Source organism: Trichomycterus rosablanca, chromosome 8 (assembly GCF_030014385.1).
Source record: "Trichomycterus rosablanca isolate fTriRos1 chromosome 8, fTriRos1.hap1, whole genome shotgun sequence".
Lineage (NCBI taxonomy): Eukaryota > Metazoa > Chordata > Actinopteri > Siluriformes > Trichomycteridae > Trichomycterus > Trichomycterus rosablanca.
This window is the reverse complement of record NC_085995.1, coordinates 10,447,389-10,571,420: the sequence shown is the minus strand read 5'-3', so window position 1 is coordinate 10,571,420 and position 124,032 is coordinate 10,447,389. Positions and strand designations below refer to the sequence as shown.

General features: G+C 40.3%; 3 protein-coding genes across 4 annotated transcripts; all 3 read left to right on the top strand.

Moving 5' to 3' along the window:
• The first annotated feature begins 7,052 nt into the window (after positions 1-7,052).
• Positions 7,053-16,331, top strand: si:ch73-335m24.2 (protein eva-1 homolog C). Its single transcript, XM_062999848.1, has 8 exons — positions 7,053-7,164; positions 8,334-8,536; positions 8,656-8,779; positions 8,872-9,021; positions 12,343-12,486; positions 12,588-12,662; positions 14,430-14,510; positions 15,753-16,331. The coding sequence occupies exons 1-8, from the start codon at positions 7,068-7,070 to the stop codon at positions 16,145-16,147; spliced, it is 1,269 nt and encodes a 422-aa protein (XP_062855918.1). The 5' UTR covers positions 7,053-7,067; the 3' UTR covers positions 16,148-16,331.
• A 4,651-nt stretch (positions 16,332-20,982) lies between these two features.
• ocrl (OCRL inositol polyphosphate-5-phosphatase) lies at positions 20,983-68,999 on the top strand. 2 transcript variants are annotated; one of them, XM_063000510.1, is made up of 24 exons: positions 20,983-21,480; positions 30,344-30,423; positions 37,913-38,004; positions 41,764-41,796; positions 42,043-42,156; positions 47,630-47,803; positions 47,914-48,139; positions 48,223-48,384; positions 48,472-48,573; positions 50,252-50,366; positions 50,455-50,571; positions 50,657-50,838; positions 52,837-52,948; positions 53,216-53,325; positions 55,097-55,232; positions 58,950-59,060; positions 59,273-59,438; positions 59,536-59,771; positions 60,373-60,396; positions 62,559-62,675; positions 62,891-62,975; positions 63,959-64,086; positions 64,684-64,795; positions 64,893-68,999. In XM_063000510.1, the coding sequence occupies exons 1-24, from the start codon at positions 21,442-21,444 to the stop codon at positions 65,015-65,017; spliced, it is 2,898 nt and encodes a 965-aa protein (XP_062856580.1). In that variant the 5' UTR covers positions 20,983-21,441; the 3' UTR covers positions 65,018-68,999. The 2 variants fall into 2 exon arrangements, with proteins under 2 accessions (XP_062856580.1, XP_062856581.1); XM_063000511.1 differs by lacking the exon at positions 60,373-60,396.
• Positions 69,000-71,705: 2,706 nt separating this feature from the next.
• Positions 71,706-102,491, top strand: vimr2 (vimentin-related 2). The gene is made up of 10 exons (XM_062999847.1): positions 71,706-71,818; positions 74,526-74,667; positions 75,824-75,982; positions 77,817-77,936; positions 82,826-82,921; positions 84,256-84,393; positions 93,909-94,031; positions 97,210-97,320; positions 98,934-99,058; positions 102,437-102,491. The coding sequence occupies exons 1-10, from the start codon at positions 71,706-71,708 to the stop codon at positions 102,477-102,479; spliced, it is 1,170 nt and encodes a 389-aa protein (XP_062855917.1). The 3' UTR covers positions 102,480-102,491.
• The last annotated feature ends 21,541 nt before the right edge of the window (positions 102,492-124,032 follow it).

Genomic DNA, 124,032 nt, shown 5'->3' with positions numbered 1-124,032 from the left:
ATTAGTGCAAGTGTAAAAACAATTCAGGTTTTCACAGCTGTGTGATTCAAGGCCGGCTTCTAATATAACACTGACTCTGAAATCACAAAAACAGGTGACGGAGCTAAACTGGAACTTACTGTGTACTTCAGAGGTGGGGTGGGGGGTGTTGGATGTGTCACTTTCAGTATGACTAGTTCCCTACTAAATTTGTAAACTTGTTTTTCAGAAATCACAGATTTCACATATGTTTAAAGAAAAGAGCCACATTTCACAGCAGTCATTAAATAAGATAAAAAATAAATGGAAGCTTCAATACACAGCACAGCCTACCTGACAGTTGAATGTAAACCTAGAACATCCATCGATGGTGCGAAGCTTCATGTCTCAAAGACGTAAATTCATGACATGAGACATTGAAGTTTAGTGTTATTTAGATGATTATTTTTACTGGTTTATAATATTTCACTGGGCTGTCTGTAACTTTCAGAAACTTACAGACGCGTGAAACAATGACCACTGAACTTATGCGTGAGTCACTTAGAGAGCAATGGAGGGTAAAGGATCTTGTTTGCGATCACACTCTAGAAACTTCTGTATATTCAAACAAATTGGAACAGCCCCTAAGTACACAGTCACTGAGTCATTGATAAAGCTCGTTATGAATGGACTCACTGCCTAAAATTACATTTGAGTGTAATATGTTTACTGACTGTTACCATGGAGGCTACAGTCGCAAGGAGAAGTTGGTCTCCTGTTTGGAATATTCTGGATTCTTCAACTGATTACATATAAAATGTGGTACATAGTTCACCCAGGTTATAATAATAACAACAGAAAAACATAATCTAAGTAGACTCACCAAGCAAATTATTAGGAACACCTTTTAGCTGTGGGTTAGAGTGATTATTACTTTAGCCATTTGTTGCTTTGGACATGCTATCACCCCCCTGTACTACATTTACCAATCAAAAGGGACCAGTTTAGAATCCCCTTAAGACGCTCACTGACTAGACTTTATTTAGGGGTGGACCATTCTCAGCCTTCTAATGGTATTAATGTGGTAATAACATATAACTGTGTGTTGCAGTGGTTTGAAACACTTCAGTTTGTTGCTTTTGGCACTCTGTCACCCCCCTGTACTACATTTAACAATTAAAAGAGACCAGTTTACAATCCCCTTAGGACCCACATTGACCAGATTTTATTTGGGTGGTGGATCATTCTTAGCATTTTAATAACATTAATGTGGTAATAACATATAAGTGTGTGTGGCAGTGGTTTGAAACACTTCAGGTGTACTACATTTAACAATTAAAAGGGACCAGTTTAGAATGCCCTTAAGACCCTCACTGACCAGATTCTATTTAGGGGTGGACCTATCTCAGCCTTGTAATGATATTAATGTGGTAATAACATAGTAGTGTGTGTTGCAGTGTTTTGAAACACAAAAGTGTCAACTCTCGGAGGAGCATAGTGCTCAAACCAAACCTATAAAGCCAAAAGCATCCATTGATCAAAAAATGACCAATGAGTTGGTAAAGTTTATCTGTATGGGAGGTGTACCTAATGAAGTGCTCACTAAGTGTATATTAGGGACAGTGGTAGCCTAGTGGGTAGAGCTTTGGGCTATCAATTGAAAAGTTGAGGGCTCGAATCTTAACCACATAACCACTGTTGGGCACTTGAGCAAGGCCCTTATCCCTCTTGCCTCCATGGCTGACCCTGCTTTCTGACCCCAGCTTCCAAATGAGCAATTTTGTTGTGCTGTACACATGTATATGACAAATAAAGGTATTCTGTTATATATACAGAACGTTTAGAACAGTTTGGGGAAGGCCCTGTGGACAAAGCTAGGTCAATGATGAAGTAGATATAGATAGATATAGCTTGTTTTTGGAAGTTGGGGTCAGAGCGCAGGGTCAGCCATTGTACGGCGCCCCTGGAGCAGAAAGGGTTAAGGGCCTTGCTCAAGGACCCAACAGTGGCTGCCAATCTTCCGGTTGATAGCCCAAAGCTCTGCCCACTAGGCTACCACTGTCCCTGGTTAATGGTTTCCCTGGTAAATGGTTTAATAGGATGAGGAACTCCAGTGGCTCACACAGACCCCTGACCATAACCCCACTTTGCACCTTTGGGATAATTTGGACATTAAATGATAGCCAGTTCTTCTTATTCAACTCTAAAGAATGAACACAATTCTCATAGCCACACTACAAAATCTTGTGGTCAAAAGATTGAAGCCTTAATGCTGATGGGTTTGGAATAGGATCTCCATCAAGCTTATGGTCAGGTGACCTTGAAACTTAGAAACTGAAAATAAGCAGAATTTCACTTCTGCTTTAACTCTGAGGCTAAATAATTCGGGGGATTTGTTGCATCACACGGGGATTTCAGAAGGGCTTGTAACACAGTCCCAGTGGAAATCAAACACCCTTTGAGACAGACAGAAAGACCACACCGAAACAGGAACATACACAAACAAGCTAACCGGAGGAGCGTCAAATATCATTTCTGTGTTTTTTTTTCTACATTAATTCTTTCAGAGGAGGGTCTTTTAGTAGGAGGGTTACAAAACAAGACCTTAAAATGGAAAGTTCTAACAAATCCTGGAAATGAATCAAGGCCATGCTAGGGCCAGCACAGGAAGCAAGATAGTTTTGCTCTTAGCTTCACGTCCCCTCCCCTACTCCCACCCGCATGGTACGGCGTGAGTAATACACATGTGAGCAGTGGAGGATTTCTAGCAGTGATTTACACTTCCTTGAAAAGCAGAAATGATTCGGCTAACAATTTAGACCTATATACAGTGTATCACAAAAGTGAGTACACCCCTCACATTTCTGCAAATATTTCATTATATCTTTTCATGGGACAACACTATAGACATGAAACTTGGATATAACTTAGAGTAGTCAGTGTACAGCTTGTATAGCAGTGTAGATTTACTGTCGTCTGAAAATAACTCAACACACAGCCATTAATGTCTAAATAGCTGGCAACATAAGTGAGTACACCCCACAGTGAACATGTCCAAATTGTGCCCAAATGTGTCGTTGTCCCTCCCTGGTGTCATGTGTCAAGGTCCCAGGTGTAAATGGGGAGCAGGGCTGTTAAATTTGGTGTTTTGGGTACAATTCTCGCATACTGGCCACTGGATATTCAACATGGCACCTCATGGCAAAGAACTCTCTGAGGATGTGAGAAATAGAATTGTTGCTCTCCACAAAGATGGCCTGGGCTATAAGAAGATTGCTAACACCCTGAAACTGAGCTACAGCATGGTGGCCAAGGTCATACAGCGGTTTTCCAGGACAGGTTCCACTCGGAACAGGCTTCGCCAGGGTCGACCAAAGAAGTTGAGTCCACGTGTTCGGCGTCATATCCAGAGGTTGGCTTTAAAAAATAGACACATGAGTGCTGCCAGCATTGCTACAGAGGTTGAAGACGTGGGAGGTCAGCCTGTCAGTGCTCAGACCATACGCCGCACACTGCATCAACTCAGTCTGCATGGTCGTCATCCCAGAAGGAAGCTGACGCACAAGAAAGCCCGCAAACAGTTTGCTGAAGACAAGCAGTCCAAGAACATGGATTACTGGAATGCCCTGTGGTCTGACGAGACCAAGATAAACTTGTTTGGCTCAGATGGTGTCCAGCATGTGTGGCGGCGCCCTGGTGAGAAGTACCAAGACAACTGTATCTTGCCTACAGTCAAGCATGGTGGTGGTAGCATCATGGTCTTGGGCTGCATGAGTGTTGCTGGCACTGGGGAACTGCAGTTCATTGAGGGAAACATGAATTCCAACATGTACTGTGACATTCTGAAACAGAGCATGATCCCCTCCCTTCGAAAACTGGGCCTCATGGCAGTTTTCCAACAGGATAACGACCCCAAACACAACCTCCAAGATGACAACTGCCTTGCTGAGGAAGCTGAAGGTAAAGGTGATGGACTAAACCCAATTGAGCACCCTCGGCGCATCCTCAAGTGGAAGGTGGAGAAGTTCAAGGTGTCTAACATCCACCAGCTCCGTGATGTCATCATGGAGGAGTGGAAGAGGATTCCAGTAGCAACCTGTGCAGCTCTGGTGAATTCCATGCCCAGGAGGGTTAAGGCAGTGCTGGATAATAATGGTGGTCACACAAAATATTGACACTTTGGGCACAATTTGGACATGTTCACTGTGGGGTGTACTCACTTATGTTGCCAGCCATTTAGACATTAATGGCTGTGTGTTGAGTTATTTTCAGAAGACAGTAAATCTACACTGCTATACAAGTTGTACACTGACTACTCTAAGTTATATCCAAGTTTTATTTCTATAGTTTTGTCCCATGAAAAGATATAATAAAATATTTGCAGAAATGTGAGGGGTGTACTCACTTTTGTGATACACTGTATATGCCCAGCCAAATCCTACAATTACATTTACATTATTAGCATTTAGCAGATGCTTTTATCCAAAGCGAATTATAGTACTGTGACATTATATTGTCTAACAATTTAGGGCCTTGCTCAAGGGCCCAACAGTGGCAACCTGGCAGTGTCTTGTACAACAGTGTCTTCATTGAAATACTATTGTAAGGTTTTAAGAAGTAATTAATTAAGCCTAGCTGTTCTATCGGCCAGTCAGGCATCTACATATAGACATGAGAGGGATGGTCAAGGCCTGTTTCTGAATTGCCATCCTGTCCGTAGTTTGTTGCTTTATTGTGCTCAGTGACTCTGGGGTAACTGGACCCACTGCAACCCTGATCAGTATACAGTGAGTTTAAAATCTATAGGGCCACTATACGGACAAACGTTAGTGGACTTAACACCTACTGTACTTTGGGAGTTTTAGCTTCACTAATTGGTAAAAGGTGTATATCAACAATTATATAAAGTTAATTTTATTTCTCTGGCTTTTTTGGCAACAGTTTGGGGATGGCCCTGTGGATAAAGCTAGGTCCATGATGATAAGCCATTTGATAAGTTGAGCAACTCCAGTGGACCAGACATGACTGGGCGGTGGACCATTCTCAGCACTGCAATAATACTAACATTATTTTATCAGCTCCACTTACCATATAGAAGCACTTTGTAGTTCTACAATTACTGACTGTAGTCAATCTGTTTCTCTGCATGCTTTGTTAGCCCCCTTTCATGCTATTCTTCAATGGTCAGGTCTCTCCCAGGACCACCACAGATCAGGTATTATTTAGGTGGTGGATCATTCTTAGCACTGCAGTGACACTGACATGGTGGTGGTGGTGTGTTAGTGTGTGTTGTGCTGGTTTAAGTGGATCAGACACAGCAGTGCTGCTGGAGTTTTTAAATACCGTGTCCACTCACTGTCCACTCTGTTAGACACTCATACCTAGTTGGTCCACCTTGTAGATGAAAAGTCAAAAACGATCGCTCATCTATTGCTGCTGTTTGAGTTGGTCATCTTCTAGACGTTCATCAGTGGTCACGGGACGCTGCCCACAGGGCGCTGTTGGCTGGATGTTTTTGGTTGGTGGACTATTCTCAGTCCAGAAGCGCTGCTGTGTCCTATCCACTCATGCCAGCACAACTCACACCATGTCAGTGCTGAGAATGATCCACCACCCAAATAATACCTACTCTCTAGTGGTCCTGGGAGAGTCCTGACCATTGAAGAACAGCATGAAATAACAGCATGAAATAACAAAGCATGCAGAGAAACAGATGGACTACAGTCAGTAATTGTAGAACTACAAAGTGCTTCTATATGGTAAGTGGAGCTGATAAAATGGACAGTGAGTGTAGAAACAAGGAGGTGGTTTTAATGTTATGGTTGATCGGTGTATGTGTTCAGCAGAAACTGAAAGTAGTAATAAGCCTCGGCTCAAAAAAAAGAAAGAAAAAAAGTTCGAGTTCCGAGAATCCAGCCTGCAGCTGACCTACATCTTTCATCAAAATTAAAGGAAGCACTTATCTTCTCACTGCAGGCGATCCAACTGCCTGGAAAATCCTCACTTTATCTTAATAAACACAACCCTGAACTATGGCCTGAAGGGTCTTTTGAGGTTATTAAGCATCGTATCACAAGCATAAAAATAATAATAATATTGAAAAGTTTATAGACCATGAGAATATTCAAGTTAAAGAATTGACTGTACAGAGACCTAACATCAGCCCCAGTAAACAGATTTGAAATTAATAGATAGATAGATAGATAGATAGATATATAGATAGATAGATAGATAGATAGATAGATAGATAGATAGATAGATAGATAGATAGATAGATAGATAGATAGATAGATACTCAAAAGAGTGGCTGTTGTTATAACTGGAATATAGTGGTCAGTCTATTTAATACCATTTGTTTTTAAAACAGGGTGTTCAGGTGGCGCAGAGGTAAAAACACACCCTGTTCACCAGAGCTGAGACCTCAAACAAATTGTATTGAATCTCGGCTCTGCCTGCCAGCTAAGGCTGAGCGGCCACATGAACAACTATTGGCCTGTTGTTCAGATAAGGGTGGGATTAAGCCGGGTGGGGTCTCTCTCTCAGACTAGTGCGATTACGACCTCGGTGCCTGCACGGAGATGGGAAAGGAGTGCGGTAGAGGGTATGGCTCTCCGTACACAGCGCTGTACTGCACTGCACTCGTCAAGTGTAGGTGATAAGATGTTCGATTGCTGTGCACGTGTTGGAGCAGCCTCGTCCTCCCCAATCAGGAGCAGGGACCAGCATTAGTGAGAGGATGATTGACGGGCAGAAATTGGATGTGCTAAAGTGGGAGAGAAAAACAAGGTGTCAAACAAGCTCATGATCAGGTGTACTTATACTTTTGGCCAGATGGTGTATCTACTAAAAGATACAAAAGCAGTTTGGTGGATGAGTGTCTGCTAAATGCTACAAATCTGTCTGTCAACCTGTTATAACCTGTTATAGCATCTTGTTAATAAAATGTGCCATCCACAAGTGGTCAGCTGTTTTTCCCCAACACTAAATGGAGAGCCTGTTCTTCTCTCGGTACAATAGCATTATTGACACTTCTCTCCTGGTCAGAAGCCAGAGGCCAGCGAACAAGCAAGCGACCTCCTGTAACCGGACCGTTATGTGCATCCTGCACTATGCCACCCCTGTGCAACTGTAGCTGGTCCTGGTGTTTTCTCTTCTTTCTTCTAGCTCTGAACTTTAACCACGCATCATTCGCTCCAGATTTCTCGGGTAAGTTCTCAAGGTTCTCTTTCTCAAAATCTCTGATGGACAAGTGAACATAGCCCGGTTGTTTTGGAGGGACTTCCCAAAAGAGAGAGTTTGTTAAGTGATTTATCTTTTCCGTGTCCGGTGTAAGAGCTGTGCAGTGTCAGCTTTAGGAAGATAGCTGTCAGTGGCATTGTTTTCATAACAAACCACTTAGGACGGGGACATTATTATCTGCAGTTTGTACACAGCCTGCAATAATAAGGATTTGCTACATTATCTAAAATGTTATGTAAGAACAAAAACTAGCTACTAAATACCTGAAGCTGTGAATAAACATGTAAATGTAAGGTTAGCTTGCTGGCTGGCATTTGTAAAACAAACCCTATTTCTGGGGAAGTTTGGACATTTGGGAAAATGCAATAAAAACAAGAATCTGTAATTTGTTCATTCTTTTAAATCTTTATTTAATTGACAATAAACAAAGAAATTGCTTTTAATATTTTGGATCCCCAACTTAAATACACAAAACTTAAATGCACACATGTGAGACATAGTAATAACATATGTACATGATAGTTCTGCTATTTAAAACAATACTGATTTTTGTGCCAGTGAATCTCCATTTGTCTACGTCATTCAGTCATACCCTAACAACACACAAAAGCTTTTATTAGCTAAGAAAAGCTCATTGTGTTTGCGGCTGTGAGTGTGTGTCTGGGACCAAAGGCCCAGCCTCACCAGAGCCAGCAACACTATTGGCAAACCGACCCTGCCCTGCTCCGTCCTGCCAAACCCTCCCTTATAAATGACTAACCGGTGCAGTTGAAAACACCATAGCTGAACATTAGCATTAATTAATAATACCATGAACCAAGTGTTCCATGTCTAACTGGAATCTGAATTAATGTAAGAGGTGTGCGGTGTATAACAGAGTATAATAGTAAATTAATCACAAAACCACTCCTACAGAGATTAGATAAGATAAAGCAAGCCTGGTTTGACCAGTGGTATTTGGTATTTGGCACCACAATGGATTTTTGGATTAAGCACACTTTAGTTGTGGTATATCTTCGCTGTGCCAGTGTTAAATGCCGTTTTAATGCCCAAGTTGTTTGCTAAACATTGACAAAAGCCGTTATCTCAGCAGCACTGGTTGCCCTGGCTGACAACAGATTTCTCTTTCCCTATAGATTTTCTTTACACAGTACTGAAGAACCACACCGGTCATGCCTGTGAGGGGGAGACACTGACCATCAAGTGTCCCTCCAAAACCACAGTGGCTGTTCTGTCTACGTTCTACGGCCGCCGAATACCGAGTCAACACTTGTGCCCAACCGCAGATGCAAACGTCACAGAGGAAAGCACTGACTGCACGTCCAACATCGCCATACAGGTTTTTTAAACACCGTTATTGTTGTACAAATGTTACGTCTTTAATCATTCAACAATGTGTATTTTTCTGAACCCGCTCGCTGTTATTTTAGGCCTAATTGTACTTTTGTATGCGAGTAGAAAGTGGTGTCCGAGTGCCAGGATCAGAGGGTGTGTCACATTCATGTAGCCAGTCCCATGTTTGGACAAGATCCCTGCCCTGAAACTAGCAAGTACCTCATCGTGTCATACAAGTGCCGTCCCGGTTAGAGCCAACACACACACTCACACACCTGTATGGCACTGTGATTGAAAGGCTAAAGTAATAACACTGGGTTTGTCTTTTCTTTTTAAAAGCACTTCATCATTTGAAGACAGTGTGTGAGAATGAGAGGCTGAGACTGGCTTGTAAGAATGACACCGTGCTGGCCATCTACTCAGCCACATTTGGACATCTGGGGCATGATAGCCACCAGTGTCCTCAAGGGAATGTTAAGCCTGACATGGGTATGGGACCTCATACAGTATACAGTCACTCACTTGTGCCATCTAGTGAACACATTGTATTAACAACAACAACGTTTCATTACAATGTTTGTTAAAAAAACAAGGTGTCTAGACAATATATGATGGGTTTTGTAGCAAAACCCAGTGAATGTTTCAGAAATGTTACAAATAAATAGTATATTTCAATTATTTATTAAAAAATAAAGTGTAATATACCTGTAGTATACCTGTGCCAATGAAAGTGACTTGCCATACAGGCTGCCATGCAAGAACAAAATGGATAAAGCCCCTAAAACTTCAATCAGCAACTTAAAGCTCAACTTGAAGATGAGTTTTGTTGCGGATTACATGGAATAGAGAAGAGTATAAAGCAGAAGTGGGGATATGTTCTTGCATAACAGCCTAAGCTCCCCCTTGACTTGACCTGGAGGCTTGACTATGTACAGCCTTACCCTGTTCCATCAGCTTTTAATTTACGGACTTGTTATTTGTTGGATTGATTTTAAATGTCTGAATATATACATCCAAATCAGTTTCCTCTTTGGAAATGGGTTTTCTTCCAGTCCTTGGTAAAAAAAAAGATCACTTTTCAATGTACTTTTAATTGGTGCTTTTAAATTATTCCCTTTTATCAGAGAATAGGAAAGTTACCTAGAACAAGAAATTCTAGAACATTTTACATGATCGCATTAACATTGCTGTTGGGTGAAGTCAGGTAATATGGGACACTTTTTATTAGATTACCAAAGAAACCATCTAAAATTCTAAAGACTACCTTAGGTTTTATTTTGTTATAGATCTCTGCTATATTTCTATAAAGAAAGTGAGTTGCCAAGTAAAATATTTTAGAAACTTTGGACCTTCAAACACATCAAGAACCTTCATCTCATCTATCTATCTATCTATCTATCTATCTATCTATCTATCTATCTATCTATCTATCTATCTATCTATCTATCTATCTATCTATCTATCTATCTATCTATCTATCTATCAACCTACCTACCTATCTATCTATCATTAATAAAGCCTAGTGGGAAACTGTAACTCTACCCACTACACCATGTTACATACAGCCAAAGTTAATCTAATACTAGGAACATACTAACCACATAATTCAAGCTACTAGGTTTGTTGCCATTGAATGTAGCCAGACAGAATGTCTGTAAGATCACACTGTGACACACAATAGTATAGTAACACCTGGTATCATGGCATCTGGTAGCCAAGAAATCTGACGATTTTACTACTGAAAAGTTGTAGCAACCATGTAATAGCATGTTTGGTGATTGGCTGCTAATATTTAAAGAGCACATGATGCAAAACCTTATTTGTCCCATTATGCCTGATACAAATTACCTGACTTCACCTCATGTACATTTTGGGATTTAGCAGATTTACGGGGAAAAAACCCCCCACAATAAACTGATAAAAGACTCAAATTTGGAAATGTTGTGTTAAACAAAAAGTTGCAGGTGACATACAGTTGATACACGTACCCTACAGGTGTATGCAAAATAAATACTTTGATGTATTTATTATAATGTACTGTATATACAACGTATATAACAAAAAAGCAAAACCTTCAAGGAGACATATTATGAATTCATTTAAGAGCAAATCCTTTCATATATACTACACCACTAGCACCACCTGCTGTGCCACTTTGCCATTTAAAAAAATGTTTACCTAATGACTTGGCTTCCTCCCACTTATCAACAACATGTCATTGACTATATTAAATAGCTTCTGAGTGTAAGTGGGCTTAACAGAATGGCCCTGTCCAGTGTGTATTATTGTCTTTTACCTAGTATTTCCCAGTACATTATATGACATCACAACACTGACCAAAATAGAGTGAATAAAAGAATGAATTATTCACAGCACAGTAGTCATGATGAAGGAATTGTGATATCATAGTGTTTGGTGATACTGGAAAAATAGCATCTGGTTCGTGTATCAAATAAAAAGACCAGTATAGTCTTTAAAATCTGTGAATGTCTCCTTGAGACATTCAAGGACATTCACTCATGTGGCTTTCCAGTATGCAGGGACATTGCTTGTTTTCAGTTATTACTTAATATGGCTGTGCCACGTCTAGACTCTTATTGTTAACTGGGGTGAGAATCAATCCAGGCATTAAAAATGGACAGTTAGATATAGACATTCATGCCCTTCAAGAATATCAGCTAAAACAGTGGCAGTTGTAGTAGCAATAGTGTGAGGTCAAATCTACAAAGACTGGTTTAGTTTGTTATGGTCAAATTCTCATAAAAACTCAGTATAATATCAGTTGAGAAACTCAGTGCATGGACCTTGTATCAGTAATCCATTCAGATATGACATCATGGATATTAATTTCCCTTAATCTTGAGTTTGCCATATGTCAGTATAGCAGCTGCATTTAGTTAAATTATATACACATGGTGGGGGGAGTGGTCGTAATATAGTATAGTACAAATAAGCTAGTGCTAGTGGTAAAAACACACGCTGGAACCAGAGCTGGGATCTCGAATACATCGTATCGAATCTCAGCTCTGCCTGCCGGCTAAGGCTGAGCGACCACATGAACAACGATTGGCCTGTTGTTCAGACATAGGTGTCTCTCTCTCATGACTGATGCAATTACGACCTCTGCTGGCTGATTGATGCCGCCTGCACAGAGATGGGAAAAGAGTGCTCTCAGGGTGTGTCTCTCCGTACACAACGCTGAGCTGCACTGCACTCGTCAAAGTGTAGGTGATAAGATGCACACGGCTGCTGCCCACATGTCGGAGGGGGCGTTCTTCTCAATCAGAGCAGAGATCGGCACTAAAAAGGCAGAAAAAGGGGAGAAAAAGCATAAAGAAAATATTTAAAAAATAATAATAAAAAATGGGCACATGGGCACTCATGTGGCACAGCGGTAAAAATCTCAGCTCTGCTATCGGCAGGCTAAGCACCTACACGAACAACGATTGGCTCGTTCGCAAAGAGGGTGCCGGAGGGTAACTGATGCAATTATGACCTCTGCTGGCTATTTGATGCTGCCTGCACAGAGACGTGGTATAATGGGATCACAAAGCTGATCCACATGTGAACTCGCCTCATGCAGGTGAAAAGATACAGTGGGTGTGTGTTAGTCACGGCTCCCCTCATTTAGAAGTGGAGGTCAGCATCAGTAAAGAGGAAGCGTATGCAATTGGGTAATTGAGTTCTTTAGACCTCACTTTCATTCTGTAACAGGAAAGGCGTTCCCTAAACTGCTGTCAACAGTTGGTGTGGCTGAAACCCCTGAACTCAATACAAAAGTTAAGAAAATATATACCTCTATATTTTCAGAATGCTTGTCTCCAACAGCCCTGAGAAGGGTTTCACGAAAGTGCCATGGTAGGACAAACTGCTCCCTGTTGGCTGATGTACAAAACTTTGGAGACCCCTGCTTTCCGGGTACCAGCAAACATCTGCGTGTTTCATTCATGTGTGGTACGTAACTATACTCCAGGAAAATAATGAGAAAAGTGTGAGCACATACATGTAACATTGAGACATCATGTGACCACTTGTTATTTTTGAACTGAATTCAGTACCTAGGTATCTGTTAGAAGATGTTGGACGAGGACGTGGCGCCGACCCATTCAGAATCTCTGATTATACACATGGTAAGATATAAAATAACACTTACACATCAGCTGATATGTTGACATCTTGAACTACAAGTAGTATTTTAAGTAAAGAAATAACTGGCTGGCTGACAGACATACCCAATTCATGTCTTTTATTGGTACATACAAATGTGACTGATACAGTGCCAACAATTTAGGGTTAAGAACCCTGCGCAGGAGCTCAGCGGCCTTGAACCAGCAACCTTCTAATCACTAGTCAATTACTATTACTAGTGGGCAGTTGTAGCCTAACGGTTAAGGTTAAGGACTAGTAATTGAAAGGTTGCCGGTTCAAGCCCCACCACTGCCAGGTTGCCACTCCTGGGCCCTTGAGCAAGACTCTTAAACCTCAATTGCTTAGACAATATACTGTCACAGCATTGTAATCGCTTTGGATAAAAGCGTCTGATAAAAGCTGAAAATATAACCACTAAGCTATGACATGATGGCTCAGTGGGTAGCACTGTCGCCGTGACGATTCCCAGGTATAGCAGTCTGGATCCTTTCTGTGTGGAGTTTGCATGTTGAGACACATCTCTCTGTGTCTGATTTCCTTCCACAAGTCCAAAGACATGCAGTCAGGTTTATTGAAGCTACTAATAATTACCCTAAGTATGTGTGTATTTGCCCTGTGATGGACTGGCAACCTGTCTGGGATTCTTCCTACTTTTTGCCCAATGAATCAGACCCACAGCGACCCTGAATAGTATAAAGTAGTGGTAAAACAGGCAATCTGACCTTAAAACCTTCTGCCGATTAAAAATTCCAACCGTATCTTGAATAGATCGTTTGCCTCTTTAGATTTCCTCCTCACTGTGATTTATTATAGCTTTATTAAATTTTATAGTCATTGTTTTATTTAATTTGGGTAACTCTCTCCTACCCTCTGGAATCTGGCCTCCTTTATTTATTCCCCAGAAAAACAGGACGTCATAGATGTCCAAATGAGTTCATAAACACTGAAGTTAAAATTATTAAATGAATAAAATTGACATTTCATCTACATTTTGTTCTGTGACATGATTTTGTTAACATCTACACTGATCAGCCATAACATTAAAACCACCTCCTTGTTTCTACACTCAATGTCCATCTCCACTTAATTACAAATACTGACTGTAGTCCATCTGTTTCTCTATATACTTTTTTTTAACCTGCTGTCACCCTGTTCTTCAATGGTCACTACAGAGCAGGTATTATTGAGGTGGTGGATCATTCTCAGCACTGCAGTGACACTGACATGGTGGTGGTGTGTTAGTGTGTGTTGTATGAGTGGATAAGACACAGCAGCGCTGCTGGAGTTTTTAAATACCGTGTCCACTCACTGTCCACTCGATTAGACACTCCTATCTAGTTGGTCCACCTTGTATATGTAAAGTCAGAGACGATCGCTCATCTATTGCTGCTGTTTGAGTTGGTCATCTTCACCAGTGGTCACAGGACGCTGCCCATTTGGCGCTGTTGGCTGGAAATTTTTGGTTGGTGGACTATTCTCAGTCCAGCAGTGATAGTGAGGTGTTTAAAAACTCCATCAGCGCTGCTGAGTCTGATCCACTCATATATTGTAAGTGGACCTGATAAAATGGACAGTTAGTGTAGAAACAAGGAGATAGTTTTAATGTTATGGCTGATCAGTGTAAATTACTGTATATAGTATATAGATGTCATATATACATAGAACATATGACAAAATAATAAAGACTGTGAAGTACATGTTAATTAATGATCTTGCTGACTGCTGAGGCCACTTTTCCCCTTTTACAGGTGGCTGGTACACTGGTCCTGGTGTGTACAGACCACAAAACATTTTCACCAACTCTTTGGAAATCTTTTCCCTGATCCAGGGTAGGTTAGGCTGCCCTTAAAGCATGCATAAAAAGTATAACATATAAGAAATCATTTTTATTTTCATTTTCTTTTTTGTCTTACTGACACCAGCAGTCAGCAAAGCTCTTTTCCCCATACTAATTATGATAACACTGGCTTATGCTGAAATCCCTGTTATACTGTATATGTCATATGTGTTAAATGTATAGTATTTATGTAATAACACTTCTAACCCTTTCATGCATGGTGGTCACTACAGTGGACAGCTATTTAAAAGTAATTATTTTCTATGTGCGTAGGTTTTACTGTTATTGATAAACTCCATCTGCTTCGGGAATTTCTATAAAATTTTTCAACTAAAAGGCATCTTTGCTGGTCAATAAAATTTGAGCACGAAAAGCAACATCTAAGAAGCAATACAATCATTGTGTTGTTCAACTATTTATTTTTTTAAAGCAGTAATTTACAATTAACCACATGTCCACTACAATGGACATCACGCATTCTGGGGATGTTTCAACTACCAAATGTATTTTATACTAAATTCATATTTTGGTGAAAATACACCTCAAGTTAGATTTTTTTTTGTAAACCACACTATTTTTAATAGTATTAAATTAATATTTGTAATTTTGCGTCTCTGTGATTATATACAGAAAAGAATCACAACATATTCTTTGTACCATTTGTACCAATATGAGATGTACTGAGTTCAGATTTGGGCCTGGAAACTACTGGCCTTAGCTCAAGGAGGCAAAAAATGCACACAGATGCCAAGATGCTCTATGCTCGCAATATACCAAGAACATTAGCTTGAAATGTTTTGTGCCTTTGTGCCCTGGCTGTCTTGTTAACGTACCGTAAATAGATTTTACATACAAACCAATTAATTTTTTTCTATGTTTTCACAGGGCAGTAGACTGTTCAAGTTTTTTCATAGCCAGTCCAGTACATGTTAAAACATGATAGCATTTGTTGTACATCATTAAAAGTTTGTATTTTACTTTATTTATTTCAAAAAAATATTGTTTTATTCATTGGGCTGTTAATGAAATATCACTCTCAGTGAAACTCAGATGCATGCTGTCCACCTAAATGGACACATGAATAACTCTTAATAAATTACATTTAAAATTTAATAAAGCACTTCAATAGTTTTATTAGCCTGAAAGGGAAATTAAACCATTTTAATTTGATTCATGTTGTTATAATTCATGCATGAAAGGGCTAAACTCCCTCTTTCTAATTTTCATCAACCAGGGCTTCCAGAGACAGTGGCTCTATACTTCGTCTCTGGTATCTGTGCTGGTTTGGTCTTCCTGCTCTGTATATTCGGTGTAAAATCCACCCTGGTGAAGGATGTAAAGGACCTAGTGTCCGAGCTAGAAGATGAGATCAAGGCCGCTCGCAGATCACGCCGCGGGATGATCGAGGACTTCTACGATGACAACTCCTCTTTAGACTCTTCCTTCCAGCGCCTCACACGCTCCTACCGTGCAGCCGATATGTTGAGTCCAGGAATGGTGATGACAGTGGTTGTTGATGAGAAGAAGGAAGGGGACAGGGACAAAGCAGAGGTGCCAAACGGAGACATCTTGCAGCACTGCAATTCCAGCCCCTATGCCATCCATAAACCTACACTTTTATCTGGCTGAATTCAGAGACAAGACAGACATGTTTAGTTCTAGATTGTTTTACAGCTTGTGTATAGTGTTTTATTACTCTAAAACTTCCCCTGTAATGCATAATAAAAGAAAATGATAGGCAATGTCACAAACATACACACACACACAACGATATATATACTCTGATCAGGCATAACATTAAAACCACCTCTTTGTTTTTACACTCACTGTCCATTTTATCAGCTCCACTTACCATATAGAAGCACTTTGTAGTTCTACAATTACTGAATATAGTCCATCTGTTTCTCTGCATGCTTTGTTAGCCCCATTTCATGCTGTTCTTCAATGGTCAGGACCACCACAGAGCAGGTATTATTTAGGTGGTGGATCATTCTCAGCACTGCAGTGACACTGACATGGTGGTGGTGTGTTAGTGTGTGTTGTGCTGGTATGAGTGGATCAGACACAGCAGCACTGATGGAGTTTTTAAACACCTCACTGTCACTGCTGGACTGAGGTACTGTATAATCCACCAACCAAAAATATTCAGCTAACAGCGACCCGTGGGCAGCGTCCTGTGACCTTTGATGAAGGTCTGGATGACCAACTCAAACAGCAGCAATAGATAAGCAATCGCCTCTGACTTTACATCTACAAGGTGGACCAACAAGGTAGGAGTGTCTAATAGAGTGGACAGTGAGTGGACACGGTATTTAAAAACTCCAGCAGCACTGCTGTGTCTTATCCACTCATACCAGCACAACACACACTAACACACCACCACCATGTCATTGTCACTGCAGGGCTGAGAATGATCCACCACCCAAATAATACCTCTCTGTGGTGGTCCTGTGGGGGTCCTGATCATTGAAGAACAGGGTGAAAGCAGGTTAAAAAGGTATGTAGAGAAACAGATGGACTACAGTCAGTAATTGTAGAACTACAAAGTGCTTCTATATGGTAAGTGGAGCTGATAAAATGGACAGTGAGTGTAGAAACAAGGAGGTGCTGATTGGTATATACAGTATATGAGACACAAAATGTAAGGAAAAAAAACCTTTTAAACTCTCAGTGTAACAAATGTGTTTACTTGCTTTTCACACACTCACTCACTTTCTTAAATTGCTTATCCAATTAGGGTCGCAGGGGCCTATCCCAGCTTTTCAATGGGCGCAGGGCACACAGTAACACCCTGGATGGGGCGCCAGTCCATCGCAGGGCAGACACACATACACACCACATTCACCTATAGGACAATTCATTGTCTCCAATTAACCTGACTGCATGTTTTTTAGACTGTGGGAGAAAACCGGAGCTCCCGGAGGAAACCTACTTGCATTTCAGTAGTAACAAATAACATTGTCATATTAACTTTTCACTCAGATTATTATAATATACGGAAGCGTATTGCTGCCACACAGATAAAAAAAATACCGTTAGTATGTCGTTATAACGAGAAAAGATGTCATTATGATGAGAAAGGATGTATTAACGAGAAAAGTTCATTAACTTAAATGCTGCATAGCTGACGGAAGAGTATCTGCTGATGGAGAGACAGTTTGCACACATGCAGGACGCTGTAGCTTGTGTAACCTTGCAGCTTGCCGTGCCGATCAAGATTCTCCTTTAGGAACAGTGCAACAATGTCTAAACTTAGTTTATTATTCAACATATAACGACATCTTTTCTCGTAATAACGACATACTTTCTCGTTATAACGACATACTTTCTCGTTATAACGACATCCTTTCTCGTTATAACGACATCTTTTCTCGTAATAACGACATCCTTTCTCGTTATAACGACATCCTTTCTCGTTATAACGACATCCTTTCTCGTTATAACGACATACTTTCTCGTTATAACGACATACTTTCTCGTTATAACGACATCTTTTCTCGTTATAACGACATCTTTTCTCGTAATAACGACATCCTTTCTCGTTATAACGACATCCTTTCTCGTTATAACAACATACTTTCTCGTTATAACGACATCTTTTCTCGTTATAACGACATACTGACGGCTTTTTTTTTATTTGTGTGGCAGCAATACGCTTCCGTAATAATATAATATATAATATAGTATTATTATATATTATATTATATATTATTATTATATATTATATAACTTGCATTATTGACAGCTTATATTTTGTACATTTTCTAGTGTCATTTATAAGCAAATTAAAGTTAATATTAAATAAAAAAACTCCTTAAATCCTTTTCCCTTCTTCTATTCTGTCTGACTGCTTGATGACTTCAAATCTTTAAGCATTCTTAAAAAATGAAGACACCCACTTCCACAATTCCACAATAGTGCTACCAAGGGATTGTTTTTACCAGCCGTCTCATGTAGATTATGCAATTACACGATCTAACCATCAGGTGGCGCCAAACATTTATACATTTAAGTACCTGTACATTGTACACAGAAGGCTGACATCTGCAAACAGTGCCAGTGTTGCCTGTCCATTACTGAGACCTAATGGGATCTAATCATCATTGCATCAGTTGGGTTCTGTTTCTGTGATTTGTAGAAATTTTGTCTGTAAAACCATGTTCCCAACACACCTTGAACACATCTCTGGGTAATGTTTATACAACACATCACGGGCGGCACGGTGGCTAAGTGGGTAGCACTGTCGCCTCACAGCAAGAAGGTCCTGGGTTCGATCCCCAGGTGGGGCGGTCCGGGTCCTTTCTGTGTGGAGTTTGCATGTTCTCCCTGTGTCTGCGTGGGTTTACTCCGGGTGCTCCGGTTTCCTCCCACAGTCCAAAAACATGCAAGTGAGGTGAATTGGAGACACTAAATTGTTCATGACTGTGTTTGATATAACCTTGTGAACTGATGAACCATGTGTGAAGATAAACTACCGTTCCTGTCAAGAATGTAACCAAAAATGTAAAACATGACGTTAAAATCCTAATAAACAAACAATAAACAACACATCACTGCTAAAACAAATGAATGGTAGTTATTGAGTTCCCACAGGTTTTATCATGCTGTAACCCAACTTTAGGTCATCCAGACTAGCGGTAATAATGTAATAATGTGTATGAGTTGTATAATTGTAACATGGCAGAATTAATAAAATATTGTGCAAGTCTAAATACTCATTCTTTGTTCAACTGTTGTATCATTCAACTGATAAAGATTTGAGAGAAATCTGATAAAGACACAGGAAGTTTAAGAGAGGACACCAAGGTGTTCTAAATTATATTCAGCCCTGTTAAGTGTGATAGCAGTGTTTTTATCAGATATACTGTATGTTACACACACACACACACACACACACAGAGACACACTCATAACCGCCCCCCCCCCCCTATATATAGAAGGTTGCCAGTTCAAAGGTCTTTGAATACAATTTGAGCAATTGAGGGTTAAGGGACTTGCTCAATCAAAATAATAAGTTGCTTTGGAGTAAAGTTTCTGCTTTAATAAATAAGTAAATAAATATATACACACCTCCTTGTTTCTACACTCACTGTCCATTTTATCAGCTCCACTTACCATTTAGAAGCACTTTGTTGCTCTACAATTACTGACTGTAGTCCATCTGTTTCTCTGCATGCTTTGTTAGCCCCCTTCATGCTGTTCTTCAATGGTCAGGACTCTCCCAGGACCACCACAGAGCAGGTATTATTTGGGTGGTGGATCATTCTCAGCACTGCAGTGACACTGACATGGTGGTGGTGTGTTAGTGTGTGTTGTGCTGGTATGAGTGGATCAGACACAGCAGCGTTGCTGGTGTTTTTAAACACCTCACTGTCCCTGCTGGACTGAGAATAGTCCACCAACCAAAAATATCTAGCCAACAGCACCCCGTGGGCAGCGTCCTGTGACGTCTAATAAAGGTCTAGAAGATGACCAACTCAAACAGCAGCAATAGATGAGCGATCGTCCCTGACTTTACATCTACGAGGTGGACCAACTAGGTAGGCGTGTCTAATAGAGTGGACAGTGAGTGGGCACTGCTGTGTCTGATCCACTCATACCACCACCACCATGTCAGTGTTACTGCAGTCCTGAGAATGATCCACCACCTAAATAATAGAAACAGATGGACTACAGCCAATAATTGTAGAACACAAAATGTTTCTAAATGGTAAGTGGAGCTGATAAAATGGACAGTAGGTGTAGAAACAAGGAGGTGGTTTTAATGTTATGGCTGATCGTTGTATATCAAAAGGTTGCCAGTTCAAGCCCCTGCTTTATACATATGAAAATGCTTCTTCAGCGGTTGTTTGCGCAGACGGGCTGCACGGTGGCTAAGTGGGTAGCACTGTCGCCTCACAGCAAGAAGGTCCTGGTTTCGATCCCCAGGTGGGGCGGTCCGGGTCCTTTCTGTGTGGAGTTTGCATGTTCTCCCTGTGTCTTCGTGGGTTTACTCCGGGTGCTCCGGTTTCCTCCCACAGTCCAAAGACATGCAAATGAGGTAAACTGGAGATACTAAATTGTCCATGACTGTGTTCGATATAACCTTGTGAACTGATGAAACTTGTGCGAAGATAAACTACCGTTTCCTGTCATGAATGTAACCAAAAGTGTAAAACATGACGTTAAAATCCTAATAAACAAACAAACAAAGTTTGCGCAGACTTTAAACCTACGTCAAGTAAATATGCGCAAATCGTGCGCGGTGTGGATGTTCACTGTATTCCGTGTTTTCACATCGTAGCTCTGTGTGGAAATCTGAAACTAATAGCGCTGGAATAGTGTGCTGACCGCCACAGCGCATAGCCCGTTAATGAAAAAGGGTTTGGTGAATGTAGCCGCATATAAATTAGCAGTAAATAGTATTTAGGACTGCTTTTTACTAATAAAAGGTGCTGTCAGAGGTATATTTGGACTACAGCAGCAGTAGCGCTGAGTGGCACTAGCTCATTTAGCCGATAGCTGGACGTGCTCGAGCTCAGCCGGTCTGTGGGGAAGTTGCTGTTCAGTTCAAATTTACCAAACAACGAAATAACGCCGCTGGTGAACTTCACACAGGATATAACGTGTATTATGCTCGACTTCAGACCAGTACTCGGGTCAACACTGGCTATTTGATACATTTTTGACACGGAGTGGGACTCCTGACCAGAAGGCCGACACGACCGAAGCGTCACGGGTGTGGACTGTATGTGACAGGCGCCCGTCCCAAACCGCGCTAAATGGTACATGGAATTAGGACGCCTGTTATATCAGAGACACTATTTTCCCACACGAATTAGTACCTCAATACTATGCGGTTTGAGACACAGCCGCTGTTGAAGAACGTTTCATCGAGTTGACTAGCTACATTTATGGGGATAAGCTAACCGGAGGTCGGAACAATGGATTCGTTGGGAATATGCGAGGCCAAATGCCTGGCTGTATCCTTTCAAAGCTGGATGTTAAGTGTGTGTTTGTGTAAACTTGGTTGTTATTGCAGTTTGATCTGAAATGAATAGAAACGAGTTGTTATTAGGGCCAGATTTAGTATGAAACTAATGGAATGTTTGACTCTTGACTAAGTTTGTTTGTTTATTTGGATTTTACACCTTTGGTTACATTCATGACAGGAACGGTAGTTAATCATTACACAAGGTTCATCAGTTCACAAGGTTATATCGAACACAGTCTTGGACAGTTTAGTATCTCCAATTTACCTCACTTGCATGTCTTTGGACTGTGGGAGGAAACCCACGCAGACACGGGGAGAACATACAAACTCCACACAGAAAGGACCCGGACCGCCCCACCTGGGGATCGAACCCAGGACCTTCTTGCTGTGAGGCGACAGTGCTACCCACTTAGCCACCGTGCCACCCCTTGACTAAGTAAACCAACAAAACATGGGTATTTAAACGTAACCAAACCACCCTGTCAGTAATTTCTTCTCCTATTTGTGCTTTAATGTGTTCAAAGAATAGGCATTTAAATCATGGGTGTGATTTTAATGACACATTTAACTTGTTCTATCTGCTCTCCATTATGCAAATGTTGTAATGAAAGGTAAATGTCATGTTACCTCTTGATTATACTTCAGTTTATTTATTTATTAGGATTTTAATGTCATGTTTTCCACACTTTGGTTACATTCATGACAGGAACAGTAGTTACTCATTACACAAGAATCATCAGTTCACAAGTTTGTTGTCAAACACAGTCATGGACAATTTTGTATCTCCAATCTACCTCACTTGCATGTCTTTGGACTGTGGGAGGAAACAGGAACCCCCTGGAGGAAACCCACGCATACACGGGGAGAACATGCAAACTCCACACAGAAAGGACCCGGACCGCCCCGCCTGGGGATCGAACCCAGGATCTTCTTGCTGTGAGGCGACAGTGCTACCCACTGAGCCACACTGCTGCCCCATACTTCAATTTTAAATAGACTTACAAGTCGTGTTCTGTAACTCCAACATTGAATTGAGTCAAAGACAGACTGACAGCCTTAAACCTTGCTTGCAACGAGCACTTTCAGTTCATCACTAGCACTAATTCACTACTTGTAATATAAGAATCGGGCAAAACTTGCTTTTCCATTACTATCAAGGATGATTAACATCACTTAATTATAGCCAAAAGTACTTAAATACCTGATCATGACCTTGTTTGACATCACATATACGTCATTCTAGTTTGATACCAATTGTTTTTAAATTGGGATCTTATTAGCTACAACAGCCACTCTTTTGAGAAGGCTATTCACAAGACTTTAAAGTATGTCTGTAGGAATACGGCTGTAATGAAGTAATATTGTAATGGAATGTGAATGTCATGTTTCCAAGACTACATGGGAAAAGGATTATACTTTAATTTGAAATAGACTTACAAGTTGTTTTGTGGTGGTCAACAAAAGTTGAAGATCGATCGGTTGAATACACACATTTGTTTGGATTGAGTCAAAGACAAACTGACAGCCTTAATTAAACCTTGTTTTCAATGAGCACTTTCAGGTCATCACTAGCACTAATTCACTACTAATATAAGAATCAGGCAAAAGTTGCTTTTCCATTAGTATCAAGGATGATTAACATCACTTAAATATGGCAAAAAGTACTTAAATACCTGATCATGACATTTTTTGACGTCCCAATCCGAAAACAAATGGTATAAAACTAGAATGACCTGTATGTGTTATTTTTAGCTACAACAACCACTCTTCTGAAAAGGCTTGCCACAAGACTAGTCTGTAGGAATTTTTGCCAATTCAACATTACCCATTGTGTAATGGAATGTAAATGTAATGTTTCCTAGACCAGCGGTCCCCAACCTTTTTTGCTCCACAGACCGGTTTTATATAAGATATAATTTCACGGACTGGCAGGGGCGGGAGGATTAAAAATAGAATAACTATACTATTCACAAAAGAGTTTTTTTCACTGCAACGAGACGCTGCTCCCACCTAGGGGTGATTGGAGGCAATAACACCCGTAAAAAAGTTGTTTTTTCATTGCTGATGTAGCGATCTCTAATTATTTATTAGTGCGGGCCGGCAATAAATGACTCACGGACCGGTACCGGCCCACATCCCTGTGGTTGGGGACCATTGTCCTAGACTACATGGATAAGGAATCATCTTCTACCTCTTTATACCTCAATTTGAAACAGACTCACAAGTCGTTTTTTTGTAAGTCAACAAAAAGTGGAGTCAAAGACAAACTGACTTGCAACGAGCACTTTCAGTTCATCACTAGTCCTTAATCACTACTAGCAATATAAAAATTAAGCAAAAGTTCCTTGTCCTTGTCTTCCAAGGATCATTAACATCTCTTTATTATGGCCAAAAGTACTTAAATACCTGATCATGGTCTTTTTTGACATCCCAATCTAAAAACAAATGGTATCAAACTAGAGCGAGGTATATGTGATCTGTTTAGGTATAACAACAGCCACTCTTCTGAGAAGGCTTGTCACAAGACTTTGAAGTATGTGTGTAGGAATTTTGCCTATTCAACATGTTCTGTCTGCTCTCAGTCATGCATCTCAGTCGATGAAATGGAATGTTGTAATGGAATGTAAATGTCACGTTTCCTGACTACATGGAAAAATGACCATTTCCTGTTTATACTTCAATTTAAAGTAGATTTATACGTTTATAATGATGGATCATCATTCTGTTGGATACACACATTTGTTTGAATTGAGTCAAATACAAACTGACAGCTTTAAACCTTGCTTGCAATGAGCATTCAGTTCACCAGTATTAATTCACTTCTAGTAAGATAAGAATAGAGTGAACATTGCTTTTTTGTATCTACCAAGGATCATTAACATCACTTAATTATGACCAAATTTACTTAAATACTTGATCATGACCTTGTAGGTCATTCTAGTTTGATACCAATTGTTTTTAAATTGGGATCTTATTAGCTATAACAGCCACTGCTCTCCACCACACAAGTTGTGTTTTGGAAGTCAACAAAAGTTGAAGATCGATCGGTTGAATACACACATTTGTTTGAATTGAGTCAAATACAAACTGACAGCCTTAAGCCCTGAGCCTTAAACGAGCACTTTCAGTTCATCCATAGCACTAATTCACTTCTTGTAATATAAGACCCGAGTAAAAGTTGCTTTTCCGTATCTAACAAGAATCATTAACATCACATAAATATGGACAAAGTACTTAAATACATCATCATGACCTGATCACATATACGTCATTCTGGTTTGATACCAATTGTTTTTAAATTGGGATCTTATTAGCTGTAACAGCCACACTTCTGAGAAGGCTTGTCACAAGACTTTGAAGTATGTGTGTAGGAATTTTGCCCGTTCAACATGTTCTGTCTGCTCTCAGTCATGCATCTCAGTCAATGAAACGTAATGTTGTATTTAGAGATGCATGAGTACCGATACTGGTATCGGGTATTTGCCCGATACCGCGCTCATTAACTCGTACTCGTACTCGCAAACGAGGCTCCGATACTAAACATCCGATACCGTGTGCCTAGTGCACGTTGCTGTGTTATGCCTGGTTCACACTACACGATTCTTGCCCTGATTTTCGCTCGGCGACTGGTCGGCGCTAGATTTGCCGGCTCGGGAGCAACTCGGCGTTCACTCGGCGATCAAAACTCGGCTCTCGATCTTTAAGTGTGAACTATCCAACAACTCGATCCGACCGGCTCGCCGACCGCTTGGTGAATGGATCGAGTTTTGTAGCACGTCAGATATCTGATCTGAGATGTGCGACTGGGAATGAGTGACATGTCGAACAGCCAATGAGAACGCAGGATACGGTGTGAGGGGAAACGCAGGAGAGGAGTGTAAACAGGTGGGAGAGGGGGATAATATAGTTTATATCAGAATACACCGGCACACACACACACGTTTTACAGTATTTCTGACCTGATCGTTCTCTACAAAACATAACAACAAAATACCAACATTGCAAAAATATTTATTAACCTCCAACTCACTACAGAACAATCCATGCTATTTGTGTTGCCAAATCCACTCAGATTCATTTATTTTTCCTCCTTGATTTCATCACATGGTGTTCAAAAACGGTATTCTAAATAGGTATTGGTATCGTTATCGGTATCGGCAAGTACAAAAATACATGTACTTGTACTCGTACTCGGTTGGGAAAAAATGGTATTGATGCATCCCTAGTTGTAATGGAATGTATATGTCACGTTTACATAATTGATTGAAACACAATCTCCTGATTATAATTTAATTTGAAATAGACATACAAGTTGTGTTTTGGAAGTCAAAATAAGTTGACAATCATTCTGTTGGATACACACATTTGTTTGAATTGAGTCAAAGATAAACTGACAGCTTAAAACCTTGCTTGCTATGAGCACTTTCAGTTCACCAGCACTAATTCACTTTTCCGTATCTACCATGGATCATTAACATCACTTAATTATGACCTGATTTAGTTAAATACCTGATTCTGGCCTTTTTCTGCTGGCGCTGTGCAGGCTACTGGACTCTCTTTAAATCAAGCTTTTCTTCATGTGTTTATAGACCGTGCTGTGCACAAGGGCACAATCGTGCTGGAACATGAAGGGGCCTTTCATAACCTGTAGATGCATTTTGGAATTGCAAGCAAGGTTTAACAGTAGCATTAATTCACTCTAGTTATATAAGCAAGAGCAAAAGTGGCTTTTTCCGTATCTAACAAGGATCATTAACGTCACTTAAATATGGCCAAAAGTATTTAAATACCTGATTATTGATGTCCCAATCCAAAAACACATGGTATCAAATTAGAATGGCCTGAGAAGGCTTCTCACAAGACTTTGATGTATGTCTGTAGGAATTTTGCTTATTCAACATGTTCCGTCTGCTCTCTAACCTGCAAAGGATGTAATGGAATGTAAATGTCATGCTTCCTAGGCTACATGGGAAAAGGGTCATCTCCTGATTATACTTCAATTTGAAATAGACTTACAAGTTGTGTTTTGGAAGTCAAAAAAAGTTGAAGATCGATCGGTTGAATACCCAAATTTGTTTGGATTGTGTCAATTCAGCATTTAGCAGACGCTCTTATCCAGAGTGACTTACAGAAGTTCTTCCACAGTAAACATTTCCCTTCTCTAGTTTAAGTAGACATCAGTCCAAGAATACAAATCTGCTGAAAGTGTGTTAGGTGTATGATCGGACAGGGGAAGTTATTTCCAGCACTTGGGTGCTAGTTAGGGTTGGGTGGTATGACGGTATTACGGTATACCACGGTATTTAAAAATGGTGACGGTATTTAAAAAATGTGAAGTGCCAAATTTCTGCTTAAGGTCCACCTTGAAAACGGAGACTTTAAGACCTGCGCGCATCCACAATAAGGGAGGGGCGGGAGTTGTAGGTGGTTGGAGCTCACTGATTGGTTGTGGGGGTGCTCACTTTTTGAGGCGATAACACAAAAGCTAGGGAGCGCTCTACATAGGGTGTGTTCAAACACCTAGTGAGCTGCCTTGCTGTCTTACCGCCTACATAGGCAGCTGCCTCAGTAGAGAGGATTCTAATAAGTCAATGACTTATTATAAGGCAGGTTATTCGAACGCGCTACTCAGACAGCAATTCCATCGGGTTTTGCTTGCTAAGCTAACAGTTAGTATCTTGCCATTTAAAACCACGGGATGGGGTGGCACAACGCGCTGGCACGTCAATAGAAGATCAGTGTACCGAATATGGTTACATTTACTGACAAGCCCGAACTTGCAAAAAAACACACTTGTACAAGTTTATACAATATAATATTATCTCTGTGTGTGTGTGTGTGTCGCGCTCACTCTTCGCGATACTCAGATTTCGGATTTGAATTCCAACAATAAACAGCTTTTATTATGACTGATTGATTCCCCGTACTGATGCGAAGCAGAATGGGTGTATTACAGCCGATAAGAACGGCGCAAAAATGAAAAGAACATATAAAACATATATGTAACGGTTCCCAGAGATGCGACTCGGTTCATTTGAAAGAGCCGTTCAATAGAATCGGATCGCTCGCGAACGACCCATTACTAACAGATTGACGTCCGCACCCCCCCCCCGTGGTAATACCGTATACCGCTGTATTTTATGAAGACGGTATGACGGTATGAAAATCGGCAATGTCGCCCAACCCTAGTGCTAGTACAGAAAAGAGTCTTGATGCGTGTCTTCCTCGAGTTCTGGGTGAAGGGTCAAGATGAGCAAGACTAGTGGCTCAAAGGTTGCGTGTAGGGCTGAAACGATTCCTCGAGTAACTCCAGTAAATCGATTACTAAAAATCATCGATTCAAATTTTTTATAATATACAGCTCACGGTGTTTTACACCGACGACTTTCACTTTTGCGCAGCGTGTTTAACGCTGTGTGCAGGTGACGTGAAGAATCTGAGGGCTGCGTCCCAAATATCTTAAACATAAACAGAACTTAACAGGACTTAATCAGGGTTCTTTTCGCGGACAGTTCAATGAACACTACGTATTTGGACACGTTCGCCGCTCCTGCGAACTGAACGTATCAGTTTAGGACGCAGCCGAGATTTGATAGCGCGGACTGCAAAATATAGAGAGAAAATAGCGAACAGGAGGAGACTGGACAGAGAAAACCACAGAAAGTTTGAGATCATTTTAAGCTGATAAAACTAAAACTCAGTATAACATCCACACCATCAGAGCGTCGTGTTTACTTTACTCATGTTTACTGACTTTACTTCCTTTCAACCACCACAGGCTTTTATGAAGATTTAGGCAAACACACACATACATACACACACACACACACACACACACACACCAGATCTACCTCATCTAGAGACACAATCCTGACAGATTTTTATCCCCCTACAAACACCACAAAACCTCCCAACAAAATATTAAAGCTTTATGTTCTGCGTGAGCTGTAGCTGAAACTTTGAGTTTTGAAAGTTGCACAAATTACAGGCTTATGTTCATGTATTTTTGTTTATTATTATTTATGACTTGATGACCTGATGTTTCAGGTTGCCTGTTTACATTTTAAAAGTAAATTGATTTATTTTTCATTTATTTATTTTTGCATTTAAAAAATGTTAAACTGTCCTGTATGCAAGGAATACAAATGTACAGTTTGGTTTAAGAAACATGTCTTATTTAATCTAATATGTATTTGTTTTTGCTCCTTGTTAAAGCAAAAGTATTTCTTATCCGATTACTCGATTAATCGCTGGAATAATCGATAGAATACTCGATTACAAAAATAATCGATAGTTGCAGCCCTAGTTGTACAGAACGGGTTTTTATGAGTTCTCCGAGGTAGCTTGGGACTGGTCTATTTTTGGCTTTGCAAGGAAGCATCATTGTTTTACATTTAATGCGGACAGCTACGGGAAGCCAGTGAAAGTGCTTTCAATTCACTTCTTCCAAGATAAGAACTGATTGAAAGTTTGATTGCTTTTCTTTATCCAAAAAGGTTTACTCACGGTATTTAAATACATGATACGGCAAAGAGTATTCAGCCACCTGACCATTAGATTGCTGGACATCCCATTTTAAAACAAATGGCTTTTCACATGTTTGTTTGTTTATTAGGATTTTAACGTCATGTTTGACACTGTGGTTACATTCATGACAGGAACGGTAGTTACTCATCACACAAGATTCCTCATGTTCACAAGGTTATATCAAACACAAACGTGGACAATTTTGTATCTCCTATTCACCTCACTTGCATGTTTTTGGACCGTAGGAGGAAACCGGAGGAAACCCACACAGACACGGGGAGAACATGCAAACTCCACACAGAAAGGACACGGACCGCCCCACCTGGGGATCGAACCCAGGACCTTCTTGCTGTGGGGCGACAGTGCTACCCACTTAACCACCGTGCCGCCCAGACTTTTCACAAGACTGTAAAAGTGGACAAGTATGTCTGTAGGAATTTGTGCCCATTCCGTCAAAATAGCATTTGTATAGCTGATGTCCACTGATGTTTGTTGAGAAAGCTTTCATTGATGCTCTTGTTCATTCCAAAGCTGTTTAGTGGGGCTGAAGTCAGGGCTCACTTGGGCACAAGGGCACAATCATGCTGGAACATGAAAGGGTCTTCCCTAAACTGTGGACGGCACGGTGGTTGCCTCACAGCAAGGAGGTCATGGGTTTCGATTCCCAGGTGGGGCGGTCTGTGTGGTGTTTGCATGTTCTCCTCGCGTCCGCGTGGGTTTCCTGCGGGTGCTCCGGTTTCCTCCCACAGTCCGAAGACATGCAAGTGAGGTGAATCGGAGACACTAAATTGTCCATGACTGTGTTCGATATAACCTTGTGAAATGATGAGCCTTGTGTGATGAGTAACTACCGTTCCTGTCATGAATGTAACCACAGTGTCAAACATGACGTTAAAATCCTAATAAACAAACAAACAAGCTTAATATTGACAACTAGTGGTCCTTAAATGTTTTATATGCATTAAAATATTTCAAATTACCCTGTCAGACCAATAGACCTATCACATAGGATGTGTTCATGCTCCTCAAACAGTGCACTCTTTGCTACCTGGGTTGTTCACAGTGTTAACCTCAATTCATCTTGAGACCAAACACAAGCTGCCACTTTGTAGCAAAACATAAACACAAGTGTTGATTAAAATCATGGTGGTTCATCGCTGTTAGATTTTGTGGGCAGCTCTTTGAGGAATAAACAGTTTTAGCCTACTGCTCCTGGAAAACCACTTTTAAATCAAGCCAATAATTGTGTGTGTGTGTGTGTGTGTTTTAAGAGTCTGTATCTTATGCTACATAGAATTAAAATCCTTAACTGCTTAAATGTTCAGACAGTAAAAGGACATGAACTGAGGGCCGGGCAGCTGGAACCTAGACTTCTCTCTTTACTGGAGAGCTCCGGGCAGTTTTCGTGAGTATTTGCTGTTGATGTGGTAATTTATTTGAGATGACTTTGTTCTATTTTTTTTGTGACTTCCTGTTGTGGCTTGTTGTAGGGGAAGCATTTAATGATACAATCAGCTTTCTGCAGAACGTACTATACATTAAAATGCACCCATTTTTGTGTTTTTAAGTAACCATGGTAATGTAAAACTGGCTTGACCGTGAACTGCGTCACCCATGTTCCAGCAGCTTCTAATTAGACCAGTTTTTTCCACTGCTTCTTGCGATACATTTGACTATTTAGACAACATGCGTGGGAGTTTTAATTAAGTACTTACACTAAGAAAATCGTTTATCAGTGGACAGTTTCTCATGGAATGCTGTTGGCTTATTGTTATTTATTTAAATGTATGCGATAGTGTAGTTCTTGCATTGACATTGGGGTGTTTAAAAAGCCCAAGAGGACTTGATACAGTCATATACACTGATCAGCCTCCTTGTTTCTACACTCACTGTCCATTTTATCAGCTCCACTTACCATATAGAAGCACTTTGTAGTTCTACAAATACTGACTGTAGTCCATCTGTTTCTCTGCATACCTTTTAACCTGCTTTTACTCTGTTCTTCAATGGTCAGGACCCCCCACAGGACCACCACAGAGCAGGTATTATTTAGGTGGTGGATCATTCTCAGCACTGCAGTGACACTGACACGGTGGTGGTATGAGTGGATAAGACACAGCAGTGCTGCTGGAGTTTTTAAATACCGTGTCCACTCACTGTCCACTGTATTAGACACTCCTACCTAGTTGGTCCACCTTGTAGATGTAAAGTCAGAGACGATCGCTCATCTAGTGCTGCTGTTTGAGTTGGTCATCTTCTAGACCTTCATCAGTGGTCAGAGGACGCTGCCCACGGGGCGCTGTTGGCTGGATATTTTTGGTTGGTGGACTAGTCTCAGTCCAGCAGTTACAGTGAGGTGTTTAAAAACTCCAGCAGCGCTGCGGTGTCTTATCCACTCATACCAGCACAACACACACTATCACACCACCACCGTGTCAGTGTCACTGCAGTGCTGAGAATGATCCACCATCTAAATAATACCTGCTCTGTAGTGGTACTGTGGGGGGTCCTGACCATTAAAGAACAGAGTAAAAGCAGGTTAAAAGGTATGCAGAGAAACAGATGGACTACAGTCAGTAATTGTAGAACTACAAAGTGCTTTTATATGGTAAGTGGAGCTGATAAAATGGCCAGTTAGTGTAGAAAAAAGGAGGTGGTTTTAATGTTATGGCTGATCAGTGTATATACACACACATATGCTAGGCCACCATTGAGCAATTGGTCGGCACCTACACAGACATGATTGGCTATGTCCTGCGATGGATGGTGGCCTTTCTTTGCATTTATAATCTTTTACTGCATAATAAACTGCATACTTGACTGCATTATAAACTGCATTTATATTTTTACTCTTATGATTAGTATGGCTGCACTTTCTCAAAATTAGTTGACTGAAGGTGTACAGATGAGTCTTAAATCAACAGTCTGAACTCTCGCTAGCTCTTCTCTCAGTTCATACCAACAGCATTAATCAAATATTAGTTTATCAGTTAATCATTCGCATCCTTAGTTAAATGTCTGTTGGGTTAGACAAACAGGGAATGTGCTTCCAGTCACATTTTAAGCCTGGTTTAAGGCTGTGTGTAAGGAACTGTGTGCTTGCCCATACGTTGCCCATTATCCTGCTTTCCACTCTCGCGTCCTAAAGCCTAATACGCCTCACATGAGCACTCGGCCTCTCTAAATGCATTAACATTGCATCACACTGAGGCGTACTCTGGGTGTACGAGGGTATCTATTGTAAACCCGCTGTGGTGTATACCAGTCCAGAAGTAAAAAGAGATTTTTGCTAGATCTTAGCTAGGAGCAAGGGGCACATTCTTTTTTACTGATTACCAACCATTATTAGTAAGAAGTAAGTTGTTAACAAACCAATAGTGATGCATGAAAAACTTACATTTTAGGGGACATTATTATTACTTCAAGTAACACTGAACATACATGCCATGACTGGAGGTAGTTTTGCATTTAAAAACAGAACAGGTCTGCTTTTAGGCAATAAGCTTGCCGTATGCTAACCCAGTGTTTAAGCACCATTAGCTAATATAACAAAGTGAAGAACAGATTTGTGCAATTGTTTGATTCAAGTGGTCATTACATACACTGCATGATTCAAAAACTTAAACCAGATTTCAGATGGATTTTAGCCCAGTAATCAGATTATTTAGTACACTGAACTGCTTTCTGCCAATTATGGTTTTAGTAGGGATGTCCCGATCACGTTTTTTTGTTCCCGATCCCGATCATTAATTTTGATTCTGATCCGATACCGAGTCTCAAACCGATACTTGTATTTTCTAGATATTGTCTAGATAAGAACTGGATAATACTGTTCACACAGTGCACACTTCAAGTACATTACAGTTATTCAAATTAATCCAGTGTATATGTTTAACAACTGAATAGCTCTGCAGTGCTGTAGGAAAAGAATTGCCTGCATCCAAGCTGTTGCTTAATGTTCTTTTATTTCTACAAAATAAAAGTAAACACACTTAGTGCAGCATTGTAGTAGTAAAACTAGAACACTCAAATGAAGTGAAGGTTCTTTTTGAGGAAAATCAGCGTCTGCCGTGTCAGCGGACAGCCGGTTCCTCTTCTCATCATATAATAATAAACTCGCTGTATTCGGCTGAGTGTTTATTTTTTAGGTGCCGTATCAAATTGGTAGTAATTGCAGATCGTTTGGTTAAATGATATCTGGTTTGTTTCTTATGAGCCACCGTACTTGTATGCGTGCTGTAACTGTAACAAACTTTTCTGTGATTGTATTGTGACAATGGTTTGATGGACGTTTCTACGCGAAGTGAGTGTGTTTTGACCCTTTGGGGCTTCCATAGTGCATGGAATAGCGTGCTTGGCTAACGCGATGACTCTAGCTGTCCGCTATTCGGTACCGTAACAGAAGAAGTTAATAAAGTGTTATGCTCCCGACAATTTGTGAATATACGGTGTATTTATTTCTTTATTAAGCGAGTGCATCACTACGACGCTCGGTTACATAACTAAGCCAATCAGAGTGCTCGATACTGAGATGTCGTTCAGTCTTGTAACACGTAAACTCGTAAAAGATGTATGTTATGGTCCTGAAGTTTTCATACTCGGATTAAAAGTTATTGTTTTGTAAACCGGTGTGATCCTCGACTCACACACCATATAAATAGTAAAATTCTACAGTAATGAACGCAGCTCTGCTCCTACCGCCTCGTGAAACGATCGCATAGCAGACGTTACACTTCGCTGTTGAACTTGTTTCACTTTCCAATTTACAGTATTTCAACACAGCGGACATGCTGACGTAAAACTAAGGATCGGGCTTAGGATCGGCCTTAGTAAAGCCTTTACCGATCAGTTAAAAAATGCCTTGATCGGCCTAGTTTCATCCCTTGAGATCGGCCTAGTTGACATCCCTAGTTTTTAGTTCCATATAGGGGTGCTTGGGTGGTGCAGTGCTCTAACACACCCACAAGTTTGAATCTCAGCAAAGCCACAGACCTGGCCCGGCATCCACAAGAACACGATTGGCCGCTTTTGAGGGTGTGAAGTTCACATAGGGTCTCTATACAGCTCTGTATGGAAACCCAGCGCTGGCAGGTAATAAGTAGTGGTCGCAGATTGGACCTGTCGGAGGGGATGTGTGGTGGTCTAGTTCATTCACGATCAGGAGTTGGAATTGCCTAGATTTGGCAAGGACAGTAAAGTGTGTTTAATAGCAAATGCTGTGTGTGTTGTTGTTCTGTTGTTGTTCAGTCGCCCTCGGCTTGCTCAACAGGGGTTTTTGTATCTGTTGGTCCTGGATTTTGTAAAGTTGCTTTGAGACAATGTCTATTGTAAAAAGCGCTATATAAATAAAGTTGACTTGACTTGACTTGTTCTTGTTCGATTCTCACCCAAACAAGTGATATCCAATTGAAAACTTGCTCCGGTCACTACCGTCCCCCCATCCCCAATCAAGGAGTCCACAGTATTGCGTATGAACCACACAGTCTTAACTAACCAGCAGACACTATAATTGTAGCATTGATGAGGAATCTCTGCTTGACCATTGTCTCTCCCCCTACTGGCACAGCCAATCATATGCTTGTGTTGATAGCATAGCTGAGATCCAAAGTTTGATCTAGAGCACTAGACCGGCACGCCAACCAAGCACCTAAATGGTGGTGTTTTTATACTGGTATACTATGTAGTGCGTGCACTGTTTTGCTATTAATGCGGTATTTAGGACACTGCATCAGCTGCATTGGCGCAGGACAGCATCATGTCGTTTCAAGCATAAATATCTATCAGTAAACATTTAAACATCAGAGAAATTTGAAAGTGAGCTTGTTGGAAACTTATCACTTCTTATTACTCTGCATGTGCAGGGTTCCGTCTACTGCACAGTGCTAGTGGCTAGGACTCATTTAATTGGTAAAAAGGGTGTTGTGCTAAACACGAAGCATGCTTGCAAAAGGAAGTCAAATTCTGTGGTAGACTTGCTACTTGGCTGGGCCATTGTTTCCTAGTATGGTGGTGCCACTTAGCTTGTTGCTGCCCTTTTCTGAGTGATGCACATCATACACGTTTTGGTGTGCACCCCCCCCCCCCTTTAGCACATCCAATTGTTCAATTTGCATCGTGCTTCCTCTCTGTCTATGCCGAACCCTGCCCTGACCGAGGAGATCGAACCTAACCCATATCCCCTCCGACACATGAGCAGCAAAGCCGGATGCATCTTTGCCACCCACACATTTATGAGTTTGGCGCCACCTAGCGTTGCATGCGGAGAGACACACCCTAAGGGCACTCTTCCTCATCTCTGTGCAGGCGCCTCCAATCAGCCGACAGAGGTCGTAATCGCGTTCTGACAGAGAGAGACCCACATCCGGTTCTTTGACCGGCCAATCGTTGCTCATACAGCCGCCCAGCTCCGAACCGGTGAAGCAGAGCTGGATTCGATACGGTGTATCTAGAATCCAGCTCTGGTTGCAGCAAGTCTTTTTACCGCTGCGCCACCTGAGCGGCCTGGAAGGTATACATTTTTAGGTTAACCTTTTTTCTTTCCAATTAAACCAATTTTATGAGGGGAATAAAGCGTAACACAAAAAGTATTTCCCTTTTTGGCTTTTCAAACTTTCCCAGAGCTGATTATTATCATTTATTACCCCCAGAGGTGTAGAACTCAACTTTAGAAGTTAACCACCTCGCAGTGAGGGACAATACAGGTACATTTGCATACATATGGATGGTTTTAGAGATTAGATTATTTTATATAAATGTTTAAATTGACTTGTTTATGTCATCTGGTGGTACAATTTGTATGACGATTCATCGCAAAGCGACAATTCGTACCCAGCCTTGCGTGATTGTGCCTTAAGAATTCAGCACACCATTGACTTTGTCTCTCTGGCAGTGCTGTGTGCCGTCTGGGTTTCGTTCTCAATTCAGATGTTTGTCATTCGTTGCTGTAATTAGAATTACGTAACTTTGAAGTCAAGTGATGAAAATCTTGGTTACATCATTTTGTGTTGGGCAGCTCGAAAAGGAAGTATTGTTGGAAGGGAGCAAAGTTTACAATAACAGTTATTCATCAGGGTTGCCAGATTAGTAAGTAAGTAAGTAAATTTTTATTTATAAAGCACTCTTAAAACAACATACGTTGACCAAAGTGCTGTACATCGAACAAGCATACATAAGACAACATTATATTAAAAAAGTAAAAGCAAATAAAAATACAGAGTAAGAGACAAAATAAAACAGATAAAAATAGACTAAACAATTATAATTACCACGGCTCCTCACTGTGCCAGCTTATAAAGGTATGTTTTTAGGAGTGATTTAAAAACAGCGGCCGAAGGTGCTTGTGGAATATTAGGAGGTAGAGTGTTCCATAGCCTCGGAGCATAAACTGCAAATGCACGATCACCTTTTAGCTTCAAACGAGCCCTAGGAACAGTCAACAAATTCTGAGTGGCTGATCTTAAAGATCGCTGTGTGGTTGCGGGAGAAAGCATACCACTGAGATAAGCCGGGGCTTGACCATTAAGCGCTTTAAAAACAAATAAAAGCACTTTGAAAGTGAGGCGAGGATGGGTGTAATATGGTTTCTTTTCTTGGTATTAGTCAGTAACATTGCTGCTGTATTCTGGACTGACTACCTGCAAGCGCCGCAACAGAGACTGATTAATCCCAATATTCAGAGAATTACAGTAGTCTATTCTTGCAGAAATGAATGCATGAATAACTTTTTCCAGGTCAGAATAGCAGAGAAAAGGCTTAATCTTCGCAATATTTCGGAGCTGGAAGAAGCTATTCCTTATTACAGAGTTGATTTGTTTATCAAATCTGAGGTCCGAGTCAAAGATAACACCAAGATGTTTTGACACATGTAGACAAGTGACCAAGGTTATTGGAGACACTATTGATGTGATGAATGCGGATGATTCTGAGTTCAGACATTGGTGCAGTTTGGGTCTTTAACAATTTTTATATCAATAAGTTTAATTTCACATCAAAACTATAAGAGGAATCTAACCATTTGGTTCAAAAAATTGTCATGCATGTGTTCATTTAGTACTGTGTTCAGCCCCTTTTTGCCAAGATAACTGTTGTTATACTTGAGTCTTATCTTATAATGCCTAATAAGATTAGAGAATGCAAAGCAAGTAATGTAAAAGGCTCCTATGTACGGAATCTCTGTAGATCATCCAGGCTCCTATGTCCTCATTTTAATTGGGTTTATTGCAAATTATTGCCTCTGCCGAAACGTGTACAGCCCTCCTCTTCTCGCCCCCTGCATTCTGCACAGGCGTCCCTTCCGCCAATCAGAGTCCTTACACAGCGTATGCAGATACGGTGGCCAATTAGTATCTGCTGCAGGCGCTGCCAATTATGCCCGCTAGATGGCGCCCAGCCGACCGGAGGCAACACCGAGTTTCGAAGCGAGAAGTTCAGAAACTCGGTGCTGGTGTGCAAGCGGAATATCCCGCTGTGCCACCTGGGTGCCGTGTATCTTAGTTTAAAAGAAGAATGCTCTACAGCGGTGGCCATTTAGAGACCTAGTGAGTGTGTCTGCCCTAACGAGTTCTGCTTCTGTTGTGTATTTAACGTGTAAGCGTTCACACTGTATAAACACCGTCTGCATTTACGTCATACAGTGACTAAATGTAACAAATGCAAATACAATCAACTTGAGAATGTTTGTAATTCATGATAGAGATAAATAACAGATTGTGCTTTCTCAAACTAAATAAAGTGACATCTACACACTATATAATAGGAAAATTGGTTCATGAAACAGTAAAGCTTTGATTAAATTAAAGTCCGAAAGCTTCTTGTTGTTGTTTTTTTCTTTCCTCCAGGCACTGAAAAGTATACAGTGTACATGACGACTAAAACCGATCTTTTCTTTATTTTAGGTTGAACATCTTGGCAAAACCTGAGGCAGTGATTTCCAATCCGGTTCCTCAGTTGTCCATACCAATCAACAGGCATTTTCAAATATCTAAAGGTGAGTGGCTAGCGCTTTGTTCATTTTTTATTTGTATTCTTTGAGACTGTAAGGCTGCATTCACATAATGAGTGTTCTGTGCTTCGGTCACTGCGAAGGTGGGAGCATATTGCCACTTATCAGGGCATTGCTTTTTACATGACGTGTGGCAAACCGCTTTCTGCTGGCTATGCCACTGAAATCATAAAAACAACCTATTAACAATATTGACAGGATTAACAGTTGTTGTTTTTTTCTTTATGCATTTTCTCCCCTTTTTAGCGTGTCCAATTGCCCCATTGCATCATGCTTCCTCTCCACCAATGCCGATCTCTGCTCTGATTGAGGAGAACGAAGCTAACCCACGCCCCCCTCCGACACGTGGGCAGCATGCCGTATGCATCTTATCACCTACACTTTGACGAGTGCAGTGCAGCTTAGCTTAGCGGAGGGACACACCCTAAAAGCACTCTTTTCTCATCTCTGTGAAGGCGCCATCAATCAGCCAGCAGAGGTCGTAATTGCACCAGTCATGAGAGAGAGACCCCATCCTGCTTAGTCCCGCCCATATGAACAACAGGCCGATCATTGCCGGCAAGGCAGAGCTGAGATTCGATACGATGTATTCGAGATCCCAGCTCTGGTTCCAGCGTGTGTTTTTACCGCTGCGCCACCTGAGCTGCCGACAGGATTAACAGTTTATTCACATCCAGTTTTGTATGAATTTAAAACAAGAACGCTTACAATTGGTCATCATTTGGAGACCTGAGAAGATAAACAATCAAATGGGTTCACAATCCTCATTATTTCAATCATAATATACATAATATTAGAGATGGGACGATCGATCGGCTATGAATCGGTATCGGCCGATTTTTAATCAAAATATGCTATCGGCGATCGGCGATATTTCCTAAAAGTAGCAGATCCGATCGTGTGATATATAAAGATCACGTTAAGTTAACAGCTCAGTGGATTGATCCAGACTTTGAGCTACAAAGCACCAACCATCACATCACCATTCATCAACAATCGTACAGAAACCATCGTGAAAGCTCTTACGATGTAATTTTGCTGATTGTAATATTTACTTTAAAAAGATAATTCAACCCGGTCACATCTGAGTCGATTCTATCAGCACGTTATATAAACTCCTGGTTCACTTTGGTAAATCGTAAGTGGTTCTTACTTGTGATGTAGATGAGAACAGAAAACGTTACAGAGCCAATCAGAGGCAAAAGTTTATTCATTACCAAATTCGTTAGTTCAGGATCATCTGCTGAACTTTTAGAAAACTTTTAGCTCCTTAGACGGAACGAGTCTGACGGTCGGTTACAGATCTGTGGTAATAGCAGTTTAATTAAGCTTTTTAATGAAGCTTTTTAATGTAAGAGAGTCACACAAAATGTTCTGTAGTAGCTGGTGTTTATTTAAAACCACGACATTTAATTAATAACAGTAAACACGGAGAGATAACCGAGAAGAGAAACTTACGCTTCACATAAAAACGAATCAACTCATGAATCAATGAATCACTTATAGCGATACTGTGAACAAAGCGTATCTTCTAAAGGCACAAACACACACACACGTGCGCGCGCTGCTCCGGTTTATCTTTACTGTGAGGCTCTTTTTAAGTTTATTTACCCCCCGGGATCGGAATCGGCTATTGGCCAATGTCCCTGAAAGGAGATCGGAATCGGTGCCAAAAACCCCGATCGGTCCATCTCTACATAATATACATAATATCTTAGTAAAGAGCTACGGAGCCACATCGATTCCGGAGTAAACGTGGGATTGCAACCTAAAACACAAACCTCATTTTGCAGTTGCCATGCCCTATTTTTGTCATGATGTTGTGGTTTCCTCCACCATGACTATGCTTCACTTCTATCTACATCATAGAAACATTTCGTCTCATTGGAGTATATTAGCGCAGCAAATATGCACAGTGCACGCCACTCATTATAAGAAACACCTCACTTTAAAAGACACAGTGGATGCATGAAATAAAAGGAAGTGGTCTAGTGGTGATTCTTCGATCGATTTTTCAGAACTGTCAAGTCTGTGCTGCCTCTTCCTTGCAAATTTATAAACAAACATTAGATCCCTGCCTAATTCACGACCTTGAAAATTACGACCTTCACGGACATGAGCGTTTTCCCATGTAATTAGCAATTTGCTGTGAAATTCAAAATGTAATTTTAGCATCCAAGTGCTTCACGTTTACTGGTTAATTTGCACTATGAGGCGGCACTAGCAATCCTACAGCAATTCAGTTAGCAGTCGGTTAGTCAAAATGTCCAAGATGTCGCAGTCTAAAGCAGCTAAAACACGACCCGGGTAACTGAGTTTTGAAAACTCCCAACCAATTCTGTGGAAGCAGAGGGGGCAGGGTGTCAAAACACGGACGAGTATTTCGGTCTTTGTAACAGAACATAAAGCCTTGCACCGTCACTGGAGGTTCTAGGTTAACATTCAACTAATAAGGTAGGCTGTGCTGTGTATTGTAGCTTCCATTTATTCCATCATTCATTTTATGAATGATATTCTGTGAGATATCTCACAATGGATGTCAGCTCATCATCTAAAACTCAATCCCAGCAAGACAGAGCTGTTACTTATTCCTGGAAATCAATCTCCAACTCAGGACCCAGTCATCTCTCTTGATGACTCCCAGATCAGACCATCTGATCATGTAAGAAGCCTTGGTGTTGTCCTGGATAACCAGCTGACCTTCTCTTCTCATGTAGCCAACATGACAAGATCGTGTCGGTTCCTCCTCTACAACATCAGAAAGATTCGGCCATTTCTCTCCATGGAAGCTACTCAGATTCTTGTCCAGTCACTTGTAATCTCACTGCTGGACTACTGCAACTCCCTGCTGGCAGGTGTTCCCATGTCCACTATTAAACCCTTGCGGCTCATTCAAAATGCAGCTGCACGCCTGGTTTTTAACCAACCTAAACACTGCCACATCACCCCACTGCTGCGTTCTCTTCCCTGGCTTCCTGTAGCTGCACGCATTCAGTTTAAAACACTGATTCTCGCCTACAAAGCCAAAAATGGACCAGCCCCAAGTTACCTTCGAGGTCTAATCAAACCCCGCTCTGTACCACACAACCTCCGAGCCACTAGTCTCGCCCGACTTGATCCTCCAACCAGGACTCGAGGAAGACAAGCATCAAGGCTCTTCTCTGTACTGGCACCCAAGTGGTGGAACAAGCTTCCCCGTCTGTCCGAACATCTGAGTCTCTTGCTGCCTTTATAAAACGATTAAAAACCTTCATCACCTCTTTACTAAGCACTTAAGCTGACTTGTACTTACTGACTTACTAACGCTCTTATTTATTTCTTGCAAAAAAAAAACAAAAAAAAACAACAAAACAAACTTTGGTTCTAACTTTTGGTTCTCGAAATTTCATTGTACTTGTAGTGACAATAAAGAAATCTAATCTAACAGGGTTTCAGCAGATTTGTGTTCTTGGACTGTTGTTTACTTAAACTAGAGTAAGGTAATGTTTACTATGGAAGCACTTCTGTAAGTCGCTGTGGATAAGAGCGTCTGCTACATGCCGTAAATGTAAATGCTATGAGTTTAATTTAATCTGTGAAATCTGTGATTTTTAAATAAAGGAGGTCAGTTAATGTAGTAGGGCCATAATTATAAGAGAGATAGTAGGAATTGTTTGATCTACACTGGTTCAATCCCTCGCAACCTTTGCCCGACTGAGTCATAACTGCCTTTCTTGCTTTTTCTTTTTTTCCGTCCAAATGCAGAGGAGGATCTTCTCATTGACATCTCAATAAACGGTAAGCAGACTGCAGCTTCTAATATCATTCTGTTCGACAGGGGAAGTAGTATATAATGCGGGAAAGACGTGCTTGCTTAGAATCACTAACATCCTATTTCCAGTATGATTCATTTGTACTGTATAGTTCTTTAATGCACGCTCAGTTATACACGCTTTCTGTTCACTCTTTGAGCAGTAACAGTGCATACATAATGCACCTGTACGAATGATCACTGATCCGTCACGTGTCGTTTTCCTTCGGCAGCGACGCTGAGGATCCGGATCCGAGGGGAGAAGACTCCAGAGCTCCTGCTGGAGCTGCAGGACGACGAGCGCAGTCGGACATTTCTTCAGCAAGTGATGAAGACTAAACAGCAGGGTGAGGATTCGCTCCGGCTTATTTGATTATTTATTAACCCTGCCGTCTCGTATATACCGAGTTGCTCATTAACCTGATCCAACGCATGTATGCTCTCTTATGTATGAGGGGTTCTTATGGAGGGACTTTGACACCAGTTGCATGATTTATTTATCTGCTATTTCACCCAGATTTAATTCATTTTCATGTTTAGTTCTCATGTTTTCTTGTTAGTGTGTAAAGGGTGGGTTTATGTTGCTCTTTGTGGTTTATTAGGGTTAGCGAGTGGAAGTTGATGCTTTGCTCTCTGCAGTTGCAATTGGTGTTAAAGTTAGACCAGAGAACCTCAGACTTAGACCACTGTTATGCTATACTGTGTGAAATGCTTTGCTGACTGTTCTGAACATGTAATAAGGGGCAGTATAGTAGAAAAATAGATTTGAGCTTACTTCGAGTCTAAATACTTGGGTAAACATGAGCTGTATTTAAATAATCTTGTTTGGGCCGTGCTCCTTGGTTGATGCAAACCTAGAACGTCCAGTGACGCTCTCAAAGACACAAATTCTCGTCCGTGTTTTGACATCCCAACCGCGTCCACAAAACTGGTTGGATGTTTTTCACCATAGGGATGGTATTAGCCATTAGATGAGTGGTGCTTGTATTCGCCAGACATAATGCTTGCTGTTCTACCCATCTCATCATACTAGAGATTCTTTTCCCTCATGTTGCCAGAGTTCTTTACATGCCATTTAGTAAACTCGGATACTAATGTGGTCAGATTTTGAAATGATTTTATTGTTTGATGCAAAACAGGATTTCTGTTTATAATTTAAATAAGTGATAGTTTCCTATTAAAGCATTTTTATTTGTTAGGAATGCAAATTTAGCCAACTGATTTAACTGATAACCAACAAGCTCATAGCGTCCCATCGAAATATTAAACACATCACCGAGTTTCATATAAACATTTCTTTATCCTTTATTTAATTAGGAACATTGGAACGTAATGAACGTGGCCGTGGCATTAAACAGCAACTTGAACATAAACACCATTAACTAAGATCTGCATTCTGAATGTTTTAACAGTCAATAGCAAACATTACAAGTGCTAACTAAACATGCTATTCGAATTACTGAGATGCATAGTCGTTATATTAATTCTCATCCTGATAACATTAGCGTTGCTTAAATTTATACTGGGACGTGATGCAAACTATCCAGTAAGTAACGTTACACGCGTCATCTCACAATGACACAAAACAGCTTTTGTTTGGGATTTTTAAGTGTTATAGATCCATCGTTTATGTCTGAAATAAAATAAATGCATCAAACTGTAGAGCTCATTATGCTCATACACAGAAGTAGCACATTCTAATTTGTTGGAAAAAAGAGATCTGTAGCCACAGTTTCAATTCAAACCAAGTAAAATGAATTGAAATAGCCTTTAAACCGACTATTATAGACTTATGAATTCTTCGTTGGTTATTGATTAATTGATTCAGTATTAATCAGTCTTTTTAGAGAAGGATCAGCTTCTAGATATTTACAGCCGCATTGGACACACACATTTAACGCATTTATATCTTGTAAGGGGGGAATATCCCCTGTGACCTCTTTCTATCTGAAAACCTAGTGAGCTCTCTACATAGATGCATTTTATGTCATCCTACGCGCTCTCCCAAGTAGAAGGCTGTTCAGATTCTTAGATGTCTTAAAATGCTGTCTACTGAGGTGCCTTATTTCTAAGCGATAATCTGACTAAATGACGATAAATTTGTATAAAGGTGTACAAGTGTCAGTCGCCGTAATCGCTGTTTAAGTAGTGTGTCTGAATAATCTGCCTTATAAGTTTGTTGTCATATTAGAATCCTTTCTACTTAGGCAGCTGCCTAGGTAGGCAGTAGGCAGCAAGGCAGCTCACTAGGTTTTCAAACAGACCCACTGACTGAATGTACTAAATACTCAGGAACAACAATCTCTAACAATACCAAAGACTATGACAAAAATATTTAATCAAGCCAAAATGAAAACGATTATTAATTTCTTGAAAAGAATTGGAATAAAAGAGAGCATTTAAAGAACAACATAAGAACAGCACTTGACAAGGATGACAGACTGACATGAGAATTATCTACCCTTTCTACCATGAATATAACCATGGTGTAAGCATGGCGTAAAACTTAATAAATAAATAAATGTACTGTAGATATTTACAAATGTAACCGCAAATGTAGAGAACAATTAAACAAGCAGTTTACGACACTTACTGATAAACCTGTCCAGTAATGCAAAACCTAGCAAAGTGCTAATGACTGCAGGTGTTTGTAAATCAGCTTTTACAAAATGTGTTGCCACATGCTGTTTTAAACATCACTGCATGTCAATTGATTCCAAAAAGCACCATGATCTCTCCAGTTTTGTGAAACTGCATGCATGTTTCACTATTTTAATTAGAACATGACATTTTTAATAAAACATGGAAGTTAAAATATAGGCTCTAAAATACTCAAAAATATTGCCTTAACATAATGGTTAACATAATGATTAAATTACTAGTTTTTACGACCATCTATATTATTTAATCAATATTAGTATTTATATTGGATCAATAAAGAAATAAGTCTTGCGGACTTATGAACACATGCAATAATGTATAAGTGTAGCAAGCCTATTGTATAAAAGTGTGAACCACATCTCTGTGTTGAGGTTAAGAACCCTCAGTTAAACATTTGCTACAAGCTAAAACGTGTCAAGCGGCATTCCTGCTTGTTAAAATTATTCTAAAAGTAGTAAAGTAATAAAGGTATTTTACCTATTTTAACATATTTGATTGATTCATTAAAAAGAAAAGAAATTGAAAAGCTGAATTCAGCATGGCTAGACAGTAAGGATAAACAACCAAAAAGATACCGTATCAAATACAATAATCATGTATGTAACTGTATGCAAAATAATCTAAATTCCAATGGGTTTAGAAAGATGCCTAGTTGCTGATTCTTATATCGAGAGTCATTTTGGAAGTACGCAAGTCCTGTTTTACCAGTTTTTTTGTTTCTCTTGTGGTTTTGAGGTCAGGGAGCAGCATAGGTAAACCTCTTATTTTAGTAAGATCCTTTCAAGCAGGGGTGTCCAAACTTTACTTGTTTGGGGTCAGATGGAGTAAAAATTATGCAAACAGTGACCACAGTCTCTTTTGTAATAAAACAAATTAAAAATACTAAGTACTACCGGATAACTAAAATTACAATTTCTTTTAATTTAAGTGATTAATTATCTATCTTTGACTGTGTTGTGTAAACTAAGATTTTGCTTTAATGGCTTATGTTTTAGACTTTTTATTTAGCTAGGTGTTTTTGGCACTGTATATTCCTTGTGTGTACAGTCTTTTATATAAGTGAAATACTAATAAACACTTAATAGTATACTTAATAATATAATAATAATCTGGGAGGCAGATGGAATGCCTTTATTTGTCATAAATAGTTTCTGCATATCTCAGCTTCTTTGGAAGCTGGGGACAGAGCCCGGGGGCAGCCATTGTACTGCAGCCTCAGAGCCGGAGAGGGTTCTGCTTCCGGCAGATAATCCACAGCAACGTCTCATAGTGATCATACCAATGATTTGCTGACATACAGTTTGAAACAAGGGCTTGAATTTCCTTTCAGACATTCACTACCATGTAAGCACAGTACACGGATGTATAAACACTGGTGTAACCCCAGGTGGTATGACAGTAAGTTACTGAATGGAGACCTGCCAGAAAATGGAAAATTGCCAGATAATTACCATGTTGTCTTGTGTACACAAAAGCTGGTACATTACCAGGTGAAAGTCAAATCTGGCAAATAAATTTGAGCAGAACTCAGAAACTTGTTGAGTTTTCAGACAACATTTAAGTTACGGGAAGTTTCTGCAGTTGTTAGGACATTGTCATATTGTCTCGTTGCACTTAACATAGCTTGTGTGTACAGGAATATAGTAGCTTACTGTACTGTTAGTCATCTTCATGTGTCAACAGTTGGTCATGTACAGAAGTATGTACAGAAGCGCTTTCCCCAATGAGTGAATGTGTGTGTGTGTGTCTGTCTGTCTGTCTGTATGTCTGTCTGTCTGTCTGTCTGTCTATCTATCTATCTATCTATCTATCTATCTATCTATATGTAGATAGATATGAAATAGAATATATACAGTATATACATATATATACACACACACAACCGATCAGCCATAACATTAGAACCACCTCCTTGCTTCGACACTCACTGTCCATTTTAGCAGCTCCACTTACCATAAAGAAGCACTGCCGTGACAATGACATGGTGGTGGTGTGTTAGTGTGTGTTGTGCTGGTATGAGTGGATAAGACACAGCAGTGCTGGAGTTTTACCTTGTTCACTCACTGTCCACTCTATTAGGCAGAGACGATCGTTCATCTGTTGCTGCTGTTTGAGTTGGTCATCTTCTAGACCTTCATCAGTGGTCACAGGACGCTGCCCATGGGGCACTGTTGGCTGGCTATTTTTGGTTGGTGGACTATTCTCAGTCCAACAGTAACAGTGAGGTGTTTAAAAACTCCAGCAGCGCTGCTGTGTCTGATCCACTCATACCAGCACAACACACACTAACACACCACCACCATGTCAGTGTCACTGCAGTGCTGAGAATGATCCACCACTCAAGTAATACCTGCTCTGTGGGGGTCCTGTGGGTGTCCTGACCATTGAAGAACAGGGTGAAAGGGTGTTAAAAAAGTATGTAGAGAAACAAATGGATAACAGTCAGAAACTGTAGAACTACAAAGTGCTTCTATATGGTAAGTGGAGCTGATAAAATGAACAGTGAGTGTAGAAACAAGGAGGTGGTTTTAATGTTATGGCTGATCAGTGTAGATATAGATATATATATATATATATCCCATCTTGTTTGGGGTCTTTCTTTTTTAAACCATCAACGCAGTTCTAGACATTCCAACTTCATCTTGAAATAGTTTTTTTTTTTTATTCAGGCATAACATTGCCACCATTATGCCAATGGGATTTTGTGACTGATGACTTGACGTGACGATGTATTTACACCCGATTTAACACAGTGTTATATAAAATCAGTGACACGTAGTGATATCATAAGACCCCTGGCTTTATTTAATCATCACTTTTCTCACTTTTTATCTGTATTGTTATTCCATGTTGTTTTATGAGGTGGCGGGGCAGGGACCGAAAGCATGCGTGACTGCCACTGGTTTTTAAAACACTAATTTTAAAACAAATTATTTAAAAATGCACCAAATGCTGCGTTTTTCTTAGTGGAATCACTACTGACATTCTGTTTTTATTACACCCACTGCATGAACAGTAAACAATAGAACAGCTGGAAAAGTCATAAAAATGCAACACACATGTTTACAAAATATCACATTTCTCATCTGATTGTCATTATGGTTACAGAAAAAGCTCTAGCTGACCTCCATTATTTCTTTTTAATATTTTTTCTTTCAGTTGAAGTGCTACCTAGAAGGACGGAGCCTGCTCCTGTTCCTGCCCCTGGCCCCCCTAAAGACTCAGTCCCAGTCCCAGTCCCTCCTCAGAGAAGCGCTTCTAAAACAGCAGGCGGCGCTACCAAGAACATGCAGCACGTCAACAGCAACCACAGCACTTCAGGCAAACCTTTAAGTACTGATACATAAATTACTATATGTGTAAACTCTGTACATTCTACGTACTGCACAGTTTTTATTTATTTATTTATTTAATTACTTATTTATTTACTTATTTTTCCCCAGATGCAACGGAAACTCCTCACTCGCTGGCTACAGATTTCGGTTTCGAGACCAACTTCAACAATGTCCTAAAAGTAGAGGAAAAAAAGAATCAGCAAAACCGGATCGTCGCCCCAAGAGAAGCCCCCCCTCCTCCACCTCCCCCCACTCCTCCCCTTCCTCCACGAAAAGTCCCACCTCCCAAAGATAGACCCACTCCTGTACAAATGGCCACTCCTGTCAGACAAGAGTAAGTGTGAGCGACTTCTTACCACATGATGGAAGCTTTCGTCTTTCTGTGGGGTGTAATCTGTGTACGATGTGATCCCACAGGTACAACCAATCTGTAGAGCAGGCCAGCTCTTGGTCTAACAGTCCCACCACGAACACCATGAGGCAGGCCATGCTCAGCAGCCAGTCAGGTCTTAGAGAGGGCCTTCTTAAATATCGCCTGGGCAAAAGGGAGAAGGAGTATGTGGACATCCAGAACTTCAGGTCAATATTGTTAGCTTTTTTCCGCACTCAAAATAGAATCATTCAAACCACAGAATGTCGTGCTGACTTGTGTTTATGTTTTTATAGGGTTTTTGCTGGCACGTGGAATGTGAACGGTCAGTCCCCTGATAGCAGCTTGAATAACTGGTTGTGCTGTGATCCTGAGCCTCCTGATGTATATGCACTGGGGTCAGTTTCAGAACCTACTGAGGTTGAAACGTGTCTTTATAACTGACACAGAAGCTATTTAGGATTAGCTGTAGCTTTTAATGCTTTTTGTATCTTAATGTATACTTTTATTATTATTTACCAACTGTTAAAGACATGACTTACAGTGTTGTGACAGTATTTGCTTCCTTCCCAATTTTACATTTACATTTTAAGCACTTAGCAGCCACCTTTGTCCAAAGCGACTTACAACTGAAACTATACATTGCAAGCAATTGAGATTTAAGGGCCTTGCTCAAGGGCTTAACAGTGGCAAGCTGGCAAATGTGGAGCTTGAACCAGTCTCTTTCCGATGACTAGTCCTGTACCCTAACCGCTGAGCTACCTCGGCCCTAATTTGTTTTATTTTTGCATATGTCACACTTGCATGTTGCTTGCTTGTTTCAGGTCATCAAACTATTCCTTTATTATTAGACAAAGATAACCTAAGTAAACACACAATGCTTTTTGTTTTAAAAAATGTTAAAGGAAAAATGCTGTTCAGCCCTGCCTCACCCTATGTGAAGAAGGAATTCACACTTATCTACTAAATCAACCAGTTAACCAAGTTCAATTGGCAATTAGGGATAATTTTGCTAGCCACACCCAGGCATGATTACTGCCAGACCTGTTAAATAGAAACATCACTTAAATAGAACACGTCTGGTGGGTGTGAAGCAGCACATGGTGTCATGTTTTAAAGAGATTCAAACACTCATTAAAATCTGCCTGTCTTGAAGGGCCCTGGGACTCCAGCGTACCACAGTAAGAGCCGTGTTGAATCTTCCCAGGAGTCGCCGGCCTACCAACATTTCACCAGCCGAACATCTAAAGCATCGGTCCCCAACCTTTTTTTGCACCACGGACCGGTTTCATATAAGATATTATTTCACGGACCAGTGGGGGAGGGAGGATTTAAAATAGAATAACAGTGCTGCTGACAAATTAGCTGTTTTTAGCTGCAACGAGACACCGCTCCCACCTAGGGGTGATAGGAGACAAAAACACCTGCGTGTGTGTTGGAAATGGAAGCAGTGTAGCGATCTCTAACTATTCTTTCTGTGCGGCCCAGATATAAATGACCCACGGACCGGTACTGGTTCGCAACCCGGTGGTTGGGGGTCACTGATCTAAAGAACTGCATTATGTATTATTATTTGCATGCAATGTGGCAAAACCTCTTTTGTGCCTCTGTGCCATCGTTTTCTATGAAGTGAGGCAGTGCCACTTAACTTGAGCATCCCACGTCATGCAGATTTGCTGCTTTGACGCCCATGTTTTATCCCTTATCGCTATGCTAAAAGTTCGATCGGGTGGCATGGTAGCTCGTTGGGTAGCACTTTTGCCCCATAGCAAGAAGGTCCTGGCTTGAATCCCAGGTGGAGCGACCCGGGTCCTTTCTGTGTAGGGTTTGCATGTTCTCCCAGGGGTTTTGCCTGCAAACTCTGGTTTCCTCTCAAAGTCCAAAGAATAGCAATCCTACGTTTTTGTTATTCTAATCCTGGAATTACTTATGGCTTTGTAGATGTTCATGGTTTTATTTGCCTTGTTTATGTGACCAAGGCAAGACAGGACAAGGCAAATATTGGTAATTGTGCATCTGGTTGTATGTTTTAATAGTGTTTATTGGTTTTGTAAAATGAGCAATTCTACTTAATAGGTTTCAAGAACTGGATTTAAGCACAGAGGCGTTATTGTACATGGATTCATCTAAACAGCAGCTGTGGGTTGATGCAGTCGAGCGGAGCCTTCATCCCAAAGCCAAGTACAGACAGGTAACTCAGCAGCCAGTTAAAAAATCCAGAGTTTCATTCCAGTATTTAATGCTTTGTGATATATTGACGAGACATTCCCTGTTTTCAGGTACGTCTCATCCGGTTAGTAGGGATGATGCTGGTAGTGTTTGTTAAAAAGTCACACCGGGACCACATCAGCGATGTTGCCGCCGAGTCTGTCGGAACCGGCCTCATGAATAAAATGGTAAGTCTGTAACTCTGGTTTAACAAATACTGAGCATGTTATATCGAGCATGTAATGAGTGGAGGTGGTCTGTGCTTACCTGTAGGGAAATAAAGGAGGCGTGGCAGTGCGCTTTGTGTTTTACAACACCAGCTTCTGCTTTGTAAACTCCCACCTGGCAGCACACGTGGAGGACTTCGAGCGACGCAACCAGGACTACAAGGAGATCTGCGCCCGCCTGAGCTTTCACCTCATGGAGCACCCTCCTCTTAGTATAGTCAAGCACGAGTGAGTTCTCCCACACTGATTTAAAAATAGGAGACATTCTAAGACAGTACAGGTGTTCTCATCAGTTGGTTAGTAGTTAGTCGTAACTCAATGGTTAAGGTGTTGTCACAATTGATTTCGTTACCTAGGTAGTTTACATTATTGTTTTAGTGGAGCAGTGATATAAAGGAAATTATATGCTTCCAACTTTGTAGTGACAATTTAGGGAAGACCCTCTCTTGTTTCAGCATGACTGCGCCCCTGTGCACAAGCTTAATAAAGCAAGCTCTATTAAGACATGTAGAGAAGCTTGGTTTAAAGAAACGGACTTGCCGCTCAAGTGGCTGGGTGGCTACATGAACAACGATTGGCTGTTGTTCACACAGGGTGAGAAAGCCGGACCAGGGACTCCTCATAACTGATGCAGCTACGACCTCGGCTGGCTGATTGATGGCGCCGCACAGAGTAGAGGAATAATGTAGACAGGATGTGGCTCTCCGTACACAAAGCTGATCCACATATGAACTCGCCTTGTGCAGGTGAAAAGTGCAGTCGGTACTGCACACGTGTCCGAGGGGGCGTGTCAGTTGTGACGCTCCTCAGTCAGCAGTGGAGGGTTGTATCGCTACAGAGGATGCGTAATGCAATCAGGGTAATTGGATACGACTAGATTAGGGAGAAACAGACATGACCTCAGCCTTACTCAACATCATTGCCCAGCCATACAAATCAGCTCTTTTGACTGAACAGGCACAAATTCCCATACATATACATACTTCAAAGTCTTGTGAGAATCTGTTCTGTTCTCAGTTGTTCTAGCTGAAAAGATCACATAGAAGTAACTCTAATTTAATGCAGTTTGTTTTTGAAATGCGACGTCCAACAAGCTCCTGGCATGGTCAGCAAATCAATAGTAAGTTTGCATTAAATCTTGCATTCAAGGTCCGATGGACAAAATATGTTTTGTGATTTTGACCCTGGACTGTATTTACAACAAGTAAAACATGTAACCGAAGCTTTGCCACCGGTCTGGCCCGGGAGCCCAACAGAAATTGAGCGTGTCTGGTAATGGGACGACTGGAAGGGGTATAACGAAAGCCCTAGCTAATTCACGGCTGTGAAAATCGCATCATGAACAGTGAAATGAGACTTTTCCCATGTAATATGCTATTTGCTGTCAAATTAAAAATGTAAGGTTTGCATTTAGCGATTTAAAATTTTTCATTCGCGCAGCGATCAAGTGCCGCACGTTTACTGGTTAATTTGCACTATGAGGCGGTCCTAGCAGTCCTACAGCAATTCAGTTAGCAATCGGTTAGTCAAGATGTCGAAGTCTGAAGCACCTAAAAACTGAGTAACTGAGTTTGGAAAATGTTAAATTGCTAAATAGGGATGTAACGATACACTCTACCCACGATGCGATACGATTCACGATACTGGGTTCACGATATGATTTTCCCCCGATTTTTTTAAACTCAATGAAATTGAAGACAAATTATGACAAAGTTTTCTTTTATTATTTCTCTTAAAAATTTCTCTTTTGTGCTTATTTTTTTATTTTTTCTAAATAATGAATGCCCTTTTTTTCTGAGGTAGGTACAAACTATGCCAAATAATGCTTAATGTGTAAAAAAAAAAGACTGAAATGAAATTTTAAAACAAATCCAAGATTATATAAATAAATGAATGATACAAATAAAGAAAGTATCCTCACATAAATAAATTTGGCTGAAAAATCCCCTACCTGCAACTTTGTGAAGTGCCGTCAACCAGGCGAGGTGAATAGCGCCAGTGCACTCTGCTGTTTAAAGTGAATATCGATTCATCTTAAATGAATGTGCACATGTGCACCGATTTTTAACTGTCTTGTGGTGCATCGTTACATCCCTATTGCTAAACACACACCTTACATTTTAAAGGCCACTGAATTAGGTAGGGCCTTATTGATATGTTTAATGTGTGACATTTGTCAGTCAGTGACATTGTTCCGTTCCATATCTTTTTTTTCTGTCGTCTTAGTGTGGTTATTTGGCTTGGAGATCTGAACTACAGACTGTTTTTGTATGAGGCCGCTGAGGTGAAGAGGCTAATCACTGAAAAGGAACTACGAAAGCTCCAGGATCAGGACCAGGTACAAGCAGAGGATCTTCTGTGGTAAAATAAACATGTAAAAAAGAGGAAGTCATGGTGGCTGTAGAAAGAAATATAGCTTCTCAGTTCTGCCACTGGTTTTAGGAACTCTTTATTCATGGTTAGTGGAATCCCTTGTTGATGTTCCTGTTTCCTTTTATCTTATTTTTGCAGATAGGATCTGTTAGACATGCCTGATCTGAAGTGCTACTTCCACTTCTGTTCTTATTTATTATATTATTTAATAATTTTTGTTTATTGTTTTTAGCTGAACATCCAAAGGAAGACTAAGCGTGCCTTTACTGACTTTATGGAAGGAGAAATTAACTTCATCCCTACTTATAAATATGATCCAAAATCTGATCGATGGGACTCAAGGTATCAGTGTTCATTTTTCCAGCATTTCCCCTATTAATTTTTTCAAGTAGTTTTACTAATGTTAAACTTATAGATGACTACATACAAACAAACAATAAACTACACAAGATTTACCCCAACATCTAAAATAAACCAAAAATACATTTTGGAAAATGTACAGACCAACTCATCTACACTAGGGGTGTGTTCGAAAACCTAGTGAGCTGCCTTGCTGTCTTACTGTCTACATAGGCAGCTGACTTAGTAGAGAGGATTCTAATAAGTCAGTGACTTGAAAGGCAGGTTATTCGAACGCACTACTTAGATAGCGATAACATTGGGTTTAGCATTTCGCGTTTAGCATTTAGCATCTCGCCATTAAAACCAATAAACTGAGGTAGCACAGCACGCTAACGTCAATAACACCTCCCTTCATGTACCGATAACAATTAAATTTCCTGACAAGCCCGAACTTGCAAATAAAAACACTCGGTACAAGTTTATACAAAAAAGTGTTCGAAAAGCTAGTGTGCTGTCTACATAGGCAGCATTTTACGTCATCCTGTGCGCGCTCCCGAGAAGGAGGCTGTTCGAAATCCTAGATGCCTTAAAATCCACACTTCTGAGGCATCTTATTATTTCAATGTTATTTTGGCTCAAGAACGAGTGAGCTCCGACGCTGCCTTAGTGATCAAGACAATCCCAGCATTCATGGCTGACGGGGCGGAGAAACGAATGGAGTTATTTTCAAACGTAAATAAAATATTACTGATTTTTAACTTGTATAAACTTGTACCGAGTGTTTTTATTTGCAAGTTCGGGCTTGTCAGGAAATTTAACCGTTATCGGTACATGAAGGGAGATGTTATTGACGTTAGCGTGCTGTGCTACCTCAGTTTATTGGTTTTAATGGCGAGATGCTAAATGCTAAACGCGAAATGCTAAACCCGATGTTATCGCTATCTAAGTAGTGCGTTCGAATAACCTGCCTTTTAAGTCACTGACTTATTAGAATCCTCTCTACTAAGTCAGCTGCCTATGTAGACAGTAAGACAGCAAGGCAGCTCACTAGGTTTTCGAACACACCCAAAGACTGCATATACCCAATACATTAAAAGAAACCCTCACTCAAGGTAATAAAGAATCATCAAAATTCAAACTGATGTTATCACTATTAGCCTGTTTCTGCTGCACTGCACCCTGTGATATAGAACATTTTAAAATCTGTGATTTACACAGACAACAACTAGCTATGACCAACACGATGAGAGAGATCCTCAACCAGAGCAATGCAAAAATTAATACTCGACTTTCTCACATATAAAATTGAGGACTTATTTGTAAAGCCAGAAATCATTAAGCTAATACAAAGATCCCATACTTATACCTTCCCTGCCTTGAAAGTAAACCCTTACTGTGAACAATGCAATAAAAGCTGAACAAACAATCAAACAGTAAATTATAATATCACATTCAGTTGTTGTTTCTATTGACTCGTACAGTACTCAAATAATCCTGATCAGGGTTGCTCTTGGTCCGATCGGTCCATGGAATCATTGGGTTCAATGCGGTAACACATCCTGGACAGGATTCCAATTCATTGCAGGGCCTTAGCCACCTCTTTTCAGACATAGCCAATTATGTCTGTACGTAGACAACCAACCGGCTGATAGCACTGCTGGGGGTTCAAACCCTGGATCCCAGCAGTTTAGCGTAATCTTATCAAGTATTTTTTATTACTTTTTTTGCATTTATTTATTATTTTTTGTAATAAATTTTTTTTTCCTTGCAGTGGGAAATGCCGGGTCCCTGCCTGGTGTGATCGTATCTTATGGAGAGGTAATAATGTCAAGCAGTTGCACTACCGTAGCCACATGGAGCTGAAAACTAGTGACCATAAACCTGTTAGTGCTCTCTTTTCCATTGGGGTGAGTGTCAGTCTTTGAGCACATTCTTTTTACAGTTTTTAAATTGTTACTTAATATGACAGTAAAATAAACTCCACAGCTCTGAAACAGGTATCTGGCAGGAATCACAATCAAACACGTACTGACTGAATGTTTTAAATACTTACAAGAATGACAATCTATAACAATATCTAAGACTATGAGAAAAGACCAACGTAAACAATCCTCAGTCTTTTGAACAAAGGTCTAAAAGAGTGCATCTAAAGAACATCATGTAAGAACAACACTTGACAAGGACTATAGACTGACAGATGGGAATTACCTACCCTTCTTGCTGTAAATATAACCACTGTGTAAGCATGACGTAAAAGATGTTATCTTTTATCTAAATAATAGATAACATTGCAGTCATATAAAACAGCAGCAAACAAACCCAAAAGGACATGATCAGAATCATTTAAGCATTCAGAATGTAAATATTAAATGACCAAATTCAGCAGCTAGCAGTTTATTACAGATAAATTTGCTAATCAAAAACTATTAATCAAAAACTATTATCTTAAAGCTACTTCTAAAAACATTAGGTAATATGACAAGGTCATACACATCTTCACATGTCAAATTTCTGCCCAGATTTCTCCCTCAGTGGCACTCGTGTGAGATTATTTGCCATCAGTTGGTTAGGTCTTTACTGTCCTTAGTGCTAAATAGGGGTGGGTTTATAAAATCGATTTTTCGATTCGAATCGATCTTTATTTGAACGATCCGATATCCGATCCGATCTTTTAAATACGCCCATTTTTACGGTGCACACGGAAATCTGTTACCCCCTTTAATTTCGCGTGACCAGCCAGTGTTTTCTCATGCAACGAGATCTGACCTGCACATCAGTTTAGCATGGCAGAAGCTCAAGTTATGACCACTACACAACTTTTTGCACTGATTTTCGCTCGGCGACGGGTCGGTGCTGGATTCGGGAGGAACTCGGTGTTCGCTCTGCGATCAAAACTCTGCTCTCAATCAATGTGAGAAACAGCGAGGGGAAACACAGGGGGGAGGTTGTAAACAGGTGGTGGAGCGCAATATAGTTTCTATCAGAATACATCAGCACACGCGAGTTTTACAGTATTTCTGACCTGATCGTTCTCTACAAAACAAAATATTTATTAACCTCCAACTCACTATACTGTAGAACAAGCCATGCTGCTCGTGTTGCCAAATCCACTCAGATTCATTTATTTTATCAGCGCACAAACTCTGATCTCTCGCTACTTGTTGATGTGCATGTTTGGACGTGGTATCATTAAACCTTTCATCACTTCTCACGTGTGTTTTCGTGACAAAACGTAGTTTTGGAGACCAGAGAAGCTCGCCTGTGATTCTCCCTGGTGATAGATGGTGTAGTGTAAAACCCCCCATCGCCGATCAGTCGTGTAGTGTGAACATTACAGCGACCAGGTGTTAATCAGAGTGTCGTGTAGTGTAAACTTGGCATAAGCTGTTCAACAGCCAGGTGTATGCTTACATTACATTTACAATGTTGTAGCGTGTCAGACATATAAAATAATAATAAAAAATCAATGTTACTGTTTTCTGTTTTGGATTAATTATTTATTAGGGCTGTCGAAGTTAACGCGATAATAACGCATTAACGCGATTTCAATTTAACGCGATTAAAAATAATAGTGCCGTTAACGCAAATTCTAGTTAATGTTGAGACTTGACTGGTAGAACTACAACGCTCGGTTACATTATGTTAACATTATGTTAAAACAAACGTTTTAATGTCGGACTTGCCACCGTTTTTCATTTGCGGTTTGTTAACATAATGTAACCGAGCGTTGTAGTGATGCACTTATAAAGAAATAAATACACGCTATATTCACAAGTTGTCGGGAGCAGAACACTTTTATTAACTTATTCTGTTAAGGTACCAAATACCGGAAAGCTGAGTCAAGCACGTTAGTCCATGCACTATGGAAGCCCCAAAGGGTCAAAACACACTCACTTCGTGTAGAAACGGCCATCAAACCATTGTCACAATACAACCACAGAAAAGTCTGTTACAATAACTACGCCTTATCCCACCTAAAGCACCGCTGATCTACAATGTTTGCTGATGGAGAAATTCTAAACTACAATCTGACATTTACTGCCTAGTATGTGAGTGAATAAACTCCCTTACAGTTTTCTCTTGTCCCAGCAGTTTTTAACATCAGTACATTTAGCATAAAATGTGTTCACCATTTTAATTGTAACATTTCACATAAAAATCTTTGTTTTCTATAACATTTACACAGATTTTTTTAAATGTGATTAATCGCGATTAACTATATGAAATTCTGAGATTAATCGCGATTAAAAATTTTAATCGTTTGACAGCCCTATTATTTATGTAAACAAAATACACAAATATTTTTAATAATGAGTGTTCTTTGTACAATTATCACATTCGTTCTCTGAACATCTGTACATATTTAAACAAAACCTGTTAATGTAACTCAAATATGCCTAAATGTGTTGAATCGAAATTGAATCGAAAATCGAATCGGGACCTTGTGAATCGGAATCGAATTGATCCAGGAAATTAGTGGCGATACCCAGCCCTAGTGCTAAAGCAGTGGAAGTTTAGCGCTTAAGGTAGTGGACTAGTAAAAGAGCAGGACACTGGTTCAGGTCCTGTAACCAGTGTTAATTTTGACAGCAAATTTTGTCATTTAGTTTTAGTCATAATTTAGTCATCTTAATTGTTTTAGTTTTAGTCTAGTTTTAGTCGACTAATTATTATAAGAATATAGTCGACTAAATCTACAGTCTATTCAGTCGACTAAAATATAAAGGGGGTAAAATGTAAATGCTTTGTCATCAGTTCCCTTGAATTATTTAAGTCATTATATACACTTACACAAAATGAAACATTTTTAATCAGTTATGGAATATTATTAATGTTTGAATGTGCAATACACACAAAAACAGATTTAACTTATTTCAAACAGCATCTTTATTTACCTGACCTTGCTTATTGAGCATAACAATAACAAAATATTAATGACCAGTAGGTCCGCTCTGCCTGAAACATATATGCCTTGTTTATAACAAATTGCATATTACATTCTTTATAAAACTGGGTACCATAAAAGCAGCAGTGCCATTATGAAGCCATTATACTGCACTGCTGCCAGATGTCGTTTTTACCCGAGATCGTCGCCCCACATGGTTTACACATCGTCTTGTTTTTCATGACGTCAAATGAGAAATGTGTCCATATATCGTCTCTCCTCTTTCTCCCTGTTGACATTGTGGAGTTAACTTAGTTCCATGAGTAAAGACAGTTCACAGGCTAGTCTGGTCTTCCCGGGTTTAGATCAAATGTGTGCGAGTGTGCTCTTACCGCGGTACTGCAAAACAGATTAGTACTGATTGGATGACTACCCGGCTTGTCCCGCCTCTCCACATACGCTAAAGTAGTTCTGATCGGATCTCTTTCTAACTTGTCCCTAGCTTCCACAAAACTAAATCAGTTCTGATTGGATGTCGTCCCTGCCAAACATTTTCGTCTCGTTTTTATTTTATTTTTGTCATGAAAAAAAGGTTCGTTGACGAAAACTATGACGAAAATCATTTGTCAACGAAATTGCTAAATACTAAATACTGTAAATGTGAAACTTGCAGATTTGAAATCTGAAAAAGTAGTAGAGCTGCACATCTAAACCCTAAAAATGTGTTTATTCGTTACAGGTAAAGATGGTGAATGAACAGCGTTATAAGAAGGTATTCGAGGAGATCGTTCGAGAGATGGATAGGATGGAGAATGACTTTCTACCCTCTTTGTCACTCACTCAAAGAGAGGTTAGTCATAAAATCAGTACAGACGATCCTTCATGTGCATCCTGACATCCTCACAAGTTTTGCTTTAGCATCGTACAGCTGTATAGGCCATACCTTTGTGAGCGTCAGTGGTGCTTACACCATTTGTTGGAGTAGCACTGGCACACACTTTTAAGTAAGAGGTTTGTGTAAGGTCCTTTATTCTGGCTAATACTGTTCTCTTATTTCTGCAGTTCATCTTTGAGAATGTGAAGTTCAGGCAGCTGCAGAAACAGAGTTTTCTCATCACTAATGATGGACAGGTGCCCTGTACTTTCGCCTTCATCTTCAAACTTACAGACTCTCAGTACTGCAAACCCTGGTTACGAGCAGACCCGTGTGAAGGTGTTCTCGACCCTAGTAAGTTCTAGTTACAGTAATTATAGACTATACTTGCTTTCTTAATAATAAAATGTGACTAGAATGTAAGCATCTACTGAACGTGTGAATATTTCAGATGAGACTCTGGAGATTTCCTTGGAGGTTTATGTAAGTAAAGACTCGGTAACTCTCCTCAATTCCGGTGAGGATAGAATTGAGGACATCCTTGTGCTGCACTTGAGTCGAGGGAAGGACTATTTCATTACTGTGTCTGGGACCTACCTGCCCAGCTGCTTTGGGACCTCACTGGAGACACTGTGCCGCATGAAGAAACCGATCCGTGAAGTCCCCATCACCAGACTCATTGATCTGGTAAGAGCGTAACCACAGCAACAGATCTAGAAAAGTCATTTTCTTATTGGGAAATAATTAGCAGTTAAATTGTGACTATTTGGTTATTAATAAAGTTGCATTCAGATTTAGATCTGGTGTAAATTCATAAGCCAAATAATTAGCCCATCTGAGTCATGTTGGCTATATTTTATTTCCCACCTTGGTGCTATTAGCCAGAACAACAGTGGCTTTGCTTTTCAATGGGTTGGAGCGAAATTCTCAAGTGTACACGCTTGCATACTAAATACTGTCTAATTATTGCACTACCAATGGTCTAGTTACACACCATGTAGCACGTACAATGCATTTCCAGTGTCCGTGTGGGTTTCCTCCGGGTGCACTGGTGTTTCTGCGTGCCTTGCGCCCATTGAGAGATGGTATAGTTGTCATTTTTTTTAATGAAAGCAACCTTTAAATATAATTCAGAGTTGTCTGGATTTTCTTCTATTTCTGACGATCTACTTTACCGACTGCTCTGTTTACTAGTTATGCAATTATTCTGTCCTTCCTTCTTCCTTCCTTCTGTGTGCACTGACCTTTTCTTTTCAACCTATAAAACTTGGAACTGCCACATTCTCAGGAAGAGGATGGCTACATGGAAAAGGTAAAGCTTCTCTCTAAGCACAACTAAAAGTGTTTCGTCCGTCTTGCTAAATATATGCTGATTACAGGCACTGTGGTTTACAGTATCTGTGCTGTTTTATGTTTGGATGCACCAATCCTGTTATGCATACCTTTATATATTACATGTAAGGGCTTAGGCTGGTGCTTTATACGGACCAAGTATTGATCCTGTCAATAAGTGGATGGTATTTATGCAACCTTTATGTTAAGAAGTTTTTTGGACTGGAATATTTTTTATTTACCCATGGTTACCCATCAAGCTGTGACAATTAGTTGTCGATTTAATTGAATCAGATTTTATTTTTTTATTTTAATTTATTTACCCTGATACTGGATTGGTGCATCCTCAGTTGCATGCGATTCCCTGTATGTTGGTCAGTATTGATGCATGTGTGGAATCCTCCAGTGAAAGTTTCCCTTGTGCTTTGTTGGGCTGCATTAACATATTTAACTACCCATTATCTACTTCAGACAGAATCGTTTTAGTGTTCGTCTCGGTCAGTAAATAAGGCCAGTTACATCACTAACTTGCCATTTATGGGGCTCTGCAATGTATTTTCCCACGGTTTTAAAGGCATAGTTTGTGCCTCAAAATAATGTCCTATTGTACACAAATGTATCTAAACTCTGGTGTGACACATATAATAAGTTGTTATATGCTGGGTTAAATAGCCCAGTGACATTTAAGTCATTTGAGGGGTTTGGCTTTGTTTTTGGTCTATTATTTTGTGGGGTTGCTGGGGTATTATTTAGAAAATTTAGGTTTTTCCCTGTCAAACTCACAACTTAAAAGCGTCTTCAGATACTTTAAGTAGCTCAGTGGGATTTGGAACCAAACAAAGACAAGAAAAGTAAGATCTTTGTATTGATAAGCGTGAATATAATACTAAACAATAAAAGTTCATTTGAAGTTTTAGTGAATTGCAAGTAAAGACCAAGTGCTAAAAATAGCAAAAAAACAGCTTAATGCACACGGTGTCATTGTTGTGTAGAAATAAAAAATTACACAGTTTTTGTCAATGCTAATTTGTGGCTTTGAAGTATAAAAACATGTTTGTTTTTTTTTTTTTTTTTTTTTTTTTTTTTTTTTTTACCCCACCCCTTTTTCTCCCCTTTTAGCGCATCCAATTGTTCAATTAGCATCGTGCTTCCTCTCTGTCTATGCCGAACCCTGCCCTGACGGAGGTGATTGACGCTAACCCGTATCCCCTCCGAAACACGAGCAGCAGCCAGATGCATCTTTGCCACCCACACATTGACGAGTTTGGCGCCACCTAGCGTTGCATGCGGAGAGACACACCCTAAGGGCACCCTCTCCCATCTCTGTGTAAGCGCCTCCAATCAGCCGGCAGAGAACGCAATCGCATTCTGACAGAGAGAGACCCACATCCGGTTCTTTGTCCCACCCCCCACATGAGCAACCGGCCAATCGTTGCTCATATAGCCACTCGGCTTCGAACCGGTAAAGCAAGGCTGGATTCGATACCACGCTTCTCAGAATCCAGCCTTGGTTGCAGCGCGTTTCTTTTTACCGCTGCGCCACCTGAGCGGCATAAAACATGAAAGTATTTAGACCCTTTACTCGAAACGTAATGCTGCAGGTCTTCTTGGAACCGATCACTATAAGCTTTGCACACCTAGATTTGGGCAACGTATTCTATTCTTCATGGCAGATCCTCTCAAACCTCTTCATATTAAATGGTGGACATTTGTGAACTGCCATGTTCAGGTCTGTCTACAGATGTTTGATGGATTTTTAAGTCCAGGCTTTGGCCAGTTCACTTAGGACATTTAGAGACTCACCCCAAGTCACTCCAGTGTTGTTTTGGCTGTATGCTTTGTCATACACTCAAGTGGAGATTTTTTTTCATGGGTGTAAAGAAAGTGTGTGAAAATGTGAATTCTTTCTAAATCCATGGTATGTGGTGTCTTGGTGAATTTAAGATGCCCCCTTCAGTCGTTCTGATCCCTGTAAATAACGTGTGATCCTTACCCTACCACCCCACCCCCTAACATGTAATGTTGAGTCATGATGACCTCTGAAATTCTGCTTGCATTTGCTAAAAAAAAAAGTCAGTTTAATTCAGATGAAGGCACAGTGATTTGCTTTATTCTAACAGCTTAACATAAATTAATTTTCAGGAAAAATCCAGGGTGAACCACCTGTTGGACAGTGGCAATGCAGAGGAGAAACCCTTAAAGATCCCCAAGGAGATCTGGCTGCTGGTCAACCAGCTCTTCACCAAAGCTTGTCGGCAGGTAAACGGCTCATCACGGCTTGCATACTCAAATGTTGTAGCCTATACAGAGCTGAAGGTAAAATAGATCTTCAAGAAGCAGTTTTAGAATAGGGGTTTTAGGTCATGGAATAGGATTCTGAACCAGGTTTTAACATTAAATAAAGCTATCAAAATGTCATCCATTGTGCAGCTCTATGTTAGTTTATTGGCCCTGGCTTTTTGTTTCTCTTTTAGGAGGACTTGTTCCAGACCCCTGGCTTGCAAGAGGAGTTGCAAAGTATTATAGACTGTTTGGACACCAGTATTCCAGACTCTATCCGTATCCTTTCTACATTCTGTATTTCAGTTTCTTTATGTTAAATCAATAATCCAGTTGTTTAACCTAATGTCTAGCCAGCATATCAGTAAGGGCGCATTCACATGAGAAGCGACAAAACCACTTTTGTGCTGGCTGTGCCGTTGTTTCCTATTTAGTGTGGCTTCCCTGAGCGCACTTTTGCCACATTGGGCCCGCTCAAAGTTCATCTGATTGAAAAAAAATCTGTGGCAAACTGGATCAGAGTTCAAAGTGCCTCCAATGAGAGGAAGTTTGATATGACTCTGTTAAAGCGACTCGGGCAGAACGAACAAAACTTAACGTGACTTAATGTACTAAAACAATGAGCTATGAATTTTATTAGTGGAGAGACCGCTGGGCAGTTGTAGCCTAGCGGTTAAGGACTTGGACTAGTAATCAGAAGGTCGCTGGTTTAAGCCCCACCACTGCCAGGATGCTGCTGTTGTGCCCTTGAGCAAGGCCCTTAACCCTCAATTGCTCAGACTGTATACTATCACAGTACTGTAAGTCGCTTTGGATAAAGGCGTCTTCTAAATGCCGTAAATGTAAACTTATGACCAATAATAATTAAGAGAGGTTTAATGCTCCTATGTAGTTCTTATAATACATTAGTCACATTAAGCTTTTTTTTTTTTTTTTACAATAAGCATTATAGACTTTTGGAAAAGCTGATCCTCACAATTTCTCAGCACCCCGAGCTGTAACACAAGTTTAAAAGTAAAACAGGAGGAAAATTCAGCTAAACAAAGATACATGTGGACGCTTTCAAAACACTTCTCATGTGAATGCGCCCCAACAGGTAACATTTCCGTTCTCTCCCAGCCCGTCTCTGCACTCTATTGCGCTATTGTGCTCTCATTTCAATTTGTCTTACATTCCTCAGAGTTGTTGAGTCTCCATGGTGTGCGACTGCACTGCGGGTATGTAGGTGCCAAGAGCGTTTGTTCCTTAACTGTGTGTATTAGCTGGCTCAAACCATTCAGTAGCTGAGGCGCTGTTGATCTTCTTGGAGGCTCTGCCTGAGCCAGTGGTGTGTTATGAGCTCTACCAGCGCTGTGTGGAATGCTCACATGACAGCCGCCTGTGTAAACAGGTACACACAATCACTAGATAAAACATTCAGTCCCATGAACCAGATCAGATTAAATATTAGCTGATTATTATTATTGTTAAATAATTATTCAGTGTTTTAGAGCAGAACATTTGCTTTTCTTAATTCCATCAACTGTTTTACCCGTTCCAATCCCCAAATGACAGAATGCCAATCCCCAAACAACCTCCAACAGCAGACAAATCCAATCATGCCTGTGTAGATGCCCGATCAGGTCAGGTTCCAACTGGAAAAAACACTAGGCGCAAGGCAGTGATACCCTGGACAGGACGCCAATCCCCAAACAACCCCCAACAGCAGACAAAGCCAATCATGCCTGTGTAGATGCCCAATCAGGTCAGGTTCCAACTGGTAACACTAGGCGCAAGGCAGTGATACCCTGGACAGGGATGATGGAACCACTGGTGGTGATCTAGTTCTCTTTAATCAGATCAGCTTTAAGCTAGCTGCAGTCAGTAATTGTATAACCAGATAGTTTTTCTGCATGGTAGGTGTAGCTTATAAAATTTCCAATGGATATAAAGTGCTCAGTGAGTTTGCTTAGTAATTCGACCAGTTTCTTTCTGTTTTGTTAAACAGTTAATCTCTCAGCTCCCGTCTGCACACCGCAATTTGTTCCGTTACCTAATGTCCTTCCTGAGGGAACTCCTGAAGCACTCGTTCGACAACAACCTCACGGCCAACCTCATAGGTCAGTCCCCATCTTCCCATCTTTCCATCCTACTTTCCAAATGCTCAGCACGTTGCTATTTGAATAAACGTCCACACTTTTTGTGGTTTCTTTTTAGCTACCCTCTTTGCGAGCCTCCTCATCAGGCCACCACCAAACCTCACGAGCAGGCAGACGTCCAACGATCGACAGCGGGCCAACGATTTCATCCTGGGCTTCCTGATGGGCAACGACGAAGACTGAGCAGCCAGTTAAATATCAGGGATCCTGACTCGGATCCAGGTGCAGGTGGTGACCTGCCGATGGCCGGGAATTTAATGGGAGTGAATGTGTGTGTGTGTGTGTGTGTGTGTGTGTGTGTGTGTATGATGTAATGTCCAAGGTGTTTGGCCCACCCTCTCATCCATGGATAATCCTTTGATGAAACAGCAGCTTTGCATTCAGCAAAGTTAGTTCTCTTGGAGCTCTGTATTTATGCAGTCCGGTGATGAGTCAATGCCAAAAACCAAAAATGTTATAACCCGTGTGTGTGAGTGTGTGAGACTTGCATTCATACATGGCCAATTTAAATGAACACTAAATATTAAGAGTAATAAGAAACTGCTAAGACACCACAAAAACTCTTACTCTCAGACCGAAGCCGCTTTCATTTTTCACCTGACCCCGCTGTGTGACTGGTATCCGAGTAAAGACTTTTACTCAACTCCATGGCAGCAGGTGAAAAACAAGGTTCTTGAAAGGGGATTTCGACAATCGTGATGAAGCTTGATGCGGCAGTGAGCCCTAATCACAGTGGCGTGTCTCCGTTGGAATGTTAAATGTTATTTATAGATTTCCGTCGTCTCATGTTCGTTCTTATGGCATTTTTTTTCCAAGTATTGAGATTTACCCCTTTTGCTTAGGGTTCCGGAAACGTTTCAGCAAATAATCAGAAGTCTTTGCGGTCCGACAGCAGTTACGTTAGCCTTGTACAGAATAAGTTCGTACATGTGTGCCGGCACGGAATAGATACATAGAGGAAAAATCTGCTGCGATTTTGGCTGCAATTTATTCATTGGATTGCATTTAGTTCAAGTCAGGAGTTTCAATTCAGACCTTTTTAACACCCGCCCCGGCCACCCCCAGTTTGTTTACACATACGTTTTTGATAGATCGTGGTTTCTTTACTGATAAAACGGTTAGCAAGGTTCTAGCGTTAAGACTTAAATAAACCGAGTAGTTTATAATTGTTTAAAGGCTTTTATCTATTGAACCGGGCGGCACAGTGGCGCCTTACAGCAAGGAAGTCCGGGGTTCGATTCCCAGGTGGGGTAAGAATCCGGGTCCGTTCTGTGTAGAGTTTGCATGTTCTCCCCGTGTCTGTGTGGGTTTCGTCCGGGAGCTCCGGTTTCCTCCCACAGTCCAAAGACCTCATGCAAGTGAGGTGAATTGGAGATACAAAATTGTCCTTGACTGTGTTTGATTTTAACCGACCCCACCCAATTTTGGCAGGCTGACATATTTAGTTACACCTAGGAGCAGTTTATTGGTGCTAATTTACCAACTGCATGCTTAAGGGAGGAGAGGGGAAACTAAAGCACACAAAGGACAGAACACCTGACTCCTCAAAGGCAATGACTGGAGCTAAAGATCAAACACTACACGTTGCACTAGTCTCAACACACTGATGAGCCAAAACATTAGGACCACTCGGCTCCTGGACATGGACTCCACGAGACATCTGAAGGTGTCCTGTACTAGGACGTTATCAGTGACCTCCTTTATGTTGTGAGGTGGATGGTCCTACTGCACAGCTCCATACACATCAGGGTTCGATTTGAACCAACAGGGCTTTTCTGTTGCCGTGTTCTAGATGCCATCGCAGTCATGTCCTCTAGCATCAGTGAGTCAGTTCATACAGGACGTAGCAGACCGTGGTTGCTGGGTAATCACCTCGGCTGCCTGTGGTCATCTGGCCCTTATAGAAGTCATTCAGGTCTTTATGCTGTACATATCATCTGCAAATACAATTAAGAGTTAAGGGTCTTGTTCACAGACCCAGCAATAGTAATGGTGGGGCTTGAATCTGCAAACCTCTGATTACTACATTGTCAGTTTGTAGGCCATTAAAATAATTAACATCCATCAGCCCAATATTAATACATCCTTGCTGTACTTTTAGGGGTTGGTCCTAATGTTTTGGCTCATGTGTGGTGCAGCAGGTGGTGTAGTTGGTGCTGCACAGCTTTTGGGTCCTGGGTTCAACCTCGCATCTGAATACTGGTTCTTAGTACTAGATTCTTTCTACATTAGGTGAATTGGTTACTGGAAATTGCCCCACTGTATGAGAATGAATTGGTGGGTGTATGATGCCCTATGATGGATTGGGACCCTGTTATTATTGGGATTTACAGGCCAGACATGACATCAGTCAGTATAAAGTAGTAATTAAAGATAAAAAAAAAATCAGATGGGCAGCAATTGTGTACATATATTAGTATTAAACATATTTGTTATTCGAGTTTAAAACTGGCAAATCAGATTGATGCTGTAGGCTTTTATGCCCAGTGCTGATAAAAGTCCAATTAAACATCGCAGTGTGTCTGTAGCTTCAGTTTATAGCGTCAACGTAACGTCGCCTTCTTCAGTTTTGATCTTTCTGATGGTTTACTACAAATTCTGCTATTATTTTTCAGAAAGGTGCTTGCTTGATGTCCTACCCCATGTAAATGTGTGCTTCTGTACCCTCTTTCTTTTATTATTATTATTACTGTGTAGTATTGTCTTTCAATGTTGGTCCAAATTGTCCTGTCATTTGTAATGCCTGTACAATATTGTGCTAATCTATACCATGACAGCTTTATCATTTTCATTCCCTTGATCCATGACCGGTTAAAAACTCTTAATAGTACACTTATGAACTTAGGTTTTCAGCCAAACTCAAACAGTCGCTGTATACTGAAGTGCATTTTATTTATTTAGGTTTGCCCTGATGTATGTTGTCAGGTTGCCATGTCAGTAGGTAAATGTTCTACTCTTGCCCCTAGGTATGAGTAAGAATTAGTCACCGACCCTGTAACAGACTAGTGCCCTCTTTAAATAATCCGTATTCTTGCCTTATGTCAGTTCATCCAGCCTATGTCTGTCTGGATTAGAGGTTACTAAAGGTGACTAATCATTTAACAGGTTAGAATTTACAATTAGAGAACGTAAAATTGAACCTGGAGTTTAATTCCAGTTCAAATCATTTGAACAGCTGTTACAGAAATGAACTTCTTGTGAGCTGGCACTCACAGCGCTCTGATTACAAAGCTCGAACGTACAGTATAGTCGAGTAGAAGAGCCAGTGATGCTTTTACGGTATCCCAGCTGTACAGAAAACACCAACACTGAAGATGTGTTGAAAATAATACGAGGGAACTTCAAAAAGTTTCCGCACTTGGGAGGAGTAGTAATTGGTCGTGTCTGAGAGACCGAGGGAGAGCTTATAGTCCGGGTTTTTATCAGCGCCACCTGATTTCCACTTTTTTGGACCGCACAAAGAAGATTTTCATGTGATGATGATGTGAAAGCAGAGGTGCAACAGTGGATACTTGCTCAACCAAGAACTTTTTGCTGATGGCATTAAAAAGTTGGTACGACGCTGGGAAAATGCATCGGAAGGTGACTAGAAAAATAAGTAAGTTTAAAAAAGTGTGGAAACTTTTTGAAGAACCCTCGTATTATAGGAGCATTATCAGACAGTTACGTTACCGCTGCAGTTGCCTCTGTTTGAAGACGCTATATGAAACGAGGAGGTGCTTATTCGCTTTGGACACTATGAGCTCAAACTTTCCCACTTGCTGATGTCTGCCCTGCAACGTCGAAATCTTTCCACACTCTGGCTTGTGGAAATACCAGTCAGACTTGGTACCAGCCCTCTTCTGTTTGGAACTTCCTCTGTGGTCGAGGTTAGAAGAAGACTCCTGAATAGGGCTGCACACTGCACAGCTGGAAGCAGTTGCTCAGCTTAAATTCCAATCTTGTCTAAACAGATTCCACATGATATATATACAGTATATCCTATATTACTGCCTTGTACTGTCCTGTATCGTCCTGTATCATTGTTTTTTCTATCTGACTGGTTCTGCACTGGTTTGTCTTATTATTACGGTACATATGCAACTGAATACTTGCACATCTCCCAGATTTCTCTCTTTTTTTGGTACTTTTAACTTATTTAATGGAAATAAAAATCCTAATAATATTCTGATGTTTGTTTCCATTTTTATGGCATCGAATGTACTCGAATGTAAATTTTGCAATTATATACTGTATGTTTTAAAATTGCTATTCATTTTGTTTTAATACTTAATACTGCTGCTTTTACTGCTACCAGTGACAACACCGTTTATCCTTGCCAGGGTTGCGGCGGGTCAAGGTGTACTGAGAAACACTTGTCACAATGCAGGAATACCCAGGACAGGTCACGAATTCTCAGACGTAGCAAGTCATGTCCGTGTAGACACCCCGTCTGCCTATAGCACTGCTCAGATTCAGACACTGATCTCAGCGGTGGTACAGGAACGGCAGTCATTACACAAGGTTCATCAGTTCACTAAGTTATATATATGGTGGTATGGTGGCTAAGTGGGAAGCACTGCCGCCTCACAGCAAGAAGGCCCTGGGTTCGATCCCCAAGTGAGGCGGTCCGGGTCCTTTCTGTGTGGAGTTTGCATGTTCTCCCCCTGTCCACGTGGGTTTACTCCGGGTGCTCCGGTTTCCTCCCGCAGTCCAAAAACATGCAAGTGAGGTGAATTGGAGACACTAAATTGTCCATGACTGTGTTCGATATGTATCTTGTGTATTGAGTAACTACCGTTTCTGTCATGAATGTAACCAAAGAGTAAAACATGACGTTAAAATCCTAATAAAACAAACATACAAAAAAACACAAGGTTATATCGAACACAGTCTTGGACAATTTTGTCTCTCCAATTCACCTCACTTGCATGTTTTTGGACTGTGGGAGGAAACCGGAGCACCCGGAGGAAACCCACGCGGACACGGGGAGAACATGCAAACTCCACACAGAAAGGACCCGAACCGCCCCACCTGGGGATCGATTCCAGGATCTTCTTGCTTGCCCCTGCACCACTTAGGCTGCTTATGTAGGGTTCTATTTTAAGGCAATACTCTTTAGTTCTTTGCATAAGGATCAGATAATTGGTTAATGATAAAGCACTTTAATCAATTACTACAAGTCATCAAGTGCTGTTTAATGAGAAAGGTCAGGTTGGATTTAAAACCACACAGACTTCGGAAGCTATGAAATGTGTTTTTTTTTTTTTTTTTTTTCTCCCTTTTTCTCCCCCTTTAGCGCATCCAATCGTTCAATTTGCATTGTGCTTCCTCTCTGTCTATGCCGAACCCTGCCCTGACAGAGGAGATCGAAGCTAACCCATATCCCCTCCGAAACATGAGCAGCAGCCGGATGCATTTTTGCCACCCGCACATTGATGAGTTTGGCGCCACCTAGCGTTGCATGCGGAGAGACACACCCTAAGGGTACTCTTCCTCATCTCTTGTGCAGGCGCCTCTAATCAGCCGGCGGAGGCCGTAATCGCATTCTGACAGAGAGAGACCCACATCCGGTTCTTTGTCCCACCCCCCAACTGAGCAACCGGCCAATCGTTGCTCATACAGCCACTCAGCCTCGAACCGGGGAGGCAGAGCTGGATTCGAAACGATGTACTCAGAATCCAGCTCTAGTTGCAGCGTGTCTATTTTACCGCTGCGCCACCTGAGCGGCTATGAAATGTGTTTTTTACCAAATGATTTGAAGGTGATCCTATGGATAAAAACTAAGTATACCTGACTTTTCTCTGGACAGCATGAATTCGACTATATGGCTTCAGGAGGTGCCTTGGAGGGTAGATCTGTTGCCTTACAGCTAGAAGGTCTGAGTCCTTTCTGTATGAAGTTTGCATGTTCTCCTCATGTCTGTGTGGGTTTCCTCCAGGAAAACTGGGTTATCCCCCAGTCTAGTCGTGTCCAATTACCCTGAATGCGTCCTCTATACTGATTCGACCCTTCACCGCTGACTGAGGACGCCTCTCAACTGACATGCGCCCCCTACGGTACGCACAGTCAGTACAGACTGCATTTTTCACTGAGTCGAGTTGATACACTTGACGAGCACTGTGTACGGAGGGCCACACCCCCATCAGCATTATTCCTCAGCCCTGTGCAGGCGCCATCAATCAGCCAGCAGGGGCCGCAGTCGCACCAGTTATGATGACCTATGATCAGACTTTCTCACCCTCTAACCCTGAACAACAGCCAATCGTTGTTCGCCCAGTCGCCCTAGTCGGAAAGGCAGAGCTGAAATTCGATACGATGTATTCGAAACCCCAACTCTGGTGAGCCAGCGTACTTTACCGCTGCGCCACATGAGCAGCTGAACTGATGAATCTTGTGTAAACAGTAACTACCTGCCCTGTCATGAATGTAACCAAAGTGTAAAACGTGACATTAAAATCCTAATAAAATAAAATAAATAAAATCCCGATTGGTGCTCTAGCCGGGTGCATATCTATATTATTGACATGATTGTCTGCGTCCTAGGGGGAGAGGTGGTCGGGGCCTGCAAGTTACTGCATTGCGCCTAGTGATTCCAAATAAGCCAGACCCACTGTGACCCTGACCAGGATAAAGTGATGGTAAAACCATGAAAATGAACAAATGCATCCACTGATCCAATGCTAATGAATCTGAACCCTGTTGTCAGTGCCAGGCTGTTTTATCTCTGTGTTAAACGTTTAGCTTCTGATAGCACTCCTATAGATAGTCTGCTCATTGCTCTGTGAGAGATCCCTCATAGCTGTGTGACATTCTTAGCCCTGCAGTGTATAAAGACTCCAGGCTGAAATGTTAGTCACTCATTAGTCTGTCTAATACCTTTGGAGCGACCATGGCAATGCTGAGAGTGTCATCGTACCGGAGACTTCTCGAACAGAAGCAGCAAAGACCAGCTACATGGTTCAGCCAGCGCTGTGGAACCCAGATCCTTCCCTCCGCTACCAGGTCAGACTCGTGCGCCAGTAATTCTTATGTAAGATGAAAGAAAAATGGTTTTTAAATTTTGCCGTCTGTGGCATTTACTTCCTTCAGTTTGCTTTCCATAAGCTCATGTGGCATAATGGTTAAGAGCCAGTGCCTGGATTCTGGGAGGTAAGTAAAGAAGGTGCATGGCGTTATGTGAACTTAACAATTGTGGGTATACATACTAGTGAACCCGTAATGTTGGGTCCCAAGCCTGGATAAACAGGGTTGCGCCAGTTACACATACAGCTTTTGGGCGGCACGGTGGCTAAGTGTGTAGCACTGTCACCTCACAGCAAGAAGGTCCTGGGTTCGATTCCCAGGTGGGGCTGTTCGGGTCCTTTCTGTGTGGAGTTTGCATGATTCCCCGTTTCCTCCGGATGCTCTGGTTTCCTCCCACAGTCCAAAGACGTGCAAGTGAAGTGAATTGGAGATACAAAATTGTCCAAGACTGTGTTTGATATAACCTTGTGAACTGATGAACCATGTGTATTGAGTAACTACCATGAATGTAACCAAAAAGTGTAAAACATGATGTTAAAATCAAACACATACAGCTTTTAACATGCCAACCTCAGCTGGACATTCGAGATGTCAGGAGATCTTAGCGCACGGTCTCTGTCTGTCTGTGAGAGTTTCTGCCATTCGCCAATAACATGCACTAAACTACCCCCTGATGTGAATGAGTGAGTGCGTGAGTGAGTGAGTGAATGGGTTAAGCAATGGACTGGCAACCTCTCCAAAATGTATTTCCATTTTTAGGTGATGCTGCACCAACCATGACTTTAATTGGGATGAAGTTTTTGAAGATAACATAAATGTGTAAACATAAAAAATAGCATTAAAAAATAAAACTCTACAAAGTTCTACAATTACTGACTGTAGTCCATCTGTGTCTCTGCATGCTTTGTTAGCCCCCTTTCATGCTGTTCTTCAATGGTCAGGACTCTCCCAGGACCACTACAGAGCAGGTATTATTTGGGTGGTGGATCATTGTCAGCACTGCAGTGACACTGACATGGTGGTGGTGTGTTAGTGTGTGTTGTGCTGGTATGAGTGGATCAGACACAGCAGTGCTGCTGGAGTTTTTAAACACCTAACTGTCACTGCTGGACTGAGAATAGTCCACCAACCAAAAATATCCAGCCAACAGCGCCCTGTGGGCAGCATCCTGTGACCACTGATGAAGGTCTAGAAGATGACCAACTCAAAACAGCAACAATAGATGAGCGATCGTCTCTGACTACATCTACAAGGTGGACCAACTAGGTAGGAGTGTCTAATAGAGTGGACACGGTATTTAAACACTCCAGCAGCGGTGCTGTGTGTGATCCGCTCATACCAGCACAACACACACTAACACACCACCACCAGGTCAGTGTAACTGCAGTGCTGAGAATGACCCACCACCTAAATAATACCTGCTCTGTGGTGGTCCTGACCATTGAAGAACAGCATGAAAGGGGGCTAACAAAGCATGCAGAGAAACAGTCAGTAATTGTAGAACTACAAAGTGCTTCTATATGGTAAGTGGAGCTGATAAAATGGACTGTGTGTAGAAACAAGGAGGTGTTTTTAATGTTATGGCTGATCGGTGTATATACAGTATATAATAAAAAAAATATACACTAAACCATACTGATACTGCTGCTATTGTTTAATTAGCAAAGGAAACATAATAAATAATTAAAACCTGTGGCACATGTTAGATTTTTTTTTTAATGATAAATGCTGTCCCATGATTTCAGTGTTGTTTTAAAATTAAGACAGGGGGCCCAGGTGGCGAAGCGGGATATTCCGCTAGCACACCAGCGCCAAGATTCTGAACTCCTTGATCTGAAACTCGCCGTTGCCACCGGTCTGTGGGGCGCCATCTAGCGGGCATAATTGGCAGTGCCTGCAGCAGACACTAATTAGCCACCGTGTCTGCTAGGGTAGGATGACCGGACTATATGGGTGGGGGTCTTCAAACGTCGGAGGAGGAGGCGTGAGCAGCAATATACCCTCCGTAAATTGGGAGAGATGGGAGAAAATGCATCTATAAATAGAAAAAATAAATAAATAAAGACAGTATTATTGCAATTTCCTCGTAGCAATATACACGTCAACTGCGAGTCAGGGCTTTTGCTCCAATATCAGTGCCTGACCGGTGACTACAAATGCTCTTTCGACTGAATGTGTACAAATTCCAACTACACATTTAAAACATAAGAGTGGAAGTTGTTGTAGCTGCAAATGGATTGTGGCATACTGAAATGAATTTAGATGGTTTAGGAATGAAATGTCTAAGAACCTCATGGTCAGGTGTCTACATACTTTTGGCTATACAGTGAATTTTGAGCTCTCTTCTCAAAGAGTAGTTTGTAGCTTTTTCTTTTTATTACATTACTTGGAATTTTGGCCATTAGTGCCAAATGGTGTCATTAGTGCTGTAACTTTACTGAGGAACCTATTTTAACACCACATTAAAAGGAAAATAAATCACATAGTGTCTTGTTTCATTTGCATTCACATGAAACATGGTCTGACTCATTTGACTGGTAAATATGCCTACTTAATACCAGAGGTCATGTGACATTACATGACTAACGTCCCAGCTTCATTATACGAGATGTTTCCTTGCCTTTGTTTAATGTTTGACTATGGCGTCAAGGTTCTAAAACCAAACATTTGAAACTTTGTTTGGTAGGGGTGGAGTTTCCATGATCGAATGCCCTGAGCCGGATTTTGCTGCCGCTCGAGCTCTGAACAGAGAGGCTGTGAGGCGTTTTGCTCAAGAACGCTCCATGATGGTCGGGCTAAACGATCGCCTGGCTGTCCTTATCGACATGGTGAGACTGGGAGAGGCTGCATTTAGAGACTGGGTGCAAAATAGCCGGGCAGTTTTGCTCATATATGAAATACTTTGCATATAACACACTCTCTATATTTATATTAGCATGAAATGATCGAGGCTTTTATGAACTAAAGCTTTTTTAAGGACAATTTGCATAATTTGTATTATTGTGTTACCTTCCGCTCCTACACAACCAAGTATCGGGTCATGGAGGCAAATCAACATACATTAAAAAAATTGAAAGATGTATCACAAACAATGTACACACTAAATAGAATATTCAATAGTAATAACACACCAATAACAAACATCTAGTGTAGTAGTATGCCATTTGAGACATAAGCCAAGGATTTCCCTCAAATTCTCTTCTAATCTAGTTGTATCCAATCCCCTGATCACATTCCGTGTCCTCTACTGCTGCTGACCTCCACTCCTGACCGAGTAGGGCATTATATGGAGATCCGTATAGCGCACAGAGAGTCACGCACTGATCCCTATTATCCCCAGACTCATTGTGCAGGAGCCACCGATCAACCAGCAGAGGTCATCATTGCATCAGTTATGAAGTACCCCCTCCAGCATAACCCCCCCATCCTCAGATGAGCCAATAATTGTCCGTACAAGTGCCCAGCCTGCTGGTAGCAGAGCTAAGATTCGAACTAGTGAGTGGTGTGTTAGAGCGTTTTACCTCTGTGCCACCCGAGAATATTTGACACATCAGTGTAACTGCACTTTAACATAGTACTCAATAACTGTGTGGATTGCTTTCCATGGATTATTTTCCATTCTCAGAGGCCTGTTTGTGCAATACTGACCTGATTTGGCAGTGTTAATGTAAGATCAAAACACAGAACAGAGCAAATCAACTGGCTTACTGTTCCTTTTAAGATAATATCCAGAAAATTACTTTCCAATGTACTGATCCCTTAGTGCAGTTCTAATGCAGGGACTTGAACTGAGTTTACTCTTAGCAACACTTCGTGTGGCATAAGCCTAATGGACTCAAACTAGACAGCTAATGTTAGCAAGCTACCTTCAAGCTAGAAAAGAATCAAATCTGAATCAAAGAATCAAAAAAATATGAACTAGTTCATCTTGAATACTCTGCTGTAAATGTACTTGAATCATTTTGTATTGCATAAATGTGTCAGGAACGATGTCTGGAGGAGGAAAACGAGTCTCTTGAGGCTCAGATCATTGAAATGGAGAAGAGACTGGCTGCCAAACCAAGTTCGTTCACTGCTCTCGGTCGCGGCTTCCCCTCAGACTCCAGTTTGGAGGCCGTGGTTGAAAAACTGCGCAGAGAGAAGGTACTGCATTTAAACTAACCTGAAACTATACTCATCTAATCGATTTGTTTCATAATATATCAAAGCCGTAGGGATCCTAAATCCACAATTACTTTCTTATGAGACTGTTGCTGCACTTTACACATACTGTATATGCATGTACAAAGTTTAACCATAAGATAAGCCTAAGAGCTGCAAACCTGCCCACGTGTACAAATATTATAGAATTTGTGTTTAATAATTGTATATGTAAAACGTTATAGGTCACTTATAGACACCAGGTACCAGGTAAAAGCTTAAATTTTCTACTATTCAAGCATATTTACTCCTACTCACTGATACACGTTTGACATGTTTTACTGTGCCACTGCATTCTTTATTTGTTTATATTTACCCTAGTTGCTTTTCATCTACCCCAGTTACACCAATAGATTGACTGGCTACACTAAATTGCCGCTAGATGTGATTAAATAAATAGTGGTGTCTGTGGGTCGTACTAGACCCACCAGAACCCTGACCACAATGAAGGAGATATTAAAGATGAATTAGTAAGTAAATTATACATTTTACATTAATATGAATGAAGAATTCCAAAACTAAAAGCCTAAACCTAAAAAAACAGAACTTTTTATTTGTATTATTATATTTTTATTTATATAAATATATATATATATATATATATATATATATATATATAATATATAGAAATGAATATATCATAATATATAAATAATTAACATTTGCCACTCGGAACATTAGGCATTTTTGTTAAAAAAAAAACACACTTTGGAGCTTAATTTCTGGTACGAACTTCTAATGCAAATACGTTTGTCCACTAGAGGCGCTAGACGGCAGACTTTCCACTGTTAAACCCACAAAAAGGGGGTTAATAAATAATTCTACAATTATTTATAAATAAACACGACATTTCTACCAAAACTAAATGTCTATTATTAAAGGATGTGTTATTTGAAACAGCAGTGATTGACAAAGATATATAAATAACACAGAAAAGAGATGCGTATGGGATCTAAACACCTTGGAAATTTTGCTGCTAACGTTTCTCATCAGCCAATCAGCAGCGTGGGAAAAGTATTTAGGGCGGTCTAAAACCTCCTTTCCACCAATACATTAAGTGTTGCTAGGCAGAATTGATATCTTGCCTTAAAACAATTGGGTTAATACTCACGTCACAAACTCTTAACTAATAAAAAAAACATAATAAAAATGCTATGTATTTATTTCTAAATAAATTAATTAATAATACAGATTTCATAGTAAATAAATGAATAATAATAAAAAAGTATGAGAATAAATGATGGCTGTGTATTGCCATGGCATAGGTGGCTGTTTTCACATCAGCCAATCAGCAGCGTGGGAAAAGTATTTAGGGCGGTCTAAAACCTCCTTTCCACCAATACATTAAGTGTTGCTAGGCAGAATTGACATCTTGCTTTAAACTAATTGGCCTATCACTCATGGTGCTTCACGAATAGCCTCAAAAACATTTAACTAATAAAAAAGCATAATACAATAAATTATATTATTTATTAATAAATAAATAAATAATAAAAATCATATTAAATAAATTATTAATAATAAAAATTGTGAGAATAAATAATGGCTGTGTGCATGTGCTTTTCTGCCTTTTTTTGCAGATTTTCCATAATGGCATGGATTTCTATACTAATATTAGTTTGGTTTCATTGTCTGCCATTATTAAATGCTGTAAGGTGACAAAGGTTTTTACTACAAATAAGGAAAAAATATATGTTTGCTCAAAAGCATCATGCCACTTGGTATTGAACATGCCACATCCATGTCCAAATTATATCCATATTCTCTGTTTCCTTAGGAGGAGATTTTATGTGACATAAATAATCTGAAAAAAGACTTGCAGCATAAACAAAAGAAGTATGATGAGGCTGTGGAGCAGAGGACTCTTCTTCAGCTGGAGCGTGAGGATGTCGCCGTGGTAAATCTAGTCACATCTAGATACACATCTCATCTAAACAGTCATGGCAAATGTCATCATGAATACAACCAAAATTAGGCTGTAATAATCTGTAGGCATTATTGAATTGTAATCTGAGATTAGGGTTTTTTGATGCTCATTAAATTCACCACTCTAACCAGTAGATGGCAGCGTATGCATGTAGACCAGTATAAGGGTTGCAGGCCTGGCTCTCAGACTAGAAAGCTCCAGGACTAAAACAGCCCAAATCTGTTCTGAAGAGCATTGATTAGCAGTCCCACGCTGAGATCTGGGCTAGCGGCCACGTCAAAACACGAGCCTCCGTCTGCATAAAGCATCATGTCACTGAGCACATGTCGGCGCACATCTCCTTCAATAAAAGAACAGATGTGGGAGAGCTGTTACAACTGCTCATAATTCATTTATTTAGACTCTCATCTCTCACTTCCAGATGCAGTACAGAGAGCTGGGTTGGGCTGAAGCTTTAGAGAAAGACAGCTGGATGAAAGGCTGACCTTTTTCTTGTCAAGGATGAAAAATTGATCACTATATGTACATCATACTTGTTTCAGCCACACCCATTGCAAACTGACGTATACCATCGACTATATAAAATGTATTATTTTCTGTCAACTTCATGGTAACAGTTTGGGGTTGTTTTACTGTGATGTTTTACCATGACTGTAACAGATATTAGGGATGAACTTGAAAGTCTCATCTAACATCAGTTCGTGAGCTAAAATGCTTTTGTAAATGAAGAGGCACAAATTCTTATTACTCAAAAATGTTCTGGGAAGCCTTTCAAGACAACTGGAGGCTGCTAAAGCCACTAAGGGGTTATGTGGTTTTTGGTGGGGTTGGATGTCCACAAAGTTATTGGTCCAGAATACACCTACTTTTTCCATACACAGTATTTGTCAATGTGTCCCAAACAATAGAATGCATTAGGGTCTTTAATTTAAAACATTTAAAGCACTGTCTTTGTTAAACATACATTCTATAAGCTATCAGGTATGAGCATTTTTGTTAAGTGTCGGCATTGCGATGAGCATGGTAATAACATGGTAGTGTGTGTTGTACCTGCACATGTGTAGCAGAGGCAGCAGTTTTGTTTGGGATTTTTAAGTGCTGGCATGGGAATAGTTATCCAACCAGAAATATAAAGCCAGCGGTGTCCTATGATCAGGATAAGCACACTGATAAAAGACTACAGTGTAAAAATATATCTAGCCTGGAGTTGTACACTTTAACTAGTCTTAACAAGGTATGCATTCCTAATAAAGAGGCCAATAAGGCCCTGGTGCACTCGTACTAAAACGACACAGAACAACACACACTACCAAGTGCCCTCTATATGCAGAGATTAATTTAGATTTACTAAATCTTTTAACAATGTTATGGACAGTAGATGGTGAAATTGCTCAACCTCTTCCAATCATACATTTAAATAAGTTATGTATAAACTATTGGACTGCCGCTCACTCAGTTTTATGAAAAGTGGTGAACCTAAAACCAATTTTGCTCATAAACAAATAATTCATATTCATATTCAAATAATTTCTCCCTTTTTCTCTCGATTTAGCATAGTCAATTTGTCTTCCACTGCTGTGGATCCCTGATTGCGTTCGAGGAGGGTATATTGCTGCTCACGTGCCATCCGACGTGTACACGGTCTTAGCGAACCCCTTTTTTATGCCTGTGCTTCTTCACAGGCGCCTAGGTCTGCTAACCAGGGTCCTTGCACAGCGTTTATAGACTCTACTCAATTGGTCCGGTCACCCAGCAGACCCGGTGGGTCAATTTGTGTCTGCTGCAGACACTGCAGCTAGATGGCGCCCAGCCGAGATTCAAACCGGGTATTCAGAATCTGATCGACCCTTCACCGCTGACTGAGGACGCTTCTCAACTGACACACGCCCCCTCCGACACGTGCTCAGTACAGACTGCTTTTTTCACCTGCACGAGTCGAGTTCATATAAAACGATCAGCATTGTGCACAAAGAGACACACCCCGATCAGCATTATTCCCCAGCCCTGTGCAGGCACCATCAATCAGCCAGCAGGGGTCGTAATTGCACCAGTTATGAGGACCCATGATCCGACTTGCCTCTAACCCTATGAACAACAGCCAATCGTTGTTCATGCAGCCGCCCAGCCCAGCTGGATGGCAGAACTGAGATTCGATACGATGTATTCGAAAACCCAGCTCTGGTGTGCTAGCGTATTTTACCGCTGCGCCACGTGAGCGCCCCTGCACTGTTTTTCTTAGCATTTCACCCACTATTACATTTGATATTGCTAAAATATCCTATTCAATTTTAAAGAATGAACAAAACTGATATAATATGACAATAGATTGTTCACAGTAGTGTGTTAAAGTCGGGCTCAGGATATGCAGTTTAGACACACTGCTAAGAGTTTCTAAGTGAAAGCTTTTGTTTATTACATACCAAACTTTCTTCATTTCCTGTGGCCCACCACGCTGACACATTCTCATGCAAATGCACTCTCTTAAGTTAATGCATTCTTCACCAATTAATTAGTCACCCTGAGAAGCCCAGATGAACTAAATAGGAACAGCACTGTCTTGCAAGTATGGAGGATAAGATATGTGTGGCTTCTGCTATGCGTCCAAGCCTCATTTTTGTTTAACCTGCCTGCACTGCAGAGTGTAACAGCAGGTGGTGGAGAAGTGATAGCTTAGCATTAAGGTTGGTGCGGCTGAGGTTCTGTTCTAATAGTAAACTGATATAGTAAAAAAATATGTTTAGTTTTGGGTAGACTAGAAGCATGCTAACACCACCATTATTATACCATAATAAATAACTGTAAGTAGATTAAGGGTAAAAACCTAGAAAGCTGGACCCAAAACTTAAAAGTAATTATTAATACTGTTTTAATAAACAAAAATTAAAAAGTACACCCCTTAGGACAGTCTGAAGCTACATCCAAAACTGTTACCTACAATACAACTAGATGATGCCTACTGACTAAATAGTCAAATATTTTGCTCTGTAGGTAAACTAAAGCAGTACCATCCTTATACAGTCCTATAAGACCACCTGCCTAATATGCTGCCAAAGCAGCTCTGACCTGCAAGACATGGACTCCACAAGACAACTGAAGGTGTCCTGTGGTACCTTGTTTTTTAACTTCTCTATGTTCTGGGGTGGCTCACCCTCCAGTGCATTCCTATGCCATCTCTTCCTTGGCCATTCAATGATCTTGTAGAAAGCAGGATTCATCAGACCTGTCAATCTTCTGCTTAATGCTTTGATGGCCTGTCCAACTGTGGACAGGAGTTACCATGGGCGCTATGATGGCCTGCAACTATGCAGACCCATACACACAAGAGTTTGAACAAGAATGTGTGACATAGTCGCCTCATCACCAGTACTACAGTTATCTACAATTTGAGCCACACTAGATCATCAATGAATCTTGGCTGCTCAACAACTTGTCAGAAGTTTGTGCTTTGTCCCTGTTTGGACCACTGTCAGAGGGTACTCACCATGGCTGCCTATTCCCACTTCTTGCTGTTTTGAAGAAGTCAATTCAGTCATCTGGTGACTTAGCCACCCAGTCCTCATTCTGCTCCATAGGTAGACAGATGAACCTTCTAAAGTTATGTTTCTAGTTATGTTTCTAAGTGAAAGCTTTTGTTTATTACATATCAAACTTTCTTCATTTCCTGTGCCCAGCACGCTGACACATTCTCGTGCAAATGCACTCTCATAAGTTAATGCATTCTTCACCAATTAATTAGTCACCCTGAGAAGCCAAGATTAACTAAATAGGAACAGCATCGTCTTGCAAGGATGGAGGATAAGATGTGTGTGGCTTCTGCTATGCATCCAAGTCTCATTCTCCATTGGTATACAGATGCTCCTTCTAAACATGGATATTACTAATACCATTATGAATATTAGCCCAATATAGTACCTCATAGTACCTTACTATAGGTCAACAAAGCAATTGTTAATTAGTAAAGAAATCTTCATTAGACTGTTGTTTTACTGTGTAGACAAAACAGCACTCAAACGCTGTGACATCAAGGGTAGATGACTAGAAAAAACAAAATTAAAAATATCAGTGCAACATATAGGGGCATTAAAAATAATATTATGATCTAAACCGAACAACACCATAGGTCAAGTGAGAATGCATCCCAAAGCACATACTAAAACATATGTCAAAAATGTTCATTATCTTTGATATACTGTATATGTTGAAGAGTATGCTGCCAGGTAGCCATAAAGTTACATACATTCATAGACCTGCATGCAAAATCAGGAAAATGATGGCCAGCGGATTGGCGTCCTGTCCAAGGTTACTGCATTGTGCCCCTACTACGACCCGGATCAAAATAAATTGGTGGTGAAATGAAATTAAATTAAAGACTTACAGGGTTAATTGCAATGCAATCTTGCTTGACAGTGGACAGTGCTACCAATATTTCAGCATCTTCTTATTTATGAAATTATTTTTTAAGTTTAAGGTGCGTTCCTGTTAATATACACACACAGACTTCTATAGTTAATCATTATTACCAACCCGCAATCCAAATGCCAAAAGTAGACAGTAATATAAAACCTTCTACACCACCCCATCAATAATGCTGCTGTAGTTTATTTTCATGATATTATATTTAAAAAATACCAATTCATGAAGGTTTTTTTGGTCAAAAGAATGTGTTCCAATCATTCAGTCACAGAAGAAAACAGCTGCAAAAATCATTGAACTCCTCATGACCTACATGTTGCTTACAAGTGAACAACGTTTGAACTCAGCTGTATGTTTCTATAACCTTACTAAGGAAAAACATGAACTAATGGTAAAGCCAGCATGTATGTAAAATTCATCATCTTCTAATCTGTCGCCCCCTGTAGGAGGTGGATGCCGTGACAGCTGATTGCCTGGCACTCAGAGAACAAGTCGCCGTATACGAGGCGCAGCTGGCTGAAATGGAGCAGCAACATGAGCTGGTAGGAAAGCACTGAATGTGACTGTATGGCTGAAACATTCCATGCTATGATCATGATTACACAGTTCCTACTTGAGGTGTTTAGCTCAAATGCCACGGTGGTCCCACTTTATTTTGTAAACTGTTGAGTAGGTAAACTGGGTTGTTCCAATTATGTTGTACCCTCTGGTCTTAACAACAGAAGTCTTGAAATCATTGAGATAATAAGAAACATATGTAAATCCCCTGATCTATGTAAGAACGTGGAAATTATAGTTTGATTTGTTATTTGTTAATTTAATATTATTATAATAATCATGTAATTTCATTTTCTTAAATTATTAGATGTGATTATTCAATTATTATATATTTATTACATATTAGAAAGTATTTAATTCAAAAAAAATATTAGACATAAAAAAATGAAGTCCGAGGCCCTGTGATGGATTGGCGTCTTGTCCAGTGATTGTTACTGCATTGCGCTCAGTGATTCCAAGGAAGCCAGTCCTAGTAATTGTAGTATTATAATTTTTCCACTTGGACACGTACCACCTACCTAAGCATTGTTGCAGACCATGTACACCCTTCTATGTGGATAATGTGCCCTGCTGCAAAGCAAAAATGCATCAGGAATGGTTTGAGGAGCACAACAACGAGTTTGAGGTGTTGACTTGGCCTCCAAATTCCCCAGATCTCAATTTTATTGAGCATCTGTGGGATGTGCTGGACAAACAGGTCCGATCCATGGAGGCCCCACATCACAACTTACAGGAGTTAAAGGATCTGCTGCTAACATCTTGGTGCCATCTTGGTACCTTCAGGGGTCTAGTGGAGTCCATGCCTCGACGGGTCAGGGCTGTTTTGGCAGCAAAAGGGGGACCAACACAAAATTACGAAGGTGGTCATAATGTTGGTCATTCCTGTTATTATTAATATTATTAATTGTGGTGTGTCAGTCACTGGCTGCAATGAGGTAACACACCCCAGACAGAACGCCAATCCATCGCAGGGTCTCAACAACCCCCCCCCATCTCCCAGACATAGCCAATCATGTCTGTATGTCGATGCCCAATCAGCAATAGCACTGATGGGGATTTGAATCCTGGATTCCAGTGGTAATGGGAATGGGTTAGCATCATTTACTGCTGCGCCACCCAAGCACCCTATTATTATTTTTATTATTATTATTTTATTATTAATATTATAAAACAGATTACAGTGTGTTCATTTACTGTACTGTTCATACGTAATCACCCAATTCAGACAAGAATTATAATCATTGCCGTTTTTACCAAAGAAGCACGCACTGCAACGAAAGACGAGTATGTAATCTCTCAACGCTGGTTTGTTTCTCAGAGGATCGAGAGTCTGTCTGAGGCGGCGGCTGAAGATAAGCATGTTTCAACCGTGTCTCTTAAATTTCCCTGCATCGACATGAATCCAGCCATCACCGTTATCAAGGAATACTACTGCCAGCTGGCTGAGAGCCTACAGGTACGTAACATAGTTACAGTCTGTTTTGTGCTTACAATTCTCAAACAAAAACACTCAAACAGCAATGCAGGCATGGACACTTAACATATTGCCTATAATAAATATACACTATATGGCCACAATTATCTGGACACTTGACCATAAGCATGTGTGGTGGAAAAAAACCTTAATGGAATTCCTCAGAGACTGGATTATAAGAAGAAAGGAGTTTTAATCTTGTCTGTAGAGAAGGATTGCATAGACAGTCTTTATACTCCCATCAGTGATCCTGTAGGACAGTTGAAGATTCCACCATTAACAGAGAACATAGAAACCAGCTAGAACTGGGTTCGGAGGTCATACAATGTAACTGACACAGTTCTTGTCACGTACTTCGCATACACATCCAGTAACATTCCACTGTAGCGGCGTTTTTGAAATATTGGAATATGACTACTGGCAATCATGCCCTAAGTATACACCGATCAGCCATAACATTAAAACCACCTCCTTGTTTCTACACTCACTGTCCATTTTATCAGCTCCACTTACCATATAGAATACATGGTATACAATTACTGACTGTAGTCCATCTGTCCTCTGCATGCTTTGTTAGCCCCATTTCATGCTGTTCTACAATAGTCAGGACCCCCACAGGACTACCACAGAGCAGGTATTATTTGGGTGGTGGGCAGGGATGGACTGGCCATCGGGAGGGTCGGGAGACTGAGAGAGTGAAAAATAAATTCAGTTTTAAATATTCCTGAATAATAATCCTGAAGTGTGCATTGGCCTGCCACAGTATCCTCGCTGCATGTTCATTGGCCAATCACAGAAATGTCCCTCCTCCAGGATAAACCGTAATCACAATCACCAATAAAATTTTTTTAAAGGGTGCGAGATGGAGAAAGGGTCGAAAAAGCCCGTGATAAAAAAAACAAACAGAAAAAGCTGCAAGCAGATGCAGAAAAGTGCAGGAAACTGGACAACCTGTTTGGCAGGGAGGAACTACAGCATAGCCAAAGAGCAGAAAAGGTGTAGTTACAGCCCAGCGCCTCTGCTTCGTTACTAGTAACGCCGTTTAAGAAGAGACTGTGGGCCCATCTCAAATGTCGCCTATGCCCTACTTAGGGTACTTCCTAACAGTACAAAACATTTCTTTTAACAGTCACTGAATGATTAATAAGTAGTTATCTAAGCTACTGTTGGATATTAGGGGCTTTAAACCAGCCGTTTTAAGGACGATTTTTGTAAAAGTTCTATGATATCATGTCCAACATAGTGCACTACATAGGGCGGTGGATATAATTTGAGATGGTACCATTAGTCTCTGCTCCTCATCTTGTCCTCTATATAATACAGAACGGAAAATGCAGTTGTTCAGGACATTTTTTAGAGTGATTATGTGCATAGCTCACATGGTTAATTTCCCTTGTCAACATATAAAGTATTTATTTCTTTGCTCATCAGAGCAATGCACTAATTTGGAACAAACATGAATCCCGTGTGAATAAAAGTGCGAAAAAAGCATATTTACCAGTGTTAATGAAAGAAAGGTTTAATTTTATTTCTTGCGGTTTAATGAGACAGGATGGGGAAATCCAATAGAACCATTTAAGAAATTGTAAATTTTATGTGTGAAAAGAAAAGAATCCCAAAGAAAAGTGTTGGAAATATATAGATATTTGTTTGTAGTTATTTTTGTATTATTTTAATTTTTATTATAGTGAGTTATTAACTTTAGTGGTAAGATAGATGAAAACTATTAATATCAATCATCTAACATTTGATTAGGGGGTGATATGTGTGGCGCGATGTGCTTGTAGTGGGCTGGTCAAGAAAAAAGTCCAGGGCTGAATTTTGTTCCCAGTCCAGCCCTGGTGGTGGGTCATTCTCAGCACTGCAGTGACACTGACATGGTGGTGGTGTGCTAGTGTGTGTTGTGCTGGTATGAGTTTTTAAACATCTCACTGTCACTGCTGGACTGAGAGAAGTCCACCAACCAAAAATATCCAGCCAACAGCGCCCCGTGGGAAGCGTCCTGTGACCACTGATGAAGGTCTAGAAGATGACCAACTCAAACAGCAGCAATAGATGAGCGATCGTCTCTGACTTTACATCTACAAGGTGGACCAACTAGATAGGAGTGTCTAATAGAGTGGACAGTGAGTGGACACAGTACTTAAAAACTCCAGCAGCGCTGCTGTGTCTGATCCACTCATACCAGCACAACACACACTAACACACCACCACCATGTCAGTGTCACTGCAGTGCTGAGAATGATTCACCACCCAAATAATACCTGCTCTGTAGTGGTCCTGGGAGAGTCCTGACCATTGAAGAACAGCATGAAAGGGGGCTAACAAAGCATGCAGAGAAAAATAAGGACTACAGTCAGTAATTGTAGAACTACAAAGTGCTTCTATATGGTAAGTGGAGCTGATAAAATGGACAGTGAATGTAGAAACAAGGAGGTGGTTTTAATGTTATGGCTGATCGGTGTATATATAATTGTTATACATCCAGCAAGCAATGGATGTGGCTAAACGGTGTGGCACCTGAACTCAATAACAAGAAGGGTTGCTCCACATTATTTCAGCCCAGGGATGTTCAAACTACAGAGCGCGGGCCATTTGCGGCCTGTTACCATTTTTTAAATGGCTTGCGAGGTATTTTAGCCCGCTATTAAGCAGGTTCTACAAAAATCTAAAACACTGCCCATCTTCTTTTCCCCGTTACACCTACATTAATGTTCCAGAGTTTTTGGATAAACATGGTTAGAAGGCTGTATATACTTTTAATTTAAAGATGTATAATAATCTTCACATTAGGTTTATAGACTGGTAAGTAAAATTGGCTTAGTTTACACAACACTGACAAAGATAGATCACTAGTCCCTCAACAAAAAACGTTTGAACACCCCTGTTTTAGCCATTAATTTATCAAAAAAGGTTTCATTTGCATGTTTAACAGATAAATAATAGAATTAGCATCCTCTCTGTATGTGCCTTGGCTTATAGTACTATTTATTCCTCTTCTACGGAAGCTACAAGTGGCATAGATGCACTACCCCGTCTTCATTTTTTTTTTATTGAATCACACTCCCTGAACATGATGCCCACGGTGCAACATTGTCACAACACCCAGCGTCTCACATGCCAGGTCTGAACCTTAGCTTTTATGTGTCTCTGTGGGACAGACGTTTTCTTTTGCACTTGGCTGCTCTAGAGGGCTCCTGGCTACCACTTTTCCCCCAGCCTAGAGCACTATTGTGTGTTTAATGCCTTATGAGGAGAGGGGGCTTTTCAGAGGTCATTCCTTAACTTTTTTCACCATTGGAGCCCACCTGCCTTACAAATGACAGCTCTGTCAGATGTTCTGTCAGAGTTAGTAATAAGAGTTCTTAGGCTCCTTTCTGGCATGGAAAAAAGTACAAGTTGTTCCACTAAGACAGGGGTGTCCAAAAACCTAGTGAGCTCTCTACATAGCATTTTACGTAATTCTATGCACACTCCAGAGAAGAAGAGAAGAAGTCTGTGCTGCCTACTAAGGTGCCTTATTTTGAAGCTATAGTCTTATTAGAATCCTCTCTACTTATGCAGCTGCCTAGGTAGGCAGTAGGCAGCAAGGCAGCTCACTAGGTTTTCGGACAGACCCAGAGACTGGATTCAGGAGCATCTTGAGAGATTGTAGTGTTTGTGTGTGTGTGTGTGTGTGTGTGTGTGTTATAAGAATGACCTTTTAGGTAGTTATATAAAAGTATTTTTTGTCATTAGTATTGTCTACATTTCTCTGTACCACCTGGACTCAGGGACCACCTCACTGTCTGGACCTCATTACCGCTTCACAGGGGTCGAACTGTCTCAGTCACAATGGATAGTGATTTGGTTTTGGACTAATGATAATTACTGGCTGATTTTGGCTCATCATGCTGGCTTACCTGATGACCCCTCATTTGCTTTTCATTCAGTCTTATTTACGCCAGCGGTAATTGGGTACAAAAACGAGGGAACGTAAGAACGTACATTCCTCCTTCGGTGCATGTCACAGTCACACAGTGTGTTTACATGCATGGTAATAATCCGGTCATTACCAGATTTCAGCAGTTTGGTAATTATTTAAGCGGTTGGGTAAACAGCAGATTCCTCGTGCTTTAAACTTATATCATAATAAGAGCATTTCTGGAGATTTCCGAATATAAAAAAAGAACTCAATTTAAGTTTGGACAGTAAGTAAAATGCTAATTTAAGTATAAAGCAATGATTTGAAAACTGTCATTTACAGGTATTCAAATAAAACCATTGACACCTTGCCTGTCAAGCATAATTCTTAAAACAGTAGATAGGTTGTAATATTTGAAGCACAGATTTTAACGACTTACTTAGCATGTTACATAACATTTTATTACATAAAATAGCAAAATAGTATTTAATATTCAGCATAATACACACTGAGCAAACTATGGTTCCATGAAACTGCAAGTATTTATAGTGATATTGATTTTTATTTATAAAGACATAATTACCATCATTTTTCTATTATATTACATATTGCATGTATATTTATTACCTACCAACATTATACTGCAATACTTACTTAATATTTTTTACGCACCTTGAGCATATTTAATTAATCATTTTAGTTTTTAATTAAAGTCTGTTACTTACTTAATTTTTTTTCTAATGTACCTTGAGCCTTTACTCATTTTTTCTGATGTACCTTGAGCTGTTGTAATGCCTGACTTTCCCTCTGGAATTAATGAAGTGATCTATCTATATATCTATCTGTCTGTCTATCCATCTATCATCTACCAGATATCAGCAGTTTGGCAATTATTTAAGCAGTTGGGTAAACAACAGATTCCTTGTGCTTTAATCTTATAAAGAATGTGCATTTCTGGCAATTTGTAAAGCTGCATATATTTTAGTTCAAAAAAACGTAATTCTGAAAATGTTTGGACAGTAAGTAAAATGTTAATTTAAGTATAAAGCAGTGGTTTGAATTACAGTTGATTATTAAGATATTTAATGCTTCACCTTATCAACTATGTAGTTTTTTTTGTCATTGACACCTTGCCTGTCAGTCATAATTAAAAAGAAAACTCTATTCTAAAAATGTTTGGACAGTAAGTGAAAAGCAATGATTTGAACAGAACTGCATACATTTTTGTACATGCTTATTACCAGTTTGATGCCTGCAACACATTCAAAAATAGGGGCAGTAACAAATTAAATCCAGAATGCTCTAACACATAAAGAAAAAAATATATAAAACAGGTAAGCTGTCAAACTTTGGTATAAAATTAGCATTTGATTTCTCAGCAAGGATGAGTAAATGTTGCCACCTTTGTAAAAACTGCATGAACGTATAGTCCAACAATTTAAAAGCAGTGTTTCTTAACATATGACTTGCAGAAATTTTAGAATTTTACCATCTACAGACAATAACATTATCAAATGCTTTACAGAATCTGGAACAATATCTGTATCTAAAGGGCCAGGCTGAAATCCAATACTGAAAGTCAGGGACTTTGCAGACAGCACTGCATCAAAAACTAACATGCGTTTTAATGAATATAACCACATGGGCTTGGTTCAAAATTTTTAAAACCCTTGTCAGTAAACAAAAGTTGTCGCTAAGACTACACAAGATTCAAGATATTCAAGATTTCACTGTCATGTGAACAGTTGAAACAGCAGTTACACTGTACAATGAAATTCTTACTTCGCTTGTCCTTCAAACGTCAATAGTAAGTATATATATACAGTGAGGTCAAAAAGTATTTAGTCAGCCACTGATTGTGCAAGTTCTCCTACTTAGAAAGATGAGAGAGGTCTGTAATTTTCATCATAGGTACACTTCAACTATGAGAGACAAAATGAGAAAAAAAAATCCAGGAGATCACATTGTAGGATTTTTAAAGAATTTATTCGTAAATTATGGTGGAAAATAAGTATTTGGTCAATAACAAACAAGCAATATTTCTGGCTCTCACAGACCTGTAACTTCTTCTTTAAGAAGCTCTTCTGTCCTCCACTCGTTACCTGTATTAATGGCACCCGTTTGACCTCGTTATCTGTATAAAAGACACCTGTCCACAGCCTCAAACAGTCAGACTCCAAACTCAACCATGGCCAAGACCAAAGAGTTGTTGAAGGACACCAGGAAGAAAATTGTAGACCTGCACCAGGCTGGGAAGAGTAAATCTACAATAGGCAAGCAGGTTGGTGTGAATAAATCAACTGTGGGAGCAATTGTAAAAAAATGGAAGACATACAAGACCATTGATAATCTCCCTTGGGGTCAAGATCTCATCCCGTGGGGTCAAAATGATCATGAGAACGGTGAGCAAAAATCCCAGAACTACACGGAGGGACCTGATGAATGACCTGCAGAGAGCTGGGACCAAAGTAACAAAGGCTACCATCAGTATTCACACTACGCCGAGAGGGACTCAAATCCTGCAGTGCCAGGCGTGTCCCCCTGCTTAAGCCAGTACATGTCCAGGCCCGTCTGAAGTTTGCCAGAGAGCATATGGATGATCCAGAGAGGATTGGGAGAATATCATGTGGTCAGATGAAACCAAAATGGAACTTTTTGGTAAAAACTCAACTCGTCGTGTTTGGAGGAAGAAGAAAAACCCAAGAACACCATACCTACTGTGAAGCATGGGGGTGGAAACATCATGCTTTGGGGCTGTTTTTCTGCAAAGGGGACAGGACGACTGACCCGTGTTAAGGGAAGAATGAACGGGGCCATGTATCGTGAGATTTTAAGCCAAAACCTCCTTCCATCAGTGAGAGCATTGAAGATGGAACATGGCTGGGTCTTCCAGCATGACAATGATCCCAAACACACCGCTCGGGCAACAAAGGAGTGGCTCCGTAAAAAGCATTTCAAGGTCCTGGAGTGGCCTAGCCAGTCTCCAGACCTCAACCCCATAGAAAATTTGTGGAGTCCGTGTTGCCCAGCGACAGCCCCAAAACATCACTGCTCTAGAGGAGATCTGCATGGAGGAATGGGCCAAAATACAAGCTACAGTGTGTGCAAACCTGGTGAAGACTTACAGGAAACGTTTGACCTCTGTCATTGCCAACAAAGGTTATGTTACAAAGTATTGAGTTGAACTTTTGTTATTGACCAAATACTTATTTTCCACCATAATTTACAAATAAATTCTTTAAAAATCCTACACTGTGATTTCCTGGATTTTTTTTCTCATTTTGTCTCTCATAGTTGAAGTGTACCTATGATGAAAATTACAGACCTCTCTCATCTTTCTAAGTGGGAGAACTTGCACAATCAGTGGCTGACTAAATACTTTTTGGCCCCACTGTATATCAGGTGGAAAGAGTACTAAAATATTGTACTCAAGTAAAAGTACTATTACTTTAATGAATTTTTACTTAAGTACGAGTAAATTTGCTAGTCTAAAAATCTACTCAAGTAAAAAGTAACTCATTTAAAATGTACTCAGAGTAAACATTACTTAGTTACTTTTTTAACAGCAGGGGGTGTCTCTCCTGTGTAATGCAAACAGGACAAGTGGATATACATCTCACAATAGTTGTTTTTAATTAAAATATAATAGAAAAAACATGTTGATACAACATTTAGGGATGTGTAATGTGTCATTTTAGTACAGACCATCCCATAAAACTTTTTCAAACTGTATAATCACTGAAGTTGGCATTAATTGTGGATTCTATAGACCAGCCTTCTTTTCATCACCAACAAATGCCAAACAGTCATACTGCAAATCCATAACTCAAAACAAGTCAAGGTTACAGGTGTTGTGACTTTCACTAAATAACCCAAAGAAAACCTTTAAGATGTAAAACAAAACTTTGCCATTCTTTGACATCAGACTATGTTATCAAATAACGAAACATCAAACTCCAAACATGTTAAACTTTTAAAATCGCCCTTCCCTACTCTATACTTAGATTACAGCTCCTTTATTTTAGCACCAATTTATTTTCCATCGCAGAATTCACAGCAGCAGTTTCCCACACGCGATTTTTTTAGCGTTTTTTTTTACTCAGTAACGGATGTTATTTAAAATGTAGCGAATTACAATTCTTTTTTTTTTTTTTTTTTTTTTTTCTTTTTCTCCCCCTTTAGCGCATCCAATCGTTCAATTTGCATCGTGCTTCCTCTCTGTCTATGCCGAACCCTGCCCTGACAGAGGAGATCGAAGCTAACCCATATCCCCTCCGAAACATGAGCAGCAGCCGGATGCATTTTTCCACCCACACATTGATGAGTTTGGCGCCACCTAGCGTTGCATGCGGAGAGACACACCCTAAGGGCACTCTTCCTCATCTCTTGTGCAGGCGCCTCTAATCAGCCGGCGGAGGCCGTAATCGCATTCTGACAGAGAGAGACCCGCATCCGGTTCTTTGTCCCACACCCCCACTGACCAACCGGCCAATCGTTGCTCATACAGCCACTCAGCCTGGAACCGGGGAGGCAGAGCCGGATTCGAAACGATGTACTCAGAATCCAGCTCTGGTTGCAGCGTGTCTATTTTACCGCTGCGCCACCTGAGCGGCTCGAATTACAATTCTTAATACAAAACATACTTAAGTAAAAGTAAAATTACTGGTTGTAAAATCTACTTTAAAAAGTACAAGTACACAAAAAAACTACTCAATTACAGTAACGCGAGTAAATGTAATTTGTTACTTTCCACCTCTGATATACAGTATATATATATATATATATACTGTATATATAACAGGATTAAACCTACATAATTTAAAAATAAATAAATAAAAATAATTTAATGCTGCATTAAAAAAAAAACTAAAACAAACTAAAACTAACTACTAAAACTAAACTAAAGTAGTATTGTAAAACTAAACTAAGTATTATTGTAAAATACAGCAATATTGGACAAGACAATTATGCTTGGAAGAGTTGAAGAGTTAAAGAGGAACAGGTTCAAGGTTAACGAGGTGAGACAGGGATGTAGAGCCTATATTTGTTAACAAGCCCTCCACTTCTCACCCCTGCATTCTGCACAGGCGTCTCTTCCGCCAAACAGGGTCCTTACACAGCGTATGAAGACCCACCCACCCACACATAGTCCCCCCCCCCCCACAGATACGGTGGCCAATTACTATCTACTGCAGGCACTGTCAGTTATGCCCGTCCAGTGGCAACGCCGAGTTTTGTACTGAAGAGAATGTCCCGCTGCGCCACGTGGGCGCCTTACATAACATTTAAATATAAAACATACATGAATGCCTGAAAATAAAAATAAAAAAATATGTTGGCATACAGCCTTTTTTATATATGTTATGTTAATAAAATTGCAATTTAATATGTGTACATACACACATTTTATTATGGGTATTTCATATATGTTATAAATCTATATCTATGTTATAATAATATTACCTCACAGGTAACATATGTGGAAAAACAATTATTGATATAGGGGCATATATGTCATATATTACATTTCCGTGTGGGGTGTAAACAAGCTTTAACCAGAATTGTTGCTGAATGTTATTTTTTGTGTTAACAGTTTGATTCCGCGGTCGCTGCGGTTTCCAGACGAGACGTAATAGGTAGACCGGGGGAGAAAACATCCAGAGGGAAAGTGAAGGCTGATTCTGAGGTGATGGACGTGAAGGCTCTGAAGGAGCTGGTGAGTGATGTTCCCTCGGCTCCACACTTGAACTGTGTTAACACACACACAGATCTGTCCCCTGGTGCTTCCGATCAATTTCACACAAACAATTTCCTTGATTTGAAGCTCGTGATAGCTGGTGCCGAATGTCCTCTGCTCTAATGAAGCAAACCAGAGATGAGGAGTCATGAACATAAAGCCAGACAGGGAATAACACATATGAGCTTTTGCTGAGCGGAGTGTTTATACTGAGAGATAGTGCTGGAAGATGATATGGCTGAAGCGTCTCCATGCCAGTGTTTATCTGTGTTGAGTTATCACGTTTCACAGTCTGCCAGCCAGCCATCCGCTTTCAATCTTAACATTTATAAACCTCACACGTTCCAGATGAGTCTCGGGAGAAGACGGCCATAAGGCTGAGTAATAAAACCTTACCTGTCAATCATAAAAAAAGGGTAGGATTTAATACTTGATGCACAGATTTACTACCTAAAATAGCAAAATAATATTTAATATTTAGCATAATGATACACAGCAAAATATCAGTGGTGCCCCCAGAAATTTCATAGGGATGGCCAGATGGGGCCACTAAAAAATCTTGGGGTGGCACACCAAAACGAAAAACCTGGAAGTCTGTTATTGTAGTATACAGACTAGTTGATAAATAATGATCTGATGTGCGTAGACTAATACGATACAATTAACATTTTATTGTACAACCCCAAATCAGAAAAATGCTAATAAAATAAAAATGCAGTGTTCCTTACATTTACTTTGACTTTTATTTGATTGCAGACAGAATGAACCCAAGATATTTCATGTTTTGTCTGTTCAACATCATTTCATTTGTTTATATACATCCATTCCTGCATTTCAAGCCTGCAACACATTCCAAAAAAAGTTGGGACAGGGGCAATTTAGGGCTAATAATGACGTGAAAAAAATAAATAATGATGTGATTCCAAACAGGTGATGCTAACAGGTGATTGTAATCACAGTTTGGTACAAAAGCAGCATCCAGGAAAGGCTGAGTCTTTGATGAGCAAAGATGATAAGAGGATCTCCAGTTTGTCAACAAATGTGTGAGAAATTTTTGAAAGGTTTAAAAACAATGTACCTCAAAGAAAGATTGGAAGGGATTTGCTTATTTCTTCCTCTACAGTGCATAATATCATTAAACGATTCAAGGAATCTGGAGGAATTTCAGTGCATAAAGGCCAAGGGTGCGAGCCTAAGCTGAACGCCTGTGATGCTGATATAACCACATGGTTGAGGGATTACTTTGGCAAACCTTTGTCAAGCACTACAATACAGAGTTACATGCACAAATGCCACTTAAAACTTGAATGTGCAAAAAAGAAGCCTTATGTTAACCATGTCCAGAAGCAGCATCAACTTCTCTGGGCTCTGAGGCATCTAGGATGGACCACAGTGGAAACGTGTATTGTGGTCAGATGAATCAGCATTCCAGGTCTTTTTTGGAAAAAATGGACCCCGTGTGCTCTGGACCAAAGACGAAAAGGACCATCCAGACTGCTATCAGCAAGAAGTCCAAAAGCCAGGGTCTGTCATGGTATGGGGCTGTGTCAGTGCCCTTGACAAAGGTCATTTACACTTCTGTGATGGCAGCATTAATGCAGAAAAGTACACTGAGATCTTAGAGCAACATGTGCTGCCTTCAAGACGTCATCTTTTCCAGGGACGTCCATGCATTTTTCATTAAGACAATGCAAAACCACATGCAGCACACATTACAAAGGCATGGCTGTGGAAGAAGAGGGTACGAGTACTGAACTGGCCTGCCTGCAGTCCTGACCTGTCCCCAATAGAGAATGTGTGGCGAACTCTGAAACGAAAAATGTGACAACGACGACCCCGTACTGTTGCACATCTTAAGACGTGTTTGCAGGAAGAATGAGACAAAATAATAGCTGAAACACTAAATCATTGGTAAATGCTTTACTGTCCCAACTTTTTTTGGAATGTGTTGCAGGCCTGAAATGCAGGGATGGATGTTTATTAATAAATGAAATGAAGTTGAGCAGACAAAACATGAAATATCTCAGGTTCATCCTGTCTGCAATCAAATAAAAGCCAAAGTAAATGTAAGAAACGTACTTTTTTTTTATTATTATTTGCATTTTTCAAGCTGTCCCAATTTTTTCAGATTTGGGGTTGTATAAAATATATTGGGGAAAAGGGGTTAAAGACAAGCTAATAGCACATTAGTCATTTGTAAAGATAATTGAGAAGGATTCGCTGTACAAAAAAAGCATCTTGAATTTAAGCTTGACATGATTAAGAACCATTCATCGCCCTCAGTTTACATCTTAGAAGACAGGAAAATCATCACTTGGTCACAGCTGACACCTTTTCATTTGCAATAACAAACACAGCGGTTTGGTTCTAATTACTCTGGTTGTGGTCCTAGCCCAATCTGAAAATAAACGGAAAGTAAACTGCACCGTGTGTTTTACTAACACCATGTGCTCTTCACTAATCTGCGACATGCGAGGCGGCGTGACCGACTGCCTTCCTTTGCTTATTCTGCTTGTTCCGCTCCTCTGTTCATCCTTTTATTTCTGACCTACCTGATGCCCTTTCTCATCTTGAAACCTAGTAACATCTGTCTCACATTGCTTGCTCTGTATCTCTCTGATCTTGTTGTCTGTGATCAATATAAGCAAGTACATTTTTCCCTCAAATGCAGCTTGGATAAACAAACAGTTCATGCTGGAATGAGGTCTTCCCTGCTCTTCTTAAATTGATGGTATGCGTGAGGCATCGTTGATTTTTTTTCTCCCATAGACAAAGGGCGAGCTGCCAGACGTCACCAATCAAACCCGGCCACCTCTGTCTCTGGGTTCATCAGCCTGTTAATAAGGCAGCTCTGAAGCTCCTGTGATCAACCTCAAAGAGAAACAGAGTCTGAATTTCCCATCCGTCTCTGTCAGCTGACTGTTTAGCTTACCTGATTACGGTAATTAGTCACAGCGATGGACTGCCCGAGGTGGCCCGCGTAGCTCAGCGCATTCTGTTTGTTGTTAGGAACAAAGGGGACCTGACATTCGCTCGTGCGTACCTTTGTGATGGTAGACGATGCTTGTTGAGGGACAAGAATGTCAACACTGTATTGATTTACGCTCCATGTGTTAGCATCTATCCGCTGCACGTTTTCTTCTGTTTGTGTACCTAGATTGCTGAGCTCCGGCGGGAGCTAGCTGAGAAGGAGAAGTGTAAAGAAGAACTGGAAACAGAGATTCAATCCAAAAGTGAGGATCATCTACTGGAGATTGAGGAACTGGAGGTAAATGTGGTGTTCATTATAACTTGACTTGGTGTTTGAATGATTTGTAGGAGCCAAAAATGTACAATGATATATTAAATGTTAGGCTGATGGTAGTTACTTGTAGTACATGTGTTCAATGCAACACATACACTGATCAGCCATAACATTAAAACCACCTCCTTGTTTTCTAAGCTCCACTTACCATATAGAAGCACTTTAAAGTTCTACAATTACTGACTGTAGTCCATGTATTTAGCTACATACTTTTATAGCCTGCTTTCACCCTGTTCTTCAATGGTCAGGACCACCACAGAGTAGGTATTATTTAGGTGGTGGATCATTCTCAGCACTGCAGTGACACTAACATGTTGGTGGTGGTGTGTTAGTGTAAATGTGTTAGTGTTGTGCTGATATGAGTGGATCAGACACAGCAGTGCTGCTGGAGTTTTTAAATACCGTGTCCACTCACTGTCCACTCTATTAGACACTCCTACCTAGTTGGTCCACCTTGTAGATGTAAAGTCAGAGATGATCGCTCATCTATTGTTGCTGTTTGAGTTGGTCATCTTCTAGACCTTCATCAGTGGTCACAGGACGCTGCTCACGGGACACTGTTGGATGGATATTTTTGGTTGGTGGACTATTCTCAGTCCAGCAGTGACAGTGAGGTTTTTAAAAACTCCAGCAGCGCTGCTGTGTCTTATCCGCTCATACAGCACAACACACACTAACACACCACCACCATGTCAGAGTCACTGCAGTGCTGAGAATGATCCACCACCCAAATAATACCTGCTCTGTGGTGGTCCTGACTATTGAAGAACAGCATGAAATGGGGCTGACAAAGCATGCAAAGAAACAGATGGACTACAGTCAGTAGTTGTAGAACTACAAAGTGCTTGTATAGGGTAAGTGGAGCTGATAAAATGGACAGTGAGTGTAGAAACAAGGAGGTGGTTTTAATTTTATGGCTGATCGGTGTATAAACAGGCATAAAGACCTGAGTGACTCTGATTTGCGACAAACCATTATTAGAAGAATCTTATTAATCATAATGATTAATAAGAAATTAGAAAACCGTGCTAGGAACTGATTCTCCCCACAGAATAAAAGCTCTCTGTGAATATGTGGCTAGCATGTGCTTCCTCTAAGACGTATAAAACCAGGCAACATGCCGTCATTCAGCAAGTATGTATGTAAAGAGGGCACTAACAACCCACAGTGGTATACAGTAAGTGCACTGATGCCCAAGACCATCAATAAGAACATAACATTGTGTCTCAATGAGAGCAGGGTTATTTTTGGTCACTAGGACTCCCAGCTATGGATTGCTATTGCTAAGTTGCTATTTTTAGACAGCAAAGAACATTGTAGTTGGATCAATACAGACAAATACCGCCCCTTCAATGCAGACAGCAGGGTCAGTTATGCTGTTTTTGACTCCTTGCATCAGTGTTTGATGGATGTCTGGGAATCCCCCATAACAGAGCAAATGAACAAATAACAATAAAATAGTACAATACATACAGAATAGTTACAGATATGTAAAAATATGATCCTGGTCTAATTTTATACAACAAACTATAGTAAGGCATGACTTGTTGCTTCGTTCACCTACTTTGTGTGCTTAGACCTGCATTTGCCGGCTGGAGGAAGAGGAAGCTGACTTACAGGCCCAGATGAAGGAACAAATAGCAGACCACGATGAGCTGCTCAATGAAAAGATGGCACTGGACATAGAAATTGCTGCTTACAGGTAATACTCAGATCAGTTGTATTCTTAAACATATGTATTCTTACATACGTGTCATGAAAAAATCCATTTCCCAGTCCTTCTTCTTTTTTTAAATCTGATATTTGTAAAAAAAATTAAATATTATGGGATTTAACTCTTTGTAGTAAAGACCAAAAAAGATCACAAACTACAATATTACAATTTTTGCACAATGTGATAAAGCAATTTTGACCAATTCCTCATACAAAATCCTTCAACTATTACCAGGTTACTTGGGTAGTGGTGGAATGTCCCTCCCAGATTAAGTATTCTGCTAGAACTAGGCAGGTTTGAAGATCCAACCAAACCTGACCACAATGTTAGGCCATTAGTTATAGACATAGAGGTGTTAACATACCTCAAAAAGTCAGGCCATTGTAATAAAGTAAAGTAATATATATACAGACCTTGTACACGATACGATTTAACAGACCTTCTTTTAACGAATTTCGGATTTAACAGACTAAATCTGAAAAACCAAACGTCTGGTCCGAATTCCCCCGAAAAGCATACCAAGATCAGTAGTTCAGTAATTGTCAGCTAGATGGCTCACGTCTCTCTGTTTACATGAGTGATAGGCTTTGTTTTGTCTGGAGGCTCGCTTTGTTCTCGCCTTTTTTTTCTCAGTGTTTTAGGCAAGGCAAGGCAAGGCAAGGCAAGTTTATTTGTATAGCACCTTTCATACACAGTGGCAATTCAAAGTGCTTTACATAAGGAAAAATTAAAAGCATTAAAACATTCCTGAGATCTAGAACCTCAGAAAGACTTCTTGCAAACATTTAGTTACAATTAAGAACATGAAATTCAAACAAGAGAGATAAAAATTAAGAACATGAAAAATTAAAAGAAAATATTGTAAAATATACCCTACAATTTAAGAAATATGAAATTAAAACAAGAGAGATTTTAGGGTTCATTTTTGCAAGTTCTAGTGCTTAGTTATGCACCAGCACTGCTCCCCACTATATGATCAGAAAGAAGCTCTAACTTAAAAATGCATATTATAAAATGAGACCATCCCCATTATAAAATATGGTGTTGGTAGAATGTTATTGGTATACACCTGAGCAGCAGGGACTGGCATTCTGGCCATGATTGGAAAAAAAAATATTAATGCATTGTACAAAAAAGATCTCTAATAAAGTTTATATGTCCTCAGAAAGCTTAACATGAAAAGGTTTAATGTAGCCTTGTATCCTTTTTGTCAATTTGTTCTATATAAGATTCCTGACTTGTCTTAAATGCTCCTTTGAGTGTACTTTAGAAAAATGCTCCCAGGGCAGATCATGTAGAGTGAAAATAAAATAGAACTCAAAATAAAGCACTAAGGTATTCCACAGGTCACATCTGTTAAGGTTGAGGCCTCCAATATTAACTACAAATGTTTTAAAATAAGAGACAAATCACTTCCAACCAAAAATAAAGCTTCTTTAATTTATTAATTGTTTTACCAATCAACTAAAAATAAAACCTCTTTAATTAATTTATTATTTTACCAATCAACCATAAAATAAAGCTTCTTTAATTAATTTATTGTTTTACTAATCAACCAAAAATAAAGCTTCTTTAATTTATTTATTGTTTTACCAATCAACCAAAAATAAAGCTTTTTTAATTCTTATAATATTTCACCAATCAACCATAAAATAAATCTTCTTTAATTTATTTATTGTTTTACCAGTTAACCAAAAATAAGCTTCTTTAATTCATATAATATTTTACCAATCAACCATAAAATAAAGCTTCTTTATTTAATGTATTATTTTACCAATCAACCATAAAATAAAGCTTCTTTAATTCATTTGTTTTACCAGTCAACCAAAAATAAAGCTTCTTTAATTAATTTATTGTTTTACCAATCAACCGTAAATAAAGCTTCTTCAATTAATTTATTATTTTACCAATCAACCATAAATAAAGCTTCTTCAATTAATTTATTATTTTACCAATCAACCATGAATAAAGTTATTTAATTAATTTATTATTTTACCAATCAACCATAACATAAAGCTTGTTAAATTTTATAACACTGCACTTTACTTTTTTCACAATACAGTATCAGTGGTTATCAGATCCGATGACGTATTCAGTTCCGACTCTGTTCAAATGAGATTTCCAGCCGAGAGGGAGGATAGGAAGGATGACTTAATTTGTGCTTTTAAATAAACTCCTGTTTGTATGACGAAATTCCTAAGAATAGCGGCTCGCAGGAAACGCACCCATCTGCAGTCGCAGAAACCAGGACGCTGTTTCCTGTATCCTTGAAGGCGCGTGCTTCCATACAGCTGCCGCATTGTGCATTGTCACCTGTTGGTATGTGCGGTGACGCATGCAGCCTCTTCCGAATTTGCACACAATAGCTCATTAAAATGGAAGGGGGGCAAGGCCCTGTCAGGCGGTTAATGTCACAGCTCCATGTAAACACAACGCAGGACTGCTGTAGCCTGACAACAACAAAGTCACAGCAGCCGGAATTTTACTTCATGGTTTTTTAGCTTCCTGAAATGTTTGTCATTTGTGATTAAGTGCATGAATAAAAAATGAAGACTTAAATATTCTTGCTGTGTTTGGACTGAAGAACCTATAAACAACAAGCTACTCATTTAAAGAAACAGTTTTATTTTGACTTAGCATTATGCTTTGTCTTACAGACTTAAGCAGAGCTGAAGTAAACACAGCTTTTAAAATGTTATAAGGTTCAGATATGACTTTTTTAGATTTGCTATTTATATAAGTACATGCCTATTTGGCTGTGGTTCCTAGCCTTGCCCTACACAGACTTAGTTTTGTCTGGATTCCCAGAATCTATTCATAATGTTATGTACGGTAGATGATATAAGACCAGAGTTATTTGCAATCTTGCATTTAGAAATGTTTTTTGATCTGATTGACGATTCCCTCTGTTTATGCATTTAAAAAAATGTCTTATTTTTTCCAGAAGTGCGTTTTATTATTTATTGATAGGCCCTACCTAATTTACGGCCACGAAAATCATGTCACGAACTGAAAATTGAGCTGTTTCCTGTGTAAATGCAATTTAACAGAAAACCTTTAAAAACTTTCATATTTATGCCCATAGACTTAATATAACATGTCCATCAAGCTCATGTGACCACATAGTCATGGTAATATAGTGTATTTCAGACTAAATTTCACTCCTTTAACAGCACCTGACAGCTACAATTTACATTAGAATGTGGGAATTAATTCTTACTTCTCAATAACTCAATTACTTATATAAAAAACCTTTTTTTATTATAAATTTAATAACATGCTGTGATTGGCCATAAGTGTCTTTTCCCTTGGGGCTAGAATAAAAGTATCCTGCATTTTTTTGCTTCTTTTCTACCTGTGTACCAGGACCTTGGTGGAGAAGGAGGAAGACCGAATTTGCAACCTGTAAAAAGACCGGACGAAGACACAGATCATCACTGACTGCTGCCCTAAAAGTAAAAAAAAACTAACACACAACCATCTGAGCTTTTTGTGTGACACTGTATATCATGTCTGTCCATCTTTCCATCCTTTCCACTCGCTTCATTCAATCTAGTCATTTCCAATTCCAAGCAATGTCACAGACTAGCACCTGTTATATAATAGTTTGTGAATATAAAACTATTAAAGTTTAAAAGTTTCAAAGAAATATATCTTTAGTGGCAAAGACAATGCAGAATATAGCAGATTTATTACATACCACATTTTCCTTAAACCTAATTTGTAAACCATTGTTTGGTTAAAAAGTGATTAGCGGCCGCTCAGGTGGCGCAGCGGTAAAAACACACGCTGCAACCAGAGCTGGGATCTCGAATACATCGTATCGAATCTCAGCTCTGCCTGCCGGCTAAGGCTGAGCGGCCACATGAACAACGATTGGCCTGTTGTTCAGATGGGCGGGACTAAGCTGGATGGGGTCTCTCTCTCATTACGACCTCTGCTGGCTGATTGATGGCGCCTGCACAGAGATGAGAAAAGAGAGTGCTCTCAGGGTGTGTCTCTCCGTACACAACGCTGAGCTGCACTGCACTCATCAAAGTGTAGGTGATAAGATGCATACGGCATGCTGCCCACGTGTCGTCAGGGGCGTGGGTTAGCTTCGTTCTCCTCAATCAGAGCAGGGATCGGCATTGGTGGAGAGGAAGCATGATGCAATCGGGCAATTGGACGCGCTAAAAAAAGGGAGAAAAAGGGGAGAAAATTCATAAAGAAAATATATATATCAAGTGATTAGCAATAATTAGTTGGTTAATTAATTAAATAAAAAAATTTTTGGGTGAGACACAAGCTTTAACCTTAAATTCTCAAAGTAAGAAAACAGCAACATAAAACTATGCTGTGTAGGTAATACGAATTACATAATTACAATTAATAATAAACAAATGATTAAAATATAAATCCAGCACTGGAGCAGTCTGACACTGCTAAGTTCGGAGCCGTGTCACAAACCTTCTCTACAACACAACACACAAACAAAGGCAAGTATGGTTTTGTCCTGCCTCTTGTCACCCGACGCTCAAGCACTGATCAATTACATCCTCTTAACCTTCGACCTCTTCTACATTGTCCGAATGCTATCGGATGACTCGGGTGCCTGGTAATATTCCCTGAAGCCCTGATTTAGTTCATTTCAAACGTAGCTGTGTTTTGACAATTTACCTTATAGAAGAATGGTGGCGTGTTGCTAATAGTATTTCATGTAATTTGACAGCCTGTTTGGTTTAATAAGCATGGTAGACGTCATAAATTAATAAAATAAATATTTTGCCTGGTCTAATTGACTCTTTTCTTTATTCGTTATATGTCTTCCATGAATGCCTCTGTTCATTTACCTCTGGAGTCTCATTAATGTCCTTCATTTAGCCTAGCTTGAGTTATGCCCTTCCATACTTTCCTCATTTGTCTTTAGACCTTGAATCAAATGTAAGCACTTAGCGCTGAGATAACAGAGCACCGTTTCCCGTTGCATTAGCCCTGCCAAATGTTGCTATTCACAGTCAATCAGATAACATTATTGGCTATCGAATTCAAACTTACCTTAATCGACCTATGCAGCCAAACCGACTCCTTTAATTGTCTGGATATGAAACATGACAGACATGGGAGGAAGCCACTCTATCTTTGGGGCCCTTGTTTTCGCTGGTCAGGCACTTTATCATTCTTACTGCTTCAGGGCACCAGATCCTTTGACTTGTAAACCCAACCACCACCCTTAAAGCCCTCCACCAGGTGCCGTGTGTTCAAGCATGGCACGTTCAGTCTGGCCCCTTGGGCAAGCCTGCTGTTCCTGGCCTTCCTGGGGTTTGCTGGTGGAACAGAACAACCAAAATGTGTAGTTCTCTTCCCTCCCGCTCTCTGTTGATGTCTGCATTAACAAATTCTGTGTCATGATTATCTCCTAATTAGTCTGCTGCTTGCAAATTAAGCACAAATTAGAAGTTGTTAATGCATTTTATGCGTTAGTACATCACATTTTCTCCCTAAACACTTTAATCATCATTTTCATTTTCATAATTTCAGTTCTTGCTTAGAGACAAAACACAAGCGTATCCAGCCTGAGACGGCCTCATTAAAATGGAAATGATTGCCGCTTGGCTCGGCTCTCTGAAACACAGACTTAATGGCCTGATTGTTGATTAAAGACCTGCTGCTTGTGGTTTTTGGAATCATCAGGCCCCGACACTTGGCCCTACCCGACCGGCGTAATAGTGGTTAACCCCAGCAGCTCAGAAGCGCCTTTGAGAACTTCGAGGTCATTCCTCCCTTTAGCCCCTAGATCTTGAGTATTTGGTCAGGGGGTCGGTCATCAAAGCCGAGTTTCAGGTCAATGGTCAATGATGGATCTGGCCTTTTAAATCCCAGTGCTCTTGATGAGGATGGAGTATGGGGGAGGAGGGAGTAAGAAAAGCATCTATGATAAACAAAGAAGTGGCTTTTTTAACACTTTACTGTAGGGGTGTCACAGACGTAGGAAACGTGATCCCCCAACTACCTTCAAGCAAAAGAATTCTGTGCACAGCACTGTGTGTCAAGTCAAAATTTTACTTACGAACAATTTCTAATACAGTGGTACCTTGAAACTCAACGTCAATTGGTTCTGGGAGTGGCATGAAGTTTTTTTTTTTTTTTTTTAATGCATTTTCTCCCCTTGTTCAGTTGCCCAATTGTGTCATGCTTCCTCTCCGCCTATGCCGATCCCTGCTCTGACCGAGGAGATCTAAGCTAACCCACGCCCCCTCCGACACGTGGGCAGCAAGCCGTACGAATCTTATCACCCACACATTGATGAGTGTTGTGCCACCTAGCGTTGTGTACGGAGAGACACACCCTAAGAGCACTCTTTCCTCATCTCTGTGTAGGCGCCTCTAATCAGCCAGCAGAGGTCGTAATTGCATCAGTCTGACAAAGAGAGACCCCTATCCGGCTTAGTCCCGCCCATCTGAACAACAGGCCAATCGTTGCTCATGTGGCCACTCAGCCTTCAGCTGGCAAGGCAGAGCTGAGATTCGAAACGATGTATTCGAGATCCCAGCTCTGGTTCCAGCGTGTGTTTTTACCGCTGCGCCACCTGAGCGGCCGGCATCAAGTTTAAAAGACGTTGCGTTTCAAGGTATTTTTTCCCATAAGGATGTATGGGAAACCTGTTAAGGTGTTCCATGGTCCCGGCTAATGTAAAATAATGGGCTTGTTTTTGACACTTATACACTGAAAAGAACACAAATATAATATAAAAACACTGCAATACAATTGAATCGCAAGCCCACCGCCACACTCCATATGAAACAACACACACAGCGCAAAAGCGGTTTTGCTGCTTCTCATGTGAATGCACCTTAACGCTTTGATTTTAAGTTTAAGGGACATCCTTCAACCCGCACGCAGCCCTTAGCGGAACCCTTTTTCACCTGTGCACTCTGCACAGGCGCCACTCTATCTGCCAATTAGGATCCTAGCAGAACCGTGTCTGCTGCAGTTACTGCCAATTACAGTGGGGCCAAAAAGTATTTAGTCAGCCACTGATTGTGCAGGTTCTCCTACTTAGAAAGATGAGAGAGGTCTGTAATTTTCATCATAGGTACACTTCAACTATGAGAGACAAAATGAGAAAAAAAAATCCAGGAAATCACGGAATTTATTTGTAAATTATGGTGGAAAATAAGTATTTGGTCAATAACAAAAGTTCAACTCAATACTTTGTAACATAACCTTTGTTGGCAATGACAGAGGTCAAACGTTTCCTGTAAGTCTTCACCAGGTTTGTACACACTGTAGCTTGTATTTTGGCCCATTCCTCCATGCAGATCTCCTCTAGAGCAGTGATGTTTTGGGGCTGTCGCTGGGCAACACGGACTCCACAAATTTTCTATGGGGTTGAGGTCTGGAGACTGGCTAGGCCACTCCAGGACCTTGAAATGCTTTTTACGGAGCCACTCCTTCGTTGCCCGAGCGGTGTGTTTGGGATCATTGTCATGCTGGAAGACCCAGCCACGTTCCATCTTTAACCCTCTCTGCTCCAGGGGCACCGTAAGTTGGCTGACCCCTGCTTCCAAACAAGCCAGAATATGCGAAGAAAGAATTTTATTGTACTGTATATGTATATATGACAAATAAAGTATATCTTATATCTTAAGATTCATGTGATGATGATGTGAAAGCAGCGGTGCATCAGTGGTTATGCACTCAACCAAAAAATTTTTTTTTGCTGATGGCATTAAAAAGTTGGTACGACACTGGGACAATGCATTGGAAAGTGACTATGTAGAAAAGTGATGTAATTTGTGTTTGAAATTTTTGAGTTTAAAAAGTGCGGGAAGTGAAAAACCCTCATATTCTGTAGTGCTGTCATTATTTAGTAGGAACGCTGTAGATCAGAGATGCAGCCTAATGAGAGGGGCTTAAAAGATGGATCCTAGACGAACCACCACAGTCTGACCTGAACCACCTGAAGACCGTTCTGGAAAGTTCTACCCAGTTCTCTAAATTTGTGTGCAGGTTTTATTTGGTACATTTAGTAAGTGTCCACATGTGGAACAAAAGGCTGTTCCCTGATCTGGTGAAGAGGAGTCTGCTTACGCCTGCTGATATCTGATCCGATCAGAGCGGGCCCTATCAGTCAACATCTTTTCTGCTTCGGACATGAGAAATTAGATTAGAGGATGGTGGTGGTGCTGACCCGAGCAGCTTGTATAACTCAATTCGAGTCTCACCCCCTGATAGGTGTTCCGAACCAGTTTTATACAAGTCTTAACGGCTGTGCAAACAAACAGCGTCCCGTTGAAAGAGGGAGCTCATTTACGATTCACTACTGGAGCTGAGAGGTACGCAACCTAGCTTGTGTTTATACTGTAAATAAACAAGGAGGGACACGGGGTGATTACGGGGTGAAAATAAAGACGGAAAATATACAAAACGAGAAGACTATTGAGACAGTGTTTCCCTAATAATGGGGAAATAATAATTATTGAGCGGGGATTTTGAGGAGGTCTCTCTTCCCTTCTTTGTCTCTATTATCCACTGGAAAGAAAAGCCATGTCCAAGTAAACAGTGTAAATCTTTAAACTGAATTGCAGCTTGTTGCCTCATCTCCTGTAATCGTCTCTGTGAGGTGGTTGGTACTTTGTAGGTTTTCTTGTGACAGTTGCTTCATTAATGCTGAGACTGCTGACCGCCAGATGACCCTCCAGTTCTTGCTCCAGATGAATGAATTACATATAGAGCATGTGATACCAGACCTATTATCTGCAGTTCGTCCAAAGCACTGTTGGATATGAAATACAAACGAGTCCGTATATAAGCTTCACTGAAGAGCTGGTATAAACTGTTTTCTTAAAATCGCAGTGTCAGTGGCTCTTTGTGTAATTAAGAAGGTGAGTGTGATCTGTTTGGTGATTTTTTTTGGCATTTCTGCATTTTTTTACAACCCTGAATCAGAAAAGGTTGGGACAGTATGGAAAATGCAAATAAAATACAAATGCAGTGTTCCTTACATTTACTTTGACTTTTATTTGATTGCAGACAGTTTGAACCCGAGATTTCATGTTTTATTTTCATTTGTTAATTTACCTCCATTCCTGCATTTCAGGCCTGCAACACATTCCAAAAAAAAATTGGGGCGGGGGCAATTTAGGGCTAGTAATGAGGTGAAAAAACTAAATTATGATGTGATGTCAACAGGTGATTGTAATCATGGTTTGCTACAAAAGCAGCATCCAGGAAAGATTGGAAGGGATTTGCATATTTCTCCCTCTACAGTGCATAATATCAATAAACGATTCAAGGAATCCGGAGGAATTTCAGTGTGTAAAGGCCAAGGGTGCAAGCTTAAGCTGAACGCCTGTGATCTGAACGACCACTCAACAATAGCTGATATAACCACATGGGCAAGGGATTACTTTGGCAAACCTTTGTCAAGCACTACAAGCACAAATGCCACTTAAAACTTTACTGTGCAAAAAAGAAGCCTTATTAGAAGTAAACATGTCCAGAAGCGGCGTCGACTTCTCTGGGCTCTGAGGCATCTAGGATGGACCATCACATAGTGGAAACGTGTATTGTGGTCAGATGAATCAGCATTCCAGGTCTTCTTTTGGAAAAAAATGGATGCCCAAAGATGGAAAGAACCATCCAGACTTTTATCGGCAACAAGTCCAAAAGCCAGGGTCTGTCATGGTATGGGGCTGTGTCAGTGCCCTTGGCAAAGGTCATTTACACTTCTGTGATGGCAGCATTAATGCAGAAAAGTACACTGAGATCTTAGAGCAACATATGCTGCCTTCAAGACGTCATCTTTTCCAGGGACGTCCATGCATTTTTCAGCAAGACGATGCAAAACCACATGCTGCACACATTACAAAGGCATGGCTGTGGAAGAAGAGGGTACGGGTACTGGACTGGCCTGCCTGCAGTCCTGACCTGTCCCCAATAGAGAATGTCGACCTCGTACTGTTGCACATCTTATGAGTGTTTTCAGGAAGAATGAGACAAAATAAAAGCTGAAACACTAAATCACTTGGTATCCTCGGTGCCAAAACGTCTTTTACATGTGGTGAAAAGGAATGGCAACATTACAAAGTGGTAAATGCTTTACTGTCCCAACTTTTTTTGGAATGTGTTGCAGATCTGAAATGCAGGAATGGATGTTTATTAATAAATGAAATGAAGTTGAGCAGACAAAACATGAAATATCTCAGGTTCATCCTGTCTGCAATCAAATAACAGGGTTGTATATATGACAAATAAAGGCATTCATTCACTAATGTGTGGTTAGCTACATGATATTTTTAGGCGATTATTATTATGATTTGTTTATATACCAGGCCAATGGACAACTATGCATACATTTAGTATTATTTATTACACCTATTTTAAAAATCCTATCTGCCACTGACCCATAATTCTTTCAGACCATAGCACCTTTAAAAACATTGTAACATACACTGAAATGATGTCTGGCAGTACCGACCTAGTGATGAATATTTCAGTCCTGGTCATAATCAAGGATGACATTAATTTTAAAGATAATGGTGGATTGTTCCAATGCATGAACATTCATTTCAGTACTTGTTTTGCTTCCCGCATGTATAAATGGCTCTGGATTTAAACCAGAACAGAAAATAATTTCCCTGCCGAGACTCAGTCATTCTGTTGCATGCACGGGTCTGTTTACTCTCAGGTCTGACAAGGTTTGCAGGTAAGTAAGAGGTTCTGTTTTAGCTTGAGTGAAGTTAAGGTATCAGATCTGGCAGCCGCTCTGGGTATACGTTGGCACCCGTCTAATCTTATTGATGAAAGTGTCTGTTATCTCGCACAAGGCACCTACTGTAAAGAGATTATTGTGAACAATATTCGCCTGTTATGTGGGTTAAGCTGCGGGATGAGTGCACGGAACATCAACGACATGCGGCGCTTATAGTGATTACTCACCAATAGGAAGATGCTTATCCTTAAACTCGGGCATTTTACTGTAATTCTGCCCGTATGCTCGGTAACTACACAACTGTTTTCCACCCTGTTTCATTCATTACACGGTAGTTCGGAGTCTTAAGTAACCATTAAATGCTGGTTGTGGTGTTGATTTTGACCTCACGCAGCCCACTGCGGTGACTTATCTAATAGGAAGTTCACTATGAGGAGCTGTCAAGTCTTAGTTTGTAGACAAAACAGTTCTTGCATCAGTCTCCCACAACATCTGTTGCCAATTTGGCAAATATTCCCACAGCCTGTACTCATTAATATTCACAAGCACTCTGGGATCGGGCCTGGCATGAGGCAAAGGAGGAAGAGTGGAGCGCAGAGTAAATCAGTAACACTTTGTAATACAGGTCCTCAATTATTGCTTCAAAATGCATTAACTTGGCGGGATGTGATCCTCTATTACTATGTTTGTTTTTCAAACCACAATTTGGACCAAACTAAAATAATGTGGTAATTAACAAACTGTTATAAGGTCATATTTAATGGACCTACAAATTTAGTACTCCAGTATGCATCCATTTCAGAGATGGGGACTGGAGTCTGCGACTTGTAAGTCGCACACACAGTGACTTCAGACTTGACTCGGACTCGACTCATGACTCCGATCAACCATAGCATTAAAACCACCTCATTGTTTCTACACTCACTGTCTGATCCACTCATACCAGCACAACACATACTAACGCACCACCACCGTGTCAGTGTCACTGCAGTGCTGAGAATCATCCACCACCTAAATAATACCTGCTCTGTGGTGGTCCTGAGGGGGTCCTGAGCATTAAAGAACAGGGTGAAAGCAGGCTAAAAAAATGTAGAGAAACTGATGGACTACATTCAGTAGTTGTAGAACTACACAGTGCTTATATATGGTAAGTGGAGCTGATAAAATGGACAGTGAGTAACGGATTATATTCCTAATGGGACACACAGTTATAAATTTAATAGTATCTGGAAGAACATAAGCTAAGGTAAGCAGTGCTTATGATTTTTTTGCTGTGTTTTGGATTTTGGCCGCTGTGCCGTGATTTATCGCGCTTTTGTTTTGCAATGAAAACAAAACGTGTAAGTTTAAGCTTTTAACTGGTACCTTCTTGTTAAGGAAATTACATTCATTTGCACAATGACTAGGAAAGTGAAGGCACTAAGTAAAACGGCAAAATACAGTCGCTAATCTGTTGTTGTTTTTTTATCTGAACTTTCATATTTGTTTATTTCTACGCTACATATATGTTTTGTGTATATTATATTGACTATCATGACTTGACTCCGACTCTAGCCTAAAGACTCATGACTTGACTCGGACTCATATTTTGTGACTTGTGAACATCTCTGCGTTATATCTATATTTAAATTCAATTGCTAATTTTCCTTCTCCACTCTGGCTGAGGAGAGCTGACACTATGACACCCCTTCCCCCCCTTTCCCCTTCAACACCTTCCAGTTGTGGAATCTGACCATACCACATATGGAGAAACCTGCCTTGAACTCTGTGAATACCCCACCACTTGTGAAGTTGTTTGACGTTTACCATCATATGTCATAGTATGGTCCTGTTTTCAAGGTTCTTTTTTGATTGTTTATTTTTATATCCAATTGCAACCTGCTGCCGCTGCCATAGCCTCTCATGTGCCTCCTTGACACAGACATTGCCTTTGATTACTTCTTTTCACCTGCTACAGTACTGCATATGGAGAGTCACGCATTGCCATCTGCGATCAACCACCCCTTGCAGGCATCTCGACTGGCCCACAGAGGCCCACAGAGGCTGTACTTGCAGGAGCGATGAGGAATCTCTGCTTGACCACCCCTCTACAGACACACAGCCAATCGTGTGTCCAGGTTGATAGCACAGCTGAGATTTGAACTCATCACTTATCTCAGCAGTGGTGGGCTAGGGCATCAAAGCGCCACCCGATCACCATCATATTGTTTGAAAATGGAATTTAGCAGTTCAGGGTAGTGTGACACAATGAGAATAAATTTTTCTTCAATGTCTGCAAGTCGCATCCAACTTGCAACGTCATTTAAATGTAAAATTTTTCTCCCTTTTAGCATGTGAAATTGCCCGATTGTGTCATGCTTCCTCTCCACCAATGTCGATCCCCGCTCTGATTGAGGAGAACGAAGCTAACCCATGCCCCCTCCGACACATGGGCAGCAGCCGTATGCATTTTGTCACCTACACTTTGCAATGCAGTGCAATGCAGATCAGCACTGTGTACGGAGAGACACACCCTGACAGCACTCTTTTCCAGTCTCTGTGCAGGCGCCATCAATCAGCCAGCAGAGGTCATAATTGCAGGCCAATCGTTGTTCACGTGGCCGCTCAGCCCAGCCGGCAGACAGAGCTGAGACTCGATACGAGGTATTCGAGATCCCAGCTCTGGTGTACCAGCATGTGTTTTTACCCCTGCGCCACCAGAGCGGCTGCCGCTTTAAAAACTTAATCTGACTAAACTTTGAGAGCAGCAGCAAGCTGTAAAAACAGAGCCTAAAAGCGGTGCATCCACACAGTGCGCATTTCTCAATGTAGTGCAGTAGCAATGCAGGCTGAAAACAATGGCACAGTCAGCGTAAAGTGGTTTTCCTGTGTGTCAGGTGGAAGCACACTGAGAATCCAGAAGGCTAATATTGACGAAAAGTTGGTCAGAGAGGTCAGGGCCGAGGGTAAGCCACACAGGAAGTTTACACTCTAGCTCGGCTTCCAACCAGAAGGCTGCGAGCCAGACCAGACTCAGCGGCTGCTGAAAATGAAGACAAATGTGAGGCAAAGGAACTGAATCGAATGCCAAATGTGCTTGTTTGAGAAGTGCACCTAGAATCTGAACATTGTAAAACAGCAAGCTTCCTCTTACAAGCCAAAACTCTTTGTTGACACGAACGCAAATGTAGCTGATGGTAAATACAACCCCAAATCAGAAAAAGTTGGGACAGTATGGAAAATGGAAATAAAATAAGAATGCAGTGTTTCTTACATTTACTTTGACTTTCATTGGATTGCAGATAGGATGAACCCAAGATACTTCATGCTTTGTCTGCTCAACTTCATTTCATTTGTTAATATACCTTCATTCATGCATTTCAGGCCTGAAACACATTCCAAAAAAGTTGGGACGGGGGCAATTTAGTGCTAGTAATGAGGTAAAAAATACAAATAATGATTGTTGGGTAGCACTGTTGCCTCACAGCAAGAAGGTCCTGGGTTCGATCCCCAGGTGGGGCGGTCTGGGTTCTTTCTGTGCAGAGTTTGCATGTTCTCCCCATGTCTGCTCCGGTTTCCTCCCACAGTCCAAAAACATGCAGTCAGGTTAATTGGAGACACTGAATTGCCCTATAGGTGAATGGGTGTGTGTGTGTGTGTGTGTATTTGTGTATGTGTGTCTGCCCTGCGATGGACTGGCGCCCCGTCCTGTGTGTTACTGTGTGCCTTGCACCCATTGAAAAAAAAAAAAGCTAGGATAGGCTCCAGCACTCCACGACCCTGATTGGATAAGCGGTTATGACAGTGAGTGAGTGAGTGAGTGAGTGAGTGAACTGCCCTATAGGTGAATGGGTGAGTGTATGTGTGTCTGCCCTGCGATGGACTGGTGCCCCATACAGGGTGTTTCTGTAAGCCTTGCGCCCATTGAAAAAAAAAGCTGGGATACGCTCCAGCACCCCCTGCAGCCCTGACTGGATAAGCGGTTAATTGAGTGAGTGAGTGATTGTTATTCTAAACAGGTGAAGTCAACAGGTGATTGTAATTATGATTGGGTACAAAAGCAGCATCCAGGAAAGACTGAGTCTCTGAGGAGTAAAGATGGACAGAGGATATCCTGTTTGTCAACAAATGTGTGAGAAAATTATTGAAAGGTTTAAAAACAATGTACCTCAAAGAAAGATTGGAAGGGATTTGCATATTTCTCCCTCTACAGTGCATAATATCATTAAACCATTCAAGAAATCTGGAGAAATTTCAGTGCATAGAGACTGGGCAGATGCATGCAGATGCACCCATGATCTTTGATCCCTCAGCCCATAACCACATGGGCAAGGGATTACCTTGGCAAACCTTTGTCAAGCACTACAATACTAAATTACATGCACAAATACCACTTAAAACTTAAGCCTTATGAAGCCTTATGTTAACCATGTCCAGATGTTTTACACCTTAAGATGTGTTTTCAGGAAGAATGGGACTACTCAATGGGGTTAGAACATTTCTGACAGCATTATGCATTAAACTGGCTTTGTAGCAGTTCATACATCTGGTATCTGCACACTAAGGGACACAGATTTATAAATAATGTGAGGTAATTGTTTAACTTTTTTTAAAAATAAGTTTAATCTGACTGTATGTATTTGGCGGGTGGCATAGTGGTGCAGCACAATGGTTCTCAGCTTTAGTTCTGAAGTCCCATTGTATATATATGTGTGTGTGTATAGGGGGCAGCATGAGTTTACTATATATATGCTGGTTCTGATAGAAAGGTGTCAGAATACAATACATATATGCACACCTTATACAGTACATATAGCCGAACACCAGTCAGGGTGCCCATGCTGACCCCTGTCCACCACCAGAAGTGCCAACAATGGGCACGTATGCATCTGAACTGGACCACGGAGCAATGGAAGAAGGTGGTCCAATGAATCACAATTTATTTTACATCATGTGGACGGCCTGGTGCGTGTGCATCGCTTACCTGGGGAACACATGGCACCGGGATACACTATGGGAAGAAGGTGAGGTGATGCTTTGGGCAAAGTTCTGCTGGGAAACCTTGGGCCCTGCCATCCATGTGGATGTTACTTTGACACGTCCCACCTACCTAAGCATTGTTGCAGACCATGTTCACCCTTTTATGGAAACGGTATTCCCTGATGGCTGTGGCCTCTTTCAGCAGGATAATGCACCCTGCCACAAAGCAAAATGGTTCAGGAATGGTTTGAAGAGCACAACAACGAGTTTGAGGTGTTAACTTGGCATCCAAATTCCCCAGATCTCAATTCAATCAAGCATCTGTGGGATGTGCTGGACAAACAAGTCTGATCCATGGAGGCCCCACATCACAACTTACAGGAGTTAAAGGATCTGCTGCTGACATCTTGGTGCCAGATACCACAGCACACCTTCAGGGGTCTAGTGGAGTCCATGCCTCGACGGGTCAGGGCTGTTTTGGCAGCAAAAGGGGGACCAACACAATATTATTCAGGTTGTCATAATGTTATGCCAGATCTGTGTATATATGTGCTATATACACAGTCATATATTTGAAGCCTTTTACTGTTGTTAGATTAAATAATTTGGTTAGCCAGAATTCCTTGTGAATTACTTTTCACTAAATTGATTGTTGATTATTAGAATTGGAAGAATTACATTACTATATTCCTGTGATTAACCTTGCAGCTGGCACTACGTCAACTGCCAACTAACCAATCAGAAATCAAAATTTAACAGTGCTCAGTTTAAACGTTACTGGTAAGAATCTTAACCAAATAATGGTGCAGATCAGTTAACACCTCCTCTGCCTTTCTTTGAAGGACATGTCTTGCCATGGCAACTGCATAAACATCAGACTCCATCTCCCCGGGTGAATCTGCAGGGAATTTCTGAAGCTGCAATTTGTGAGGAATCATCTAGGGACTGTACTTCTGTCCAGAATAACCTGTCTGCAGAGGTTTGCAGAACCATTAAAGGCCTTTAGCAACCTAGGTATACAGAATACTGAGAAAACCAAGGACAATGAAACCTGGAGGTGTACCTTTTTAATTAAAATAAGAGCTTTGTTTACTTTTTACTCTTATTCTTCTGCATTTGTAACTGAAAGTAAATAGATAATATGTACAAACTTACACTGATCAGCCATAATATTAAAACCACCTCCTTGTTTCTACACTTACTGTCTCCACTTACCATAGAAGCACTTTGTAAATCTACAATTACTGACTGTAGTCCATCTGATTTTCTGCATACTTTTAAACCTGCTTTCACCCTGTTCTTCAATGGTCAGGACCCCCACAGGACCACCACAGAGCAGGTATTATTTAGGTGGTGGATCATTCTGAGCACTGCAGTGACACTGACATGGTGGTGGTGTGTTAGTGTGTGTAGTTGGTATGAGTGGATCAGACACAGCAGCACTGCTGGAGTTTTTAAATACTGTGTCCACTCACTGTCCACTCTATTAGACACTCCTACCTAGTTGGTCCACCTTGTAGATGTAAAGTCAGAGACGATCGCTCATCTATTGCTGCTGTTTGAGTTGGTCATCTTCTAGACGTTAATCAGTGGTCACAGGACGCTGCCCACGGGGCACTGTTGGCTGGATATTTTTGGTTGGTGGACTACTCTCAGTCCAGCAGTGACAGTGAGGTGTTTAAAAACTCCAGCAGAGAATGACCCACCACCCAAATAATACCTACTCTGTAGTGGTCCTGGGAGAGTCCTGACCATTGAAGAACAGGGTTAAAGGGGGCTAACAAAGCATGCAGAGAAACAGATGGACTACAGTCAGTAATTGTAGAGCTACAAAGTGCTTCTATATGGTAAGTGGAGCTGATAAAATTGACATGTTATGGCTGATCGGTGTATATTTCTAGCATGATTTAAATATTTACTACACTCAAAAACATAATAAATGCTTATCAATAGTTATAAATTATTGATACTTGTTTGGGTCAGAATATATAGTTTGATTTTCTATGTCCAATAGCTACTGTTGTGGTCAACATTATTGGCACACCTGACTATTAAGTACATCATTGAACCTAAGTACAGCTTTGAATCTAAAACTGCTTGGAGGTTAAAAACAATGCCAGGATTAAATTACTGGCATCCTTTGTTCAGTTGAAAACAAAAGACAGAATCAGACTAACGTGGTTAATTAGAAACTACATTCACCTGTCCCTACCTTGTCAGTGCTCACATGATTGTAATTAGCCAATCACTGGTGGCTTTGATACTTAAGGAGGGCAGTTTTACTCCTTGTTCAAAATGACAAAGACAAGAGATCTTTCTGAGCACATCAGAAATGCTTTTGGCATCCCAACATAGCAAACAAGCTATGCTTGCTACTCATAGAACAGTCAAGTATCTTCTAGGATGTGGTTGATGGAAGACAAATCATGAGAGAACTTAATGAAAGATGGTTCAAAATGTGGCAGAGAAAACACATACAGCATCTAAAGAACTTTAGGTTGAGCAAGAGTGATGAGTTGAACGTGCAATGATTGACTGAACATTGCCAAAGCTTACATAGGCAAACCATAATCTGTCTGATATACTGTATTAAATGTTGGGCTGATGGTATTTACTCATAGTACCTGTTACATTTATTGAATGTGGCAAATATGGATACCATAAAGACCTGAGTGACTTTGATAAGGGTCAAACCATTATGGCTAGACAAGTGGGTTGAAGTATTTTCAAAACAGCAAATGTTGATCACAGGCAAAAGGGACAAGTTTTTGGGTGCCCAAAACTCATTGATGCCTATTTGATGGATATGAAGGCTGTGGCATCTGGTGTAGAACAAGAGAACATGCACTGCTTTGGACCCTTCCAAGTGTATGGAACTATGTACTCACAGGCCAGTCCCAGTGCTTACTCCTGTCCACCATCAAAAGCACCGACAATGGAACGGACATGCAGGCAGCGAGACTGGACACTGGCGCGATGGGTGAAGGATCTTTGAAGGACCTGCTGGTAATGTTCTGGAACTCTGGATGTTCTGGTACAGGATGCCTTCAGATGTCTTGTGGAGTCCATGTCTCTGATGTTTGACAGAATATTAGGTGGGTGGTTTTAATGTTTTGGCAAATTGGTGTATATTGATGTGTTTAAATACTATTTATATACTATAACTAAACTGATGTGTATGTGATGTAGCAGATAAAGACCTCTATATAGACATTCTATTCTATTTTATATTTGCCAATTTAAAAATAATGGCATTTAAAAATGAGTGGCATTTAAAAATGGCATTAAAAAATAACAATAAAAAAAATTAATGGCATTAAAGAATTAATGGCATTAAAAAATGGCATTAAAAAAAGATCCTGCTACTGTCCAAATTTTTTTGTTGTTGCTTTAATTAATTAATAAAAACAGAAACGTTTAATTTGTAAAATATGTAATAGTACTTAAAAATTAATGGCATTAAAAAAAATAATGGCATTAAAAAATGGCATAAAAAATTGCATTAAAAAAAGATCTTGACTGTCCAAACTTTTTGTAATGAGTTAAATTCATTAAATTATTAATTAGCTTTTGCAAAATCAATAAAGTTGATGAAGTAAAAAATTTACTTAATAAATATTTAATAAAAATATATTTAATAGCTATTTAATGACATTAAAAATATCTTGTTACTGTTTTTGTATTAAGTTAAATGCATTAAATTATTAATTAGCTTTTACAAAAATTAAATAAAGTTGATAAAGTAAAATATTAAATAGAATATTGTGTTGTACTGCTTCAATTATTTAATAAAAACAGAAACCTTTTATTTGTAAAATATTTAATAGTTATTTAATGGCATGAAAAAAATAGCATTTAAAAATAAAAGCTTTTTACAAGTAAAGTATTAAATCGATTTTTGTTGTTGTACTGCTTCAGTTACATAAATCTAAAATACTTTAAAAATCATTATAAAATGTTTTAGATATGAATAATAGAGCACAGTAAAGGAAAGACTGGAAAATAAATAAATAAAATGTGTTATACTGATGTAATCTGTGACTCAGAGAAACTGTTGCATGACAAAGCTCAAACATACGCTGGTATGTCTCGCTTCTACAGCTGTCCGCCCTCGGCTGTGAGGGCCGGTTGACTTTACAGTGACAACTATTACAAATAAGCCCTTGCGCTTCCAAAATTTAAGCTCTGGACCAGCAGTGAAGCTGTGTAGAGGGGTTTCTGAACTTGATGACCCTGTGTGTTGGCTCAGCCGGTTGCTACTTACTGGTGGGAGGGAGTTTGGATGTGGCTATTGATTTTATTATTTGCTCTTGTTTAGAAGTTTAGCTGTAAAGTGTTTACCAGAGAGGTAATGAACTGTTAGGATGCAGGGCAAAAAAGCGTGTTTTCCACCAGATGTTGTCCACTGTGCTTTGGCTCCACTTGGTCAGTGAGTTGTTTGTTTGCTGAAGCGTTTAATGTGCTGCTTGTTAATACTGAGATTTGTGACCAGGGTCACTATTACTCAGCCAAACAGTAGTCATGGTTACAACCACAGACCCAACAGATCAGACTGTAAATTCTAAATTCATATGGGAGGAGGTGTCTATGAATTCTTTGGAATATCTGGATTTTTGAATGAATGCCTAAACAAATCTTGGTTGTAACACTCATGAATTAAATAATAGAATAAATGGAAGCTACAACACACAGCACAAACTCAATTACCTGAGAAGTGTTATTAGCTGCTTTAGATTTCGACATCTTCGACAATTTGACTAACCGATTGCTAACTGAATTGCTGTAGGATTGCTAGTGTAACAGACTTTTCTGTGGTGTAGTGTGCTGACAATGTTTGATGTATGTATTTATATATCAAGTGCATTTTGTCCCTTTGGCGATTCCATAATCAATGAAAAAGTGTGCTTCTTTACACACATGATCATCTCTATGTAGTCTGTGCTGTGCCTCAAAAGGACAAGCCAGTAAAGTATTAAGCTTCCAATCATTTGTCTATGTACAGTTTATTTTTTACTTTATAAACTCAGCAAACTCTAAAGACTCTTGGTTACATTAGGACCGCCTCATAGTGCAAATTAACCAGTAAACGTGGGGCACTTGAACACTACACAAATAAATAAAAAAATTTTAATTAGCTAAACACAAATCATATTACACAGCAAAAAGTTCATTTCAAGGTTGGGAATTGGGTAGGGCCTTAATTATAAACTGACTAGGCTTGCCTGCACTTCCTTCAGTCCACTTTAATTCTTAGCCTATCCCAAAACGCTAGCCGGAAAGCATTACTACTCTTACACTTACTTACAACATTAGAAAAATGTAGAATAGCCAGTGTACCTGCAGGCATGGGTTTGTATAGTAAGAAAACATGTCAGCTTCAGAAAGCCTAGAGCTAAGAATCAAACCACAGACCCTAATGCCTAGTTCACACTACCAATTTTTTCCCTGATTTTCGCTCGCCGACAGGTTGCCATTAGATGTGGCAGCTCGGAAGCCACTCGGTGTTCGCTCGGGGCTCGAAAATTGGCTCTCGATCGCTATGTGTGAACCGTTGAACGACTCGATTTGAGAAGCTCAGTGATCGCTCACAGATTTAAGAAAAATATCTAGCATGTAAAATATCTGGACCAGTTGGCTACTCAAAATCCTGTAGCATCCTGTGGCAGCGAGTGCTATGAGGAACTACAGCCAATAAGAATGCAAGATACGGGGAGAGGGGAAACCTGGAGGAGGAGCTGTAAAAACGTGGGACAGGGCATGATATAGTTTCTATCAGAATACATCTGCACACACAAGCTTTACAGTATTTGTGACCTTTTCCTCCACACCAAACCATAATACCCATGCTGCATTGCAAAGAATATTTATTGGCCTCCAACTCACTACAGAACAGACAATCCCGTAGCCCAATCCACTCGGATTCATTTCTTTTTCCTACTTGCTTCTACACTGCACATCAGCGCACAAACAACTTTGATCGCTCGTTTCTTGTTGACGTGCATTTTTGGACATGGTATCATTAAACCCCTCGTCACTTCTCGCGTGTGTTTTCGTGACAAAACGTAGTTTGGGAGACCAGACAGACTCGTATGAGATTCCTCCTAAGGGTAGATTGTGTAATGTGTAATCCCCTATGAAATACACAACGACTGAAAAGACTCCCAAATGCAAGAGATCCAGTCATGTAGTGTGAACTGTACAGAGATCTGACAGCTCTGAAAGTCGTGTAGTGTGAACTTGGGTATTACCTACCTCAAATTTTTACAGTAACTGAAACCGATCCAGGAATCACATATTATCCAAGTAGTAACTTGATACTGAGCCAAACTGAACACATTAATGTCACATAAACACAACTAAATTCTCTTTACTAGAGGACGGCGGCAGAAAAATAAACACGAAGGTGCTACATAATAAACCTGTTCAGTTTGTGGTTTTGGTTAATTCAGTCCAGGTTTTTCCTGTCTGAACATTTATTTCAATGTCCTCAAGATTGAGAGTTTAACTAAAGCTTTGACTGATTTTTCCATTTTTAGTCTAAATTCATTACAAACTCATACATTTACTTACTTAATGACACCAAAATGCAATGTTAAATAATCAAAAACACACCTATTGGTGTATTTAGTAGTGAAAAGAAACTGAAATTGCCCAGATCATAGATACAATTAGAACAAGCTTACCAACCCCAAGACCCTGGAGCAATGTGACACATGCACCACTTGCTTTGCAGCCCTGCAATAGTAAATTGCACAATAATAATGAATAAGAACTGTGTGTAGCACTGTAGCTCTGTCACCTTACAGCAAGAAGGTCCTGGGTTTGATTCACAGGTGGAGTGGTCTGTGTCCTGTATAGAGTTTGCATGTTCTCCTCGTGTCTTTTTGGGTTTCCTGCCTAAATGAATGAATTATTTAGTAGTAATAATAATAATAATAATGTTTCTACTCATGGTCTTATTTTCTTTAAATACTGTCAAGCTCAGACTTGTGGTGGGTCTGGCACCAGCCAGAAACACTTGGCACAAATAATGAGAACTTGAACATGAACTTGAACATAAATTCATGAATTGTAAAGTGTCTGAGTATCCTGGAAAGCGCTCTATAAAATAAATGTAATATTATGATGGATCTTCAAAAAGTTTCTGCACTTTTATATTTAGGTTGGAAACGGTGAGGGTGGGAGGAGTAGTAATCGGTCATGTCTGAGAGACTGAGAGAGCTTATAGTCTGAATTTAGTGTCATCTGATTTCCACCTTTTTGGGCGCTCAAAGAAGCTTTGAGGGGAAGAAGATTTTCATGTGATGTGAAAGCACCGGTGCTTTAGTGGCTACTCGCTCAGTAATGTCAACAGTTTTGCTGATGACATTAAAATGGTACGGCGCTGGGAAAAATGCATCGCAAAGGAAGATGGCTATGTAGAAAAGTGATGTCATTTGTTTTTGAAATTCTTAAGAGTTTTAAAATGTGCGGAAACTTTTTGAAGGACCCTTGTATTATTATTACTATTACTATTACTATTATTAATATTATTATTAAAGCAATTCCTCACAATACAGTTGGGAAAACAAGTAGTGCATTTTTGTAGTTTCTCAATTTCCATGTTTTATTGTTGTTGCTATGGTGACGTAGCCAAACTTCTCGGATTTCAGGTTGTGGTCCAAATAAAAATGGGCTTGCTAAGTTTTGTTCTTTATGAGAGGGCTGATCACTGAACCACTGGAACACCAATGGCACCAACTGTATTATCTAGTTGCCTATCAAGGCCTTTATTTGGTTTAACCATTTGTTCAATAAATTAAGGCTTTAAAAACTGCCATATGTACTTCTCACGATCCCAAGTCTGCCAATAAAAGATTTTGATGCTACAGTTAAATGAGTGCGACTAAAAAGCTATGTGTAACGTCTTTACCCCTTTCCCCCACACCACATGTGGATGTTGACACACTCTTGACCTCTGAAGATCACATTTGTCTGCCAAATTTCTCCTCTCTGCTATTCCTCTAATCTTTTTGTGTGGACATTTGATAATCCCTCTATTTGGGAGGTCTGTGATTGGATAGGATGGAGTGGAGTGGTGGGTAGCAGTGGCCTTGAGATAACTGCTGTTTGTCTATGCTGCATAATCCCACCACCATTTGAGCTTTGCAGTGTGGTAGCGAACCGGTACTCTGGTGTGTTCTGTACATCCCATTAGTCTGTGTTTATAGTCTGGCTCAAACAAAACAGTGCACTGCCATCGCTACAGGTTGGAGAATGAATGTCTCGAGAGTCGGGGTTTGATAAACAATTCACCGACAGCAATTATCTTCTATAACAAATGTCTTGATTTGCTGTCAGAACTCAACTTTTCTTGCACACCCAGCTGCAGACACTTACCTCATATTACTATGTGCTAAGTTCTTTAACATAATGTACACAGATCAGGCATAACATTATGACCACTTTCCTAATATTGTGTTGGTCCCCCTTTTGCTGCCAAAACAGCCCTGCAACTGTGATGCACTGTATATTCTGACACCTTTCTATCAGAACCAGCATTAACTTCTTCAGCAATTTGAGCTACAGTAGCTCGTCTGTTGGATCGGACCACACAGGCCAGCATTCACTCCCCATGTGCATCAATGAGCCTTGGCCGCCCATGACCCTGTCGCGGGTTTACCACTGTTCCTTCCTTGGACCACTTTTGATAGATACTGACCACTGCAGACCGGGACTAACTACACTGAGTGTGAGGAGAGGACACTGTTGTTTCATTAGAACATCCCTCACTGTTATGGTGTGTAGATGACAAATTCATTAAAAATCACTTTTATTCAAGCTATCACACTATACTGCAGGTAAAGCATCAAAGCTCTGAAACAGCAGGTTTGTTCCAGCTGTGGCCTAATTTGCTTCACACTGAGCTTGAGCTGGACTCCTCTGCTCAGCTCGATGTTGAGTACAGACTGTGCCAAAAAAGCCTGTCTGACTCTGGTACTGTTGTGTCTGCGTGAAAGATCAGAAGATAAACAGATGAAGTATAGAGAAACAGAACATTAGTTTAATTATATGAATCGTATTTCATTTTTTCTTTTCATTCTAAAAGCGTGGGCATTATTATGGAGGTATAACAGCATTCACTCTATAGGGAGGCTTTTGATGTTGAACCTTAATGTATTTAGTGTGGTTAAGGTCAGGGTTTTGTACAGGCCTCATTAAAAATATATTTATGGACCCCTGGAGCTTTACGCTCATTCACCTTGAAACAGATTGTAGATCTCTCCAAACCAAAAAGTTCCCAAAGTTTTTGGAGTGACGTTGAGTT

Bases quoted from the DNA above. Each gene is read 5' to 3' on its own strand.
- vimr2 (XM_062999847.1), top strand. From the start codon at position 71,706: ATGGCAATGCTGAGAGTGTCATCGTACCGGAGACTTCTCGAACAGAAG. The intron at 94,032-97,209 runs GTGAGTGATGTT...TTGTGTACCTAG, and splicing joins TGAAGGCTCTGAAGGAGCTG to ATTGCTGAGCTCCGGCGGGA. The intron at 99,059-102,436 runs GTAATACTCAGA...CCTGTGTACCAG, and splicing joins ATAGAAATTGCTGCTTACAG to GACCTTGGTGGAGAAGGAGG.
- ocrl (XM_063000510.1), top strand. From the start codon at position 21,442: ATGGATTCGTTGGGAATATGCGAGGCCAAATGCCTGGCT. The intron at 48,140-48,222 runs GTAAGTGTGAGC...GTGATCCCACAG, and splicing joins GCCACTCCTGTCAGACAAGA to GTACAACCAATCTGTAGAGC. The intron at 62,676-62,890 runs GTAAACGGCTCA...TTTCTCTTTTAG, and splicing joins TCACCAAAGCTTGTCGGCAG to GAGGACTTGTTCCAGACCCC.
- si:ch73-335m24.2 (XM_062999848.1), top strand. From the start codon at position 7,068: ATGCCACCCCTGTGCAACTGTAGCTGGTCCTGGTGTTTTCTCTTCTTT. The intron at 7,165-8,333 runs GTAAGTTCTCAA...CTTTCCCTATAG, and splicing joins ATTCGCTCCAGATTTCTCGG to ATTTTCTTTACACAGTACTG. The intron at 12,487-12,587 runs GTACGTAACTAT...AACTGAATTCAG, and splicing joins GCGTGTTTCATTCATGTGTG to TACCTAGGTATCTGTTAGAA.